This window comes from Gigantopelta aegis, chromosome 3 (assembly GCF_016097555.1).
Source record: "Gigantopelta aegis isolate Gae_Host chromosome 3, Gae_host_genome, whole genome shotgun sequence".
NCBI lineage: Eukaryota > Metazoa > Mollusca > Gastropoda > Neomphalida > Peltospiridae > Gigantopelta > Gigantopelta aegis.
Window position 1 is genome coordinate 57,426,085 of NC_054701.1, and position 137,430 is coordinate 57,563,514.

General features: G+C 36.9%; 6 protein-coding genes across 14 annotated transcripts; 3 read left to right on the top strand and 3 right to left on the bottom strand.

Annotated features, from left to right (window-relative positions):
• Positions 1 to 13,465: 13,465 nt before the first annotated feature.
• Positions 13,466 to 17,275, bottom strand: LOC121391111. Its single transcript, XM_041522852.1, has 5 exons — positions 17,153 to 17,275; positions 16,260 to 16,724; positions 15,524 to 15,691; positions 14,977 to 15,204; positions 13,466 to 14,561 (listed from the first exon to the last, which is right to left on the bottom strand). The coding sequence occupies exons 2-5, from the start codon at positions 16,704 to 16,706 to the stop codon at positions 14,040 to 14,042; spliced, it is 1,365 nt and encodes a 454-aa protein (XP_041378786.1). The 5' UTR covers positions 16,707 to 16,724; positions 17,153 to 17,275; the 3' UTR covers positions 13,466 to 14,039.
• A 5,224-nt stretch (positions 17,276 to 22,499) lies between these two features.
• Positions 22,500 to 26,006, bottom strand: LOC121391121. The gene is given in 5 exon segments (XM_041522859.1): positions 22,500 to 23,576; positions 23,976 to 24,203; positions 24,506 to 24,673; positions 25,291 to 25,470; positions 25,472 to 26,006. Coding segments are annotated over 5 exon segments (1,365 nt in total). The 5' UTR covers positions 25,739 to 26,006; the 3' UTR covers positions 22,500 to 23,054.
• Positions 26,007 to 30,090: 4,084 nt separating this feature from the next.
• On the bottom strand, positions 30,091 to 56,089 carry LOC121368308 (microprocessor complex subunit DGCR8-like). Of its 2 annotated transcripts, XM_041492981.1 has the most exons (17): positions 55,832 to 56,089; positions 54,523 to 55,226; positions 52,097 to 52,239; positions 49,358 to 49,910; positions 48,123 to 48,200; positions 46,481 to 46,550; positions 46,043 to 46,103; positions 44,186 to 44,261; positions 43,464 to 43,565; positions 42,500 to 42,598; positions 41,889 to 41,971; positions 41,213 to 41,313; positions 39,899 to 39,998; positions 39,557 to 39,613; positions 35,882 to 35,962; positions 35,248 to 35,358; positions 30,091 to 34,264 (listed from the first exon to the last, which is right to left on the bottom strand). In XM_041492981.1, the coding sequence occupies exons 2-17, from the start codon at positions 55,064 to 55,066 to the stop codon at positions 34,187 to 34,189; spliced, it is 2,337 nt and encodes a 778-aa protein (XP_041348915.1). In that variant the 5' UTR covers positions 55,067 to 55,226; positions 55,832 to 56,089; the 3' UTR covers positions 30,091 to 34,186. The 2 variants fall into 2 exon arrangements, with proteins under 2 accessions (XP_041348915.1, XP_041348914.1); XM_041492980.1 differs by having other exon boundaries at positions 54,523 to 56,089.
• A 5,276-nt stretch (positions 56,090 to 61,365) lies between these two features.
• Positions 61,366 to 70,144, top strand: LOC121368309 (protein HGH1 homolog). 4 transcript variants are annotated; one of them, XM_041492983.1, is made up of 4 exons: positions 61,366 to 61,491; positions 65,413 to 66,174; positions 67,244 to 67,434; positions 69,819 to 70,144. In XM_041492983.1, the coding sequence occupies exons 2-4, from the start codon at positions 65,499 to 65,501 to the stop codon at positions 70,113 to 70,115; spliced, it is 1,164 nt and encodes a 387-aa protein (XP_041348917.1). In that variant the 5' UTR covers positions 61,366 to 61,491; positions 65,413 to 65,498; the 3' UTR covers positions 70,116 to 70,144. The 4 variants fall into 4 exon arrangements, with proteins under 4 accessions (XP_041348917.1, XP_041348916.1, XP_041348918.1 ...); XM_041492982.1 differs by having other exon boundaries at positions 61,406 to 61,637; XM_041492984.1 differs by having other exon boundaries at positions 61,414 to 61,544.
• A 4,407-nt stretch (positions 70,145 to 74,551) lies between these two features.
• Positions 74,552 to 103,332, top strand: LOC121368311 (serine/threonine-protein phosphatase 1-like). Of its 5 annotated transcripts, none has more exons than XM_041492991.1 (2): positions 74,552 to 75,063; positions 92,346 to 94,834. In XM_041492991.1, exon 2 carries the CDS (start codon positions 92,401 to 92,403, stop codon positions 93,163 to 93,165), a length of 765 nt encoding a protein of 254 aa, XP_041348925.1. In that variant the 5' UTR covers positions 74,552 to 75,063; positions 92,346 to 92,400; the 3' UTR covers positions 93,166 to 94,834. The 5 variants fall into 5 exon arrangements, with proteins under 5 accessions (XP_041348925.1, XP_041348921.1, XP_041348920.1 ...); XM_041492987.1 differs by lacking the exon at positions 92,346 to 94,834 and adding an exon at positions 101,423 to 103,332 and having other exon boundaries at positions 74,575 to 75,063; XM_041492986.1 differs by lacking the exon at positions 74,552 to 75,063 and adding an exon at positions 75,120 to 75,801.
• Positions 103,333 to 116,881: 13,549 nt separating this feature from the next.
• Positions 116,882 to 136,148, top strand: LOC121368312 (transmembrane protein 211-like). Its single transcript, XM_041492992.1, has 2 exons — positions 116,882 to 118,089; positions 133,791 to 136,148. Exons 1-2 carry the CDS (start codon positions 117,726 to 117,728, stop codon positions 134,003 to 134,005), a joined length of 579 nt encoding a protein of 192 aa, XP_041348926.1. The 5' UTR covers positions 116,882 to 117,725; the 3' UTR covers positions 134,006 to 136,148.
• Positions 136,149 to 137,430: the final 1,282 nt, after the last annotated feature.

The following is a 137,430-nucleotide window of genomic DNA, read 5'->3' on the forward strand; positions in this document are numbered from 1 at the left end:
TTATATGGCGTCGCAAATGATGAAAGAGAAAACTCGCCGCCATCACGCCATGAGCTCTTCTTTTCGATAAGTAGCAAGGGACCTATCATACAGACAACATCCTACATATAGGAGAGTACATACCACGGCCTTTGTCACACCAATTGTGGAGCACTGGCTGGAAAGAAATAGCCCAATGGGCAAACCGACATAAAAAAGTATGTCACCTCATAATAGTTTTAATCTACCTGCAACGAAATAAGGTGTCACATGGTATTTATGATTTAAAGAGTATTTTTTTTAGTAACATTCATTTTAGCTGAAAATCGCAGTCCATTTAAGAAAACATATTTTACCCTGTATCGGTTTCAACCTCAAGTATACACCGCATATCAAATGTAGACATGGGGGGGGGGGGGGGGGGGGGGGGGGATTGAGTGGAGGGGGATTGATTGAGTAGACCCCCAGCCCCCAGCAATTTTGGGTACTTTCCTGGTATTGGAACGTCAGCAACCTGTCCGCGAAGCCCACCCGTTTGCGAAACCTTATTCCAGGGCCTAATATATAAATGATATTAATTAAATACATTAATTAGAGCACCGGCCAAAGATGTCCCAATTGGGACATTTTGGGCTTCAACATGCCCATCCATAGTCGACGCATATGAGCAAAGCTACGTATGGATCATGCTATCTGCTACAGATACAGACGCAGTTGCCGCAGCTATTGCATCAGTGGGTGCACTTGAGAGATGTGAACAGTGGGTGGCTTTTAGTACAGTGTATACATACCTGCTCACATTATCCCGACCAAATTCATAGGGTAAAGGGAATGGGGATTAGTTCTTCTCTATATCAATTTGGGAACCAAAGAAAATCAAAATAAACCTGTACATTGTCGTGGCCTGTTATTTATGTATTGGAGCAACAATGTCATAGTTTGGTTGATATATTGCATATTGTGCGTTTTTAACCACAAACGTTAACGTTGTTGCCTATGGCATTTTATATGGTATAGTATATCCTATAACGGTATTCCAGTCGCCTATCTTGACGGAAAGCCTCGAGTTCGAAAGTGGATCGATCGAGATAGTAAGTAGATCGATCGAGATAGTAAGTCGATCGATCGAGATATTAAATCGATCGATCGAGAAAAAGCGTAATAACCCTAATTGTGGACAGACAGTATCTGAGATGTGTATCCATGATAGCGTGCTTGAAAGTAGACCATTCACAGTAATTTCCCCTTTCCAAAGTACTAGTAACGAAATATAATTTTCATAACCGTCGTCGGTGGCGTCGTGGTTAAGCCATCGGACATAAAGCTGGTAGGTACAGGGTTCGCAGCCCGGTACCGGCTCCACCCATAGCGAGATTTAACGACTCGATGGATAAGTGTAAGACCACTGCATCCTCTTCTCTCTCACTAACCACTAACAATTAAAGCTGCCGTCCCTGGTTTCAATCTTATAAAATCAAGTCCTAAGTTCAAATACAAACATAACTGAACTTTTAATTAATTCGCGAGCTATCACCATTAACGCATATCGTCAAATGCTTACTATGCAGTTCAAAAAATGCTCGCCATTTTGTAACGCATACCGTACTATTTTTAGCCGCATTTGACGTCACGCATTTTTAATGTGAAAGGCTTTCCTCAAGTTAGCAGCGATCGGAAATGATTCGGTGACACAAGCAGAGCAGACAATTAGGTAAGATCAAACAAGTAATTATGTACCTTGTTTACTTTTTTATGTCGTAGGGGGATATAATTGAGGCCTTTAAGCAGAGGTAATATTAGGATGGTGTATTAAAGGGCATACATGCAATGTGGCCAGTGTGCTCGTACTTATCGCCGTGATAAACGTATTGTGAGTATTGTCCGTCCCAGCCTCCATCAACAATGCTCTTTGCAAATAATTTCAGTATGATCCAACATAAAAAAAGAAGTTAAAATGTTCTGAAATGACACCCCCCCCCCCCCCCCCCCCCCCAATACACCACACACACACACCACTTTTTTGTGTGCAATAATAAAAAATGTTCATAAATAAATACGTATTAGGAAGATGACACATTCACTGCTTGGCACTGGCGTAGTCAGGATTTTATATAGGGGGATGGGGAGCACACTATAGTCCACAGGAAAATTACTTTTTCTTCTACTGGGGAATTTACTACAAGTTTTGTATTTCTAAGCCGATTGTTTTTTAAATTGCACTCAAAAATAGTTTTTTTGAAAAAAACCCAACAATTTTTTATTATACTTTTCTTCTTACATCATACACCAATGAAATTATTTACAATATTATTATTTTTTTGTAGGAGAATAAGACGGGGTTTTAAAGTCTTAGGAGGATAAGACGGGGTTTTAAAGTCTTAGGAGGATAAGAGGGGGTTTTAAAGTCCATTATGATAAACCCCAGTGAAATGTTGGCAGTCTAATTACCCGAATGAAAGTTAAATTGTTCAAAGATGAAGATTAAAATGAATGTTGTTGTTTTATTTTATTAACTTATACTCCTGGGTCCAGGGATTTATCTAGATATTTTATGGTACCAGACATAAGCCCCTTCCCAAAAGCAAGTGACACTGAAAATTCCCAATTTGACATGAGAATATTTTTAAATTATGTCTACTCCAATAAATCATCATTCAGTGGCCTATATATGTCACAATTATGAATAAATCATCATTCAGTGGCCTATATATGTCACAATTATGAATAAATCATCATTCAGTGGCCTATATATGTCACAATTATTAATAAATCATCATTCAGTGGCCTATATATGTCACAATTATGAATAAATTATGCTTATTTTCCCAGTTCCATCAAATATAGGACCATGGTAAAACAATTCTCGACAAATCCCTGGAGTCATTATTATTTGTCATTAACATCCCTAAATGCGTTAGGCTTCAAATTCTGTTTGATTTGTTTTCTTGTGCATGCTTCATGTAATCAACATCCAATTTGTTGTCATCTGTTAGCAATTAATTTTTGAGGTTTTTTATTTCATATTTTTGGGAACATTTTTATTAAAAAATATATTTTCGTCAATTAAGTATCTATAGTCCGTCCCATCCTCGTACAAAGTTGATTTTTGTAAATAATTTCAGGTTAGTTTGACATGAGAAGAAAATTGAAAGTGTTTTAGAAATAAAAAAAATTGCTATTTTTGTGTGCAAGTTAAAAAATAATCGGCTCAGAAATAAATAATGTGTAGTAAATTCCATAGCATGAAAATAATGTGTTCCCCGTGGGAAGGACTATAAATGCATATTTTTTTTTATTTTTTTTTTTTATTTTTTTTATTTTTTTTTTTTAAATGCATATTAACTTTACACACAAAAAACCCTGTTAATTGTACTAAATCATTATTGTTTATTCCTTAATTTACTGCTATTGGTCTACTTGATTCGTAGATATGAAGCTAAAAATGGAGAAAGATGAATTAACATTTGGTGAGTGTCACATGACCTCGCACATGCCAGATCAACAAAGATAAATTAGTAAATTTTTATGATTTTTACCCCCACCCTGTTAAACTTTTGCTAAAATTATATTTGATTTGCAAAAGGTATGCTGCATGTTTGTGCCCCTACTGTAGTGAATAGGAGACAAAATCCATTCACAAGTGTGTATAATTTTGAGTGTATAAATTGTTATAATAAATAATAATCAGTTCTTTAAATGTTTTATATTTAACAAAGTATTCACTGGTATGAAAGTATTGCCCATCTGTATTGACATCAAGTGTTGTCAGCAATCATGGGTAGAAAAAAACCCCAGGTGAAGTGACTGCTGTTGAGAAAAATTGTTCATGTAGTGGCCTTAAAAATTGAAAATGACAAATTGCACATGTGCAAAAAGGTTATTTTTCAAAACACTGCCTAAATATAGTTAGAAACCTAACACACTTGCCAGTTTATTGGATGGTGTTATACTTTGTTTAATATAATGGATTCGTCTTGTCTACTTTGTTGATTTGGTTTTTGCTTTAACTGATTGGAATATATTTTTTATTTCACATACCGTAACTGAAAAATGTAGAATATTCTTTCCATAGGTATCGTATTTGTGTTTTTGTTGTTAGCCTAACAGTTTGGGATGTGAATGGTATACATATATATATATATATATATATATATATATATATATATATATATATATATGTATATGTATATGTATATGTATATGTATATGCTTCTGGCAATTTGAGATATGAAATTGAATTTTAAAATTTAAAATTTTGGAATCGTGGAATATTTATATCTAAGCAAGTATGATTTACCTACAGCCCTTAATGACCGTCAACCTTTTTGTTTTGTTTATTTCCTTGTGTCAGTATGACCATGACATACACAACCTTAACAATATTGACAATGGTCATCATAGGTTGTTCTATATTTCAAAGCACATGTATTGTAACTTGGTAAAGCTATGATTTATTTTTCTGGTTTATGACTAATTTCATTTTCATTTGGCTATTAGCCGACATTAAGCAATACTGTTTTAAATAGCTACATATCTATTGATCATGACTGATTATTTGATATTAATGGATTTTGTAGGCACCACTCACCAATGAGCACTCTGGGAACTGACTTATTTACAAACATGTGTTTAACATTACGATATATACATTAAAGGGACATTCCTGAGTTTGCTGCAATTTTTAAGATGTTATCGACTAACAGACACTTTTTAACGATTGTAATTAAATATCAAATACATGTATATTTGTGTGCATAAAATATTAGTGGCTGTATATTAAACTTGTTTCTGATCGTTCTAATATTTGTACTAGGTTAAATTTCATTTTATGTACGAAATTATTTGAAAACAAAAATCCAGTTTGGGCTTCTTACAAATATTAAGACAACCAGAAACACATTGAATATACACATTGATATTCTAAACAAGAAAATATATTTTAAATGTAAGTTTAATTGTAGAAATAGTTTATTAGTCGGAAACATCTTACAATGCAGTAAACTTATAAATGTCCCTTTTTTACCAAAAACAATACAGTACAGTACAAAACAGTATATCAGACATAGTTATTAGGGAGCACCAGTATTTAGATTTGTTTTTTAAACATTCCGGTAAAAAGTCTGCCGATGATGAACTGGTAACCTATACAAGCAAGGGAAAGGGCCATGGTAAGAACAGGGGTGAACAGAGTGCAAAGCAGACGACAAGGGCAGAGCAGTGGACAACGATAGTGCAGGGAACGAGGGAGACGCAGAAAGTGTGAAGCAACAATTTGAAAATAGGACATGGTTAAAGGTATGAGTTTTATTGTATATAAACGTATAAAATTTTGTAAAATTGTGTTCATGAAAATGGCAGGAAATAATGTCAGGTTATCCATGTAACTCTTTCAGTGTGTCACCTTCAATATATCTTTGGTTAAAAATACATAATGGCATTAAAAAAATACAAAACATATTTTATTTATTAAAACATTACAGTTCCGGTTACCAGTGTTACTCTTTTACTAGTCTTTAATGGAATGTTTGCTCATTGCTAGATTATGTTAAACAATATTTAAAAAAAATTCCTCATAATAATGCACACATAGCATTAACTTTCTATGCGCATAAAAGATATGTTATTATTTCAGGAACTTATAACAGGGATGTCAACTAATGATGTGAGAAACCTGTCTGAAAATAACTGAAAGGGAGCTAGGAATTGTGTTTGACTTATGTGAAATAAGTACATCACCATCACCATATAGATTCCATCCCCCACAAGAACAGACTAGTCCAAGTTGGTATAGGTGTGGCAATTGTAGGGAGATGCCAACAGAAATTGAGAGGAAATGCTGTGACAACCTTCCACGGAACTGCATTTCACAATAACCAGTGTGTATTCATTGTATTCACATGTGAAATTTTATCATTAGGCACTTAAGAAGAACAATAATAAAAATTAAATGTTTCCCAGTTTGGCTGTGATTAGTAAAACAAAAATTATCTCAAGATACAAATATTCAGAACGAATAATGGGAATAACTGAACCAGCCACTGTAAAACCGGCATTAACATCTGTAAATGGTCAGATACAACATTGTTATCCCCTAATTATACTAGCATAATTTATGAACTTTTATCAAAAATATTCCAAGTTTTATTTGTTATGGTTTCAAGTCATTGGTATAAAAGATAAACCAGAACTTCTTTTGCCTCTGGTTCATTCTCTGCAATGGTTCTGAATATCCTTCTTGGATCATCCTGTGAGATTGTCACTGGATGTTGCATGGTCAATTATGCCTCATCTATTCTTTTGTGTATAATCTGTGTTAATAATTCTAGAATGTACTGGAACAATTTCTTCTCCAAAACGGGCACCACACTCCCTGTGTTACTCCGCTTGGAATATATTCGACGATGCCTGAAATTAATAATAAATATGGATAATTAGTACATGAAATATTTAAATGTGTGGAAAGTACTGTTAATGGTCTATAAAGTTCAAATATATTAAACATTTATTTATACATTCCACAAGATCTAACCATTTCACTCATTTGTGTCACCTAATGAGGGAGAAAGAGCTTAAAAACACCAACAACGGGAGTTGGGTGGCGTAGAATATACATATTTACAAAATAGACTTAACTGCAACATTTGACTTTTTTTTTCTTTTTTTTTTCACTAGCCACCAGGCATGGCAATAGTAATTTACAAGCCTAACAGTGAATATCACTAGCCATGGGAGTGGGGCTACCATAATCTAGAATCCTTATACAAGTGAAGAAATAAATCTTAATATGTTAATATACATTTATAATACTGAACATTGATATATATATATATATATATATATATATATATATATATATATATATATATATATATATACTGAACAAAAAAAGAAACTTCGGATTTGTACATATAGTATTTGTTGTGTTAAAGAATTCATTGTGTAATGAAATTATATAGGTAGTATTAGTCTTGAGCTGTATTATCAGGATTCATGAATTTTATCGATTATTTTTGCACTGTTAATCGTCGACAACGTGAAATTCAATTTGCACGTGCATGCATGGTTCGACATGTCCCGTGTAGTATTCGGTCAATTTGTTTTACTTGTCTTACTGACATTGTTGTCAAGTGAACGAAAACGCTTAAAAATGTGTAAAAAAAATTAACGTTTTTTACATTGTAGCATTTTTAGTATGCCAAGAATACTCAATAATTTACGCGAACGGGCGATTGGCATGCTTGATGCTGGCTTGTCGACAGAAGACGTTGCAGGGCATGTTGGGAGTTCTGGTCGAGCGATACGAAATCTTCGCGTAAGATTTCGAACGACAGGAAGCACCAACGACTTGCCACGTCGTGGACGTCCGCGTGTTACAACGCGTGGTCAAGACCGCTATATCATGAACACGCATTTGCGCAATCGATTCCAAACTGCCACTGCTACTGCTGCTAACACACCTGGGCTTCATAATAACCGAATCAGTGGGCAAACTGTTCGTAATCGTCTGCGGGAGAACGGTTTACATGCACGACGTCCTTACGTCGGATGCGTTTTAACGCAACGTCATCGTCTAAATCGTCTTAATTGGGCACGTGTACACACTCGTTGGATACGGCGACGCTGGAATACCGTTCTTTTTTCGGATGAATCCAGATTTTCTTTACAACGTGGTGATGGCAGGGTGCGCGTCTACCGTAGGAGAAATGAACGCTATGATGACTGTTGTGTTCTTGAACGAGATCGTTTCGGGGGTGGGGGTTCTGTCATGGTCTGGGCAGCCATTGCCCATGGTTTTACGGTCACCACTAGTCGTCATTGATGGCAATTTAAATGCTCAACGTTGCCGCGATGACATTCTCGCTCATCACGTCATTCCTCTTTTCCATAACAACCCCAACATCTCGATCTTTCAGCATAATAATGCCACCTCTCATACAGCTAGAGACACTGTAAATCTTCTTAGGACAAATAACATTGATTTCATTGATGACTGGCCCGCTAAAAGTCCTGATCTCAACCCCACCGAGCATGTCTGGGATAGTCTGGACAGACGATTGAAGCGTCGTCCCAACCCACCCGCTAACGTCAACGAACTTCGTCAAGCGCTCATTCAGGAATGGAACAATATTCCACAGGCAGAAATCAACACTTTAGTCAATTCTATGCGCCTGCGATGCACTGCAGTGGTTTGTTTTCATCAAGTTATGTTCAAGCAAAGTTAGCGGAAGTTTCTTATTTTGTTCAGTATATATATATATATATATATATATATATATATATAAGTTATTAGAATGAAGTGTAGAATTTCACGTTTTAATGGAATAAGCGCCTTTCACCCGTAACGGATTCATCAGTTCCATATACATGACGTCATCTACAGCAGGAGGTAATTTCGATGATGTCACGACAATTCTAACAATAAAAAATACATACCACGAACAAATTGCATATTTGACATTAAACGAGATAATAATTATAATTATAGTGACGGTATATATCTGTCATATTAACATTGTTATTGTTACATTGTAATACGTGTAAACAAGCATATACGAGTCAAATGTTCTAACAGTAGATACATTGTACAACAAACTTCCAAATTAAAGGGTGTGAAATGGGATCAAAGGTTAGTCCTACCTATGCAACTCTCGTGGTTGCTTATTTGGAAGAGACATTATTCAGTAACATCAATGAACAGTGGGATAATATATCAGCAGATTATGTTAAATTAAACTGGAAAAGGTATGTAGACGATTGTTTCTTGATATGGATAAACGATGATGACTCAATTAAGCAATTTCACAGTATTCTAAATGATTTGCACCCATCCATACAATTTACTATGGAGACGAATCGTAATAAAATACCATTCCTGGATATTGAAATCATAAAAGAAGGTGTTAATTTAATTACGGCTGTGTATTACAAACCAACTGATACAAATCTACCATTTATTAAGGAACGGTAATTTTGCCACAACTTCGTATCGTCTGCCTGCAATGCTAGCTTTTTAATTAACATGAGCGACTGTACTCTTTTCCTAGGCTCACTCGGGCAATATTTCGTATAACATCGAGACGTTGCTTGCGTTTTTTCCCTCCGACAATGCCGTTAATAATTTTGTCGACACTTCTCTTTGGTGTTGACGATATTAATCGCGTTCCAAAATTGCAAAATCTCGCGTGATCTCTTGTTGGGAAATTCCACACTTGTGATAACCCAGTGAAAACCGAGATCGGCGAGAGCCCGTCAAAAGTGTCCCACTTTCGAACTACTGGGTTTGTTTTTGACCTGGATAAGCCAGCGTAGTGAAACCAATGCGGAGCGTGGTGTCATATATGCACCAAACGTAATTGGATTTTCTGTTTTATATGCTTAAATAATAAAAATATTCCAGGGACTGCAGCTTTAAGGTCTCACTACACAGATGTCATCTGCCATTGAAACCCATGTTAAATTGCCCAACATCAATTGAAGATTGCCAATAGAATGTGTTCTCGTTGGCACTAACATCATACCCCACTGCGAACATACATTATATAAGCATTTATTTTCACTCCAAAATTGAAACATTTCCGTCTCAGTTTTTTGCTATATAACCGCATCTGGCTGTAGTACCGGTCCGAACAGGTGGTTCATTAACCGATTCACTCCGGCTGTCTCTTGCGCTATACACCCATGTCCCAAAAGGTCAATTCACAATATTAACATGGGCAAAATACAGCCAGAAGGCTTACCATTAAACATACATATTGTTTTAATTCTTCACCATTTCCTAGAAGTGAATATTATGTGAACCATAACTTGTGTTACAATTAGGAACTATAGTGGAACGTGATCAATGAACTCTCACCCGGAAGTGATCTGTGTAGTGAGACCTAACAACTAACCCACTGTCCTGGACAGACAACCCAGATAACTGAGGTGTGCTCAGGACAGCTTGCTTGAACCTTAATTAGATAGAAGCACGAAAATAAAGGTGAAATGAAAAAAAAAAAAAATTCATAACCGGCCTCGGTGGCGTCATGTTTAAGTCATCGGACATAAGGCTGGTAGGTACAGGGTTCGCAGCCCAGTACCGGCTCTCACCCAGAGCGAATTTTAACGACTCAATGGATAGGTGACCACTACACCCTCTTCTCTCTCACTAACCACTAACAATTAACAACTATCCCACTGGCCTGGAAGGACAGCCCAGATAGCTGAGGTGTGCGCCCAGGACAGCGTGCTTGAATCTTAATTGGATATAAGCAAGAAAATAAAGTTGAATTGAAAAAAAAAATTCATAACCGGCCTCGGTGGTGTCATGGTTAAGTCATTGGACATAAGACTGGTAGATACAGGGTTCGTAGCCCGGTACCGGCTCCCACCCAGAGCGAGTTTTAAACACTCAGTGGGTAGGTGTAAGACCACTACACCCTCTTCTCTCTCACTAACCACTAACCCACTGTCCTGGACAGACAGCCCAGATAGCTGAGGTGTGTGTGCTTAGCACAGCGTGCTTGAACCTTAGTTGGATATCAGCACGAAAATAAGTCTAAATGAAATGAAAATTTCATGAACAATGAATCATAAAGACTAGCTAAATAGCGCAACATTTAGTGCACAAATTCACGTCTTATTACATTGTGAGTTTAAAGAGATGTATGGAAATTTTAATTGATCCATCATTTGGAAAACCATGGTAAATTTTACATAGTCTGCATGTAGGGCCTACCATTAACATTAAATATACCTAAAAGCATACACTTCAGTAAATTCTTCCTTCTTTCACACGAACTTGTGTCCTAGATAAACAGTCGAGTTATATGCATAGAGGAGTATAAACAGTCCAGGTATATGCACATAAGAGAATGCAACCCAAGAGCCAAATAAATTAACATTCCAGTTATATGCACAGAGAAGAAGTATAAACAGTCTAGGTATATGCATAGAGAAAGAGTATAAACAGTCCAGTTATATATATAGAGAAGGAGTATGCAACTCAGGAGCCAAATAGATAAACAGTCGAGTTATATGCATAGAGAAAAAGTATAAACAGTCAAGTTATAAGCATAGAGAAGTATCAACAGTCCAGTTTTAAGCATATAGAAGTATAAACAGTCCAATTATATGCATAGAGAAGAAGTATAAACAGTCAAGTTATATGCATAGAGAAGAAGTATAAACAGTCAAGCTAAATGCATAGAGAAGTATAAACAGTCCAATTATATGCATAGAGAAGAAGTATAAATAGTCCAGTTATATGCATAGAAAGAAATGTTTTATTTAACGACGCACTCAACACATTTTATTTACGGTTATATGGCGTCAGACATATGGTTAAGGACCACACAGATTTGGAGAGGAAACCCGCTGTCGCCACTACATGGGCTACTCTTTCCGATTAGCAGCAAGGGATCTTTTATCTGCGCTTCCCACAGGCAGGATAGCACAAACCATGGCCTTTGTTGAACCAGTTATGGATCACTGGTCGGTGCAAGTGGATTACTCCTACCCATTGAGCCTTGCGGAGCACTCACTCAGGGTTTGGAGTCGGTATCTGGATTAAAAATCACATGCCTCGACTGGGATCCAAACCCAGTACCTACCAGCCTGTAGACCGACGGCCTACCACGACGCCACCGAGGCCGGTTTATATGCATAGAGAAGTATGCAACCAGGAGCCAGATTGAAAACAAAATCATAACTTTACGTTCACGGTTAGAAAGTTAAAAGTGAAAGTTTGTTTTGTTTAACGACACCACTAGAGAAGATTGATGTATTAATCATTGACTTATGGATGTCAAACCTTTGGTAATTTTGAGTAACAGTATCAGAGAAAATCCGCTACATGTTTCCATTAGTAGTAATGGATCTTTTGTACTCACCATCCCACAAATAGCATAGCACATATCACGGTTTGTGATATATCAGTCGATGTGCACTGGCAGAAACCAGCACAATAGCACCGACGGGGATCGATCCCAGGCTAACCGCGCATCAGGCGAGTGTTTTACCACAAGCTACATCCCACCCCGTTTATGGTTAGAAGATGTACGTTTACAACTATTTGTTAACATGTATTTCACGCATACAATTACGTAAGTATGGAAGATGAGTCACGTTAAGGGAAAAATAAAGTGATTTATGTCAATTTCCAGCTGTATTATTTGTACTCTTTGTAATTATAACAATAGTTTTCAATCGTAAATTTACGTTTATGTGCAAAACTAGGCCAAGAAATCCACGGTGAACAAACAATCGTTATAATTACACCGAGTTTGAAATGTATGTAAATGATTTTCTTTTGTCTATACCTTTATTCTTATTCCGTAATTATTAATTTTTCTGCCTGAGACAGACACCAAATACCTGTAAACGTAAAAGGTTACGATGTTTTTTTAATTTTGGCCCCAGGACTGGACGAAAGAATTTTACATAGACTGTAAAAAGTATTTGCCGTGGTGTTCATTTTTAAAATCTATATTTCTGTTGCAAACAAGTATATTATGCACTTTTAACACTCACTATAAGTTTTTTTTATTTCATTTCAGTACTAACATACACTACTATGTAATATATCGTTCTACCTAAGAATGAATGAATGTTTAACAACACCCCAGAACAATATTACCTAAATTACCTAAGTAGTGACTAAGTCTAAGGAATAAAATAATTGATTTTGTTTAGTAATTTTTCTGTAATTTGATTATGTTTATTTTGATGACGACGATGATGACGACGATGATGATGATGATATCACATACTGTGAAGTCCTTTATTTTCATGGAAATCTTTAATTTTCGTGGACGTAAGTTTTTGTGGTTCATTTAAAAATACATTTCGCTTTGTACTTTCATGAATCGAAAAGATAATATCATAAATTCGTATTGTGTACCCATGCATAAATTAGTTGACTGCACTAATCCACGAATTACTCTCTGGGCTATTTCTCATTATAGCCAGTGCACCACGACTGGTATAGCAAAGGCCGTGGCATGCGTTATTCTGTATTATCATGGAATGATGCATATAGAAGATCCCTTGCTACTAATGGACAAAATATAGCGGGTTTCTTCTCTAAGACTATACATATGTCAAAATTACCAAATATGTGACATCCAATAGCCGATGATTAATACATTAATATGCTCTGGTGGTGTCGTTAAACAAAACAAACATTAATCCACGAAACTTAGATCCTCCACCAAAAATGATTTCACAGTGTTCATGTTCTTATTTCCAACTCTTAGTTTTGCATTAACCATAGTTTGACACCCAATAGCCGATGTATTTTTCGTGCTGGGGTGTCGTTAAACATTCATTCATTCATTCATTCATTCATTATTTCCAACTCGGTTTAATCAGTGGCTCTAGATGGCGTTCACCTCCATCATCATCACCACCACCACCATAATCATGTACTGAAAGCCAAGACTGGTTAACATATTTCAAAATATCGTTTGACGATGAGTTATATATCTATGAAAACAACAGAAACGAAAACCAATGAAAATTTATTGCAACAGATAACAGTAAAATAATGAACATACTTTAACAACATAAATATTATGTCAGCGTGTCAATAATTATACAACTTATGATGTAATATTTACATATGGACATATATTTACAAGACAAACTTCCAGAATCAGTATATCATGGATATGTATTGGGCGTAGAAACCGGACGGGATGGGGCGAAGCATATCCCCCCATTTGAGGCCCAAACGTTTTCGTTTTTCCTACTATATACACAGTACTATATAATTTTAAAATGTGCGTGTGCCCCTCACTTGAGTATGTGTTCCACTCACTTCACATATCGTTCCTATAGCCGTGTATTCAATGTTCAAAGGTTCTGCTTTAAAGAATATCATCACCAACACAATGAAATATTTATACATGTATTCCTAAATACGCAATAGTTACTTGAACAACACATGCATGCAATTAGATTAGAAATGAAATATATGAATATGTCACAGTCGCTAATTACATATGTCACAATAACAAATTTATATATTTTTTTATCACATGCTATATTGTTCAACGTTTCTAAACATTCTTGTCAGTTATTCAGTAAGCCTCATCTGAAATTTTGAAGTCACCTTTAACGACTGATCTATGATTGGAACGTTTTCGTGAGATTCTCCTCCAAGCATAGTCATACAGTCTGAGTGACGTAAGCGCATTCTGTGCAGTTGTTTTACTCCTCAGAGTGACTCTCCTGATGAACAGACTGCAACCACTCTTCACAACCTCGTCCACCTGGCGTCTGACGTCACTCCTTCCCAGCAGACGACTTTCCCAACCCACGTCTGCCGGGATCCGTTTGGCAAACCTGCTGAAGACAACATGGCGCCTTGATCTCCTCTGACTTTGGACAGCTACCTCGTACAAAGCTGGCAGAGTAGTTTTCCCCGGGAAAATTCTGATTTTGCGATACCCTCGTCTTTCTCCTCTCTTCTTTTCCCAAGTGTCGTCTGGTTTGTCGGGACAAACAACCTTAACCCACGGCGACCAGCGGAGATCCCTCAGCATGAAGTTGTTTTCTGGAACATTCTCTCTTCTCAGCAGGCGAACAGGACACATTTTACTCTGAAACATAAGAACAAGTTAATAAGTAGTAGTCTTCGTTTTGCTTGGAATATCACTAATTTAAAACGGTGCAATTCATATAAAATGTATTTGATAGGACAATAAAAATATTTCAAACTATTTACAAGTCCAAAGTATGTTAGTGTTTCAGATTTACTTTATTTCTCATATCAGAAAATAGTGGATAATTAAATCTGAGTTTAAATGAAATATTTCTGGCTTTCTACCTGCAGCAGCATTAATACATTTTATCAGTTAATATTGTCTGTAGCTGCCAGCATCCACCCATCGCTATTGTAGTTTTAAGTTATTATCTCCATAATCTATTTTAAATGCTTAAATATTAAAACTATATTTGAGATGACAGATTTAATTTAAAAAAACTCCAATTAAATTAACATCGAATCTTCTTTACCTTGACTCGTCTCTTGGTCTTGGCTTTCAGTACAGGTCTTTTCACAGAACCCTTTTTTAACGAAGCTGGTTTTGCCACTTTCTTTAGCGTTGGTTTTGGTTTGGCTTTACACAGTGGGGAACCAGTTGCGACAATTGTTGTGGGATCTCGCAGAGTAGAAAACAAGCCGTGCAGATCTTTATGTAGACTGCCGTCACCGCATCTCTGTCGGACTTCTTTCTCGTACACCTGAAATAAAATAGTTCTTATTTCAATATACGAAACAGCAGTGTGAATTACTGTGAGAGTGAAACAAAATAAAAATCCATATTAAGACTTCTAAAATCGTCTATTTTGGGGATGTTCTCTCCCATTTCTTTGTTGGTGTGATTACAATTATAATACATAGTACATGCTGATTAGCAGTTTGTAGTAAATTAATGCTAAAATATTTTTCTTTCTCAAAAACTGAAAAATGGAATTAAGAAAGACAATACTGATGTGCATTACAACACGATGTCGCGTGAAGGTCATCTAAGACTCCATGGATAGAACTTTAAATATTTACCTGCAGCATGTCCTCTCCTTGTTCTCTGTAACAGATGGCCATCAAGAAATCAAAGATGTTTGAAAAGCTGTCCATCTTAAGGTGACGACCTGACGTTTTTTCTGCCATTGTCTTATAAAACGTTTCTGCGCCATATGATTTGCACTGTACAGCATAAATCTTTATTCCCTGCAACAGGTATGACATAAATTGTTAATACATATTGTTTTATTTTGTACAAGGAACAGTTTATAAATATTGGTATATTGGAGAAATTGTACTTTTTGATTATTTAATTTTTTGTCAGCCAATTAAAGACATTACAGCTTTGAATTGTTAAAGTCTTTGTCAGCGAACCAAAAACAGGTAATGTATTTTATATAATAAATACAATTACATGTCGGCCTACTACTATTCGGTCACAGCAATCGTCGTATTACTTTGATGAGACCAAATGTCAAGATACCAATATTTTGGTGTCTCTTTCTTGTGAAACGGCTAACAAACAGACATCTTCTAAGGTACATACATAACAAATGGAAGACGACGACGACGAATAGGAAGAAAAAGAACAAGAAGAAGAAAAAGAAGAGAAAAATATGTTGATGATGATGATGAAGAAGAAGAAAAGAAGAAGAAGCAACATCAACAACAGCTGGAGAAGAGCTTTGGAATGATTTTATTGTTATCCATCACTTTAAAAGTTGAATGGGTGCTACTATTAATTAGATGATGTTATTGTTTAAGGTCTACATACCATGTTTGCGAGGTTGTCCGTTTCAACTCTCCAGTCTAGTTTCAGTTTGTTGTCTGGGTAGTTTGGCTCGTGTGGGTTCGAATCCCCGATCATGACGAGGGCTCGATTAGACCCTGGCGTCCAGGAGAGTTCGTCACGAACCTGGTATAGCACCAGCTCGTAACACTCGTCCGAGTCCCCCCCGCCAGTGGCGGAAACATCACTGACGAAATCACACAGTTTCTTCACGTCATCCGTGAAGTCCATGAACTTGGTAACATAATTGTCTTTGTCGCAGTAATCCCCATGCGCAAACACAGCGATTCTGATCGCGGGGATATCTGCTTGGAGACGCTGAATCATATCTTTCAGTCGACCTCTGACCTCAGCTAGACAACTGCTCATAGATCCAGTCGTGTCGAAAGAGAAGACAATTTCGGGTAATCCGCCTGGGGGTAACAGAGCCATTTGGAACTATGTTGTGATCTGAAAAAAATATATAAAAGAATATATTCTACATGCATAACTTTGCATAAAATTTAAAACAATAATATTATTTTTAAAAAAGTATTAAAAGTGAAATGAAAAAATTAATAAAAGAAAAAGAAGATAGTGTTATTGACTTGTGGAATGAGTAAAACCTACAATTTAATTGTATTTAGGCCTAAATTTAGGAAATTAACCAGGTGTGTGTGTGTGTGTGTGTGTGTGCGTGTGTGTGTGTGTGTGTATGTGTGTGTGTATCTATCTGTATGTTTGTATTTCTGTATCTGTACATGTACCTCCCTCTGTAGCTATGTATATGTATCTCTATATGTACATATGTATATGTATGTGTATGTGTATGTATATGTGTATGTATGTGTATATGTATACGTGTATGTATACGTGTATGTATATTTATATTAACTTACATTTAAAATAACTTAGAGGCTGGCAGACGTTTTGTTTTTATCTTATTTGTTTATGCCTTTCACTTGTGCTAGGATCAATGTTTCTGAATTTACAACGTTAGCTGGCTTTATATAGGGCCAGACAGCCTACGTCACAGACATGTTCCGACTTGTTCTAACACGAATAGTTTGCGTTCAGTCTTTCATTCATAGTTACATTAGAGGACGTATTCGATTGAGCTAACCAAATATCACTGCCTGCCATTCTAGTTCTCTTTTATGTGTCGTGTTATTTGATATTACGCATATGCTGTCATAAACTATCCTTAATATTTATATAGCGGTACGGCTGCACCATTTATAAGAACAAAAACAAACAAACTAACAAACAAAAGCTAAATGAATTTGAACCAATGCACAGATAGTGTACTTCGCGGAGTAATATATCAATCGGAATAGTTCGCCTATTTCCGTCAAGAACAAATTTAAGATTCTGTTGGCCCAAATCAATTCCCATTGTCGACAATGTTAAGATTTTCTAATAAAAGTGATGAAATCAGCGTATCAACACACGCACAGGCAGTATACTAACTAGTTCCCGGCACTTCTTAGATCATGCTTTATAGTGTGGCGCCAAACATTGTTTCCAAGCGTCAAACAATCGCATGGCATCAGTTGTCACTGTAGTATAATCAGACCCGTAACCATCGTGTAACCAAGTGGTGAGGTCAACTTTGAATCAGACAGAATTCGTGTGGAGTGCGTATACCAACAAGACGGGAAAATCGTGACGGGGTCAATAGAGTCCTCCCCCAGACAAATGTGGAATATTCACCCATCTTAAGCTATCCTGGTGTAATTTTTGCTGCTTTTTAAAATCACGCTTTGGTTTCGTTAAAGGGACATTCCTGAGTTTGCTGCATTGTAAGATGTTTCCGAATAATAAAATACTTCTACGATTAAACTTGCATATTAAATATATTTTCTTGTTTAGAATATCAGTGTCTGTATATTCAATGTGTTTCTGGTCGTCTTAATATTTGTAAAAAGCCCAAACTGGATTTTGTTTTAAATAATTTCGTACGTACGAAAAAAAAAAAAAATTGGAAATAAAATGAAATTTGACCTAGTACAAATATTAGAACGATCAGAAACACGTTTAATATACAGCCACTAATATTTTATGCAGAAAAATATATTTGATATGTAATTACAATCGTTAAAAAGTCTTTATTAGTCTGTAACATTTTAAAACGTGCAGCAAACTCAGGAATGCCCCTTTAATAGCATACATTTATTTGACCCAGGCCGTGAAAGAAACTACAGTCACCTTTAAATAGTAATGTAATTGGGATATGACTAATTTTATCAAGTATAGAACGGAATTCTTCTCAATTTTGGAGTGAAGATAAATGCTTATATAATGTCTGCTCGCAATGGTGTGTGATGTTAGTGCCAACGAGATCCCGTTCTATTGGCAACCTTCATTTGAAGTTAATCAATTTAACATGGATTTCAATGGCAGATGACATCTGTGTAATGAGACCTCACATAATGGCAGTACTCAGATAGTGGGTAGAGCGATCGTTTAAGGCGGCATGTCGTGTGAGATATGAAGTCGATGGAGGTTTTCTCGTCCGAACCAATGCCGAATGATTTTAAATGGTTGTTTAGGCTGTTGGAGCTATAAGTCTCTTCAAAGCGTGACGTCATTTTCACTGTAACATAATGGCAATATTCAGGATATTGTAGGATATTCAATTCATTTATTTTCCGTATGCCTTACGGCACATAAGAACAAAATAATACACATTTGAATCAGAAAGAGAAACAAGATTTTGGCAAGATGATAAATATTATAACAATAACGGTAACTACAATACAGTACTATAATTATAAGACATAATAGTAAATACTTTTTGTACATACCTGTAGAGATATATGTATAGGACGATTGATTCTAGTGGGGGACACAGTAGAGTATAGTTACAGTAAAGTTCTACGCTTAGCTGTAGCAGCATTAAGAAATTTACAGATGTTGTCAACAACTTTGACGCTAGGGTTGCGTAATAATTGGATAAGTTTGAAAACTGAAGGGTTAATGTAATAATATTTTTTAATGTATTTCACACGCAATTCAATAAACAATGAACAAACGAGTATGAAGTGGAATTCATCCTCTAGCTCTCTTATATTAGATAATGAACATATGCGATCATTTCTGTCCGGGCCAGAATATCTTCCGGTTTCAACATTTAAAGAGTGAGAGTGTGTTCGATATTTGGTTAGAATACATCTATATTTGGCTAAAATAGGTTTCTTTAAATATGGCTGAAGCTGAAAGATATCCATGATATGTTTGTATAGTATACAGTTTGATGAATTATTAAGTACAGCAACAGTGTTTTGTATAAAGTTGTCTTGAAGACGTTGTTTAAATTGATATAGGAAAGCATTTTCATTTGTGACATACTGAGCTTCCCATACATAAAAAAAAACATTTTCACATAGTAATTTGTTCACATGGTACAACCAGTTCATTTTACAATTGGGTTTACTCCGTAGTAGATCAATAAGTTCCTTGTAACAAGCTTGGAGTATACAATTATCGGTTTTCAATAACAACACCCAATATTTAATAATACTAATATTCCTTATAATCAGTTGAGGGAAACGTCCAAGTTCATAATAAATCATAGCAGTAGAGAAGATTTTCGCACACAAAGCAGTCTCTTTAGGAACTGTATATAAACTTGCTCTATATCTGGTGAAATACAGATGCCCCAAACATCACTAGAATAGTTCATAATAGGCTGCACACAAATATCAAATAGTGAAAGTTTAGTTTCAATGTTTAGCATTACGTCATTCATTTCCCTAGTTAACATGAAGGCTGCTTTCCTGGACTGATCGGCAAGTGACTTTTGAGAGTCCGTAAATTTACCATTGTAGGAGAACTGAAGTCCAAGATAACAAAATGTGTCGACAATTTCTACAGGTGAACCATTATAATACCACTGTTAGTTCGGGTTTAACTGCTTTCTTTTCCTAAAAACCACTATTTTTGTTTTATCAACATTCACAGTGAGATTCCATGTTTTTTGTGTTATTATTTAAGACATTTAACATGTGTTGTAGGTCGTCTGGATTTTCAGAAAATATAACTGTATCATCAGCATATAATAGAAGAAAAATATTCAGCATATAGAGAGTAGGCCTACTAAGAGAGTACCCGTGCGAGACCGTTTATATTACAACGAGTGTCTTTTTAATCGCACAGCACGATCAAACACACACAAGTTGTAATATAAACGGTCTCACACGGGAACGAGTGTAGCATTTTATTTATTACTCCGCACATCAATGAACAAAAATCGCACACAATGCTCAACTAAATTATTAAAATATATATTTTGTTAAATTATGCTGCTAACATTAATTATAAGAATTGACAGCAAGTATTTTCCCGATTTAAAAATGTGAAATGTTAACAAATGCTCCAACGGACTTCAAAGCTCATATAACAATGTTTATTAGTGCAGCTAGCGCTACAGATAATCGCAGCTCGTACTTCCGTTCGTACACTGTGATATATACTGTGCACAACCACATTCATATTAACTGCAAATATTAAAATTTTTATTAAAATGCCCTGTAATGAGCCAAATGTGCCCCTTTTTTCTTAGCCCCCCACCCAACCCCGTAATTACGTCTTGTTCTGCCTCAAACAGATTCCATAAACGTAAAATGATGCGATGTTTTGTGAATTGTGGCCCCAGGACTGGACGAAAGGATTTTTCATAGAAGGTGCGTCTGAGAAAAGTATTTGCCGTGGTATCCATTTAAAAATATATATATTTCTGGGGGCGGTATTTAGCTCAGTCGGTTGAGTACTCGCTTGAGGTGCTTGCGTCGCAGAACTGAACCACCTCGGTGGATCCATTCAGCTGACTGCTTTTTTTTCTTCTCTCGTTCCAGCCAGTACACCACAACTGGACAAAGGCCGTGGTATGTGCTTTCCTGTCTGTGGGAAAGTGCATATAAAAGATCCCTTGCTGCATTAGGAAAAATGTAGCGGGTTTCCTCTGATGACTACGAGTCAGACTTGAGAAATATTTGATATTCAATAGCCGATGATTAATTATTCATTGTGCTCCAGTGGTGTCGTTAAACAAAACTGACTAACTATATTTCTGTTTCAAACAAATATATTATGTACTTCCAACACTCACTATAACTCTTGTTTTTTTTTACATTTCAGAACTAACATGCACTATTATGTGATATATCTTTCTACCTAAGAATGAATGAATGTTTAACGACACCCCAGCACAATATTACTTATATTATCTAAGTCAGAGGCGGATCTAGGGCGTGGGGAGCCTCCAGGGGCCCGCCCACCCCGCTAAATTTTGCGACAATTATAATTTTATTATATATTAATTTTCATCCCCCTCCAAACCTCCCCTAAAGTTCCCTTGGCATTCCGCCTCATGTCATTAGGGGCCTCCCTAAATGGATGGATCCGCCACTGTAAGTAGTGACTAAATATATAGATATAAAATAGTTCATTTTATTTACAGTAATTTTTCTGTAATTTGAATATGATTATTTCGATGATGATGATGATGATGATGATGATGATATCACATACTGTGAAATCCTTTATTTTCGTGAAGTTAAGTGTTTACGGTTCACATAAAACCACATTTAGTTGAGTAATATTTTATGGGCTTCAGCCTAAACCCTGAACACACACACACACACACACACACACACACACACACACACACACATATATATATATATATATATATATATATATATATATATATATATATATATATATACCGTATCTCTGGTTCGCTGACAAAGAATTAAACATTTAAAATGCATAAATCAAAAAGAAGATAATATGAATTCGTCTTATGTGACTGCATTAATCCACGAATTGCTCGTTGGGCTATTTCTTATTATAGCCAGTGCAACACGACTGGTATATCAAAGGCCGTGGTATGTGTTATTCTGTCTGTGGAATGGTGCATATAAAAGATCCCTTGCAACTAATGGACTAAAATATAGCGGGTTTCCTCTCTAAGACTATATGTCAAAATTACCAAATATTTGACATTCAATAGCCGATGATTAATAAATCAATATCCTCTAGTGGTGTCGTTAAAGAAAACAAACATTAATCCACGAATTACACGAAAATTAGACCACCACCAAAAGTGATTTCACAGTGTTCATGTTCTTATTTCCAACTCGATTTGGACCTAGATGGCCTTCATCATCACCATAATCCTGTACTGAAATCCAATATATCGTTTGACGATGACAGATATATTATATGAAAACAACAGAAACGAAAACCACTGAACATTTATTGCAACAACAGATAACAGTCACATAATAAACATATTTTAACAACATATGTCACGTGTCAATAATTATACATAAATATTTACATATGTACATATGTACAAGACAAACTTCCAGAATCGGTATATCATGGATATTCCATGGCCGTAGAAACCAGACGGTATGGGGCGAAGGATACGCCCCCAACTTGAGGTGCAACACATTTCGTTTGTCATACTATATACACTGTATATAATTTTAAAATGTGCGCGTGCCCCTCACTTGAGTATGTACTCCACTCACTTCACATATCGTTCCTATAGCCGTGTATTCCATGTTTAAAGGTGTTCTTCTGCTTTAAAGAATGTCATCACCAACACAATGAAATATTTCTATTTCTAAATATGTAACAGTTACTAGAACAGCACGCGCATGTAATTAGATGAAACGTGAATTATATGAATATGTCACAGTCGCTAATTACATATGTCACAAAAACAAATTAAAATTATTTTATTACATTATATATTGTTCAACGTTTCTAAACATTCTTATTAGTTATTCAGTAAGCCTCATCTGAAATTTTGAAGTCGCCTTTAACGACTGTTCTGTGATTGGAACGTTTTCGTGAGATTCTCCTCCAAGCATAGTCATACTGTCTGAGTGACGTAAGCGCATTCTGTGCAGTTGTTTTCCTCCTCAGAGTGACGCTCCTGATGAACAGACTGCAACCACTCTTCACAACCTCGTCCACCTGGCGTCTGACGTCACTCCTTCCCAGCAGACGACTTTCCCATCCCACGTCTGCCGGGATCCGTTTGGCAAACCTGCTGAAGACAACATGGCGCCTTGATCTCCGCTGACTTTGGACAGCTACCTCATACAAAGCTGGCAGAGTAGTTTTCCCCGGGAAAATTCTCATTTTGCGATACCCTCGTCCTTCTCCTCTCTTCTTTTCCCAAGTGTCATCTGGTTTGTCGGGACAAACAACCTTAACCCACGGCGACCAGCGGAGATCCCTCAGCATGAAGTTGTTTTCTGGAACATTCTCTCTTCTTAGCAGGCGAACAGGACACATTTTACTCTGAAACATAAGAACAAGTTAATAAGTACCGGTCTTCGTTTTGCTTGGAATATCACTAATTTAAAACGGTGCAATTCATATAAAATGTATTTGATAGGACAATACAAATATTTTAAACTATTTACAAGTCCAAAGTATGTTAGTGTTTCAGATTTACTTTATTTCTCATATCAGAAATCTGAGTTTAAATGAAATATTTCTGGCTTTCTACCTGCAGCAGCATCAATACATTTTATCAATTAATATTGTCTGTAGCTGCCAGCATCCACCCATCGCTATTGTAGTTTTAAGTTATTATCTCCATAATCTATTTTAAATGCTTAAATATTAAAACTATATTTGAGATGACAGATTTAATTTTTAAAAACTCCAATTAAATTAACGCCGAATCTTCTTTACCTTGACTCGTCTCTTGGTCTTGGCTTTCAGTACAGGTCTTTTCACAGAACCCTTTTTTAACGAAGCTGGTTTTGCCACTTTCTTTAACGTTGGTTTTGGTTTGGCTTTACACAGTGGGGAACCAGTTGCGACAATTGTTGTGGGATCTCGCAGAGTAGAAAACAAGCCATGCAGATCTTTATGTAGACTGCCGTCACCGCATCTCTGTCGGACTTCTTTCTCGTACACCTGAAATAAAATAGTTCTTATTTCAATATACGAAACAGCAGTGTGAATTACTGTGAGAGTGAAACAAAATTAAAATCCATATTAAGACTTCTAAGATCGTCTCCCATTTCTTTGTTGGTGTGATTACAATTATAATACATAGTACATGCTGATTAGCAGTTTGTAGTAAATTAATGCTAAAATATTTTCCTATCTCAAAAACTGAAAAATGGAATTAAGAAAGACAATACTGATGTGCATTACAACACCATGTCGCGTGAAGGTCATCTGAAGACTCCGTGGATAGAACTTTAAATATTTACCTGCAGCATGTCCTCTCCTTGTTCTCTGTAGCAGATGGCCATCAAGAAATCAAAGATGTTTGAAAAGCTGTTCATCTTAAGGTGACGACCTGACGTTTTTTCCGCCATTGTCTTATAAAACATTTCTGTGCCATATGAGTTGCACTGTACAGCATAAATCTTTACTCCCTGCAACAGTATGACATAAATTTGTAATACATATTGTTTTATTTTGTACAAGTAACAGTTTATAAATATTGGTATATTGGAGAAATTGCACTTTTTGATTATTTAATTCTTTGTCAGCCAATTAAAGACATTACAGCTTTGAATTATTAAAGTCTTTCTCAGCGAACCAAAACCAGGTAATGTATTTTATATAATAAATACTATTACATGTCGGCCTACTACTATTCGGTCACAGCAATCGTCGTATTACTTTGATGAGACCAAATGTCAAGATACCAATATTTTGGTGTCTCTTCCTTGTGAAACGGCTAACAAACAGACATCTTCGAAGGTACACACAAAACAAATGGAAGACGACGACGACGAATAGGAAGAAAAAGAACAAGAACAAGAAAAAGAAGAGAAAATGATGATGATGATGATGATGATGATGAAGAAGAAGGAGAAGGAGAAGAGAAGAAGAAGAAGAAGAAGAAGAAGAAGAAGAAGAAGAAAAAAAGCAACACCAACAACAGCCGGAGACGAGCTCTGGGGTGATTTTATTGTTATCTATTACTTTACTGGTTGGTTGGGTGCTACTATTAATTAGATGATGCTATTGTTTAAGGTCTACATACCATGTGTGCGAGGTTGTCCGTTTCAACTCTCCAGTCTAGTTTCAATTTGTTGTCTGGGTAGTTTGGCTCATGTGGGTTCGCGTCCCCGATCATGACGAGGGCTCGGTTAGACCCTGGCGTCCAGGAGAGTTCGTCATAAACCTGGTACAGCACCAGCTCGTAACACTCGTCCGAGTCCCCCCCCGCCAGTGGCGGAAACATCACTGACGAAATCACACAGTTTCTTCACGTCATCCGTGAAGTCCACGAACTTGGTAACATAATTGTGTTTGTCGCAGTAATCCCCATGCGCAAACACAGCGATTCTGATCGCGGGGATGTCTGCTTGGAGACGCTGGATCATGTCTTTCAGTCGACCTCTGACCTCAGCTAGACAACTGCTCATAGATCCAGTTGTGTCGAAAGAGAAGACAATTTCGGGCAATCCACCTGGCGGTAACAGAGCCATTTAGAACTATGTTGTGATCTGAAAAACATATAACACATGCACACTTCATGTAATGATTTGTAAAAGTTATCAAACTTAATCAATATATCTTTTCTTTTCACATTAACAGAAGCGAAAATAAAAAATCGAAAACAATAAAAAACAAAAACAGAACAAAACAAAAACAAAACAAACACCGTTAATAGCCAAATAGAAAAAGAAAAAGAAAAAAAGAAAAAAGAAAAAGAAAAGTAAAGAAAAGAGGATCATAGCCTACTATTTAATTGCATTTGAATTAAACACACGTTATCGTATTATATATATATATATATATATATATATATATATATATATATATATATATATATATATATATATATATATATATATAGACACACGAATAGAAAATCCTGTGTTGCTGGCATTCATGTTTTATGCAGTATGTTTGACTTATTTTAGCTTAGTTTTAAAATTTCCCTGATGAAGCATGAACAGGCGAAAATTTGAATTAGAATTAAAGGAGGCTTCTGACTTCTTTTTTGAATATATATATATATATATATATATATATATATATATATATATATATATATATATATATATATATATATATTAATGTATTAAAAAAAAACACAAAAAAACAACTTACATTTAAAATAATTTAAATGCCTTCTGATTTTCTTCTTTGTTACTTCGTAGTCACACTTGTTCTGATACCAGTGTTATGAATTTTACAACTGTTGCTAGCTTTATATAGGGCCAGACTGCCTACGTCACAGACATGATCCGACTTGTTCTAGCATGTACAGTTCCGTTCTGTTTAGCGTTCATTTATGCTTTTAATAAGAGAACGTATTCGATTGAGGTATTTTAATACATGATCATGTCTTTGGCTTCATATTCTACAGGTGTATTTTATACGCCGCATCATTTAATATCATGAAAATACTGCTTTGAACTGCCTTTAACAATTATATAGCGATATGACTGCACATTTTGTATATATATAAAAAATAAGTTTGAACTCAAAACCCAGCAATCAAACGAGGGAAAACATGAATAAATTTCAACCATGACATAAATAGATATATTACTTCGCAGAGTAATATTTCAACCGGAATATTTCGTCTCTTTCCGTCACAGACGATTCATACTAAGAATGAAGGGGCGTGTTCATGAGGCAGAGTGCTCGCAAACGTCACTGATACTGTCATCTTCTATCATATCACATTTATGATACGTTAGGTGCAAAAAACAACAACAACAACAAATAAACACACACACACCCCTTACACCCCCTCAAAAAAACCTCGAACCCAACAAAAAACACCCATACCAAACAGGAATGCGAGAGAGCGACCGCGATCGTTCGCCCTCCTGAACAATGCCTCAGAAATAACCCCATCTCCGAATGGGCTTTGTTGTGTATTTTGCTAGTGTTTCATAGGCTTCAGAAGTATGTGGCTATATAACCAACAGTAAATATTATGCACCCCCCCCCCCCCCACACACACACCACCTGGATGGTGCATATAAAAGGTCCCTTGCTGTTAATCGAAAATAGTAGCCACAGCAACCACCCCCACCCCCCACGCACCCCCCACCACCACTAATTTAATATGGGGCGGGACGTAGCCCAGTGGTAAAACGTTCGCTTGATGCGCGATCGGTCTGGGATCGATCCCCATCGGTGGGCCCAATGGGCTATTTCTCCCTCCAGCCAGTGCACGACGACTGGTGTATCAAAGGCCGTGGTATGTGTTATCCTGTCTGTGGGATGGTTCATATAAAAGATCCCTTGCTGTTAATCGAAAATAGTAGCCCACGAAGTGGCGTCAGCGGGTTTTCTCCCTTAATATTTGTGTGGTCCTTAACCATATGTCCGACGCCGTAAATAAAATGTGTTGAGTCCGTCGTCAAATAAAACATTTCCTTCCTTTGATTTCATATAGTAAATGCCTTTTCCTCCCTCTCCGCCAGTTGCTGGTATTTTTCCCAAGCCTAATAATAATAAAGTCTATGTATTTTAACATCGTGTATTAGGACCTCTTTTCCCCTCCACCAAATGTGTTTTAAAGATGCCATCTCACGGTTGCATAATGGCGATTTCCTCCAAAGTTCTTAACCTTATAGCTTTGAAATATTATACATTATATGTTCAACTTTATATATCATTTTTACTTCACAAAAATGTACCTCATAATTTCCCATGTTAGTAGAAACTGTTTTAATACGAGTGTGTATGTGCATGTACATGTGTATCTCGAGTAAGCCTACTCTGCCGTTCAAGAACTAGACGGACATTTGGACGGTCATAATCGCTCTGGCAGAGTGAGACAGACCATAACCGTCCAAATGTCCGTCTAATATGTGTGTCTCTGTCTTTTTGTTTCTGTCTGTCTGTCTGTCTGTCTCCGGTCCATCTCTCGAATGGCAGAGTACTCGGGCTATTATACATGTGTGTCTCTGTTTTTCTCTCTGTTTGTCCGTCTGTCTGTCGCTGTCTGTCTGCCTGGCTCTGTTAGTCTGTCTGTCGCTGTATGTCTGTCGATGTATGTATGTATGTATGTCTGTCTCTCTCCGGTCTCTCTCGAAAGGCAGAGTACTCGGGCTATTAAGTCTCTCTCTCTCTCACCCCCCTACCGGTGACATTTTTTTTCAATATGCCCCCGAACCCCCCCCCACCCCCCCCCCCCCCCCCCCCGGCCCCCCCCCCCCCCCACCCCCCCCCCCCCCCCCCCCCCCCCGGACTCAACTCGGGCGCTTCGCCCCTCACCATAAGCCTACCCCCCCCCCCCCCCCCCCCCCCCCTCAGACGGGTAAGCACATGCCATGGCTTTGATATTCCAGTCGTGGTTCACTGGCTGGAATAAAAAAAATAGCCCAATGGGCCCACCGACAGAAATCGACCCTAGACCAACGACGTATCAGACAATCACTTATACCACTAGGTGTTGTCCCGTCCCTCTATTTTAAATGATGACATTCTTTTAAGAGTATTTTTTTTTTTATTATTAATTGTAAATATTCTTGGATAAATGAGACCACCCTGGGTTGTCTGATCAGAATTGAATTGGAGATTTCAGTAGGGTTCGAACCCAGGAAGTCGGAGACCGTTTAAGGATCCGCGGGCCTGTAGCACAATTAACAGCCCCCCCCCCCCCCCCCCCCCCCCCCCCCCGCCCGTGGGAGAGGGATTATAAATGTACACATCACCGCGAAGCTATGGGGAGCCGTTTGTCACTTTCTGATTTAAGTTACTGATATATAAATCTTCAACTATATATATATATATATATATATATATATATATATATATATATATATATATATATATATATATAAAATACAGAAGCGCAGGGCCCGTAGCACGTGTTATTAGAATAAACCGGCTGTGCAGGAATTGCAAGTCTTAAAGTTGACACATTGTCATCAGGTCATTATTGACTCCCTAGTTTTTGCTATGGCAGACTGCTACCATAACCGATTAATGTAGTATAAACAGATGTTATCTTTTAAAGGCACAGATCTGTACAATTATTAAAAATTGAAATATTGGTTTTACACGAGAGGAATGCTAAAAAAAAAAGTCGCCGGAGTTTGCTTCACACAATTGTTAAGCGGGAGCCTTGCGTATATTAACAGTGTAGACACATTCCGTTTTTGTTTTGCTTTTATTATTAAAAACAATTGTACACAACTTTAGTCAGGAATTAACTATGGAGATTAAAATATACAAAACAATTCTGCGGAATTAAATGTATCACCAACAATAAACATATTTGGTACTGACAGCTGGATCCATAAAATGTTCATCTCATTGCATGTTAAAAAATAATAATATAAAAAAATCAACTAAAAAAAAAAATCCATTATAATTTTAATTTAATTTGCAATGAACATCCATAGGTGCAACTTTAAAGCAATTTCATTGATTTAGGACTTGTAGTTAGTGAGAAATGGAGCTAAACAAGAAACTTTTAACGTTGAGCTAACTGCCTTCTCTGCCAGTAAAGTAATACCTGTATATCGCCTATAAAGCTGAAACAATACAATTTAATGTTCAAATGACCAGCGTCGGTGGTGTCGTGGTTAAGCCATCGGGCATAAGGCCGGTATGTACAAGGTTCGCAGCCCGGTACAGGCTCCCACCCAGAGTGAGTTTTAATGACTCAATGGGTAGCTGCAAGACCACTACACCCTCTTCTCTTTCACCAACCACTAACAACTAACCCACTGTCCTAGACAAACGGCACAGATAGCCGAGGTGTGTCCAGTTCAGCGTGCTTGAACCTTAATTGGATATAAGCACGAAAATAAGTTGAAATAAAATGAAATTTTTTTCAAATTTAAAATATTCAACATCCAAGAAATTTGTTTTGAAAATCATTTTATTCACTTAATGGAATCACACACAATTGCAAAAAAATAAAGCATAATATATTGCACAATACAAGCTACAATGCATATATAACCACCCCAAGATACTCGTCTCGCAAGTGTAATTATAAATAATAGCATTTTAGCTTTAAACTGTAGTGTAGTCAGAAGGCAAACAAAGGGTTGTGAAGCAAATTTATAGGCTATCGCAGCATGATTTTCTTTGGGAACCATCTTCTATAAATTCACAACCAAGAAACTGTCCATCAGTTGCTTTGCATTCATGTATAACATCTGGGTTTTTTTTTGTTGTTGCAATAACTGATTTGTATGAGAATCAGTGACAATACTGATCCTGCACCTACAATATTCGAGATACAAGGAACACCTGCAGGTACAAATCAATTAAAATGCAAAATTAGCATTGTCACTTGCATATCTTTACATGATTATTTTTCGTCACCTTTTGATACCTTTAAAAAAATGTAATGATATGTCAATGAATTAATCAGAATACTGCTGAAATGAACATAGAGTGGAATCACTGGTTCGGCCAGTTACACTGATTGTGTCAGTTCATAAATAGTTAATGCATACAAACTAGTAGACATATGATATCTTTTAAATAAATTTTGAATCATGTTGTTATTAGAATTAATAATTACAGGTCTAGTTCAAGGGGCAGTCTCAAAGTTCCATAATCACCAAAAATATCTGGTCATTTTATTGTGAAATGTAAACATTATACCAGTATTTGGAATGATATGTCAACAGAAACTTAAATCCAAATAATTTCATTTACTACTATTTTATAAATTTATTACAAAACCCATTAAGAGTGACGGACAGGTCAATGTGTGATGTCAATGTTTGAATTCAAATCACATCTCCATATCGACAGAGAGAGAATTTGATGTCACCGTTTGAATTCAAATCACATCTCCATATTGACAGAGAGAACTTGATGTCACTGTTGAATTCAAATTAAATCTCGATATCAACAGACCAAGAACTTGATGTCACTGTTGAATTCAAATCGCATCTCCATATCTACAGAGAACTTGATGTCACCGTTGAATTCAAATCGCATCTCCATATCGACAGAGAACTTGATGTCACTGTTTGAATTCAAATGGCATCTCCATATCTAGTCACCGTTTGAATTCAAATGGCATCTCCATGTCGAAAGTGAGAACTTGATGTGAGTGTTGAATTCAAATCGGATCTCCATATCGACGGAGAATTGATATCACCGCTTGAATTCAAATCACATCACCATATTGACAGACCGAGAACTTGATGTCACAGACTGAATACTGCATCTCCATATTGACAGAGAGAGAACTTGATGTCACCGTTTGAATTCAAATCGCATCTCCATATTGATAGAGAGAGAACTTAATGTCACTGTTTGAATTCAAATGGCATCTCCACATCAAGTCACTGTTTGAATTCAAATCACATCTCCATGTCAAAAGGGAGAACTTGATGTGACTGTTGAATTCAAATTGCATCTCCATATCGACAGAGAGAATTTGATGTCACCGTTTGAATTCAAATCACATCTCCATATTGACAGAGAGAACTTGATGTCACTGTTGAATTCAAATTAAATCTCGATATCAACAGACCAAGAACTTGATGTCACTGTTGAATTCAAATCGCATCTCCATATCTACAGAGAACTTGATGTCACCGTTGAATTCAAATCGCATCTCCATATCGACAGAGAACTTGATGTCACTGTTTGAATTCAAATGGCATCTCCATATCTAGTCACCGTTTGAATTCAAATGGCATCTCCATGTCGAAAGTGAGAACTTGATGTGAGTGTTGAATTCAAATCGGATCTCCATATCGACGGAGAATTGATATCACCGCTTGAATTCAAATCACATCACCATATTGACAGACCGAGAACTTGATGTCACAGACTGAATACTGCATCTCCATATTGACAGAGAGAGAACTTGATGTCACCGTTTGAATTCAAATCGCATCTCCATATTGATAGAGAGAGAACTTAATGTCACTGTTTGAATTCAAATGGCATCTCCACATCAAGTTACTGTTTGAATTCAAATCACATCTCCATGTCAAAAGGGAGAACTTGATGTGACTGTTGAATTCAAATTGCATCTCCATATCGACAGAGAGAGAACTTGATATCACCGTTTGAATTCAAATACATCTCCATATTGACAGACCAAGAACTTGATGTCACCATTTGAATTCAAATTGCATCTCCATATTGACAAAGAGAGAACTTGATGTCACCGTTTGAATTCAAATCGAGAGAAGTGGTTGATATTTTAATGGATACGCCATGAACATTTTCTCTGCACTTCATATTTTGTCAAGAATTTTTCAAAGAAACCACTCTTTACTCCGAGTGGCAACACATTAAAATGTTGGTTTTCGAGTTAATTATACAAATATTATATTTGGAATTGATTAAGTTTTAGTTATGTATCACAAATTCATGCAACAGTAAGTGAAATATCACACCTGCAACTTGGAAAATGCACCTTAATACACTGTGTAAAAAATAATTTTATTCCTGAAAGTTTGTTTAATTGTCATGGCGACATTACAAACACTACATCAGCCACTTTCTGAAAACACAATGCATGGCAATATTTACTGTATAGCAAGGACATTTATTTGAAGACCCACCCCCCCCTACCCCCCCCACCAAAAAATCCCCAAAACAACTCCAAAACAACACTAAGTGGTACTTAATTAATTTCCAGATGGATACAAATGTTTTAATAAATAGGTCAGCTTCTATATTAATTTAATAACACTCTCCCAGTACTTTGATGATTACTAAACACAATTCATGCTTACTTTACACCCAGAGTACATGTAGCTTTACCAAACATATCTCTTGATATTATGTAGCTCAAGTGTCCTCTAGCCGTGGATTGTACGAGACACTTGAGATAGATATTATGCAGTTTAAGGAATGCAGCAAGCAGACATTTAAAAATAATTAAAAGTTATATTTACACTGGTGTAAATTAACTACAAAATGTTTAAATAATATATAATCAAACATTCACTTCAATACATACATAATATTATATACTAATAAATAGCACTATTTGTTGACAAGACAAAAATACTGAATATATGATGTTAATATATTAAACCTCAGATTCCTCTAAAACACAAGAACTATTTGCTATATAAGCATTAATTTATTATTTTGTCCAAATATATCAAGCAATTTTCTACACTATTAAAAACAGAATACTGATACATGGAGACTGATAAAACTATTACCATCTTTGTGATGTAGTGGTGAAGACATCAGACTTAAAGCTGGTAGGTATTGGGTTCACACCCTAGTACCGGCTCACACAGAGAAAACGTTTTTAAATGGCTCGGTGGGGATATGTCAAAAAACTACATCAACGTCTCTCTCACAAAACATTAATCCAGACAGACAGATATACAGCCTAGATAGTTAAAGCCCTTGGATGTGGATGAAATCATCTTAAACAATATTGGTATGCTGAATGGTCAATTCATTATCATGTGGTTATTTGTGACACAGAACACTTCTGATGTTTAACAAACAGAAATGCATAGAATAGAAGAAAAAAAGTAACTACATTTTTGTTAAATTTTCAAATTATCATCTTTTTATATTAACAATGTAAACTTTCATCAGCTGCCCGTTTTTCTTGTGGAAACAAATGCCATAAGACAGACCTAATTATTAACACAAACAATATCTAGATCTGAAATAGGTGTAGGTTATAAATCAATAACATTCTTCATCTCGTGCAATATCAGAAGCCTTATGGTGATTTTTCATTCTGCATAGCATTTTAAAAAGGGTGATTTCTGGTCTACAACAGAAAGATTCCAGTGTTGATATATCACAGGTCTTTATAGAATGATAAACCAATAAATAAATAACACAAATAGACATCTCTAAATGACAAACATGACACCACGATTAGGCACATTTCATGTGAAAAAGTATCAAATACCTTGTACAATGTAATAAATTATGACACATATATGCAAATAGAAATAAAACTTGTAAGCAGAATACATGTAAATATAATGAATATTTCACAAATCCAGACTGGGAACTTTGAGGGGAAGCTCTGTGCTTTCAATCCGTAGTTTTCCTTTCGATTTCATTGCCACCTGAAAGCAAACACATCTTAGGTTAATTGCTGTAATTCCTGGTTTTCTACAGTGAATGATTCCAATTGATACTAAGTATTTGACAGTATTGTTTTTAAGTAGTGTTTGGATGCAGCCAGGTGGTACAGCACTTATTACTGATGCTGTGAGTTGTAGGACTGATCACCCTTAATGGAACTCGGTTTTCTTGCCCACTGGACTGAATTATCCAGCTTTTGCATGGTGCTAGATAAATCTGTTTAGCACCCCAGTGCTGGATGATTTCTACATACGCATGACATCATAACTCATGCTTTACAACGACTGATGTCATAACTTATGGTTTTCAGAATTCTGTTTGCCATTTCACGTCCTATCATTGTTTTAAAAATATTTAAACAAATTAATATGTCCAATGCTATATTTATTTTTATGTCAATGTATAAGATGGACTATATTTTTCCATGTATGATTAAATGAGTTTGTAGGTAAAATGTTTATGAATCGTTCTACAATAAACAAACCGTAGATTACAAAATTAATGTTTTGTTTCCATAATTAAATGGGCAAGAAAAAGAATCAATCACCATTGTGAGGTATAGATAAGGCAATTCCATCTCTCGGGACAAGATGTTTTTGTGGGAGCCAAGGTTTACCGAGGCCCTTACAAAAACATTTTGTCCCGAGAGTTGGAATTGCCGTATGTATACCTCACAATGGTGATAGATTCTATTATTACATCATCGGAACTCATGTCACATACATTCTGTCCTGTCGATGGGAAAGTGCACATAAAAACACTTCCTGCTCCTAGCTACACATAACCTGCATGGCAACAGTGGGTTTCTCCACCACTGCTTATTATAAGCAATAAACTTCAATCAAATGAACTCTTTAATTTATATAACTGAAGTGGACTAAACAAATGTCTGGGTAAAATGATTTGCCACTTGGCTTATTGTGGCATCTCGTTTACTAGCATATATCACCAGATAAACAAATACCTTGCACTCATGTAACTTATGCATCTCTTCTTTGAGTTTTTCAAGAATTGGGTTGGAAGATCGGTTTGCTTTTGCTTGACTCTGGAGCTCACTTATATTCAGTTCATCTTTCTGGAAATAACATAATGTTAAAAAACAAAATGTCACTGACTTTAGTGACAAAATTATCAGCTCCATCTCACATTTATACAATTCAGAAACAGTTTTCAGCAAAATGTTAATTTTGTAATCGACACAGGAAGTTGCACATAATGAACAAAACATGATGTGTCACAGATGTTGTTGTTACATTCCAGGTAACCATTTAGTATCAACATGCTAAATAAAGTACACATGTACATCACATCAAGACTTCAGAAGTGCAAAACAGTTTTAAGAACAAAACATATTCATGAAAATATGAGGGGCAGAACTGTTCTACGCACCAATAAGTTATGTCAAACTAGTAACATTAACTTCTTTTTAATTGTAATTTCAAAAACATTTTTACAATAAAAATCTTTTCCTTTTTTAAAAGTCATGTAATACACTTACTAATTTATTTCTAATTTCAATACCAAATTTTCTTTACTCTAAAAATTATCTTTTATAAGCTTTAGGCTAAGTGAATGTATATTACTAAAAGCACTGTTACCTTTTCAGCAAATCCCTTTTGAGATCCCTTGCCATACAGACGTAGTATAGATCCCCAGCTGGTCACATGTGAGTGGAGTTTCTGAAACAAATCAGCAGATACTCAAACACATAATTCTTTATATTTGGAACATCTATTCACAATAAACTGTAAATTCTTTAAGGCAACTCAAGTTTTTGCAATGACAATACATCTGAGAAAATGACAAACATATTGTTTTGTTAAATCAAAATTAATGCTGGCTACATTACAATATTAACATTTAAACCAAATATTGTTCTATTTATCTAATATTCATTTCATTTCATTTAGTTATTTCCATCCAATTAGGTTCAAGCACGCTGTTCTGGACACACCCCTCAGCTATCTAGTCCATCTGTCCAGGACAGTGGCTTAGTGGTTACTAAGAGAGAAGTCGGTGCAGTGGCCTTACATCTACCGAGTAAGTCATTAAACTCGCCATGGTTGGGAGACGGTACAGTGATTTATCTCACAGTAGGCCTACCAATGAAGAGTTTGTTGTCACACTTCACAGAAATGTACTAGAAACCTAACTCCTCATAAAACTGAACATCTCCTCATCTGACCACATCCGAAGATAAAAATCACAGCAAGGTATTTTAATGCATACTTTAAGTTTGCTCTATTTACCTGTAAAATAGAAACTTTACTCTTATTTACCTGTAAAATAGAAACTTGCTCTATTTACCTGTAAAATAGAAACTTTGCTCTACTTACCTGTATAGGTAGTACTAAACCAAATAACTTCCGGCTGGGTCAAAGTTCGAAGTGCACAGAACTTTTGATAGAGAAGTGAACACCACAAGTCCTGTGATTGGTTATAAATGTGAGTGTGTTGGTTGTAAAAAATAATAGTTTCATCTGGGTAAAAAAATGTGCAATTTTATTTCATCTAGTACCAATGTGTCAAGTAGCCTTGTGCTTGAAACATGTATGGGGTACCTGTAAAATAAAGTACTCGAATTTTGTGCGAAACTAGGGTAGTCACAGACGCTACCCGTTATCTCAGAAACGAGCAGCTTGACCCCCATTTTTTTCTGATTCACTTTAAGTGTAAGGGGTGGTAGTATTTATATCCATGGCGTTTATGTCGGTTGATACATTGCAGGTAGGAGTTTTAGCCACATATGTTACTATTGTCGTCTATGGGATTTGATTTGATAGTATATATTCAGTGCATAATAAAAAATATTATGATTTTGTCATTTTATTTAATTAAACTATACTGGTTGATTAATTAGCCATCACTCGATCATGCAAGTTCACAATGACCTTGACCGTGACCTTGACAATAATCTCTGTACATGGCTCTGAATGGAGTTTGAATCAAAGTTAGCACTGAAGAAAAGTTGGTTTTGGCCTATAATTCATACTGTAAAGATTTCAATAATTTCTTTTTACATGGTATTTGATTTGCCATATATAACTGCTCTTAAATATGGTATTATATATAGGCAACCTGAACTAAGATTTTAATAGCAATTTATTTTTATATTAAAAATAGCATGTGCCAATAGTGGGTTAATGTCTTTAGTTTCCATTAACATTTACATTAATGTTTTATGTATGAAATTCTGAAAATTCAAATTTGTAAAGAAGTTGATTTTTATTGTCATTTTGACATATTTATAGGGTGCTCAGTTATATTTTAGACAAATTTGTAGTTTTATGCAAAATTTAAAGTAAATTTGAAGAAAAACTTTACCAAAAACATAATTAAATTTGTTGTCACTATTGTGCCTTCTGTTCTTATTTGTACATAACAATAAGGTTGTTAAACATATACTTAGATCTCCAGATCATTTTTTTTTTTTTTAATAATCACTTAGTTAGCTCTCATGAAAAGCATTTTGAGTTTATACTAGATTCAGAACCAATTTTTTCAGATTTGATTATCTGCCTTGGATTAAGTTGATAATTTATTTTATTGTTAAAGCTGTATTACCTAATGTTACTAGCTAAATAAAATGCTGGATTACAGATTGTAGGAATACATCTAATGTACATATTGTATTCATCCGGATTAGAAAATAACGCAAGAAAATAGATGTTCGGGTAAATTTGTCATTTAAAAATAGTTTTTTTCAGTAATTAATCAAAAATAAATGTGTTAAAGCTGCATGATTATTCCAGATATCACAACTATTAAAACCTCCAACTACAGTAGGCTATAAATAAAATATAGTCAGGAATATTGGTGGCTGCCAATAGTTTTGATGGTTCATTATGAAAATCAGCATGGCCGATGGATTTGAAATTCCCACACCTGGTAACTTGAAGACACCCACACCCAGCATACAGGATTTCCTCCCAACACTAATGTTCAGGACATTAAGTCATTACTTCATACAGGTAGAGTGATGTTTGTGTTTCCTTCCTCAGACAGTGTATTTTTTTAATACTGATATTTCTTTGACGTGCCTGTTAAGGTCTTCATAATCTAGGGGTCAATCAAGTGCATGTGTTTTAATGGAATTCTAAAGAGGTAGAGGTACTCTAACTATCTTTGTTGTCTCTACATATATACCTGAGTACACACACCCAACTGAAAGTAAATATCTTCAGGAGTTTTATTTTAAAACATTTTGTTTAATATGACATATTGCATTTGTACAAAACTATATGCAATATATATGCTTTTTGAGGTGTACATTATATTAGGTTGCACTGTAGAAACAACAGTTTCAGTGAGGTTGTCAGTTTATGTCAGAATACACCAGATCCTGGTTGTCATAAAGACACATAGTTGGACACTTTTTGAAAAATGTATGTTATCAGTATAGGTAGTACTAAACCAAATAACTTCCGGCTGGGTCAAAGTTCGAGGTGCACCAAATTTTTGATAGAGAAATGAACACCACAAGTCCTGTGATTGGTTATAAATGTGAGTGTGTTGGTTGTAAAAAATAATAGTTTCATCTGGGTAAAAAAAAATTGCAATTTTATTTCATCTAGTACCAATGTGTCAAGTAGCCTTGTGCTTGAAACATGTATGGGGTACCTGTAAAAAAAAGTACTCGAATTTTGTGCGAAACTAGGGTAGTCATAGACGCTACCCGTTATCTCAGAAACGAGCAGCTTGACCCCCATTTTTTTCTGATTCACTTTAAGTGTAAGGGGTGGTAGTATTTATATCCGTGGTGTTTATGTCGGTTGATACGTTGCAGGTAGGAGTTTTAGCCACATATGTTACTATTGTCGTCTGGGATTTGATTTGGTAGTATACACCCTAAAATAGAAACTTTACTCTATTTACCTGTAAAATAGAAACTTGCTCTATTTACCTGTAAAATAGAAACTTTGCTCTACTTACCTGTAAAATAGAAACTTTGCTCTATTTACTGTAAAACTGAAACTTTGCTCTATTTACCTGTAAAATAGAAACTTTGCTCTACTTACCTGTAAAATAGAAATGTTGCTCTATTTACTGTAAAATAGAAACCGCTCTACTTAGCTGTAAAATAGAAACTGCTCTATTTACCTGTAAAATAGAAACTGTGCTCAACTTAACTGTAAAAATAAAAACTGCTCTACTTACCTGTAAAATAGAAACTTTGCTCTACTTACCTGTAAAATAGAAACTTTGCTGTATTTACCTGTAAAATAAAAACTGTGCTCAACTTAACTGTAAAACAGAAACTTTGCTCTATTTACCTGTAAAATAGCTTGAGCAGCCTGCTGTTTACCATCTCGTTTATTTTTTGCAATGACCTGACAAAACAACATAAAAAACAATTAAACACACACTGACACCATACAACTATTGGAAGATAATGTATACATATAACATTTATATATTTATTAAAATCAGTAGAATGATTTTTAGTCAAATATATTCTGAATGTCAATACAGTACATCAACATCATTATCCAGGTATTGCCACACTGAAAAACTGAATTTTCCATTTCCTCTTTCATTAAAAACCCCACCACCAATCCACATAACTTATATTTAAGAATGTACCATCCAGGCTGATGGTGGATTTCAGTTCTTACCGTAGCCGTATGCTTTCCAACTGTCATTGTGAATTCACTTTTTTGGTTTTTAATTTTCCTCATAGTCATCTCGCAGTGTGTGTCACCCAGTCCGTAGTTTCTGTCCAAACACACACAACATCACAATATTTATTACTTTCTAAAATACACCCACCTCACTGAACAAAACATTTATTAATCTAAACATTGAATAATAGTAAACAAGCTCACATTGTGATACTATAATATTTTACAATAGATATTAAATTACATATATTTATTGTTTATAATTTCAACCTTCTCAGTACAAAAAGTTAAAAGTTAGTTTTGTTTAACGACACCACTAGAGCACATTGATTTATTAATCATCAGCTATTATGTGTCAAACATTTGGTCATTTGATTCCTAGTCTTCAAAGGAAACCCACTACATTTTTCCTTCAGCAACAAGGTATCTTTTATATGTACTTTCCCAAAAACAGGATAGCATATACCACAGCCTTTGCTAAACCAGTTAAGAACATACCCAATGAGAGAATGGGTCCACTGAGTGGATTCGATCCTACGATGCTAGCCCCTCAGGCGAGTGCTCTACCGACTGTGAGATAGATCTCACCGACCACTTCTCAGTACATTGTTGATCTGGGCGGTATTCAAATTTCAGTTTCGGTATCAGTATTTTTATGGCGATTTATTGAGGTATCGGTACAGTATTCGGTATTGATACAATACAGTATTGATATAATACCGATATTGACATAATACCGATATCAAGCAGTATTTTCGGTATACTCGGCTTTAAATGCATGCCTGAGTTAAGTCTCACCCACTAATTTCATCTCTCTCTTCTTTTCAGCTATTTTGTGTTCATCAGATACATTTTTCAATATCGAAATTTCAGTATTTTGACATTTACTCGGTACTGTAAATCGGTACTATTGACATGATGGCGATACCGAAAAGTATATACGGTATAGCACCCAGCTCTCATTACAAGCTGTATGAGATCCAGTCTCTCTCACCTTCTGGGCGCGACGTAGCTCAGTGGTACAGCGCTCGCTTGCTACGCGGTCAGTCTGGGATCGATCCCCGCCGGTGGGCCCCATTGGGCTATTTCTCGTTTCAGCCAGTGCACCACGACTGGTATATCAAAGGCCGTGGTATGTGCTATCCTGTCTGTGGGATGGTGCATATAAAAGATCCCTTGACGACAGCGGGTTTTCTCTCAATCTCTCAATATCTGTGTGGTCCTTCACATTATGTCCGACACCATATAACCGTAAAATAAAAATATGTTGAGTGCGTTGTTAAATAAAAAACATTTCCTTTCTCTCACCTTCTGAGACATTCACAGAGAATCTGATTGGGACTCTGATGACCGGCTTTAGTTCCCAGTTCAAACACTCGCGGGTCTTCAATTTTAATGTTGTCGAAAAACTGAAAACAAAACAAACAATATATTTTACGTCAAACCTGTGATGAACAGCCACATTCGTAAATATCAATGAGTGGCCTCAAGATAGCTGGCCATTTAGTACTAGTCAGTTGATACTACAGGAGATGATTTGAGAAACAACATGTCTTAATATTTAGTCCTAGCATGTGAGAAATATTAACATAACCATACAGTCAGATGATTACTAACCCATGTCAGGGCTAGCTCTGGCACTCACCAAGTTCGCCAATTGCGAATTTTAAAAACAATTGGCAAAATTAATTTTAATCTGACAAATAAATTTCTTGCAGTAATTGTTATTTTATTAGAAAATACCTGGGTTTTTGCAATTTTTAAAGTTTAAATAGATAATTTGATGAAATTTTCTGACCACCCTGAGCTAGCCCTGCATGTGACTGAATCAAGCTTGTGAATGTGTCATCACTAATTAGTGACAAGCGATCCAGTTCCTAACACATGGGCTGCAACATGTCAATAAATTCAAATAAAACACACTGAGGACATCATCGATGTTACTAAACAAGAATTTGTTAAAACATGTCACATTTAAACTTACAGAAAAATCATCATCTAATGTTTTGTGATCTTCATTGTCCACTTTATTCATCTCTGGAATCAAGATCTTTAAAGTATTCTTTGCTGAAAGAAAACCAAATATTTCAGATTAATAGAGATAACAATACAGTGTGTTGAAATATAGCTATAAAACAATCATCATTAATAAAACTCATATTAATTAAATATATTTTAAAATAAACATACTATTAAAACAATTTATTTCAACTTTTAAGTTAAGTTTGTTTTGTTTAACGACACCACTAGAGCACATTGATTTATTAATCATTGGCTATTGGATGTCAAACATTTGGTAATTTTGACATAGTCTTAGCGAGGAAATCTGCTACATTTTTCCACTAGTAGCAAGGGATCTTTTATATGCACCATCCTGGACAAGATAGCACATACCACAACCTTTGATATACCAGTCATGCAGCACTGGCTGGAAAGAGAAATAGCCCAATGGGCTCACTGATGGAGATCGATCCCAGACCGACCATGCATCAGTCGAGTACTTTACAACTGGGCTACATTCCGCCCCATTTAGCTTTTAATTTTTAAGATTTAAGTAAATAAATCAAATAGATCACCCATCACTAATGACAATACCTGCTTCTAACTTAGCTGCTTTCTTGCTGGAGGCATAACCTATACCATATTCTACATCCTCAATGATTACTCTGGCACTGTATGGAGTTGCTGCATTTTCTGAAAGTCAACACAAACAATAAATTCTAATAAACATCTTTTCGGATGAAACAAAAGAAACAAACAAATAATAACCAGTAAATTAAAATGGTTAATAAAACATGGTAGAAGTATAGTACTACAACAAAATTATACAACTCACAAAAACCCCACCCACCCACCTCCAACAAACCACCACCAAAAAACCCCAACCCTCCACACCATGCTTAATGTTAAGTGGTCTATACTGAGTTTGTTGCCTTTATAACATGTTTATGACATACAGAGACCTTTTGGTAACCAAAGTTACATATTAAATATATTTTCTTGTTTAGAATATCAGTGTCTGTATAAACAATGTGTTTGTTGTCGTCCTAATGTTTGTATAGTCAAAACCAGATTTTACCTTTCAATAAGTTCATACATTTAAAAAAACAAATATTACAAAGTGAAATAAAAAATGATTGCTACAAACCACAAACACACTGGATATACAGACACTGGCATTCTAAAGAAGAACATGTATTTAATATGTAATTTTGGTTGCCAAAAAGACTCTGCTAGTGGGAAATATCTTACAGTGGCTACAACTTGGGATAGTCTCTTTGAATGAATACAATAGAACAAATATCAGCCAAGTTATTATACAAGTCCCCCATTCAAAAAATGTGAGTCCTGGATGCATCCCAAATGAGCAAAAAACATCCACTACCAAAATCTAATTAGCGCCTTCACATCAAGCAAGTTTTGTAGCAATATGTAAAACATTTATCTAATTTTTTGTGAGAATAAAAAGTTAACTTAGGATGACAGATACATGTAACATTTAGTTTCAAATCTTATCTGTAAGTTATTCTGTGACTGTAGAATTTCTATAAGGTCCTACCTAGCTCCTTGAAAACATATCTGGGCTGGACACGCATTGTGTGCTGGACATACTCATGGAGAATACAAACATGAGACTTGCCGGACGGATTCAGAACAAAATCTGAAACAAAATCACTAATGTTTTTATATCACCTAAATTCATTAGTTTTATTCTTCAAAAAATCACAGCAATGTTTGTGTGTTTAGATAAGGTAAGAATAAGTTCATCGCAAATCTGCTTTTTTAGAACAAAATGTGATATCCTAAATATTGTGGCCAATCAACAATCACAATGTACATTTTGTCAACACAAGCTCAACCACACTTAATAGAGAAAATACCGTAGTCAAACAGATGCTATAGTCACACTGACATCCAAAAGAAACTATATCCAGAAAAATGTGTTTAATTTCCTTTATAACTTGGATAATGGAAATAAAATGGTGGTTAAATATGTTCCTGCTTTTATGGAATAAAATTTTGTTCCCAACATGCTAAAACATCACTCTCGTGAATATATAATTATTATGTTTTAAACATGCAACATATTTTGGGTATTCTTCAGTAGTCTATTGGTATAGTTTCTTTTGGATGTCAGTATGTGTGTTTCAAATTCCCCTTCTGTCCACCCCATAACTGACTGACCTCAGCCAATCTGAGATAATAATACCCTGGGACAAACGGAAATACATATTTGAAAGACGGGTAAATGAATACAATTCACAATGTTCCTGTACACACCTTTTCTCTTGCCACCCTTTTCTCCTGGTTTGTTCGAGTTTGGCAGTGGACAGGTGATCAATTTGGTGTTCATAGGCTACAAAAATAAATAACAAAAAGGTGTTTTAGTAATAACTACATATATGTAATTATGTAATACAAATTTCTCTTCTGATACATAGAGAATACTCCCCGAGTGACTTGTGATATCATAATTTATCAACACGAGTTGACAAAAAGTATGAATCCGAGGCTTTTTTATACTTTTATCTACAAGTGCTGATAAATTATGATATCACAAGACACAAAGGGGTATTCTTTTTATCATCCATTATCATTATTTTCATTTGCGACAATTGAAAACAATGTCAGTAATGTGGGTTGAATGTCACTATATATGGCAGCGGTAGACTTGTTAACTAGCAGAATGAGAGTGGCGTGATGTCACTAATGATAGGTTTAGTGCCGAAACATACACAGTGATGTAACAAAATAATGTCTGGTGACTAAAATTTGACCAATCAAGATTATAAGAAGCGGTATCTCCTAGGAGAATATCGCAGGAGATAACGCAGGAGATAACGCAAATTATAGTGCCAGCAATATCTCCTACAAAAGCCTTTAATGGATGATAAAGAAATATATTGGTTACTACACTTGCTAAAGGTAGTTAAACAGGAAAACTGAGTTGCACAGCACATTTTAAAGGATATCACTTCACACATTGCGCGACCTGGCGAAGTGATCGAAAACGTTTGCTTTGTTCAGACTGACACTCCCGTTACTGTTTATGTCTGAACACTCCTTCATAAATAATAATTAAGTAGGAATTATGTACGTCTATGAAGTGATAAGTTTGTGCCACAAACTCATTCAACAGGCCTAACCCAAACCACCAGTGTCAGACACTGAAAGTAAAATGTGCTTCTGACTGTTGATATGTAATTTTATATAGTTTTGCGTATTTAATAAATATTTAAAATTCAGTTTAATTTGCTCAGTGAAACTTGTTCATCAGTTGCTTAATTTGAGTTAATAGAATATTAACACGTGATCAAAATGGTGACCATCATATTCATAATCTATAGCTAAATAGCTGGTTATCAAATAGTTTTAGGGATTACCGTTACATTACATTTTGGGGATTACACTTTATTTGTTGGAGATAATATTATTCAGATTTTCTTAAACTTAGTAACATGTAATCAGTTACACATAAATAAGGATGTAAAAATTTAAACATAATATTGGGTTAATAACTTCATTTTGTGCAGTTTGTTTTTCATTTAAAAAATTAATAAATCAAATTGTCTTCCTGTTGAAAATGTTCCCTCTTAAAGAGGAAGAAGTGTTCACCCTACAAACTGGACCTAGCTTCACCTCAGTAGATGCACTTCAGACTTAATAAATGATGTTCTTTGTTACTGCATTTATAGAAAATGTTCCCGATACTGTGAACAAAAATACTATATAGTAGAAAATAGATAAGAGTTATCATCCATTTATTTCAAAACAATGGGACTAAACCATGTACCGTTAGTAGGGCCAAACTTGGTTTAATGCAATATCAAGTATCTATATTCTTGCCCAGCTTTAGGTTATCTAAGTTGCATATTAGGACTCACCCTGTCCATAGGCAATTGGTAATTTTTATATAAAGTGGCTACAAAAATTAATGTTCGGCTAATAAAAAATTTCTTAAATTCACCACATTTTAAATATATAATTTTCAAGGAAATATTCTATATATCTGAAAATTGGCTAAACCAAATTTCGTTCCAGTGTGAGCCCTGCATATACATGTATATATTACTTCAGTGCCTCATCTGCCTGTTAGTATAAATGACTACAAGTAAAATCAAATCTAACTAAACGCACCAGCTCAGGCCGAGATTGTTTCTTGATCTGCAGGAAATGTCTTCTCCTCTCTCTCCAAGTCCTAAACAATAAACCAAAAAATTATAATCAGTTATTTTAGTATAGACTATATTTTTATTACACCTGAATTTATATTTAAAAAAAAAAAAAACCCAATAAGGCCACACTAATTTTTATATGTTAAATTATGAATCAAGATTTACAAACAGCAAATAATTTTAAAACATAATACAAATTTTTTTTTTTTTTTAAATCCCTACAATACCATTTTTGTTGTCAAGTTACATCAAACCACTAATTTTTCTGAGATAAACCAACCACTGATTTTTTCTCTAAAATGTAGAACATCTAATTACTGAGAATGTTAAATATTCCGTTATTCTGAACTGGCTCCAAATCAAACCTTTAATATTTGATTGTGAACAATGTCCGACTCACTTGTACTTTCTAACAGTTATAATTTTAAACTGGAACAACTTCTCACAATACTTTCTAACTTCTTGAGCATCTGGAAACAAAAATAAAATAAAAATAAAAATGTAAACAAAAAAATGTGGAAAGTGTAAAATAGTAATATTAGTTTAAGTGATTAGTTTCAATGCTTTCATACCCCCACCCCACCCCCCCAAAGGCAGACTAATATATAACTGCCCCTCAACTAGAAGATATTAGTAATTGGGGGTGCAGTTACCTACCAGTATAAAATTGTTTTTCAGCGGAGAGGGGTGGAGGAGGGTGGGACATAGCCCAGTGGTAAAGTGTTCACTTGATGCGCAGTTGGCCTGGGATTGATCCCCGTCAGTGGACCTATATTACCATTTCACCAAACTTTGTTTCGTATGTTAATGGATGGTTAGCAGGCTACAAACCAAACTTTGTTTCGTATGTTAATGGATGGTTAGCAGGCTACAACCCACCATCTAGGTACATGTATTAACTGTTGATGGATGGTTAGCAGGCTACAACCCACCATCTAGGTACATGTATTAACTGTTGATGGATGGTTAGCAGGATACAACTCACCATCTATGTATTAAGTATTTTTAATGATTTATTATAGTTGGTCCTGATATGCTAATAAAATATACTCGCAGAATACCACTTTAACATATGCAATTTATAACAAAGGTTTGAATGACTTCACAGTGAAGGAAGGAAATATTTTATTTAACGACACACTCAAAACATTTTATTTATGATTATATGGCATCGGACATATGGTTAAGGACCACACAGATATTGAGAGAGGAAACCCGCTGTCGCTACTTCATGGGCTACTCTTTTCGATTAGCAGCAAGGGATCTTTTATATGCACCATCCCATACACAGGATAGCACATATCACGGTCTTTGATGTACCAGTCCTGGTGCACTGGCTGGAGTAAGAAATAGTGCAATGGGCAACCAACCGCGAATTAAGTGAGCGCTTTATCACTGGGCTACGCCTCGCCGCCAAACTTCCGAATGAAGTTAGATGGCTTAGGGATCTCTGTTTTGTATATATCTAAAACTGGGTTAACTTTACATGAAATGAACACTGTTTAGTCAGACAATTATTAGCTATCAATAGACAACAATCTGTTTTTCCTTCTATTTCGGACTCCTCCTGGACAGTTCAGTTCAAAATAACAATAAATCTGTTAAACTGATCCAGCAACATGTAAATAATTCCACAACAAATGTTCATTTATGTATATTAATGGCACTGTGCCATATTCTTGATAATAAATGGTAACTTCTTAACATTTTAACGTAGAACAATATTTTAAATACAACAAATAAATTGATGTTGCTGACAACTGCATCCATATAATTACATATCATTATCAATTCATGTTTAAAAAATTTGTTTTTTGAAATTTACAAAGCAAATAAAAAAAATATTTCACTATAAAAAAAATTCAACATGCATTATGATGAATATCCTTAAATGCATCTACAAAACAAGTTTCATTGATGTAGGACATTCAACTAAATGCAAAGTTGACGCCGTCACTGGAAAAAAAAAAATATCTCGCCTTTTTACTCTAAAGGTGGCGAGACAAAAAACAAGTGATAACATATTCTATTATCAGTACTACCTAAAGATGATTCTTTCAACCGCTGGCCAGCACTCTCTACTTTAACGGCAGGAATGTTAACAGATGAGCCATAAACACCTGAAAAAAACAAAACAATGTTCATTGTACAGGTACAAAAACAACTGTTAGATTTTAGCTATCATGTCGAATATTCACAAATACCAATAATTACAGTGAATCTACCAATACTGTACTACTGACCAGTGTTATACCTTGAAAATTAAAAAAATTAAATGTCATTTACAAAATTTTAAACAAAATTATAATAAAAAGAAAATTAACAAGACGAAAAAACAAAACAGACTACTTAAAATACTTCTGTTTGTACATACAGCTTGCAAACTGTGGTCTTTCTAAATTTATATAATTAACAATAATAATAAAGATATACAAAAAACCCAAAACGATCCCGAATATCGAATACATATCGTGGATAACCTGTATTCGGTGCACCGAATATGTGAGTGAATTGTTGCAGCTCTAGAGGGTATAATTCAGAATGTTTCCAAATGAACGCAGAAACATTACGGTAGGTACCGATACTACCGATAAATGTTTACTTTGCCTATTTTTATCAAACTCATTCCCTTTCTACTAAACAGTTAGAAGTCACTTCTCCGACTTTTTCATTTCTAGATTATGCCCTGATAATGTGTAGTGATCTCTGAAACTTGCATAACAAATTGCGATGTGATACTGAATAAAATGTTTCCCGTAACGATCATGGGTCACTGGTCTGGAGGGTGAAAAATGCAATGGGTGCATGGAGGCTGATTCCCTACGATCAATTGCAACTAAGCAGGTAAGTGCTGAACTATTGATTCTTGAGCTACATCTCTCTCCAATAATGCAAATGAACCCAACGACTCCATCAAGGTAGGATCAGTGTCCCAGGACACCTCAGACAAGTGCTACATTGAACTATAGTAAACTTAGTGGCAATAAAACTTATTTCATATACATGTAACTGTAGTTTGACTTGACTATTTACATCTTCAGTCTGAACAATTATCATGATCCCACTCATTGGCAACACAACCCATTTAATATAATAACTGCACAGGCCTTGATGGAGTCATCGTTAAGCCATCGGACATACAGCGTGTAGGTATTGGGTTCGCAGGCCAGATAGCTGAGGAGTGTGCCCAGGAAAGCATGCTTGAACCTTAATTGGATATATGTATGAAAATAAGTTGAAATGAAATGAAAATTGCAGTTTTGCTGTGATTATTTACCTTTTCTATCTAAACAATTATCATTCGGAGTCTCAACACATTCATCTACATTCGTGGTGCTTGCCCGAGAAGATTCATTCTTCGAAACAATCCCATTTGTAATTACTGTGTTAACATTCTGTTCAGGACCATCATGATCACTGCTTTCTGCATCTTGGGGCTTGCTTCTCTTGACAACATCAGCTGTGTCTGAATCTTCACGAGTGTCGCCAGCAATATCCTGATCATTGTGACTTACTGTTGAAGAGGGCACTGAATCCGTCTGCTGTGGATCACCAGCTTTTTGCACCAGCTGTGAAGAATCACATTCAGCTATTACTTCTACTTTAGAACCACTCTTAGTCCCATCGTGTGGTGTCGGACTCTCCTTCTCTCCGCTTCTACGTGGACAGACCGGAACCGATTCCTGTCCCTCTGTGGTTGAAGTGCAGTTGGGACTGAAATTCTCATTCACACAGTTACTTGGTGGGTTCTCCTTGTTTTGATCTTCAGTTTTATCTAAACACCGCCGATAGTGTAGACATGGAATGGCACTAAGAGGAATGTTGTGTTTCTGGGGGGAAAATAATAGTAAACAGTTATAAATAAAGTAAGAATATATCTATTTAAAAGAACGTAACAAAATATAATCAAATCAAACCAACTTCTAGCATAATTAAACTACAGTCATTTATTTAGTCAGTAAATAAAACTTTATTTTTGAAGGTTTCACTAAATATTTACCATTTCAAAAAGCATCTGGTGTTTTCTAATATATACTCTTCAAAAGAAGAAACGCAAAACCAGATTGTCGTAACATTTGGAGAATTGATTTAATTATTGAATGGTGAGTCCGATAATTACCAAATGTTGCAGGATTGTTCACAATTCACTCTAGTCCATTGTGAGTAAGTGATAGGACACACCACCAAGGTCAAGGTCATCTGGAGTCAATACCGGGTGTGGCCTCCGCATGTGTTGACAACTGCCTGGCACCGCCTGCCCATTGAAGCAACCAGAGTACGGATGACGTCCCGGAGGATGGTGGCCCACTCGGCCTGCAAGGCTGCTGCCAGCTCGGGCAGGGTCTGGGGCTGTGGTTGTCGCTGTCGGAGGCGTCGGTCCAACTCGTCCCATAGATGCTCAATTGGGTTCAAATCCGGTGATATCGATGGCCAAGGAAGGACATTAATGTTGTTGTTCTGTAGGAAAGCCGTTGTGAGACGTGCTGTGTGAGGCCTGGCGTTGTCATGTTGGAACACTGCGTTGGCGTTGGCCATAACTGGAACAATGTGTGGCCGGAGGATCTGGTCAATGTAGCCCTGTGCATTCAGGTTGCCCTGGACCAGGTCAGTTCTGCCAGTGTGTGAGATGGCTGCCCACACCATGACACTACCCCCGCCGAATCTGTCCACTTCCTGCACGCAGTTTGCCGCATAACGTTCACCACGACGCCTATACACGCGACATCTTCCATCATGACGTCGGAGCAGAAATCGGGACTCGTCACTGAACCACACCTGTCTCCATCGCAGTTGAGGCCATTGTCGATGAATCTGGCACCACTGCAGTCGGAGTCGACGGTGTTGTGGTGTTAAGATGACACCTCGAACTGGACGTCTGGCACGAATTCCTACCTCACGTAGGCGGTTCCGTACGGTCTGGTCGGATATCCTGCGCAAACCTGGTATTGCTGCGGCTGTGGAGGTAGCAGTAGTCAATCGTACCCGGATGTAGCGGTCCTGCCCGGGGGTAGTGACCCGTGGTCGACCGGATCTAGGGAGGTCACGTGTTGATCCATGTTGCTGGTAACGGTCCCACAGTCTGGAGATGGTGCTTGGGGACACATGGAATGCCCTGGCAACGGCCGTTCTGGATTCGCCTGCGTCTAGTCGGCCGATGGCATTGTTTCTCTGCGGTTCACTGAGACGTGGCATGTCCTGGATTGTCAACTGTCGGCCAGATACAGAGGCCAGGCAAGCGAACACCCTGCACTTTTATACTGTCGGTGTTCATGTTGCACGTGCAGACAACGCACGTGCAGTGGTGACATGGTTTGCACGTGGCTGCGTTTTTGCGAATATTCACATTTTGGAACTTTATTGTACAGTAGCTGCGTTTTATCGAATGTAACCGTGGGAATGTGTTTGGGACATGCAATGACCTTATATTCACAAAGCATGAACCGGTAGTAAACATAAAATCGGAGTTATAACCCATTTGTACCATTTTGCGTTTCTTTTTTTGAAGAGTATATTTTCATACACTGATGATCAACTCAAAAATGGCTGAGGTACAACTAGCCCATAACATAACTCTACCTAGCTACCATACTACATCAAAACATTTCATACACACTTAAACACCTACATGGAGTTCCATCGCCTGTTAAGAAAGTAGGATGGCAGGGACACCAAACATGTTTTTAAGCTAACAAACGAACTGTACAATGCTATAAAATAATTTGGAACCATCAAATGGGAACACAATTGAAAATACTGAATACTAGACCCTATCCTTAGTACTAATATTCAAGTACAGTAAAATCTTGTTGGGTCGAATTTGGAAGGGTCGAATACTCCTCAACACTCGAACCAAAAACAAAGCCCCGAGTTACACTTACACCGAATGTTGACCGAATGATTATATCGAACTACCCGATGGGTTGAAAATTTTTTCGAGCAACGACGGGATTCAAGTCATCAGGATTCAAATGTATATGTTAATATAATTATGATCAACATAACTAGAATGACATACCCGGACACTACCAGGTCCCAAGAAATAGGGCTGTGACAGAGTGACCACCCTTGAATCCTTGTGGAGGTAGACTGGCATGCCACAATTGTGAGTGACCACAACCCATCCTTCAGGAATGATGTTAAATGGATCATGGCAGAGTTCTAAAATAACAAATTTTATTTTATTTATCTGCTGAAAACAGAAGTATCAAGATACAATATTCTTTAGCTACATTTAAGACTACACGTAATAATTCCAATACAACAATGAAAAGAGGACATGGTGTCAAACTAACTGCATTAGAATCCAGTTGACTAAGACAAATCAATTTAACTTCTATATAATACAATTATTCAAATATACATACATACTTTTGTAACTATGGTACATGAAAGTATCCAACTTATTTCTAATATGCAATTAAGGCATAATAAAATATATTTTGTCTTTAATTCAAGTATTCTGGGCCCAACAGATTTTTGTATTTCTTAAGTTCAAGGGCCATAATTCTGCAAAAAAATTAGTTAGTCACCATGAAAGTCAAACTTGATCTGTAACAGTACATGATAAAGCTATACACAAAATTTCAGGTCAATGTCTTGAGGAACTGTGGAGAAAAAAAAAAGGTCCAGAAAATTAATTTACATCTCCTAAATTCAAGGGCCATAACTCTGTCAAAGGAGGTTAAATTGCAAGAAGTCAAACTTGATTTGCAACTGTACACTTTAAAGCTATATACAAAATTTCAGCTGAATATCTTTGCAAAGAAATGTCCAGAAAACTCATTTGTGTATCTCCCAAATTCAAGGGCCATATCTCTGTCAAAAATGGGTAAATAACCACGTACGTCAAACTTGATCTGTAACAGTACTTGATAAAGATATATACAAACTTTCAGCTCTCTATCTTGAGGCATTGTGCAGAAAACATCTAAAAAACTATATGTGGGATAAACTGACAGACCAGGGCTTCTAGATTATGGTAGCACCACTCCCATGGCTAGTGATATTCATTGTTGGGCTAGTAAATAACTACTATTGTCATGCCCGACAGTTAGTGAAATTTTGTTGTCAAAAGTTACAGTTAAGTCTATTTTGTAAATATGAATATCCTGCCCCCACCCCAATCCCCATTGTTAGTGTTTTAATCTCTATCTCCCTCTTTAGGTCACATATCTGATTATTACTATTATTTAGTAAAATTGTATACTCAACAACGAAAGTTTAGCAAATATCTTTTATGACGTCTAAATTGGCCAGGATTGAATAAACTTAAAAGAAAACCAGGTCCTCCATTTGTTTTAAGGCAAAGGTTGATGAGTTTATGTTGTTTGTAAATGGGAAACATTTCAGATGTGAATACTAATTAATAAAAATATGTTAATTTATAAATGTTATGCCATGTGTTGTAACATTAGCTAAACTTCCGTTGTTGAGTATATTAACTTAAAGTTAATCGTGGCTAGTAACAAAATTAATCACTAATCCCATGGCTAGTGGATTTTATATAAATTCTAGAAGCCCTGTAGATGGACAAAGAGACAGACAAGAAACCTATATTCTTACACACCCGTGTATACAACGTATGTTGGAGATCATTTCTGAGAGGTCATGACCCAGTTTAGTGTTATTGTAAGGAGATGTAAAGTGACGTCATTGGAATACTGACGTCATTCAAATTCAAAATTTGCTGTATTATTACAATGCTTCACCACATTAAAATGCTTTTCATCAATTCCATTTTCCGAATGGTTGGCAAATGTTTTAGAGTGCTCTATTTTTTAATGAAAACGGATTTGTTAGTACAGTAGTGATTTGGTTATGACGTGGTATGTATGCTTAAAATCAAGTATCCATACGTCATGACCCAGTTAGGTTACGTTCTGTAACAACATAATTTAGTTCATTATATTGTTTATATTTTCATCGTTTCGAGGTAGTTAAGAAAGAGAATACTACATTCATGTCCATTTGATACTATTTATGTTACAACTCGTTTAAAAACGTATCCAACGAGCGAAAACTTGTTGTAAGATAAATGGTATCAAATGGAAACTCATATATTATTCTCTCTGTCACCTATGGTTGGACTGGTAGGGCACTAATAACACTACAGAACATACTACCATTATATTATTTACTATAAAACCAGACCTTCCCATGAAAAAAACCCTAATGGGAGTAATTAATTGCTCCCTTAACTTAAACTATGGGAAGCTATTTAAGATATTAGTATTACCATGTTGATAATATATGGCAAACTAGATTGATAGCTCTTCTTCAACAGTGACGTCTGTAAAACCTGTTTTGTAACATACACACTAAAACTGTAATTACGTGTACATGTACGCAGATATAAGACATACTGTGTGTTCTGTAGTCTACAAATACTTAATATACATAATAAACATTACAATGAACTTACAGAGTAAATATATTAATTACCTTTGAGTACAATTTTTTCCCTGAGTATTGGTTCCTTATCATTTCCATCTGCTCCAATAGACTCTTTGTTGATTCCTTCCTCCAGCCAGGCATAAATTTCATTGTCATCAACATACTCTCCATCGCTGTCCTCCCCTTTACTGTCATCTTCGTCATCATCGCCCTCGATGTCGTCAATGATTTCCAGGTCAAATTTATCTTGATCAATCATGTTCCGTTTGCTTTCAATACTGATAAGGTCTCGGAGTTTCTTTCTCGGAGGTTCATCGCCATCACCTTGACGACTGACAGACGATTCCCCCTGAATGCTGCTGTCATCACCAACATCATTTTCACAGTCCAACTGGTCAAATTTTGAATTGGACATATGACTTGATGATGGCAACTCACTGTCCTCTTCGTCAATGTTAGAGTCTGAGCCACACTTCCGTTTCAAATGAGATGAGACTTCAGACGTACAGTTGTTACTAATCTGCATACCACCATCGCCATCCAACTTACATGTATCTTCAACTGATTCATTCATTTCTACTCTGGAATTCATTGTTATTCAAATAAACTGAATGGGGTCTTATTTAGGAAAGTACATATATATTTTCAGTTTGACTAAATGAAGTCGACTCAACCTATAATCATACAAACGTTGCTTTGTGTTCCTCCGACCTCAATACCTGATGGGTCAACATGATGAATGAACTGCACAACTGTCACAAAGACAAAAGTTTTATTTTATTTTCAATAAACACTTGCTTAAAATAACGAAGAACTAAAATAACCTTTAATAACATCTTCCCTCTTTCTAACTAGTTAATATTGAAGATCAGGTCTAAGCTTATTACTCCTCATAGATTAAAAAAATATATATAACTTAATTTAAAAAAAAAAATCAATTTACATTTAATTAATTGTCTTAAAGAAATTATAGTGACTTTCATACATTTACAATATATCTTATACTATTGTAAAATATACAAATGATTTTAGTTTCTTTTGTATTTTTATTTACCAACCTGTACATAAAGTGGGATTTTAGAGGTGACAGCTCTGAGCCTACCATGATGGTACAACCAATATACACTTGGTCAAACTGTATGCTGTAACCTTAAAAAGTTGAACATACATGTACCAATGTGTACATGTATACACTATACAACATGTATTACACATGCATATGTACGGGGGTGGGGGTGAATATAAGCAAATATGTACACAATACAATGTACATTTGTTGCTTACATGTACATGTACATATATATAAGTTGATCAAAATCACTTAACTATTTAATTATATTAACAATATAAAAATAACCTTTAACTGCATGGATGCAGTTGAGATGAGGTAACCAATAAACCAATCAAAGCAGTTCCAGCAGGAAGAAACAAGGGAAGATAACTTTCAAAGAAGCAAGGGCAATTACTCTCAGAGAAAGAGGATAGACGTGCGTGACCAGAAGAATATGTGCACTGCTTAAAATACTGGTAATGCTGGAGCTGTTCTAGATCAAAGAGACTTCAGCCTTACAAGTACAGATTACAGCACACCAAATAGTATGCACCTCTGGTCAGCTTCACTCCTGTAGGAACACAAAGTTACACATCATTAGAATAAAAACTAAACATCATACTGAAGTGTACACGTACATGTATCATGCATGCTAGTGATACCATTATTTTTTAAAGTGCACATGAAAATAAAACAAGTGACGTCAGATTCACTTCTATGTAATAAAACAGAGTGTTTGTGGCCAAGTTCAACACATCACGTTTGCCTTGGCCGAGTGGTAATTAAGACAGTATTCCACTATAACCACCAATTAAGAAACTTTGTACAAGTTGTTCCACATGCTTGAATATTGGTCCATTTAAAAAAAAAAATGAATCTTTACATACTATATCTGCTATCTAGACAACTCTCAACATCATTTTCAATCAGCCAAACTTTCAAAATGGCTGACCAATCAGATGCACTTCCTCAAGCCAATTTGAAAGAATTTTGTAGTCTGATTGGTCAGCAGTTTGAAAGCAATGTTGAGTCATTTAGTGGATAGCACTTCCATTTAGAAACAAAAGGATCAATATTCCATTTTAATTTTGTAATCGGCAGCCACTGGAATAACACCTGGTCGACAAAAAAACAGTAAGTTCACTTGTTAAATATCGCTGAACCACTGATGTCACATTTATCAACAAATGAAGAAATAATACTTCCTGGTCTGTTAACACGTATGTCCAAAATGAACAATATGATAAGTAATGAAATCATTTCATTTTCTATCAATAAAAAAAGTCCGTTTTCTCCAATACCTAATACCAGAAACGGGAATTACTGAACATCTACATTGTAACAAGAGTGAGCGAATATTCGATACATTCTACATAGTACACCAAAATGGGATCTGCTTAGAATCTTACTTTGGCAAATGAAATTGGCAGTAGATATTACTAACAGATAGCATGTTATCAAGCCCTAATTTTGCCGCTGAAATGAGCGTTTTATTCGCTGAAAGTTGGCTAGTCGCCAAGTTATTAGCAGTAGTGAGAAGTTGAAGTCGCCGTAAGATTGTGGACCTAATCCAATTTCAAAAATGAAATCACACAACAGACGTCAAGACCCCGACTTGTTTATTGTCAGAGCTCACTTCGCACCTTGTCGCCGTATGTCAGACAGTGTTTTTACTTTGGCGCCAGACTGTATCCTCGAGTAATGATCGTGAACCTGCATATTAACGGGAAATGTTTCTGTGCACACGCATTGAAATGTGCGATTGATTTGATGAAATGTTTTACCGTGTTTAATTTATTATCAAAATCAACCAACTCATGCCAGTTTCTGTTGTTGACATTCTTCAGATACCCGTAAAACGGGCTATTGTTTCTCAAAGTGACGTGTTGTTAATACTTGGCCACATTCATTTCAGTAATGCCAGAAAATACCAATTAATACTTTAATTTTAACATAATGGCACATTATCAACTACTTAATAATATCACGTTTTTAATGAAATATACAACTGTTTTGTTTAAAATGTATTACCAGAAGTAGTATTTTACATGGAAATATTACAATTAGAACCGAATGTAAAATTCAGAATTTTTCTGATTGAACATGGAAGCTGGCTAAACGTTACGAAATGTACTGATAAATGTTCACTTCGCCAATGTTTTACAAACTTTGCCCCTATCTTCTGGGAAGGGAGTAGTCACTTCTCCTACTTTTTCAATTCTAGATTAGGGCCTGGTTATATATATATACAACACTGGACCATTGAGTTAAATAAATAATATTTACTTTACTGCATTTTGGTTACTATTATTTCTACTAAATATGATTTGTCTTTATAAATGCAAATACTGATCATTCTAGGGTATACATAGAAATGAATCTGACATCAAACAAGCAAAAGATATTTTATATGCACCATCCCACACAGGATAGCACATACCACAGCCTTTCATATGAAGCTTTGATATATCGTCAACGTCCCTAACTGCGTTATGCTTCAAATTCCGTTCACTTTGTTTTCTTGTGCACGGTTCGCGCAATCAACATCCGATTTGTTGTCATCGGCATGTCGTTCATTTATGAGGTTTTTCTTCACAGTTCAGGAACATTTTTATAAACAATAAAGTTGAGAAAAGTAAGTATCTAAATACAAAACTTTACAAACCCCTAAAACCATTAATTTCACCAAGTCATTTTTGTTTATTCCTTAAAATTACTGATATCGTGTCCACATGACTCATAGAAATTGACTTAAAATGGAGAAAGATGAATTAATATTAGGTGCGTGTCACATGACCTCACACGTGCCAGATCAACAAGGCCAAAGAATTTACTTTTTTACAATTTTTAAGACCCCTGTTGTTAGAATTTGTTTTCAATTATTATATTCGATCTGCAAAAGGTATGCTATATTTCTGTGCCTCTATTGTAGTGAATAGTATTCATAATCCATTCATAACCGTTGTAAATAATTTTGACTATATAAATTGTGTTAATTTCGAATCAATTCATTAAAAAAATATTTTATAAACTATTCGCAGGTATGAACATAATGCCTATCAGTATTGACATCAAGTGTGAGCGATGTGTGTTGATAAAACGTGGACCGGACCAGAACGCTTGATAAATTGAATTTTTCCTTTAAAAAAAATAATAAATTAAGTGTTCGGCAACTGTGCATAATTAAGAAACATATATTTTTTCACGTAGTTGCCTTGAAAATGGAAAATGACGAACCGCACATGCGCAGTAAGATACTTTTTGAAAACGCATGCACCCGGACGCAGTTAGAAACGTTGCACCCTTTCCTGTTTAACAGAGGGTGTTTCACTTTTATTTATTAGAATGGATTTGTTTTACGTCCACATTGTTGATTTTTTTACGTTACTTGATTGCAATTTATTTTGATTCACATATTGTAGCTGAAAAATGTAGAATAGTATTTCCGCAAATATCGTATTCGTGTTTTTGTCGTTAGGTGAACGCAGTTTGGGACGTCGATGGTACCAGTCGTGGTGCACTGGCTGGAACGAGAAATTTCCCAATTGGCCTACAAACGGGAATCAATCCTAGACCGATCGTGCCTCAGGCGAACACCTTGCCACTGAGCTACATCCCTTCCCGTCTATGTAATCATGGATTGTACAGACCAGTCTATAGAAAGTGAACAATGTGAATGTAGTTTAACTTTATGTACCAATTGAAACAGTCGTCTTGGATGGTCGAAACACGTACAAATGCATGATAAAACATACTTTTAGAGGTCTAGCATTTTTTCAAAGTTAGACACATGTTTCTGAGTTTTGTTTAAATCAATAAATGCAGTAGAATCGGTGGTTAAATAAAAAAAAATTCAACAAAATATAAACACATTTCTCATTAAGCGTCTTACCAAGGAATCTTACACCAGTAGCAATTTTTTTAATCCGCTTATCCGCAGTCTCATTAAAGAATACGTTTGCGTTAATAACGATTGCCTTGTATAAGGATCTAGAAAAACGAGACTACTTTTCGTTATAAGTGACGGACAAAAACCAATCAATAAGCCGATGCAGGAGCGTACTTCTGGCGCACTACTTCTGTAATGTGTAACACAAAATTGAGTTATGCAAATTTTACCGCGAGTTGACTAAAGCAATCGTAGAGAAGGGAGCAAGTTAACTTTCCCCAAAACCAACTCGCCCCCCAAAAAGTTATTAACGCGCCTCCGTGTTTGGTCAACCCGTTCCAGTGTTTTAACACTGGACAACAGTTACTCGTCCCAATTTCAGCTTTACTGGCCGTAAATAACTGTGACGAAATTAAAAATGGACGCCCACAACTTTGGTGTGACATTTTATTCATTAATGTTATAGTGAAACTCCGCTATTACGATCACTTATTAAAACTGGGCTTTTTTTTTCTGGGGAGATCCTTATATCGGATCTAACCAATAATCTACTATACAGTGAACTGTTTAGTTCATCAAGATAAACGTCTCCGGCACGATATTTATTATTGTGATGTTTATTACTGTGCCGTAACTCCAATAAATGTCAAAATGTTAAAAAACGGACCGTAGATGTTTACCTTGGTGAACTATGAACTGTTAAGATGTACATGAGTTTGTCCCATAGTTGTATACAATAGTGAACAATTAAAGTTTGTTTTGTTTAACGACACCACTAGAGCACATTGACTTATTAATCATCGGCTATTGAATCTCAAACATTTGGTAATTTTTACATATAGTCTTAGAGAGGAAACCCGCCATTTTTTTTTCGTTAGTAGCAAGGGATCTTTTATATTATGCAAAATCCCACAGACAGGATAGCACATACCACGGTCTTTGACATACCAGTCGTGGTGCACTGGCTGGAACGAGAAGTAAGCCAAATGCCAATGGGCCCACCGACGGGGATCGATCCGAGACCGACCGCGCATCAAGCGAGCGCTTTACCACTGGGATACGTCCCATCCCAATATTGAATACAGATCGAAAATGCTATCGACAGACAACGATGTCTTGAAGATCATGGGATGATGGGTGTTTATTGCCACAAATATAGTGGGAATGTGCGACTTCTTGGTCACGTGATTAACTAAGTTCTAACGTTTTGTCATGAGCAAAACACCCATCAGTTAACATTGCAGATGTTACCCATCATTCCATACACTGATACAGTCTTACTTTAAAATTCTTATTGCAGTACAACACCTTGCATAGGTTGGTTGACTAGTTCCAACTTATCTGTGCCTGTTTGATTACAGCAAACGACAACTGTTTAAATACTCGTTAATTGCTCACTACTGTAACAATTTACACCTGGTCAGGTCAAGTCATAGAGTTTAACGTACACATTCAGAGCAAGCTGTTGTAGCGCACGCCTGTCCTGGGCGCTGGTGTCTGCCTCAAATCTAATATATTATACTTTGAACAAAATAAAATGCACACACACCTGCCATTCTCCATCAGCTTTTAGCTGTGGTCTTAGACCACCTACTATGCACCCCTACTAGTTACCGGCGGTCGTTAGTTAGTGTCGTAGGTCAGACTACCTTTACCCGTGGAGGAAGTTCTAAATTTAACTATAAAAATTATAGTGGACGAATTATCCAAGAAATTTGTTTGGTTGTGGACGAATCGTCTCAAGTTCAACAGTTGACGAATTTTAATGGACGAATCGTCTGTGGACGAATCATCTGCATCCCAAATGCACTCGAGGGACGAGTTAACCAACCACGGGGACGAGTTGTCCAGTAACTGGGGCGAGTTTGTTTTTGCTCTGTCTGGCTGAACTCGGCCCTTAATATGTATATTGTGTGAGTAAAATAATGACGATACTTGCGCAATCATGTTACGAATGCAAGTCGTTCGATGTATAACAAGGGGGAAATAACTCTATGTTGCAAAGACCACGTTTGTTTATTTCATTTTCAGTCATCGTTATGATCATCATATTTTGATAGGTCCTCTAAATGAGAAGGTTTTTACTTTATCATTTATGTTATGGGTACCAGACGTTTCGATGCCAAACCGGTTTGTCTGCCCCACCCCCTTCAGCGAATTGTCAGTTTGTTCCCAACTATTCGTCAGTCCACTACCTATCGTCCCCACAGAGTGACAGAGAAGGTTACTAGTCATTTCGTACCTACTTTTTACCATCTCGTACCATAATGGTACCATAATGTTTGGTCATTTCGTACCATGTAGTGGTTTCATACTCGGTATCTTATTTTTGTCATGATATGCCACTTCTTATTTTTAATGTTTACGAATAAACGTTGACGTGTAAAGATACCTTGTAAAGTGAGCAAAGGTTTAAATGAACATATGTATATTGCCACAGATTATCATTTCATATGATACGAGACTCCCCCACCATCTTATATAGGCTTACATCCTTAGCCCACTGTCGACAGATTCTCTGCCTATGCTTGCCTTATTGCTGTTGGATAAACAATCATTATAATCAACAGTCACATCAGTATCGATGTAGAATATCACTATGTGGTCTAGTCTATGATTAAGTATAACAAAATATACACGATCTTGAAATCATTATAACTTTATTTCACAGTAATCAGTAATTCAACATTTTACTATCTATCAGTCAACTAAGCTGCACAATAAATGATTGAGGTACGAAATGACTTTGGTACGAAATGATCAAGGTACGAAATGACCAAACAGACATGGTACGAAATACGAAATAACCATGGTACGAAATAACCATGGTACGAAATGACTATGGTACGAAATTACCAAATAACTATGCTACGAAATGACCAGGGTACGAAATGACTTGGGTACGAAATGGTAAAATTGGGTACGAAATTACTATGGTACGAATTGACTGGTTACCACAGAGAACGCCTTTTAAAAATGCTTTTTTCATACTATGAAATTTACTACAAATTCAGTACAAGTTATTTATTTCTCAGCAGATTATTTTGTAACTTGCACACAAAAATAGTAATTTTTTTTTTAGCAGGATGGGATATATAGACTAGTTATCTAGTCATTTGTTATTTGGTTATGTGGTCTTTACGGCAGATACCAGTGGACTACTGTATCCTTAAATAAATTACAAATTATGGATAGACTAATCAAATAATTGAGGGTGTGCTTAAAAGGCTCATGATCATCCTCATGGTTTGTTTAGTCTGCATGGCCTATGTCTTTTATGTATTGTCAAATAGACCACATTAAAAAAACATGTGCTATATGTTTTAAAAATAATTCTAATACAACTGTCACATGCCATTAGTTAATTTTCGTGATAAATCGGACAATAGATGTACACTGTCATGGACAACCAGGATTTATCACGATGACAAAATTCCGAAAACTCATCCGATATGTATATTAATTCTGTGCCTTCCATTGTATATAAATGTTGTTGTAAAATATAATTTTCAAAAATATTACTAACTTCATATCAAAATGATGTTATTGTTATTATTTTATTATTTCATGCCATTGTAATTTTTAACACTTCGTGATAGCAACAATGAACACCCACCTTCCCCTGCTATTCTTGTCTGTGTTCCTAAAATGGCACAAGCAGGTTCAGCAGAAATAACTCACAATCTGAAGTACACCATTTTTGTTTAGAACATATATACTCTTTGGGACAATAACATTGATAAAGAAGACCAAATGGAATGACTATTGATTTTGTAAACACAATTTTAAACAACATTAACTTCTTTAAAATATTGCAACATTTTGAAAAACTCACGAAAATAATGCTTACCATTTCGTAAATAAATATTATTTTATGTATTTATAAAAACAACAAGTGAAAATATGCTAGTAAAAGTTATAAAGTTGTAGACCTACCCCATCAACGTGGTTCTTAGCCAGAATTAATCCAGGTGAATTCTTCGAAATAATTCAATATGAGATCGAAACACCAATTCACAAATGTAAATTCTAATCATATGCATATGTTTTGCAACACAAATTAACAGCAAACAGAACAATATTTTTAGTGTATCGTGTATTACAATAAATCATGTTAAAAATACAGACTACAATACTAATAAATTTGCCTTTGCTTCACTCCTAAGTCAGTAACGTGTTAAAGGAAAAGTAAAGTAAAGTTTGTTTTATTTAACAACGCCGCTAGAGCACATTGATTTTTTATCTTATCATCGGCTATTGGACGTCAAACATATGGTCATTCTGACACTGTTTTTTTTTAGAGGAAACCTGCTGTCGCCACATAGGCTACTCTTTTTTACAACAGGCAGCAAGGGATCTTTTATTTGCGCTTCCCACAGGCAGGATAGCACAAACCATGGCCTTTGTTGAACCAGTTATGGATCACTGGTCGGTGCAAGTGGTTTACACCTACCCATTAAGCCTTGCGGAGCACTCACTCAGTGTTTGGAGTCGGTATCTGGATTAAAAATCCCATGCCTCGACTGGGATCCGAACCCAGTACCTACCAGCCTGTAGACTAATGGCCTGCCACGACGCCACCGAGGCCGGTTCATTGTCAAAGGAAAGAAAAAAAAAAAATATATATATATATATATATATATATATATATATTACATCATAATTTTACTTTCTACAAGCATTTTCATTGAATATTGTAAATGAGGAGAAAAGATAATTAGGTTTTTAAAATTTGTGAGATTTCTTTAATAAAACAGGGCCGTAGCTAGCGGGGGGAGGGGGGGGGGGGGAGGCGGCAAAGGGGGCATGTGCAAAAATTATAAACAGTCACCTGGGTTGGACATTGTTGAATTCAACAGAGGAATGCTGTAAATGGACTGCTGAGGAGGACATCCAAAATAAATATTATTTCAGTTAAGGTAAATTACCCTACAGACTACTCCAACGACAATGTCATAGTCTGATGGCATATGCACCTGTTGCACAACACACACACACCCCACACCACACCAGTGTGTACTGGCCTGGTCAGAGTATTTACACTAGGGAAACATGTAGCACAATAGTAGAGCACTCGACTAAGGTATGATCAATTGTCCTCAAGTGATAAACCTGGATCGAATCACCTTGGCGGATCGGATCCATTCAACTGATTGTTTTTTTCTCATTCCATCCAGTGCACAACAACTGGTCAAAGGCCGTGGTATGTGCTTTCCTTGTTTGTAGGAAAGTGCATATGAAAGATCCCTTGCTGCATTAAGAAAAGTGCAGTGGGTTTTCTCTGATGACTACATGTCAGAATTACCACATTTGACATCCAATAGCCAATGATTAATTAATCAGTGTGCTCTAGTGGTGTCGTTAAACAAAACAAACCTTTAAATTTGATAAACCCATTATTTTTCTGGGCATCAAAGGCTTTGGTATACATACATGTGTATACTAGCTGTTCTAATTGGAAAATGCATTTTGAAATTAATATCCTTTGCTGCATGTTTGGTATGCATGTAGACAATGTGCCAACATCAGGAATCCTCTTTTTCTTTCAACCAAATGTTGAAATATCCAAGACTAATTAGATTTCACTGAGAATCAATCATTTCCAGTAGCATCATGTCGGCAAAATCATGGCACCTAAAGTCCATTAATATACCAATTATCATGCAACATACACCATTACAATGAGTACCCCCCCCCCCCCCCCCCAAAAAAAAACAAAAAAAAACAAAAAAGTTTTCATTTGGTTCCAATGATCACTGGGTACAAAACCAAAAAAGTGTTTTCATTAACAAATTTTAATCCTGTGGCCAGATTATTCACATATATATATAATTACTCGCCAAATAGAATGTTGTAGTTTAAAAGCACAGTTTGTTTTCATTGTTAAGTGTTTTTTACATAACCAAGGTTACCCATTCATACAGATCTCATGCCCCATGTCTTTATAGACCGGTTTAACTGTGAAGGACAATGCTATTAACATCTTTATTATTTTCAGTTACAAGTGTATGCAGACAACAATTAAGGTTTTAAAGGCTGCCTCAAGTTAGAAGTAAACAGACTTTTACTGTAGCCGATATTGCAATGGATGCGTCAACGACAGAAAAAATGGAGAAAGAAATTCTTCCATTTTTGAACAGATCAGCAAGACCTGACGTAAAAAGCATTGCCTTGGAATACTTCCTTGGTATGACTGGATCTGAAGATGGCAGAAAATTCATTGCCAGTGGTAACGGCTACCTTGGGGCAATCGTCTCCCTTACAACCGACAGTCAGCAAGGCATCGCCAAAAGTGCCTACTTCTCGTTAGTGAACTTGATGACTGAGGAAGACACTGCCTGGTATGTACTGAATATGAAGGAATACCCAAACTTGTGTTTGAGCTTATTGCAGTATGTTGTGAAACCAGACAGCGACCATGCAGACATTGTCGCATCCATACTGTCGAACATGACACGGAGTCAGAGATGTGCGGTTAAGGTGGCAGAAGTTGTTTCCGCATGCACGGACAACGACCAATGTGTCAGTTTAGAGAAAATAATTCAGACGTTTTGTAAGTTGGAGCACAACCCGAAGGCAAACCTTCACTATGTCGCGACGATATTGATGAACTTGACGCAGGTACCAACAGTGCGACATAAAATGATGGACAAACAAAGACTACTTTTACAAAGGTTGCTGCCGTTTACAGAGTTCTCCGATTCCAAGATTCGACGGGCTGGGATTATTGGTGTACTTAAAAACTGCTGCTTTGAAACAGGTAACCATGGCAATTCTGAGCGAAGTAAAGTGCATTTAAGATACATGTTTACATTTGACTTACTGAAATCTGTTGGCCATTATAAATGGGATATTCCCATTGGCTAGGAGCACCACTACAGAGTTATACTTTCAAAATAACTGAGTGAGTTGTGATTTATGAATCGACATAAACCCAGGAGCAGTAATACTTCTTGAAGTGAATCATATGGCATGGTTACATGTATATTGGTAAAATACTGCACATCGATCACTAATATAGAACAGGGCTCAACCTTAGCGGTAGCCCAAGGTGTTTTAGCTACCAAATGTTTGCTTGGGCTACCAGATGTCTAAACTTGGTAGTCCACCGGGCTACCATATATTTATTTTACACATCCAGTTACTCCGCAATCAACATATACAAGTGTATATTTCACGGTATATTTCTCATGATTTAAAAAAAAACCTAAAACATGTTTAAATAAAAATAAATGATTTTAATATTTTCTCTCTTTTTTTTATTAATGTATTAAAATTATGGGGCTACCAGTTTTTGCTGGGGCTACCAGATTTTATAACCTGGTAGCTTGGTTGGCTACCACTGAAAAATGTTAAGGTCAAGGTTGATCATGATGGCCACTATCATACATCCTTCATGTGCTTACAATCCACATAAACGTAAATTAAGGAGAAATACTGTATGGCCGTAATGTTGTATTAATTAGTCTTTTCTATATCTACACTGTCATACTTCATAGTAATGGTAATCTGTTTTTGAGCTGGGTGGGATTTAGCTCAGTCTGTCGCAGGATCGAACCACCTTGGCAGATCCATTCAACTGATTGGGTCTTTCTCGTTCCAACCAGTGCACCACAACTGGTCAAAGGCTGTAGTATGTGCCCTCCTGTCTGTGGGAAAGTGCATATAAAAAGATCCCTTGCTGCATTAAGAAAAATATAGTGGGTTTCCTCTGATGATTACGAGTCAGAATTACCAAATGTTTGACATCCAATTGAATAGCCGATGATTAATCAATCAATATGTGCTCTAGTGGTGTCATTAAACAAAACACACTTTATTTTGAGCAGATTTCCATGAGTGGTTGCTAGGGGACCATGTTGATATTCTTCCTCGACTGCTGTTGCCGCTGGCAGGTCCGGAAGAGTTTGACGACGATGATATGGAGAAACTCCCCGATGACTTGCAGTACCTTCCCCCAGACAAACAAAGAGAGTCTGACCCCGACATTCGCAAAATGCTAATAGAAGCCATAACACAGGTACTGAGAGACTTCCAATACTTGGAGAGATATATCAGAATGACTATAACTATGACTATATAAGTGACACTTTACTGCATTAATTTTTTTTCAAAATTGTATTATTTTGTCATGTCAGGTAAATACAAAATTACAAATGTTATCATTTGATATATTTCATAGATTTTAATATCTCTCATGTTTGTTTAGTTGCATATTGTTAACATGTCCTCCTTCAGATAATTAGAACTGTGGTACCTAACTAAAATATAAAAACAATAGATATGAACCGTTTTTAGCAAATGATGTATAAATATATATACATGTAGTCTAGGCAATCTGTAATAGCAACAACAAAACACAGTAGTCGATATTGATGTTTATTTTCCAGGGTTCAACATAAAAAACCCTATAAAATATAAAAATGGTACACAGTATTAACCTGCGTCATGCAAAGTACTTTACTTTCATAAATAATATATGTACACAATGTTTTAGTTCGTAACAATCGATATTAATCAATATTGTAGTTTGTAACAAAGGTTCAACATATGGTACATAAAATGAAATTACATCCATTGTAATTAAATTTATACATGTTACCGAAGCTTCTATATATAGCAAAGAAGACTTCAGCAGTTTAAGGTCTTTATTCAGGGATCACCTGGAGGGATGTGAAGATCCCGATGTTTATAAAAACATTCGCACACAAATATATATCTCTATAACGACCCGACTGTGGGTCAGGTCGTTTGAATAATGATGCTGGTTGTGCTACATCATTGATAACCTGTGCTGTTAATAAGTGTGCCTTGCAGAACTTGATCAACTATAAAACTCGCAATGCTGAAAACCACCTGTCTTGCTTGAATGTTTAAAAGTCTCTGACTCCAGAGAACACCAGGTAACAAAAGAAACAATAGATGAGCTTACTACTGAACGATTACCTGGCCTGGACACTGAGTTGAGGGTGAACACAACCCAAGCTGACAATACCAAAGACAGAGGAAAACAATAGAAACAAAATAAGAAACAGCTTTGCACTATTAGAGTTAGAAAGAATAAAATATATGTAAACTGTTTTAAAATTGTAGTGTATGTGATATGCAATTTCATACATAATATACATAATATAGCATACATAATATAGCATACATAATATAACATACATACAAGATATCCATTATAATAATTTGAAGAACGTTAACGTGTTAATATGCATTTTCCACCTACCAGGTATATGGACCTGCTTCCAACAGGTCAATTCCGTTAGCAATATTCTTTATTCTTTTTCACCTGCATATTAAAAATACATACCTTAAAAATCAAATATCAAAACAATACTACAATACAATAAAAAAAACTAAAGTACATTGGTTACAAAAGCATGGTAATTCAAACCACTGTAAATTTAAATATATTATACAAAACTCCTTAAAAGAAATGAAAAATACTATTAAATCAAAACGCACTAACCTGATGACAACCCGATCCGACAACACCCAGTGATAAGTGACAACGTTTCCCCCAACACACGCGTCTATTTATGTAACTACACGACAGACAAATCTTGCACGTGCAATAAGCTGCAATGCTACGGGTTTGTGCAGTTAGTGTTATCTATGCTGCACGCTGTATGTCGATTTTGTACCCGATAGTGCAATCAACAAATCGTATTTTCTAAATTTACATTATACTTAGTTGCAGCCAACATATTACTAAAACATTAAACATAAAACTATGTACATAAATAACCCTCCCCCTTAATAAACCATCTACCACAAATCTATGCTAAAATATATGATATACCCATCACAAATTGCAAAAATAATGAAATTAACAAAGGTTTACGCAGAATTTAGTCAGGAATAACATTAAAAAGGCAGAAAAATATAGTTAGTGGAACAGTATAGTAATTTGGCTTAATGTTAAGGTAGTCAGGCTATGACATAATCAATATGTACATTGCAATACAAGTCGGAATTTAATTATTTTGTTACTAGGTTTTGTTGGTCAATACAGATTTAATATACTAATGTATGTGTGCACATGTGTATGTGTTGGTGTGTATGTATGTGTGCACATAGTCGGGGGACATTTTGTTCAGTAACATGTTTGACATTTATACCAGTGTTTACATAAATCTCAAGATGTGCTTTGCTCTGAATTTTACCCTGGTTATTTATATATGTCAGTGGTGTAGGAAGGTGCCAAAAGTAGGTGTGTGGGCACACACACACACACACACACAGAGAGAGAGAGAGAGAGAGAGAGAGAGAGACAGACAGAGAGAGAGACAGACAGACAGACAGACAGCAAGCAAGCACACACACACACACACACACACACACACTATCGCTGCCACTTTCTATGCCTATGTATACATACTTCTCATCTGTTTTCAGCTTTGTGCAACTAGAGCAGGTAGAAAACACATCAAAGATAAAAACACGTACGTGATTATGCGAGAACTCCACAAGTGGGAAAAGGACAAGGGCTGCGACATTGCCATCAGCAAGCTCATTGATGTCCTCATAGCAGATGAGCCGCCGGAGGGAATGGACAACTTGAAGGAAATGCAGATTCCCGACAAACTGAAAGTCATGTTGGACGAAGAATACGCCAAAACACAGGCAGAAATAGAGGACTCCATAAAACAAGAAATGGAAACAGAAAATGTTATTGCTACTGAAAAAAGCTGAAGTGGCAGTTAAATAAAATGAAAAGTTTGTGTAAAATTTGTTATGTTTCACGACACCACTCAAGCACATTGAACAAGAAATAGCTCAGTGGACCCACCAATGGGAATCAATCCTAGACCGACCGTGTATCAGACGAGCACTCTACCACTGGGCTACACCCTGCCTTCATGTCACACCATAACACTATTTTTGTTGCACCACTCCATGGATGAATGAATTATTATTATTATGGGATGGGAAACTATCTTAAAACAGACATTTAGGCACATGTGCAGGAAATTGTACTGGGGGGATATATACTGTGTCCAGCTACATGTTTATGGGGTGGGTCGTGTCATGCTCCCACAGAAAAAATAGAGATAAAAAGTTTGCTTGAAACGGCGGTGTGTGTGTGTGTGTGTGTGTTTTCCAACCCACTAAACCCCCTTGGCAGTTGGGCTGGGTCAACAGTGAAACTCAATTTGTGACTGTAAAACCAGCATTAAAATAATCAAATACAGTAGTTATTCACCCAGAGACTGCAGCTTTAAAACCAGGTGAACATAAATATAAAAAATATTAATGTGTTCATTCTGTCAGTGTATGGTAACTCCACCTCCACTGGCATCAATATTGTCATGAATCGTCGTTAAATGAATCTGTGAATAAGAGATGGTGTTTATAATTTTTTAAATGCCAAGCCACCAGTGTTGGGAAATATTGTTTGGCCCATAGCATGGAGGCCCTTGACATTCTATTGAAAAATAAGACCTTTATGTGTAAAATATTTTAATATTTATTGATATTAACAGAGGTATTAATTGCTGTTTTTTGTGGGCGGTGTGTGGGTGGGGTGGTGTATGTAGACTTGTCCCCCATGGACGATGGGCTACATAGGATCTTCGTGCACTTTCCCACAACTACTACATTTGTTTTTTTAGAAACCCTAAATGTCCTGAACACGAAACTAACTGGTAACAGAAAAAATTGGGATCCACTACTCATTTGTCACCAGTATTTGAGGGTACCCTAATTTAAAAAACAAACAAATTTGTTTACGTCAGGCCATAATCGGTACCGTCTAATGATTGGGCACCGAAATGCCCACACATGCGCCAGTGGCATGTATTATATATATTAAGTCAAAGCCTATGGTCTACTGGAACACATGCCATGCTGTAACGACGGAAATCTGCCTAAATGCTATGACTTTGTCATTATTAAGTGACCCTACCCCAATTTCCATAATATATACCAATTCCTATTTTTAAAAAGTTTCCCAAGAACATCAGATGTCTGCCACCTACTTGCTATATCTTCTTTGTGTTTATACTATAGTAGCTTTCATTTGATACCAATATTACCATCCTGGAATTAAAATTAAATGAGGGGTGATGTTTTGAGCATGATAGTGGTTTTCTGAATTTTACTCTCATAATCTGAAATATCAGTCTCCGATTTGGGCTCTTTAGAAAAATAGTGTTCACTTTATGTTCGAAGCTGTTTCTAAATGAACGTTTTCCAAGGAATCCGATGGTGCCAACCGATGTTTGATAAAATGTAATTATATTTTAGGGGCTAGCATGAAGCTTACACATGTATATGTAAATTGTTCTTGATTTTTTTTTTTTTTTTGGTCCGTTTAAGTTACTTCAGTGAACTAATTTTCAGAATCCAAGATGGCCACTATATTGCTCAACATTCAAAATGGCCGCTAAAATTGTGAAATAGATTTTATGATTTCACCAAATCCATTTAAATTCATCATAACATCTTTATCTTGTATATTTATTGCCACAGTATTGTTTTTTTTAACAGGTAACCATACTGAAGCAGATAAATTACTCAAAATCGTCATTTACAACAACAATATGGACCACATTACCATGATCCAAAGGGTATGTCAGCATAAGTTAAGAGTCGAAAGAGAATTCGGGCAGTTTATAATCAGCGTCAGATGGTTAATATATATATACAAGCTGCACATTAATAATACGGTAATATTGAAGAGTGTTCTAAATATAAATATATTTAATTTTGTCACATTATCTTCACGATCGGTTGAGTTACGTATATCAATGGACTGGATCGTCATCTGATGTCGAGCTATAATTTGTTTATCATCATCATCATCATCATCATCAAACAAAACTCCCCTTAGCTAATATGGCATATCATGACCAGTGATGATAGTGTCTTGCAAATTACTTAACAACTTGATATTCTAGAAACCTTTTTGTCCAGAAACGCTGCGCTATTATACGAAATGGACATGAGTGTTCCATTTTCACTCTTCCAACCATGAGTAAGGAAATCTCAACTAGGTGTATGTTGGGTTTAAACAGCTGCATGCAACTATATCACGTGCCACAAGATGCTTGCGCAGAATTGCATATTTTGTTTGGAGGCAAAGGCTTTGAAGTGTGTGAGTGTCAGTTGCCTCTGTCTCCCTTTGCAAAGGTTTAACATGACATTTCGACTTTCACCGGGTGTTTTTGCCCCTTTGAGCCAATTGTAGACCACATGTAGAATAAAATAAATCATCTTATATATATTTACGTCTGTTGACCCCAAACGTGCCATTAATGATATTACTTCTTGAATATCTCAAACATGGGACGTCCCACAAATGTTTTGGCACGGTCGTTCCAGTTGCCACATGGAAAGCCAGGCTGCAGCCAATGCCTTGACATGTGGTAGGTTATGGATGTTGATGTACCTACTAAAGTACAACGATAGCATGAGTATGTAAACATGCGATCGTCTCCGGTAGACGTGCTTGCATGGCATTAAAGAAGGGAGGAAATGTTTTATTTAACGACGCACTCAACACATTTTATTTACGGTTATATGGTGTCCGACATATAGTTGAAGAACCACAGATATTGAGAGAGGAAACCCGCTGTCACCACTTCATGGGCTACTCTTCGATTAGCAGCAAGGGATCTTTTATATGCACCATCCCACAGACAGTATAGTACATACCACGGCCTTTGTTAAACCAGTTGTGGAGCACTGGCTGGAACGAGATCCCAGACCGACCGCGCATCAAGCGAACGCTTTACTACTGGGCTACGTCCCACTCCCACATGCCTTAAAGAAGCATATCCAGTATACAGAGCTAACCCTTGGACACCCTGAGGAACGAACAGAGGTCAGGCCAGAGACATGTATGTATACACTGGGTATCCTTTGTGATATAGATGTCTTTGTTCACATGTGAAGGACCAGACATCAAGTAGGCCTATACTAGTCGGCAAGGAGTTCTGCCAACGTTTTGTTTGTTGGCATCATTTGTGACTAAGTTACGCCATTTTCGCACTTGTGTAAGACTAGACTGATATTAGAGGTGCTCTATTACGGCTCATTTCATGCATGTATGAATGATTTTCTTGGTAATATATTTTTTTCATAATTATACTATTGATTACCTTTTAGATTCTTTTAACACACTTACGGTAATTAACAGTGCTCTTCCATTCCCTATCAATGTCTACCCGTCCTTCGGACAAGGACAGTTGCCACCTATAACTATAGGCGTATTCATCACAAACGAGTAGGCCTACTGGGCACCAAATCATTGATGGGAACAATGAGTTCTACTCCCATAGCATCCACAATACAACATACTGTTTTTCTGAGTGGAATCGATGTTGGGAAAGAAAGTAAAGTTTAGTTTGTTTTATTTAACGACGCCACTAGAGCACATTGATTTTTTATCTTATCATCAGCTATTGGACGTCAAACATATGGTCATTCTGACACTTTTCTTTTTTAGAGGAAACCCGCTGTCGCCACATAGGCTACTCTTTTATGATAGGCAGCAAGGGATCTTTTATTTGCGCTTCCCACAGGCAGGATAGCACAAACCATGGCCTTTGTTGAACCAGTTATGGATCACTGGTCGGTGCAAGTTGTTTACACCTACCCACTGAGCCTTGCGAAGCACTCACTCAGGGTTTGGAGTCGGTATCTGGATTAAAAATCCCATGCCTCAACTAGGATCCCAACCCAGTACCTACCAGCCTGTAGTCCGATGGCTTAACCACTGCGCCACCGAGGCCGGTAATGTTGGGTAAGAAAGAAAGAAATGTTTTATTTAACGACGCACTCAACATTTTATTTACGGTTATATGGCGTCAGACATATGGTTAAGGACCACACAAATTTTGTGAGGAAACCCGCTGTCGCCACTACATGGGCTACTCTTTCCGATTAGCAGCAAGGGATTTTTTATTTGCGCTTCCCACAGGCAGGATAGCACAAACCATGGCCTTTGTTGAACCAGTTATGGATCACTGGTCGGTGCAAGTGGTTTACACCTACCCATTGAGCCTTGCGGAGACTCACTCAGGGTTTGGAGTCGGTATCTGGATTAAAAATCCCATGCCTCGACTGGGATCCGAACCCAGTACCTACCAGCCTCTAGACCGATGGCCTAACCACGACGCCACCGAGGCCGGTTGTTGGGAAAGATGTCCAGAGATCGTTTCTAATCAAGGACTTCGACGACGTGCCACTGATATTTTGCTCGTGACAAACATCCCATGGCTTGCTTGTAACTGGCCATTCCATTATAAAGCGTATAATTATATCAACTTTTTTTTCATCAAAATCAGTAAGAATTGCAAGAAACAATGGTCTTTTGTCATCTTTTTTTTTTTTTTTTTTTTTTTTTTTATCAATTTGTCAGAGTACTTTGCTTCTTCATAGGACCACATGACTTTTTCTGACGTAGTTTCTGAAAAAGTTATACATGGTTGTTGAGTCCGACAAGTGATATTCTTTGTGGTTGCAAAAAAAACAAAACAACAACAAACAAAAAAACAGAGAAAAAAAGAGAGAAGAATTCTCTCCTAGTTTTTTCTCTGCTTTCTTTTATCATGACATTTCTGCCCATCAGACACGGCAACGGTAAACTGAACTGGTACTATGACGTCACTGGTTCTACGGCGGTTAAATGGAGTGGGTAAGTTGTGTGTTTTTACATAAGAAAACATTTATATAAAATTAGCAAAATTATTTTAACAATTACTTACAACAAGTGATCTGTAAATTAAAGAAAGCATACATTGTTGTATATAATAAATGAAACTAATGTAATAACTAATATTTAGAGAATACTCGTCGAGCTACGTGGCAATATCGTTTATCTTGCAAAAATGAATTGATGTTGTCCTCCCCGAGCCTTTGGCGAGGGACGCATAACATCATTTCACGAGGGCAAGATAAACGGTATTGCCGAGTAGCGAGTTAGGTATTCTATTTCCAATATTTATTATTTTATGGAAGATTTTCGAACGATACTTATAGCAATGACGTACTTATCGCTGATGACGTAAGTTAGTTGTTGACATGACTTCCACCATGGAAACTTCTTACACACAATAGCGAAGCACTGTTTATGACGTCAACCCGTATCTAGGGGAGGAAATATGGGGTTTATTTTTTTTTTTTAACTTAGGAAAAGATCACTTTTCTTTTCCCTCTTCTCTCTGTCCATATGGGTAATACTTGTTCAGTTATTAACATTACAAATAAAATATTAACTATAAACTTTCCCAGCCTCGAAGAAAAGTAGATGTGCTTTGGAAATACCCTCCCCCCACCCCCACACTATTTATGCGTGCAATTAAAACACAATTGGTTCAGAAAGAAATAGATTGTAATGTAAGAAAACGACGTTCACTGCTGGGAAGAACTACAGGTAAAACCTAAAAGCAAGTAACAGTACTTAGGGGCCGTCCATAATTGACCCCTCCGTACGGCGTGATTGACAACCGCGCTGGACCAATCATGTTTCGCGGTTCAAAAACCGCGGGCCCAACTTTGCTTGGACGCCATTAGGTTAGACAACATACTTTTTTTCGATGTGTAACGTTTTTGTATAGTTAGCATTAAAATTAGTTAAAATAATTGTCTCCTCCAACTGAATTATAATCATAGTAAACATATACTTCTGCTGACATGTGTTAACAGCGATGACAACTATGCGGAGCCTAGGATTGACGTAAAATCAGTGTTTTCCTGCGAAACCGTCACATGGTATTGAAAGTGATTTTTTGCCGAAATCCATCAAAATTCAACTGATATATAAATTCTACGAAGGTAAGACTTTAAGAATCACTTTTCCTCCATTGTAATGGAATTTATTGACTCATTTAATCAGTCTTCGATGTATATATTGTTAAGAATCCGTCGTTAAACTGCACAGTCAGACGAATGGCCAAAATAAAGGTTTTGGCAAGACTTCCGATCGTTCCAGAATTCAGTTTAGGTTTAGGGTTAGTGATAGTATTAACAAGCATGCTGTAACGTTTGGAAGTCTTAGCTTTTCTTTTCTTTTCTTTTCTTTTTGTTTGCATGTGTGTAGGCGTGAGTGTGTGTATGTGTTTTTGTGTGTGTATGTGCTTTTGTGTGTGTGTGTGGGGGGGGGGGGGGGTGAGGGAGTAACCTATATGGTTGTGAGCTTTAGGGGAATAAGGAAGTATTGTCTGGAAAGTTATAAATTAGGTAAATTTTATGTAGGGACCCTGAAATGTTTTGAAGCAAAAAAAGTCTAAATTTGTTTTAATAATTGTGATTTTTTGCAATCGGAACAGATCTGCCGGTTACGGTTTCTCGGTTTGATTCGATTTAAGCCAGTGCGTCACGACTAGTATATCAAAGGCTGTAGTATGTGCTATTCTGTCTGTTGGGTGGTGTGTGTGTATATATATATATATATATATATATATATATATATATATATATATATATATATATATATACCTGGCTACCAATGTAGCAGGTTTGCACTCTAGAATATACATGTCAAAAGTACAAAATGTTTGACATCCAATAGCTGATGATTAATAATTCAATGTGCTCTAGTGGTGTCTTTAAACAAAACAAACTTTAACTTATCCATTAGTCCCCCTCCACCCCACCCCTCAATTAAAACAACCCAATTTTACCATAATATATATTAAAACGATTCCTCACCCAACAGCAGATCAATTACCAATCTTGGGTAATTTATAATAAATACTGGTAAGACATTTTATTATTCCTTTATTGTTATTCTTAGAATTTTCAACTTAATGGTTTTTGCCAGAGGGTACTGAGGTTAAACTTATGTACCCTAAAATCTTGGAAATTAATAGATATATTTATTAATGTTTAGATAAATGATAGTAAAAGAACTGCTGTTTATAAATGGTCATGTGCTTGAAATGCAATGTCCCAAATCTAATTTCAAAACATTTCAAACCCATAACCACCTAGATCAGGCACTTACATCTGTTTTGTTTTTATTACCGACCCTAAATATGATTTTCTTTTGGAGACAGTAGTTTTGTTTTTCATCATTATTTTTTACCCCAAATTTTAGCAAAGCATAGGTATTTTTCTTCTTCCACATGTCATCATATATGTAGCTTTGTGCAACTTTCTAATAGAAATCAAATAACATCATCGAAGTTAAATACATTGTTTACTACTTTTCTTAATTTACTGCTATACTTTTTAATTTTTAATTGTTTAGTCACACTGATTTTGTTTCCTGTTAAAAAAATGTTTTCCTAAAATTAAATTAAACTTTAAATTAATACAACAATATGTAATTAAGTTACAGACTAATGTACTTCTTCACATGGATGTGAAATACTTAACATGTTTGTTTTTATATATTTCAGCAACTGAACCAATGGATGTGGAGTCATTGATTAGATGTCTAAAATGAGATTCTGAAGACAAACTATTAAACAAATTACATTGCATCTTGATATTGAGAACAGAATGATAGAAATAATAGAACAGTTTCAACTGATATGTGAAAGAAAAACTGGGGCAGGGGGTGAAATTGCTGCTGAAAACGAAACACTTTCAACAATTTCATTTAATACAATATTTCATTGTTTTTTGTGTTTGACATATTGCTGCTAAGGAGTAATTCAGACTTCCAAGACTTGGGATTCAGTTTGACACCACCCATCAAATAGTAGTCCTTAATTGCTCAGTTGACTGTACAAGTTTCGAGGATTTGGAGATGGATGTCACAGAAAGATAAATGTTTTAATAAATATATTTACCTGTACCAGACTGCATGGGGATTAATATGTAAAGACCCTCTCTTTGAGAAAAAAGAAAATGTTAGGAAGTATTCTCATAATAAATATTAAACAAATTGTGCGAACTCCAATCTGTAGTTTTGTTTCATGTTATATATATATATAATTTTGCCTCCGTTTGTTTTAAAAATATATACATTTTTTAAATTAAATTTTTATTATGTATTATTATTATTGTTCTGTAGGCATGGGTTGTCTTATAATATTTATTACAATTTTTTATCTGCCCAGGCCTCTAGAACAGAAAAAGCTTTGTGGGTACATTCTGTGTGACAGTAGGATAACTAATGGGGGAGGGGGGGGGGGGGGTGAGATTGGGTTGTGGGGGCCAGAAGCTTCAAGTTTGATTCCCAACAGTTGTTGCCGCAACACATGAGTTTATAATTTATTTAAACACTGTTGTACTGGCTTAATTGGCAAATATTTTACAGGCTGTCCAACGATTCTACTTTTTCTTACTTTTTGGTCTTTGTTCTATTTTTCCTACTTTTACTTCAGAATACTTAGTTTTTCTTACTTTTTTGTTTGAAAATGCCACGAATTGCTGTTAAAATGTGCATATTCCTTGTGTTATAAAAGTCATCAGTTATGGGAATTATTTAAATTTTTCTTGGCAGCAAGATATATCTCCCAATTTGTGGCACCATATAATCTCAACATATTAAAATTACACCCTCAAAGCCAACATATTTTCCAATCATTAACATGATTATAATGTACAATGTGTATGTATGACTTCAGAATCTATAATACATTATGGAAAACTTAAATTAATCATGTTAACTCTGTTTTACTGTGCATCAGCATTCCTATGCATGTAATTATGTATACTGATTAATATAGGGTACAGTAATTTGAAATAACTGTATAACGTGACCGCTACATAAGATTCACATTATTTTTGATAGAACACAAAATACATATACAAATTGAGCACCACAAAAAAGGTGTTTTCTCAATATGAGCATGAATAATGTCGCTACGTACCGTTTCTGTCCTACTTTTGTTCTACGTTTTCCTACATTTTCTATATTTTCATTCCTAATTGTGTCCAACTTTTTCAAAAGGGTGTGCTGGACAGCCTGATTTTATAAAGAGGGGGTGGGGCACTCAAACGTAAACAACCCTAATATGTCTTGTCAGAACGAAGACGGGCCAATATGTTAGTATACATAACTGGAGGCCCAAAGATGTGGTCCCCACCAACTCACCCTCTGGCTATGCCAGTTGTGATTTAAAAAAAAAATTCTTCCGTGTATGGCTTTGGTTTCATAAATAGGGCAAGTGCCGTATATCGGTTGGTTCAAGCAGTGCAGTTATGTAAGAATACACCCACATAAACTTCGCAATCCCACAATCTAAACCACTGCTTGCATAATTTTTGCACATGCAACTGTATCCTGCTATAGTTTTGTAACCTTTCGTGCAGAAAATTATAATACACTGATAGCATTCCCCCACGCCGTGTATTTTAATGTCACTGCTCACGCCCCGCCCCCCTCCCCTTTTAAAACAAACAAATAAACAAAACATTTAACGTAACCCGACCGAAAATAAAGACGTCACGGTTTTAAACAAGTTGAGGCCGGTTCGTCCCGCGCCTTCTATTCACTTGTTTCTCGGCATATCGGGATTCCATAAATATAAAAGCCGAACAACAACAACACAAATTAAGATGAAAAAGAAGAAGAAAAACGAAACAAACAAGACATTTTAATTTGTCACTTCTGACAAAAGTTAGCATACGGTAGGATGTTTTAAATCATCTTTTTCTTGCATTCGACGTTCGTCACTTCCGGGTTCTTGTGCTTCGATATACTGAAGTAAAAATGGTTTCGTCGATTTAAATCACGTTGTCATCGTAAATGTACCCTGTAATGAAACACTTGAATGTCTCCTCTTGCCGGCTTTTTAATTAAACAACAATATTTCTAAATACATTAAGGTGAAAACTTAATCGGCAGACCGGCAGCCATTATTGAAAGTTTGTCTAACCTTGCATCACGTGTGACGGGGGGTGGGGTGGGGTTAACTCGTCATACGGAGGGGTCAATTTTCAAAGAGCGTACAAAAAGTACGCGGGGGAAGAGGAGGGGGGGGGTGCAGGGGGTTAAGGGGCGAGCATACACTTTTTTTGAAAATGAAAAATGTCGATCAACATTTTTCATTTGGGGATGTACACTTTTAGGGTGGGGGAGTGGGGTGGTCAAAAGTGTACGGGTTGTACGCTCGTGAAAATGTTGAAAATTATGGACGGGCCCTTAATAAATCTATGTGCAAAATTTCATCTCAATATCTGCAGGCATTGCCAAAAATAGTCGGAAAACAAATTTTCGTATGTCCTAAATTGAAGCGCCAGTTAAGAGAAAAGTTGCCACCCTAATAGTTACTGATCAGAAACACAAACTTAGAAAGTAAAACACAACTTTACTTGACAAATACAAAAGGAGAAGGAAGAGTGAAAAACAAGGGCGATTACTTTCACCCATCAAGGGAGATTACTTTCACCCATCAAGGGAGATAACTCCAACTAAGGTTGCTAACATAGTATATGGCGTAACCACTTTTTTCTTCTTTTTGTTTTTGTACTGTTAAAGTTAAGGTTAGAACTTACTGTCTGTGAGTATAATAAATGTATAGTTACTATTAAAACAAAACACAAAATCGTCAAAATCGACGCGGTAGATATTCTTGTCATTGGGGTCTGGAATAAAACATGGTAAACGATAGTTAAATGCAGATTCATGACACTGACACAGTATATTTCTATGTCGTGGTTAGAACAAAAACATGGTGAATGTTAGTTCAACACAAAATCCTTAAATCGACCTGGTAGATTTATCCGTCGTCGTGGTCTGGAGGGGAGTAGCGAGTCCTTCGTTGTTGTGTCCAGGATGTTGTCCAGTGATTGTGAAGATATGTCTGGTAGAGGCGAGGCGATCTCAGTTGGAATCGGAGGAAGATCATAACTTGTGTCAACGTCAGGATCTGGGGGTGTTTCATCATCATTATTATCTGTGTCACCGGAAGTACACTGTGGAATTTGACAAGTCTTGTTTGGTACTAGGTAACACTCAGAACGTTTAACACGATAACAGTTATTTCTAAGTTGTGATCCAACAAATTTTCGGATGTCGCACCATGGCCCGTCAATGTTCACAACAAGATATCGATTACGTGCACATGTCTTATTTCTGTCACAATACAGATACACTAAATCTCCAATGTGTACTGAAGGCATGGTTGATTGGATTCCTTTAGGTGTTTTGGATAATTCACTGTGTGGGTGGTTTGATAATCTGGCGGAGTGTTGGTCTGTAATAAGTTGTTGGTCAGAAAGGGGTAATAGGCTGCTTGTGAATTGGTCTCTCTGAGTCCACATTTCACGAGATGATACGCCACGGTTTCGAATGCGGGAATTGAGACTAGCGACTGCTATGGCTAACTCGGTAGGAAACAGGACCACGAGTAGGATCTTGATGACGGAGTTCATTTTCCAATTCTTGTATTGCTCTTTCAGCAACTGGGTTTTTGTTTATGTTCTTGACCCTACCGATTTCAAGAGTGATTCTGTGTTTGTGTAGGAAACTGTCATTTGACAGCGCGAGAAAGCCTGGAGCAGGATCTGTGCGGATGACTGCTGGGGGTCCGTCAAGAGGGCGTAATTCTATGCACAAACGAATCAATGCCTGTCGAATGGCATCATTACGTTCATTATCAATCAGACAGGCGACTGTAAAGGCTGTAACACATTCCCTCACAACTATGATGACTTGGCGTTATCGTTTAAGAATATCCGCAGCAAAGAGACTGCCTACATTCTCAGGTGGACTACTTGAACTTTGTTCGACAATGGTAGATGGAGTCTTGCGCAGAGCAGCACACTGATGGCAGTTGTTGGATACAGAGTCAATGGAATGATCCATGTCAAGCGCAAAGAAGTATCTTTGAACTACCTTCTTTAGTTGAAATGCTGATGGGTGATTCAACTGAATATGTAAAGCATTGAGGAGACCTTCTAGAACTTGTCGGGGAACAACAATACATTCTCGTGTGGGGAATAGTGGATCAGTTCGCTTCACGACGAGGAGACCATCTTTGGCAATGGTTACCGTATTGATGTAACGTTTAACATCTTTGATGTTGGTGAGCTTCTTCGAAGGGCGAGTACCTTGAATCAGGTGAGAATGGGTACGCCGTAAATCCTTGCACTCTTCTTGTAGTGAGTGCCAAGTTGATCTTGTGGTGAAGGGTATCCGAGTCTTACCTGATAGTATGTCATCTATGAGAATGTGTCGAACAACAGAATTTTCAGTTTCTTGGATGAAAGTACATATTTGACACGATTCATTGTGACACTCTGGAGCATTTCGGCTAGCAAAGTCTGATGGGATATTTGCATTACCAGCTAGATGACGGACGGAGGCTTGAAATCTGCTGACTGTAGATAGAAAAGTTGAAACCCGAGGACTTGCTGAAAATTCGCCACAGCATAACTTCTCAAAAGCAAGGACGCAAGGTTTGTTGTCAGTGAGGATGATAGGTTTCAGACTCGACTGGATGATATAAGGACTGAAGTGCTTTGTGGCAGCGGCAATCGACAGTGCTTCAATTTCACATGGTAACCATGTGACTTGACATGGTCTGATTTTTGCGCTGAAGAATCCTGCAACGCGAGGTTGATTGTGGCGAGTTACGTACAAGGTTGCTCCTATGCCTGGATCCTTAACAGCTCCATCTGTAACAATCCAAAGTTGGTCTTTTGGGTTTGGGAGAACGATTGCTTTGTTTGACGAGAGCATTGTCTGGGCATGAGAAAAGGCATCATGAAGGTCATTGCTCCAAACTATTTCATCTTTTGACTGGCGACGTGCGACAATATCATCAAAAGGGGCAAGGATCTTCGAACAGCCGGGTATAACACGGGCGAGAATTTTGTATGCACCAATGAATGAGCGCAAAACACGACGCTAAAGTAGCGATGCGGTGAGGACTAGCCTGAATACAGCCTTGTTGCCAATTCCATCCTGAGATTGTGGTTGATTGTGGAGTGATTATTGTTTTGTGTGCTGACAGTCTTAAGTTGTTGTGTCGAAGGGCTGTCAACAACCGACGCCAAGTGTTGATTAATTCTTCAGGGGTATTTCCGCCACAATACAAGTCATCAGCGAGTTTAGTGACAACCCCTTCCGTCAATAAATCTCCCAGAACTCTACACATAAGTTCCTCTAGTGCAGTTTCTGAACCTGGCATACCCATTGCCAGTCGGGTGTATACACGGATACCGCGAAACGGAGTAGCGACACCACAATACTTCTTGGAATTCTTGTCAAGTGGTATTTAGTAGAAAGCGCTGGACAGATCAGTGGTAATAATATATTTCCATTGACCGATTTGTCTCAATGTTGAATCTACATCAGGTAACAGGGACGGCTGAGGTTTGGTGTAACGACCAACATCACCGAATGATGTGACCAAGCGATGGCCGCCTGATGGCTTTCTGACAAGGAAGGAAGGGTTAACGTATTCAACCTTGATACCTGCATCTTCAGGACCTTTGAAAACTCCCTTGTCCTCGAGGTCGTCGAACATCTGTTGAAGTTCTTCGAGTTGCTTTCTGGAGTACTGGGGTACTCTTCCCTTCCTCTGAGGCGGTTGTACTGGACCCATGTTAACTACTGCTTGGAATGGACCACTGGCACCATTATAGCATGCTATGGAAGGGTCAAATACATCATCATATTCCTGAACTAGAGCATTGAATTCCTTTCTGATTTCTGGAGAGAGAATACGGTGAGGGTCTATTTGTATTTGGTCTGAGAACTTGCCATATGGCTGTGATTTGGTATTTGTTCTGGGGAGATGTGGTTTGTCACTGACATTGTCAACTTCTGGGATGAATACTGGTCGAATCTGACAAAGATTTTCATTTTTCCTCAGGAGTTGTGGACTGTCGGTTGTGTTTGGTATGCGAATTCTCCCCGAAACACTTTGGAGAAGACTGTGTGGAGGCCATGTTTTGGCTTGTGTAGCATGAATGTTATCGGTTCGTGGTTCTACAGCATACAAATCATCTTGAAGTGCGTAGTCATCAGGCACTGGTATTTCAACATAGTCACCGGGCCACACTGTGGTAGTAGTGGGTAGTGCTCTGAGTACACAAGCTCGGCGAATGGTGTGTTGATACTTTGTTTCAGATATAGAGCCATAGTGAACAAGTGTACCATCTTTAAGACTTATCTGACGCCTTGCAGGTCGAATGCCGATGTCGTTACTTTCCATAACTGGTGTCCCAGCAAGTATGTCTACGTCTAGTTGTTCCACGATCAAGCCTTCAAAATGGAATTCCTTATCTCCCCGAGAGAAAGTGGCAGTAGTTTCTCCAATCACATTCAAGGGAGATGAGCCATCTGCTTGATGAGCTGATTGTGATGTTTTCTTGATGTGGAATCCCAATGCTTGTGCAGTTGATAACCTGACCATGTTTCCAGTGGCGCCGGTGTCAAGAGTTACTCGAACATTGTTATGTTTGTAAAACACATTTATGTAGGGTGACTGTCTGATCTGCACTCTCAGTGTAGAAACACTAGAAGACTGGTGAGATTCAGATGGCGATTCGTTTTGTTCGTCGTCATCAGTGTCTGCAGAGTCCTGGTTGTCAGCTATGTTGATTATTTGTCGAGCTTTTAGAAGGAATTTGCGATCACTTTCAGGAAGGTGTTTGCAACGGCTCAGGAAATGATCATAGGAACGGTCTGCTGCTTTGCATATGGGGCATACTTTGGATGGCGTCCGAGAGGTAAAATGCTTAGCCTGTTGGTGTCTGGGTATTTGTTGCGACCGCCATGCTGAGGAGCGCATGACCTTTGCATCTTCAGATGTGCGTAATTCATCGATTAATGACGGCAAAGCTTGTGATATTTCTGGCTTGATTGATGCTAAAGTTCTTGATCTAAGTTCTGTGCCATACCTTTGTTTGACAAGTCTAGGTAGGTCTTTATTGATACGTCTCAGCCACTGAAGAACAATGAAGTTCTCAAGAGATGGAGACATTTCCTCATCTTCAGCAACCTGGTCACCATGGTGACTGATGCCACTATCATGTGTGAGTAGATTGTCTTCTACAAATGCAGTTAGGCGCTGAAAGAGATCTTCCGGTCTTTCCTCTGGCTGTACTTGAATTTCATCAAAATCCAGAAAATGACCCCCGGTGGATTGGAAGCCAAAATGTAGGCGTATTGACTGCCAGATCCAAGGCAGAGATGTGGATGTTTTGATTATGGTGTTGCGAGATATGATGGGGCAATAATTTGCAATTTGTCCCAACATCAAGTCTAAGTAGTTGCTTTTTCGATGAGTTATAAGACGTTGTCTTACTGGGATATGTTCACCATCGTCAGCGAAACCTCTTGTGGGTTCTGCACGGGACTTCTTATCCCACGTATATCCATCGGCCAGGAAACGGCTGAAGTTGGGATCGAGTGACAACGTGTACACTATATTTTGACGCCAGTTTTCGAATGAATTTACTGTTTCTACTTTTGTTAGAGACCATTGTTTTGGAGCGCGGTGTGTCTGTGCCATGGTGTGTTGGTGTTGTAGAACTACGATGAAAGAATGTGTGTTACAGGCGAGCTAAACGTCGAACCGATCAGCTACGTGACGTAGTAAAACTATACAGGACAGCTTACGAGAAAGTCTGCTTGTGGGTTCAGACGCGTGGTTTCGATACCTGCTGCCACCACGCCAGTTAAGAGAAAAGTTGCCACCCTAATAGTTACTGATCAGAAACACAAACTTACAAAGTAAAACACAACTTTACTTGACAAATACAAAAGGAGAAGGAAGAGTGTAAAACAAGGGCGATTACTTTCACCCAATACATCAAGGGAGATAACTCCAACTAAGGTTGCTAACATAATATCTGGCGAAGGGCCATAAACTTGTGAAAAATGGATTACTTGATTTGAAATTTGAACTTGATTTGCAATAGAACATGATAAATAAAATGTGTTGAGTGCGTCGTTAAATAAACCATTTCCTTCCTGTCGTAAAAGGATGAGGTAACTACTACAGATAGAAACATATCAAATCATGCATGCAAGTACAACTTGTGATAGCAGCGTGTCGCGTACCATAACTAGATCACCGCGACCTACATTCCAATGATTACAGCACATCAGTAGTTGGGCCAAAACAAACTGTTAAGCCCACCCATTACAGAAAATAGACAATAACACCCGCAAATCTAAAAAGTTACAAACAATACGAAATTGTAATTAACAAAGTAACTAAAGTGACTATTATTTCTGCAAGCATCATCGGTGTTCATTTAGTTACATCCTTACCTAAAATCGAAACAATCTTCAGGGCCACTTTCCACGAAGCGATCTTAACAATAAGATTACCTTAATTGCATAACTAACGTATGCATTTGAGGTGATTTTAGTGCTAAGATCGATTCGTGGAATGGGGCTCAGGAAAAGATAACTGTGTTATTACGTTTAAAGATGTTTTTGGCCCTGTCCTATCTCGTTTGTTTAATGTCATATATGATAGTGGGATTTTCCCATCCAGCTAGTCAGAAGGCATTGCAATTTCATTATGTAAAAAGACAACTCTAATGCAAACAATTATAAGGGAATTACTCTTATTAGTTGTCTTGGAAATATTTTTACTTCTGTCTAAAGCCCCAGTCACATATACACGATTTTTGCCCCGAATGGCCACGAATAGCCCCGATCCTGTCCTGCCACCGTTACTCCCGAATTGTAGCCAAAATCGGCATAAATCAGCTTCACTCACGACTGCTGTAAGTTAATACTGAGACTGCAATACGTTCTTGAAGCCGATTAATTCATTACGAATTGCTACGACGTAGTACGCCTCCACTACGGTACCTTGACGAATACAGTACGACTCATCATGATTTATCCGGAATGCGCCACGTATTAGTATGACTGTACTAAGACTCCTCACGACTGCATCCCGGATTACACCGACGTCCGCAAGACTCGCATAAAAAGGCCCACGATTAACCCCCGACTATCACGACTGTGACTACGGTCCACCTGCGTATATGCACGATGCACTCACGACTGCTTTAAGAATGCGTCATGAATTGAAAAATTCCAGGAATATTCCCGACAGTTTTGAACATGATCAAACCTGTCGGGTGCCTATCCAGACGTTTCGAGAATACTGAAGAATGGCCAGGAAGCCGCTAGGGCCTCACTACGCATATCCAATAATAACCCCAATTTTTCAAGTCGAGGCCATTCGGGGGCAAACATCGTGACTGGGGTTTTAAACATTTTTACTGACAGGTAACGATGGTATACAACTCGTTCACAAAGAAAAAAAAACACCTGGGGAAAGTCGGTACATGTCGCTATTCCCTGACTAAGGGAGAAAGATACGATTCACACTTATGAAGCACCTGCCTCCAGACAAAAAATTCACTGATATATACAATTCTGCGCATGCATCTTGTCACACATGATATGGTTAATTGTTTAAGCCTAGGTTACGCACAGTTAGAAGGGCGTTTCTAGAATACCAAGTTGGCCAACACCACTGACCTTGATGAGCTAAGATGATAATGATTCCAGTTTGATACCGATGATGATAGCTCGAAATAGGAAGACAATGCTCAGTCCAGTGATGAAAGTATGATGACACTGTTCCATGTTATCACATTATTATAGGTATTCTGAATACATACATCACCCATCTAAGAGTAATTGACTAATGTCAAAATTCCCTTTCGACTGAGATACTTTTTGAATCATGATAGTCATAGTCCTTCCCACAGGGAGGGGACGGGACTTAGCTCAGTCGGTTGAGTGCTCGCTTGAAGTGCTTGCGTCGCAGTATCGAACCACCTTGGTTGATCCATTCAGCTGATTGGATTTTGTCTCGTTCCATCCAGGGCACCACAACTGGTCAAAGGCCGTGGTATGTGCTGTCCTGTCTGTGGGAAAGTGCATATAAAATATCCCTTGCTGCATTAGTAAAATTGTAGTGGGTTTCCTCTGATGACTACGAGTCAGAATTACCAAATGTTTTCACATCCAATAGCAAATGATTAATTAATCAATGTGCTCTAGTGGTGTCGTTAAACAAAGCAAACTTTCTTTCCCACAAGGAATGCCATTTTCTTACTATGGTATTTATTTATGGTAATAGTGTTTTTGTTTTGTTTTTCCAAAACACTTTTATTTTTCTTCTTATGTTAAATCAAACTAAAATTATTGACAAAAACAATGTTCATAGAGGCTAAGATGGACCATAGGTAGTCATTTCATTTTTGTAGTACCCATTTTTAGTATTTATTTTAGCTTCGTTGTGTGTTTTCAGTTAATTGCTACAATATTGTGGCAATAAATATATTAGATAATGATATTTTTAAAGAGATTTGAAACGGATTTGGTGAAACTATTAGAACATTTCACCATTTTGAATGTTGAGCATAATGGCGGCCATTTTGGATTTTGAAAATTATTTGACTGAATTGGCCATCCTTGAACTGATATAAATCGACGCAAAAAGTATCCAAATCGACTAAATTTACATATATAAGTAAGAGTTTATGTTGACCCCCAACAACAAAATGGGGGTCCGAATGATCATATTGGACACATTTTATCACAAATCGATTAGCATCATCGGATTCCTTGGAAAAAATCCATTTGGAATCAACTTCAAACATAAAGTGAAAAGAGAACAAATCCGAGACTGACTACAAGGCAAGTGGAAAACACTGCGTGAATTTCGCAGAGGGGCAGCGACGTACTCATTTCCAGTAACATGTTGGCAAGGTTGTCCACCTAGGTTGTGATCCTAGATATATGTAGATATGATTTTAGATGGCAAACCTATTATAGCACGCCGGGTAAAATAAGAGATTGTTGAAATGAAACTAACATTGTGACAGATGTACAATTTGGTTTTAAATCTAGTTATGACACAACTGGTGCTATTTTTTCCTTCATACTATTATTATGGAAGTTATGGCAAAGAAAAAGAAGTTGTATTGTTGATTACCGTAAAACATTTGATAGTGTAAATAGATACAACTTGTTGTACAACCAAGCATGATCCGGTATCACTGGAAAACTGCATGCTATTATTAAATCAATGTTTGAAAGTTTAAAAGCATGTGTCAAGTTTCAGTCTAAGTTTTCAGTCTTTGATTGCAATGTCGGACTGATGCAAGGAGAAACACCATCACCTTTTTTTTCCCCGTGTTTTTAAATGATTTTGTGAATGAATTAATTAAGGGATTTTGTGAACCTATGTATTTGCAAATATTTCCTTATTTCTTTTAATGTATGCTGATGATACTGTACTTTTGTCACAGACAACAGATGGCCTTCAAAATATAATTGGTACTCTTTATACATACAGCACTCGGTGGTTTAAATTTTAGTTTGTTTCGACGTAGGAAAAAACCCTGATAGGTGTTCTAAATAATAATAAATCTAGCTTTTACTGTGAATTTAAATAAAGTTGTATTAAAAAGATACTCAGAGGGACCTATTAAAATTGGGTTTATTGGTAAGGTGGTCCTAATACCGAATTACCGATATTCAGCATGGTGATTGCGTGTTACATATTGATTGTGTAATTTGTGTCCCATCCCCTTTACTCGTTGTAGTCATCATCTCAACTAATAAAATGAATACGTGATAACGGTACAGTCAAAGGGTTTTTAGAATTAGGGTAGCAACAGTTGGGTCCCCTGATTGTGAAGTTAGTCCCAAGTCGAATTTTTGGTTTTGGCATTGTAAATGTGTTCAGACGGACCTTGTTTTGAGTGTACAGGAAAAGTTAGGCCTAAGGACGGTTTTCATTATTAGATGTAGGATGGATAGATATGTGAACGAGTGTGACGAGGCTCGCGTTCAGTCATGTTTGTTTCCTTCTTGGAAAAGTGCTTACCTTTGTGACCTGTGAAAGATAGCAATTTTCCACGACTTGCAATATTTTGAAACGGTGACTAGCTAAACCTATTTTGAAATGAGTTTTAGAAAGGTTCGGTAAAAAAAAATTTAACGGGACATTCCTCAGTTTGCTGCAATTTTTAAGATATTATCGACTAAAAGAGACTTTTTAACGATTGTAATTACATATCAAATATATTTTTCTGCATAAAATATTAGTGGCTGTATATTAAACATGTTTCTGATCGTTCTAATATTTGTACTAGGTTAAATTTCATTTTATTTCCTAAAATATCTTTTTTCGTACGTACATTATTTGAAGACAAAACCCAGTTTGGGCTTCTTACAAATATTAAGACGACCAGAAACACATTGAATATACAGACACTGATATTCTCAACAAGAAAATATATTTAATATGTAAGTTTAATCGTAGAAATATTTTATTAGTCCGAAACATCTTACAATGCAGCAAACGCATGAATGCCCCTTTAAGGATATAGGTGTCATTTACCAAAGCTCCCGTCGAATACTGACTTTGTTGTGATTGAAAACTGCCATCATTAGTGCTGTCATTAATTTCAGATATTTTTACCATCACTTTCGGCACATTAGTATAGGCCTTAGATGCAGAATTACAGTAGTTGCAGAATTATATTAGAAAGTACCCAAATTGTTGTCTGTGAAGCTGTCACGAGGGTTTTTTTCATAATGTATTCATATGTGTTTTCATTTGGTACAAAAAGTAACATGATTTCAAAAAGAACTGTAGTCTTCTACCTAGATACCAAAGTCTGGTCCACCATCCTTTCATGCAACTGCTCTATCAAAACACAACTCTTCTTTATTGTATTTACATACTGTTGCTTAACGGTAACCTACTCCCCAGAAACCGTGTATTTGACCGGACTGCAACAACGAGCCGTCGTTAATTTCCTCACCTAGGGAGGTTGGAATGCTACTGAATTTCACAAGCGTATGGATTTGAACACCTTTCTTCTTGGTACCTGGTTTGAAGAGGATGAAAGTTTGGAGGCTGTAGAAGTGGTTTTTGAGCCAGCCAGAAGAGTTCTATTTTGCTGCCAACAGGGAAGAATAACTGGACCAAATGATCCGAGATTTTTATATTGAAAAGTAACGTAGAGAAACACTTGGCCTGTCATCGTTTTTAGTACCTAGCTCTGCGAACGTTCTTCCTGCCACTCGTACTTTTGTTACTAGTATTTGTGAGTGTGGGTCCGTTATTTTTACTAATTATTACACAAAACAGAGCAATGCCTGTCTGGACAAATGATACTCTTCCTCGTTCTACGGCGACCATTGCAATACTTCAAATGAACGTGGTGAACACACTTTACACTCCTACACTTTGACAAAATAAACACCACAGATGTACATATAACTCCACCGGCAGTTTCTTCTGCAGTCGTGTATGGATCTGGACAAAGAAGCCTTGGAATCTCCAGAAAAAAAAAATGAAATTTGTTAACCCATTACGTTACCACACAATATGTACAGTGAAAATAATATATACTATTTTTAAAATAGAATTTCAACTGGAACAATCTTTGCCGTGGTGCTTACCCCGTTATATATATCACACCATGATCTTATAGCTCCATCGATTGAAGAATAATTCATATTTCCACAAGTTTTTTTATAACTCGTGTTCATAGATCCTACAGGGAGCCCAGTGATAAAGCGTCCGCTCGATGCGCGGTCGGTCTGTGATCGATCCCCCGTCGGTGGGCCCATTGGGCTATTTCTCGTTCCAGCCAGTGCACCACGCCTGGTATATCAAAGGCCGTGGTATGTACTACTCTGTCTGTGGGATAGTGCATATAAAAGATCCCTTGCTGCTAATCGAAAAGAGTAGACCATGAAGTAGCAACAGCGGGTTTCCTCTCTCAATATCTGTGTGGTTCTTAACCATATGTCTCACGCCATATAGCCGTAAATAAAATGTGTTGAGTGCGTCGTTAAATAACACAATGCTTTCCTTCCTTCGTAGATCCTGCAATTTAACTGTAAAATATTCCAATTACGAACACTGGGTAATAAGCAGATTACACACAAATTTATACAAAATATGTATTAACTACATGTATTGTTAATGCCTTCTGTCTTTGCCCAAACTACAGTTGTCTTAAACTGCCCATGTAGCCACTGCTTTATTAGAGAAATCATTTGTTTAGTTTTTCAGAACGTTTTGATAAAGGATTAATAACACTTCTTTGATGTCTGGTTATAATGGCAGAAAAACCACGAGAGGCTAGATATGGACTTCCGCTTCCGGACGTCTGTCATTTTGAACTGAATGACGAGTTGATCGGGAACAGGTCTGTGTTTGTCGTGGGTGATGTCCATGGCTGTTATGACGAATTGATGGACTTGATGGCTGAGGCAAAGAAAAAGGAGCCCAACATCTTGTATATTTTTGCAGGAGACTTTGTTAACAAAGGCCCAAAAGTCAAGGAGGTAGTGACACGACTACAGCAAGATGATTGCCTTGCGGTACTTGGAAACCACGAAATCAAGTGCATGAGAGAGGCAAGGAATATGGCGGAAAATCCAAACTATAAACTTTCAAAAAGATATCAGTGGGTAAAGGGTTTGTCTAGTGAAGACCTTGCCTTCATCAGACGTCTTCCATACACAATACATATTCCTTCTTTAAAATCTATAGTGGTGCATGCAGGTCTTATTCCAGGAACTGCGCTAGAAAAGCATTGTTTGATTGCTATGACTCATATGCGAAACCTTTATCTCGAGGGAGAAAAGCTTATACCAACGGGTAAGCACGATAAGGGGAAGGCGTGGGCAACATATTGGACTGGTCCTGAGCATGTATATTTTGGCCATGAAGTCCAACGTGATAAGCAGGAGCTAGAATACGCAACAGGGTTGGACACTGGTTGCTGCCTTGGTCTACGTTTGACCGGTGTCTTTCTCAATGGATGTAGAGAAACACTCAGCGTGCCCGCACACAGAGCTTATTGTGTAGATGATGATTAGTTTCATTTCAAATAGACGTACGTTTTTAAAATGATAATCTAACGTATGTTATGGATGCTAGATATATGTAATGAATTGTGGATATATTGTTATGACCATAACAGATACACACCATGCACATATTATATCGTATGGTCATGATTTCAGTGAATAATTTTATGTACACATAGGTTAACTTATATTCATTTCAGTCATTTCTCTTTAAAGACATCGTCAATCCATAACCGTATTGGTGATGGTATTTAATAGAGAGGTTTTGAAACCTCACAGTTACTGTTTCGGATAGTAATAGATCACCACTTTGAGTGTAGCTGGTGGCATCACAGCAATTTGATTTCCGCTCTTTACAATTAAAAGGACAGCTAATATTAAATTTAAAATAATAAATACATAAATAAATAAATAAACAAATAACATTTCTTATAATACCGCCATCTTTAATTAAGTCACTAAATTGCCGATTTGTAAAAGTTGCCAAACGATTAGTACTGTGACGGAATCATATCGGGCCGAATTTAGGAAACCTGTTTTTCTTAAACGCAGATGTTTAAGCGTTGTAAATACATGTAGTTACATGCGTGTAAGACAAACAGGATTTGTAAATTCGGACCATTATGGTTATCGGTAAGAGTAATGGTGCGGTTTCGAAACGTCTCTATTATGATTTAATTTGTGTTGCAGATGAAGACATGTGCCAAAGAATACGAATCTCGAAAGTGTTTATTACATTTTATTTAACGTTTCAAACGTTTTCTTCTAGAGAATATTTTGAATATCTTTACTTTTTATTTGTCAATGAATTTCAGACATTGTTCATATATATTTTTTATATATAATATTTTATAAATGGGTGTTTATTGTTGTTAGTTAGTTTTATATCGAAAGTGTTTATTACATTTTATTTAACGTTTCAACGTTTTCGTGTAGAGAATATTTTAAATATCTTTACTTTTTATTTGTGAATGAATTTCAGACATTGTTCATATATATTTTTTATATATAATATTTTATAAATCGGTGTTTATTGTTGTTGGTTAGTTTTATATCGAAAGTGTTTATTACATTTTATTTAACGTTTCAAACGTTTTCTTTTAGAGAATATTTTGAATATCTTTACTTGTTATTGGTGAATGAATTTCAGATATTGTTCATATTTTTTAAATAATACTTTACAAATCGGTGTTTATTGTTGTTGTTTAGTTTTATCTCGAAAGTGTTTATTACATTTTATTTAATCTTTCAAACTTTTCTTTTCGAGAATATTGTGAATATCATTACTTTTTATTAGTGAATGAATTTCAGGCATTGTTAATGATTTTGATAATATTTTACAAATTAATGCTTGTTGTAGTTGTTTATTTTTTTATCTCGAAACTGTTTATTACTTTTTATTTATCGTTTTAAACGTCTTCTTTTCGAGAATGTTTTGAATGTGATTACGTTTTATTTAGTGAATGATTTTCAGACATTGTTAATAGTTTTGATAATCTTTTACAAATCTGTGTTTGTTGTTGTTCATTTTTATCTCGAAATATTTATTACATTCTATTTAACGTTTCAAACGTCTTCTTTTCCAGAATATTTTGAATATCATTACTTTTATTGGTGAATGAATTTTAGACATTGTAAATATTTTTGATAATATTTAACAAATCTGTGTTTGATGTTGTTGTTTATTTTCTACATGTTGAAATAGTATTTTCAAAGATGAACAGATAACTTTGTACCAATAATCTCAGGAAAAGATATTAATGATACCCTTGCTCGCAAGTCAATGATACTATTCTATACCTACTAGATGTAACCGTGCTACACACAGTAAGATACACATGGGATGGTATGACCGCCGTATAGATAGGCAGCGCTCATCAGCCGAATCCATATATACACGGTCGGCGAATATATAGCCATTTCTGTGTTAATTAACAAATATGGCGACCACCATTACGGTTGTATTTCTGGGATTCATCTTTGTCCGCAATATTTAGCACTATGCGTGTAAGATATTCAACTAAACCTGAACGCAAAGTGGTCGTTACGAAATGCGCCATCAGAATTATTTAAAATGTATGGGTACCGTAACTTTAATATAATATGAATATTTAATATTATTTAGAACCTTCTGTGAAAATTGTAGGCCCAAAGATCAAATATTAATAATAAAAAAAGCTCCAATATAGTATACGTATACGTACACGTCATATACATATATCTACATATATACATACAGAATGACTGACTGACTGACTGACAGGCAGACAGACAGACATACATACATGCATACATACATACACACATACGTGCATACATACATACACACATACACACATACGTACATGCATGCATGCATACATACGTACATACGTACACACATACACACATACACACACATACATGCATGCATACATACATCCATACATACATACAGCTGGTTGCTATTCAGTGTACTATTTATTACGATTTTGAATATTATATCATTTTTAGTTGAAAAAAACCTTAATAATTTTATTTAGTTTTTCTTCCTGTTATAGAACAGTTTCGTTCTTGCCAAGAAAAATATTGTGTATTTTGAGAAAAGTAATAACAGACGTGAAGTTAAAACTGTTGTTCGCATGTACATTATAAACGTAGGTCAACGTGCACGCGAGTTCATCTAGAACATTTGAGATCAAACGCGTTGTAACCTACTACAAAACTGTGACACGGTGTCCACATGTAGCCTCTGCCAATTATTGGCACCACGTGTGTTAGCAGTGGTGGTAGGTTCACGATTCCGAAAGACTTCGTTCCGTTTGGTCGATCGATACGTGTGATATATTCTTGAAGGAAAAGACGGTTTCTGTGAGAATTCTATTTCGTTCAGCAATGCAATTTTAAGTCAGTCGGGTGAGTCTTACTGATGTATTGTATGCAATACAGGCGTGAACCTGTTTCAGATTTTATCACTGTGCATGCATTATAACTGAAGAAGAAACGAGACTTCATACAACACGGTATATTAATGAAATGAGGGATAAGTAGCCAAGTCTTATCAAAACGATATAGACTTTAGCCAATTGACAACAATTGCACAACAAAGATGTAACCTGCAACAAAGTATCTCCTAGTACTTCAAGATCATTCGATTAATCGATTGGTGTTATGGATGTATTAATTTCATTTTCCAATGATTTTCCTCTCGCAACAACCGGCTGTATTTTGTTCATCGTTTAGGTCATTTAAAATGTTGACTTAGTAATGCTGTGCTTGCTGTTTCTTTATAATGTTGTTGACATATAGTTCTGTAAGCACAAAATGACACCTTCTTCGTTGCCATGTTCCATTTTGAGTTTCATTTACACTCAAGGGTTCGTATTTCAACGATGCATTGAAGTGGGTGAGCCTTTTTGACTACGCCACACAGTTTTAATAGTCTGGGCAAACATGACGGACACTACCATAAACACGCTATACTCTGCACCACACAGTCAGTGCTATAACTATGATGACCGATTGGAACCGCAGATCAATAGCAAGGCCGGGGCAGAACTAACGTGCTGATAGCGTACAAATACCTCAATCCGAGTAAACGTCATGCACAGTCTCATAAACATTCAAAGTATGACATATATTTGTTCGTTTCACGTTTGGCATATACACAACGAAAAATAACTTGTTCAACGGACTATACAACTTGGTTTGCCAACAACTTTTAATTTGATGTTTTCCGTGCACACATTGTAAGCTATGCCAAGGACAGAAAACATGGTGTTTGCTCCTAAATACTGTATAGCTGGACAATACCTCAAATGGACGTGGTGAGCACCCTTTACACTCCTGCACTTGATAAAATAAATACCAAAAATATTTATATAATTCCTCCGGCTTTTTTTCCTCTGCAGTCCTGTATGGATCTGGACAAAGAAGCCTAATACATACGGATGCCTTGGAATCTCCAGAAAAATCAAATAAGATGGGATTTGTTAACCCATTACGTTACCACACAATATGTACGGTTAAAATATAATACACTGGGTATTTGTTAAATGGAATTTCAACTGGAACAATCGTTGCCGTGGTGCTTAACCCGTTATGTATATATATCATGCCATGGTCCTAGGTCAAATGTTTCAAGAATGATTTATGTCCACAAGCGTTTCTATAAACACGTATGTATATATGTCCTGCAATTTAATTGTAAAATAGTCCAACTACCAACACTAGGTAATAGCAGTTTACGCAAATTATACAATATATATATATTAACTATTTTAATGCCTTCTTGTGTGGCCAAACTACAGCTGTCCATGTAATCACTGTTTTATTAGAGGAATCATTTGTTTAGTTTTTCAGAACGTTTTGATAAAGGATTATTAACACACTTCTTTGATGGTTAGTTATAATGGCAGAAAAACCACGAAAGGCTAGATATGGAATTCCTCTTCCGGACGTCTGTCATTTTGAACTGAGTGACGCGCTGATCGGGAACAGGGCAGTGTTTGTCGTGGGTGATGTCCATGGCTGTTACAACGAATTGACAGAGTTGATGGCTGAGGCAAAGAAGAAGGAGCCCAACATCTTGTACATTTTCGTAGGAGACTTTGTTAACAAAGGCCCGAAAGTCAAGAAGGTAGTAACACGACTACAGCAAGATGATTGCCTTGCGGTACTTGGAAACCACGAACTCAACTGTATGAGAGAGGCAAGGAGCATGGCGGAAAATCCAGATTATGAACTACCAACGAGATACCAATGGATAAACGATTTGTCAAGTGAAGACCTTGCCTTCATCAGACGTCTTCCATACACAATACATATTCCTTCTTTAAAATCTATAGTGGTGCACGCAGGTCTTGTTCCAGGAATTCCGCCTGAAAAGCATTGTTTGATTGCAATGACTAATATGCGAAACATTTATCTTGAGGGAGAAACGCTCATTCCAACGAATAAGTGCGATAAAGGGAAGGCGTGGGCGACATATTGGACTGGTCCTGAACATGTGTATTTTGGCCATGACGCCAAACGGGATTTTCAAAAGCTAGAATACGCAACAGGGTTGGACACTGGTTGCTACCTTGGTCGATATTTAACCGGTGTCTTCATCAATGGATGTAGAGAAACACTCAAGGTGCCAGCACACCGAGTTTATCGTGAAGATAGTGATTAGCAATGATAAACGAGCCTTAAAATATTCAGATGCACGTACGTTTTAAAAAATAATTATCTAACATATGTTATTGTTATGAATGCTAGATATATTTAATGAATTATGACTATATTGTTATAACCATAACAGACACATACCATGCACATATTATATCGTATGATTTCAGTAAATATTTTTATCTACTAATAGGTTAACTTATACTCATTTAAGTAATTTATCTTTAACATTAATTTAACATTGTGAATCCATAACCGTATGTGACCGGCCTCGTTGGCGTCGTGGCAGGCCATCGGTCTACAGGCTTGTAGGTACTGGGTTCGGATCCCAGTCGAGGCATGGAATTTTTAATCCAGATACCGACTCCAAACCCTGAGTGAGTGCTCCGCAAGGCTCAATGGGTAGGTGTAAACCACTTGCACCGACCAGTGATCTATAACTGGTTCAACAAAGGCCATGGTTTGTGCTATCCTGCCTGTGGGAAGCGCAAATAAAAGATCCCTTGCTGCCTGTCGTGAAAGAGTAGCCTATGTGGCGACAGCGGGTTTCCTCTAAAAAAATCTGTGTGGTCCTTAACCATATGTCTGACGCCACATAACCGTAAATAAAATGTGTTGGGTGCGTCGTTAAATAAAACACTTCTTTCTTTCTTTCCATAACCGTATGTATGACGGTATTTAATAGAGAGGTTTTGAAATCACACCGTTACTGTTACGGATAGTGATAGGTCACCACTTTTGAGTGTAGCTGGTGACGTCACAGCAATTTGCTTCCCACTCTGTACAGTTAAAAGGCCTGCTACATGTAATACATATGTAGCTAATATATAATTTTAAATAATAATAAATAATAAATAAATAACACTTCTGAGAATGCCGCCATCTTTAATTAAGTCACTAACCTGCCGACCTGCGAAACTAGCCAAACGATTAGTACTGTTAATCATACTGGGCCAAATTTAGGAAACCTGTTTTTCTTGAACCCAGATGTTTAAGCGTTGTAAATGCATGTAGTTACATGCGTGTAAGACAAACTGGATTTGTAAATTCGGACCATTTTTATTATCAGTAAGAGTAATGGTGCGGTTTCGAAACGTCTCTGTTATGATTTAATTGTGGTTACAGATGAAGACATGTGCCAAAGAATACGAATCTCGAAAGTGTATATCACTTTTTATTTAGTGAATGAATTTCAGACAATGTTCATATTTTTGATAATAATTTAAAAATAGATTTATTGTTGTTGTTTTGTTTTCAAACGTCTTGTTTTCGAGAATATTCGGAATATTGCTACGTTTTTTTATGAATGAATTTCAGACATTGTTTATATTTTTTTATAATTGTTTACAAATTAGTGTTTGTTGTTGTTATGTTTATCTCGAAATGTTTAATAAATTTTATTTAACGTTTCAAACGTCTTGTTTTTGAGAATATTGTGAATATCATAATTTTTATTGGTGAATGAATTGCAGACATTGTTCATGTTTTTGATAATATTTTACCAATCTGTGTTTGTTGTTGTTGTTTATCTTTTGCACATTGAATTAGTATTTTCAAAGTTGAAAAGATAACTTTCTAACAATAATCTAAGAAAAAAATATTAATGATACCCATGGTCGCAAGCCAGTGATACTATTCTATACCTACTAGATGTAAAGGTTTACATGCGATGTGACGGCCTTACATTGTGTGATAATTAGCAAATATAGAGACCCCCATTACGGTTGTATTTATAGAATTCGTCTTTGTATGCAATATTTAGCACGATGTGTCGACTGGACCTGAGCGCAAATATTTTTTTTTTTTTTTCACAAAATGCGACATCGGATAAGTACAAAGAAAGGCTGTCGACAGTACAAATAAAAAGAGAAGAAGCTGTCAGAACGATGCGAAACTTTTAAACGGCTTTGCGTACAAATAAAAAGAGAAGAAGCTGTCAGAACGATGCGAAACTTTTAAACGGCTTTGCGTATTATATATATATATATATATATATATATATATATATATATATATATATATATATATATATATATATATATATATCTCATTATAGATTATTAATTAAATGATTAGTTAAACCATCATCACCTATACTGTATCTCCGTGTTGACAAGTCGTACAACACCAGTTGATGTGATATCCATCTGAATAGTATTCAGAATACCCCCGAAATCGTTTGGTATAGACGTACTGACAGGTGCCAATTTAGGCTATTTAGATAGGAGGCCAAGGGTTGCCTTTCGACATATGGCCTTTCTATGAATAAAAGCCCCTTAGAAAACTAGTCATGACACTGTATCTTCTCCATCCTCGTAGGAAAACGCTCTGAAACAAACATGTACACCGTAGGAAAGAGATGGGGGGGGGGGGGGGAGAGACAATCTCTAGTGCAGGATCACTGCCACCATAAAGGGGGGGGGGGGGGGGAGGAGCACAAGCCATATTTTACCTTTGTGTATATGGAGTAGGACTAGAAAACGTTCATTTTCCTACGGACCTGAACACTTTAGAGGAAAAATAAATTGTTCAACGGACTATACAACTTGGTTTGCCAACGTTTAATTTGATGTTTTCCGTGCGTCAAATGGACGTGGTGAACACACTTTACACTCCTGCACTTGACAAAATAACTACCAAAGACGTTTATATAATTCCACTGGCTTTATCTTCTGCAGTCCTATATGGATCTGGACAAAGACGCCTAATAAATATGGATGCCTTGGAATCTCCACAAAAATCAAATAAGATGGGATTTATTAACCCATTACGTTACCACACAATATATACGGTGAAAATATAATACATTGAGTATTTGTTAAATGGAATTTCAGCTGGAACAATCGTTGCCGTGGTGCTTACCCAGTTATATGTATCATGACATGACCCTAGGTCGAATGTTTCAAGAATGATTTATGTCCACAAGCGTTTCTATAAACACGTATCTATATATGTCCTGCAATTTAATTGTAAAATAGTCCAACTACCAACATTGGGTAATAGCAGTTTACGCAAATTATACGAAATATGTATTAACTATTTTAATGCCTTCTTGTGTGGCCAAACTACAGTTGTCCATGTAATCACTGTTTTATTAGAGGAATCATTTGTTTAGTTTTTCAGAACGTTTGGATAAAGGATTACTAACACACTTCTTTGATGGTTGGTTGTAATGGCAGAAAAAACACGAGAAACTAGATATGGACTTCCGCTTCCGGACGTCTGTCATTTTGAACTGAGTGACGTGTTGATCGGGAACAGGGCTGTGTTTGTTGTGGGTGATGTCCATGGCTGTTACAACGAATTGACAGAGTTGATGGCTGAGGCAAAGAAGAAGGAGCCCAACATCTTGTACATTTTCGTAGGAGACTTTGTTAACAAAGGCCCGAAAGTCAAGAAGGTAGTAACACGACTACAGCAAGATGATTGCCTTTCCGTACTTGGAAACCACGAACTCAACTGTATGAGAGAGGCAAGGAGTATGGCGGAAAATCCAGGCTATGAACTACCAACCAGATATCAATGGATAAACGATTTGTCAAGTGAAGATCTTGCCTTCATCAGACGTCTTCCATACACAATACATATTCCTTCTTTAAAATCTATAGTGGTGCACGCAGGTCTTGTTCCAGGAATTCCGCCTAAAAAGCATTCTTTGATTGCAATGACTAATATGCGAAACATTTATCTTGAGGAAAACAAACTCATACCAACGAATAAGTGCGATAAAGGGAAGGCGTGGGCGACATATTGGACTGGTCCTGAACACGTGTATTTTGGCCATGACGCCAAACGGGATTTGCAGCAGCTAGAATACGCAACAGGGTTGGACACTGGTTGCTGCCTTGGTCGATATTTGACCGGTGTCTTCATCAATGGATGTAGAAAAACACTCCAGATGCCAGCACACAGAGTTTATTGTGAAGATAGTGATTAACAAAGTTAAACAAACACATAAACATATTCAGATGCACGTACGTTTTATAATGATTTAACCTATGTTATGGATGATAGATATATATAATGAATTATGGATATATTGTTGTGACCGTAACAGATACACACCATGCACATATTATATCGATTGATTTCAGTGAATATGTTATAGATGCTAGATATATGTAATGAATCATGAATATATTGTTGTGACCATAACAGATACACACCATGCACATATTATATCGTATGATTTCAGTGAATATGTTATAGATGCTAGATATATGTAATGAATTATGGATATATTGTTATGACCATAACAGATACACACCATGCACATATTATATCATATGATTCCAGTGAATATGTTATAGATGCTAGATATATGTAATGAATTATGGATATATTGTTATGACCTAGATACACACCACGCACATATTATATCGTATGGTTTCATTGAATATTTTTATGTACACATAGGTTAACTTATACTCATTTCAGTAATATATCTTTAGACATTGTTAATCCGTACGAGTGATGGTATTTAACGGAGAGGTTTCGAAATCACACTGTTACTGTTAAGGATATTGATAGGTCACCACTGTGAGTGTAGCTGGTGACGTCACAACAATTTGCTTTCCCGCTCTTTACAGTTAAAAGGCCTGCTACATGTAATACATCTGTAGCTAATATATAATTTAAAATAATACATAAATAAATAAATAAATAAATAAATAAATAACACTTCTGAGAATGCCGCCATCTTTAATTAAGTCACCTGCGAATCTAGCCAAACGATTAGTACTGTTACGGAATCATATCGGGCCGAATTTAGGAAACCTGTTTTTCTTGAACGCAGATGTTTAAGGGTTGTAAATGCATGTAGTTACCTGCGTATAAGACAAACAGGATTTGTAAATTCGGACCATTATGGTTATCGGTAAGAGTAATGCGGGATGTGGTAAGGTGCTCACTTGATGCGTGGTCAGATTTGGGATCGATCCCCGTTAGTGGGCCTATTGGGCTATTTCTCGCTCCAGCGAGTGCATCACGACTGGTACATCAAAGGCCGTGGTATGTGCTATCATGTCCATGGGATGGTGGATATAAAAGATCCCTTGCTGCTAATCGAAAAGAGTAACCCATGAAGTGGCGACAGTGGGTTTCCTCCCTCAATATATGTGTGGTCCTTTAACCATATGTCCGACGCCATATAATCGTAAATAAAATGTTTTGAGTGCGTCGTTAAATAAAAAAATTCCTTCCTTCCTTCCTGATCAAAATCCTGGGGGGAGGGGTACTGACTTTGTATAAACAAATGAAACACTATACAAATTAAACCCTGAGATGTGTATGCTATTTTCTGCAGTAAAAAAAAAAAGAAGTGAGATTATCAGGGGGGCAACCCCCCCCCCCCCCCATCCCCCCGGCCCCCGGAGTGTACGGCCCTGTAATGGTGCGGTTTCGAAACTTCTCTATTATGATTTAATTTTGATTACAGATGAAGACATGTGCCAAAGAATACGAATCTCGAAAGTATTTATTACATTTTATTTAACGTTTCAAACGTCTTCTATTAGAGCATATTTTGAATATCTTTAATTTTTATTGGTGAATGAATTTCAGATATTGTTTCAGATTTTGATAATATTTTACAAATCGGTGTTTGTTGTTGTTATTTATTTTTATCTCGAAATGTTTATTACATTTTATTTAACTTTTTAAAGTCTTCTTTTCGAGAATGTTCTTAATATCATTACGTTATTTTGGTGAATGAATTTCAGATATTGTTCATAATTTGATAATATTTTACAAATCGGTGTTTGTTGTTGTTTATTTTCTATGAGTTGAAATAGTATTTTCAAAAATGAAAAAATAACTTTCTAACAATAATTTCAGTAATTTATATTAGTAATACTCATGCTTGCAAGTTAACATAAGAAATTTAGAGATTTCTTTACAGCACTGTGTATGTAGTAATTTGTTACATTACCAGATGAAATGTTATGAATTCTGCTATTAGTTATATTTGACATTTTCGTTGAGTATTAAGCATTATGATTTTAATTATATACTGACCCACATTGAAACGTAACAGAATTAGTTTATATATTTGTTTTCTTGTAGTACATGATGCACATTGTTATTTTTATACAATAGTTGTATTCACACATTTCATAAACTGTTTATATATCTACTACAACAATTAAAAGTACTGAATGTTTTTCGTGTTTTAGATATCACAGTATTTATGAAAATATGGTGCGTTTCCATTCGTTATGGGTTTTGGACAAACAAATGTATGCATCATTTTCGACAAACGTCATCTCACACACACATATAAAAGCATAACATACGAACCTGATTAAATGCAAATATATCTTTGGATTTTTTCAAGGTTATATGTTCCTCAAATTGATGTTTATAGTATAAAAAGGTCTAACTATTTTGACCATTTCTTCTGAAATGCACGGAGACCAGCAAACAAGACAAGACTAATTGATATAACGTGGGTCTCAATTCATAGTTGTTCTTTTTTTAATGTTTAATGTTTAATGTAACGACACATTCAACACATTGTAACGTCCACAGCAATCTGATTAAAATTAGCTCTACTGGGTCTACCAGTAGATCTAACAGCATTGCGTGGACTCCCATGTCCAGGTGGTATGTCATCTATAAATAACAATTTAAATATCGACCAATTACACTTCGCCTTTTATAGCGTTACTCGGGAGAATACAAATTCTAAAAATATCAGGCGAGACTATTTATGCAATAGGCGAACTTGTTGGTCTATTTCAACATTGAAAAAACAGGGGGAAAAGTAAAGTAATAAACTCTGTATTATATACTAGTATAAACAGATTTTATGGCTATACAATCACGGTTGTTTTGTTTTTTTTGTCTTGAAACGAATTTTGTATAAAATTTTATATTGCAATTAGTTTCCGGCATACTTCGTAATTCACCCGAATCATTTCGTATACCCTCGGCATAATCCCGAATGTTTTCAGATTCTTTTCAAATCACTGGCATGATTTTGCAAGTTAGGTTTTGATTGGTCGAATGAAAGGTCAACTGGACATGAGCTCCAACGGGCTGCTGTTAGATCCACATGTAATTTAGTGGAGCTAATTTTAATTAGATTGCGTCCACATTTATATGGCATTTGACTTAAAGGCATATTGTCACAGACCACTGACATATTTAATGGTCTAACAAAGTAATACCTGAACAAAAATAATTTGATTTGTTCCTAAATGTACTTTATTGAACCATCTTCATAACCACCATACTGCATTTATTAATGATATTTTGTAAAAAATAATTGAATTCTGGCCATGGTCCATAATTCAAATACTAAAATTGCCGAGAGGGTTGACTTGGATTTCATTCCATCATGGTTCAGTTAAGGTGATGCGATAGCTAGATTTGGTTTCCAACAATTACAGTAATGTTTATTTATTATCTATATTTAGAGAAACATGGTCTTTAAATCCGTGACAGTATGCCTTTAATGTAAAGGACGACATAGATAATGAAAAAGGAAACCCGTTGCCTTCATTCCATTAACTGCTCTATTTGATTAATATTAACAGCAACTGATCTTTTATTTGTTCCACACCATATAAAACTCATAGCACATTAGCAGAATTAGTACATGGCATCTAAGATAGTAGATCACTTTTCCACACAGTATCACTGCATCGTGGTTGGATATGGAACCATGTTTTAACACACTATACACAATATTTTTCACACATATAAAGATGCTTTCTTTGCTTCTTATAATGATGCCAAACTAATCCATCTGTAATGAATTGATAGCAGAGGGCTCGGTATACTGGGGGAAACAGATCATGTATCATTAATGTGCTGAGTGACGTCACAAATTGAAAAGTTACGAGTGTGAAACATATCATGAGAAAGCAGACGTTGACCATCTTATTTTAAAATGTATAGAACCAAATCAAATCTCATAGCACGACAATATATAGAAGATGTGGCTAAAGCTGTTACGCGCAACGTTTCCACCAGTCTTTAAATAAAAAAAAAGTGAGATCATAATGCGAGTTTGAGATAAACCAGAAAGCGCTCTTGATTACCCCGTTCCACACAGACACTATCGCTATCAAAGTTTCCAACGCAATAGTACCTAGTATGTATACTAATACCAATTCAAAATAATATCACGAATTTACTGCATGGGCGGATCCAGGATATATTTTAGGGGGGGGGGGGGGCAAAAAAAGAGGCCCATCGGCTCGTTAAAGGGGCATTTTAATAAAAGTTTTAGTATTTGCAGTTAATATGAATGCGTTTGTGTATATATGACAGTGTACGAACTGAAGTGTATACTAAATGACTAGCTGCGGTTTTCTGTAGCGCTAGCTGCATTAATAAAGATTATTATATGAGCTTTGAGGCCCTTCGGAGCATTTTTTTTTTTTTTATGATCAGGGTCGTTGTTAAGCATGAGATGTGTAAGGGGTCCGGGGGCATGCTCCCCGGGGACATTTTCAAAACTGGACGGCTTTAAACGCCTTTTCTTGGCATCTGAATCGCAAAATTAGCCATTTTTAAACAATAAATTTAAAATTATTTTAAGCATTATTTTGCAGTATTATAACCCTTGGGAGAATACGTTTTTTCCCCTTGGCATCTTGATAGCAAAATTACCCATTTTCAGACAGTGATCACTTCCTCTTTTGGAGTCTTATAACCCAAAAATTATTATTTAGAAGAGTTCAAACCCGTTACTCTTAGATCTCAATCACTGAATGGTGAATGTTAGCGTTGGCCGAGGACGGGAGAACGGGGGGAGGGACGCGGGAAACAGCCATAGAATCAACTTTGCTTCGTATATAAGTATGTGTATCATATATTTTATTATAATTTGACTTTGATTACCTTTTTTTAAATGGCACTATTCCAGGAACGGATCTGTCTAGGTAGGGCAGATATAGTCTACAAAACAACAACAACAACAACAACAACAACAACAAAAAACACGCTACAAAAGGGCACTTGTAAGAACTTGTAAATTAAAACTTTAAAAGACACTATTCTAGGGACGGCTCTGTCTAGGTAGAGCAGTTATACACAAAACACGATACAAAGGGGCATTTGTAAATTACAACTTTAAATGGAACTATTCTAGGGACGGCTCTGTCTAGGTACGGCAGTTATACATATAAAAAAATGATACAAAGGAGCATTTGTAAATTATAGCTGTAAAGGGCACTATTCTAGAGACAGCTGTCTAGGTATGGCAGATATACATAAAATGACAGAGCCTATTGTTCATTAGTAAATTTGAAAATCTATACAATTTCAAAGTAAAAGCTATTAGGCTATCATTATGCAACTTTGATCACGCAACCCTTAAGGCGCTCATTATTCGCCTTAGTGTGGTGACTGAACTCCATTGAGACCCGCATCTGCAAGCTTACGCATACACGCACAACTTAACTTCTTGCAGCTAAAAATGCTTACGTGCAAAACAATTTTATACAAACAAAAAGGGCACTTGAACATTATGAGGGCACTTGAAAAATGAGGGGACGTGTCCCCCTGGTCCCCCCCCCCCCCCCCCCCCCCCCCCCCCCTGGAACCACCTCTGTACTGGCCGCATGAAACCAAACTTTATGACAACAGGTTATGTCACACATCACACCAACGATAGGCGTGACCATATTCAACACTCTCTTTTAAAGTTAGTCACACTTCAAACTTTGATCGGGTGAGATGCTATTTAGCACAAAGCTACCTACGTATAACAATAACGAGATAAGACGTCTAGGGGCGTTTTCAAAATTTGCTGAGAATTTTTGTCACATGCCTAAATAGTGTGCATTTGTATTTCTGTCCCGGGTCGGGCCCCTGGCTATTCAGAAACGGGGACCCTGGACAGACATGTTCGAAACCTTCGTGGTATATGAGCATGTTAACACAGTTGAATACAGTTGAAATTAAAACTTTTGCAATTTGTGATGGGTCTTTCACTATATTTGCTGGACTAAAAAAGAAAGTTTATTTTGCTAAACGATATCACTAGAGGACATCGATTTGTTAATGATTGGCTATAGGATGTCAAACATTTAATAATTTTTGACATACAGTCTTAGAAAGGAAACCCGCTACATTTTTCCATTAATAGCCAAGGATCTTTCATATGCACCATCCCACATACAGGATTGCACATACCACGACTTTGATATACCAGTTGTGGTGCACTGGCGGGAACGAGACATAACCCAATGAGTCCACTGACGGGGATCGATCCTAGACCAACGGCGCATCAGGGGAGCACTTTATCACTGGGCTACGTCTCCCCCCTTTCCTGGACTAATAACCTATTACACTACATATTATATCATCATTTTTCAACTGAAACGGATTTTTTTCCTTCAAAACAAAATACTACCGTATGGCTTTATTGCCTGTGACCACCACTAGAATACTTTATTGAAATAGTATGCACAATGTAGTGTATTAATAATGCCCATGCAGTACTTACTAAACCAAGTTTAACGTTAAGTGGTCCGCGATGTGAAATACGCAGTGTGTTATTTTCATTAGGTTACCTTCACAGTTATTAAAATAATTGTCCGTTCTACAGTGTGCAGAGCTATTCGTTTGCGTGTCTGTGTCTTATTTTCCATTACGTAACTTCAGAGAAATATTAAGTTTAAAAATGTCAAATAAACAATTTTAACATCGACAAACATATCAAACTAATTACCGTTAGATACGTTAAATTTCTTTACGAAGCGAAAACGATGGTGCACTGACGTAAGGGGGTGGGGAGGGGGGGGGGGGGGGGAGACTCTTTTTATCTCCCCATCATATTATATATTTTTGTGTGACCCCATAACGCCAATGATAGAAATTGTGTTTGTCGTCCCCAATATAAAGTCCTGGCTACTCCAATGCGGTGGTGCGGGAGAAAGTTAAAGTTGGTTTTGTTTAACAACACCACTGGAGCACACTGATTTATTAACCATCGGCTGTTGGATGTCACATACCAGTGCCTTTGATATACCAGTCGTGGTGCACTGGCTGGAACGAGAAATAGCCTAATAGGCGCTTTACCAATAGGCTATGTCCGTCCCCTGGTGCGGGAGTGTCCTGGTACTAAACCTGTGTATAAATACTGTGTATAATTACTGCATATTGTTTGTTTGCTTTTTTGTTTAACGACACCACTGGAGTACATATATTTATTAATCATCGGCTATTGGATGTCAAACATTTGGTAATTTTGTACATAGACGCTTAGAAAGGAAACCCGCTACATTTTGTTTTTCATTAGTAGCAAGGGATCTTTTATATGCACCAGACACAGACAGGATAGCACATACTACGGCCTTTGATATACCAATCGGCACATTGGCTGGAACGACAAGTAGAATTATTACACGTATCTTCAGTATACAATTTCTTCTGTGCAGTGTACGCTGCAGGTTGAATAAAGTACATGTACTATTATGGTACAATTTAAAAAAAAGGATCCATGTGCGACATAACTACTAAACATTTTTTATTTCAATCGCTTAAATGCCATGTACAATAATCCCCACCCACCCCATTTTCTAGCAATCAGATTAAAGTGAGATACCCATCTTTTAATATGTGTAATATATGGCTAGGTCTATACCCTGCTTATATTATTAGTTTTATTTTCCGAATGTTGACATTGTTGATAGGAATTGCTTTGAAGGAACCTTAAAAATAGTCTTATCCGACTAAGGGAAGCAATTCATATTACATATCAAACTAATGATGTGTTGCGTCCCTTGCACGCCTGGCAATCTTTAGATGTGATAACGTTCCGCTGACAGGCAAACAATTCCGTTACTAAATAATACCATAACCAAACAATCTTGCGGTCATGAACACGTGCGATCTGTGACATTACAAACATTGTCAGTTATTTTGCGGGGGTATGGGGACAGAGCGTTGGCGGTTGGTGAGTGCACCTACTCCATAAAACCCTGGATAAGACGATGGACATGGCCCCCGCCCGCTACCGACCCTGGTCGGGCTGCTGGTGTTCTCTTGCACCTGCCAGCGTGGGTGGTCCCTCCTTCCACCCACCCCAAACCCTTTCCTGTCCTGGACTGACAAGCCGGCATGGGCCGACACCTACGCCCAAGACAGGCATGCACTACAACAGCTTGTTCTGAATGTGCACGTTGAACCCTATGACCTGACCTGACCGATTGAATATGAAATGAATGTGACAGAGTTAAAGTTTGTTTTGTTTAACAACACCACTGGAACACATTGATTAATTAATCATCGGCTATTGGATGTCAAACAATTGGTATTTCCAACTCGTAGTCATCAGAGGAAACCCGCTACATTTTCTCCAATGCAGCAAGGGATCTTTCATATGTACTTTCCCCACAAACAGGAAAGCACATACCACGGCCTTTGAACAGTTATGGTGCACTGGTTGGATGAATGTGACAGAGAGACTGTCTGTGAGTGTTAGGTCTCGCTTTTACGGATTTGTGAAATTACTAAATATGTTGCAAGATAATTTACACTCGAAGCCTAACCCTGCAGGATCAATCTTTTAGTTGTACTTTTTCTAATGCTTTGAAGTACAATTTAAGTGTATGAAAACCAGTAAATGTTAAGTTTCTTTTTTCGTGTGATTAATTGTATATATTTGCTGAAAACACGGCTCATACTGCAATGAACACACAAATCAATTTGACCCTTCTACTCCCCGGGACATTTATTATTCGGTTTACCGGTACTACCCTAAATAGGATTTTCTACTTCCCGGGCCGACACTGGTTCATATCCTAGTGGACACGAATACTAAAAACATTAAAATTAAGCGCCGTGCTGTTATTAAAAAAAATATATCACACTTTTAGGGATTCATGCTGGCATGATTGACATTATTCGTCACGACTATTTTTTTAATATGGAAAATGTCAACCCAGTCTATGTTAATTAGTATTTGTTGAGGCTCTACCGAGGTTGATATTTTACATATTAAAAAAAAAACAAAACCAAAAAAAAACGTGACGAATCCTCTATTTATCCTATAACACTTCTAAAATTACATTTTTAATTCGATATTTAGTAAATCAAAGTTCTGAAGTCGCCTCACTGGTTAACACAAATATAGTCTGACGTCACGCACTTCAACCAAATCTCATCAAAACGTTACGCTCAGGTATACAAGTCTTATTGGCTGCAAACAAATGACCCCATTGACAGCAAAACATTATTAACCGAGTTAATGACATGGATATTACGGGTAAGTTATAGGATAATACGTGTACATCGACCAGTCTACGTCATATTCCACAGTGAAGAGGTTGGCTGAAGAATTCCACCATGACAGGAAATCTGTTGAAAATAACCCCAGGTCTTGAAGGCACCGGACCTTAATCCCCGTCGGTGGCCCATTAGGTTATTTCTCGTTCCAGCCAGTACACCACGACTGGTATATCAAAGGCCATGGTATGTACTATCCTGTATGTGGGATAGAAGGCTGTGGGGTTTTCGCAATGGAATCAGGTAATTTATGTCGTGTATCTATAGCAACACAAACAACATTCAAGAAGCTGAAGTAAACGAGTTCAATTGTCTGTGCTCTATCATGTCTGTGAGTTGGTGCATTTCTCGCTCCAACCAGTATACCACAACTGGTATATTAAAGGCTGTGGTATGTGCTATCCTGTCTGGGATGGTGCATATAAAAGATCCCTTGCTACTAACAGAAAAAATGTAGCGGGTTTCCTCTCTAAGACAATAATATTATTATGTATAAATTACCAAATCTTTGACATCCAATAGCCGATGATTAATAAATCAATGTGCTCTAGTGGTCTCATTAAACAATTTTTTTTTTTATCTGTGATTGACATTACGTATTAAATACATGATATGGTGGAAACAAAATATACAGCTCAGTTGGACAGTGTGTTTCGACCTTAACTGAATACTGGTATGGGAAATAAATCGCATCTTCATTGTTGAATTTACGTTAACAGGGTAAGAGGGACGGATTTTTAAAGGGCTCATACATTCGATGTTTAAAATAAATGGGAAGACGACAGTCTCTCTGAAGTATCCGTAAATCTAAGGACATCGCACACCGAATATTGAATTACGAATCGTTATTTAACACGACAGGAACACAGACGGATGGACCACTCCTGACGCGAAGCTGCGGTTTCTAGTAGATGCTACTACTCACAGAAAACCTCTTCTTGTAACTAGGCGTATCAAAGGAAATATTCCAGGAATAGATAACGAAAGTCGAATTCCATTCATAAACGCGAGGCGATAAGTTTGTTACTTTAGCAAAGTAGAACCTCACTGACAAAATGGCTGGAGTGGTTAAGAAAACGTCTCGGCGACGGAAAGACGTAAGGGTATAGCGATCTATCAAAATAAACGAGTACCTCAATGAGATGTCTTCTAACTAATTTCAAATGTCGAACAGGTCAAGTTACAACACTATATACCACAGCTGTTCAGAAATCGTAGAAACGTACTGACATGTGACACTATGTGTTAGTGTGCGTGTATACGTACGTGCGTATGTAAGAAACGGTTTGTGTGTGTGTGTATGTGTGTATGTATGTATGTATGTGTGTATGTGGCGTGTGTGTGTGTGTGTGCGTGTGTGTGTATGTGTGTGTGTATGTGGTGTGCGTGTGTGCGTGTGTGTGTATGTGTGTGTATGTGGTGTGTGTGTGTGCGTGTGTGTGTTTGTGGTATGTGTGTGCGTGCGTGTGTGGTGTGTGTATGTGGTGTGTGTGTATGTGGTGTGTGTGTGGTGTGTGTGTATGTGGTGTGTGTGCGTGTGTGTGTGTGGTGTGTGTGTGTATGTGGTGTGTGTGTATGTGGTGTATGTGTATGTGGTGTGTGTGTGTATGTGGTGTGTGTGTGTTCGTGTGTGTGCGCGCGCGTGTGTGTGTGGTGTGTGCGTGTGTGTATGTGGTGTGTGTGTGTGTGGTGTGTGTGTATGTGGTGTGTGTGTGTATGTGGTGTGTGCGTGTGTGTGTAATGAGTGCACGTATACAATTTGTTTTGTTTAACGTCAGCACTAGAGACCATTGATTTCTTAATCATCCACTATTGGATGTCAACCATTTGGTAATTTTGACATCTAGACTTCAAGAGGAAACCCGCTACATTTTCCAGTTAGTAACAAGGGGTCTTTTATATGCTCCATCCCAAAGACACGATAACTCTTAATACGGCATTTGAAATACCAGACGAGGTGCACTAGCCGGAACAAGAAATAATCCAATGGGCCCACCGACGGGGATCGATCCTAGACTGACCGCGCATCAAGCGAGCGCTTTACCACTGTGCTACATCCCGCCCCGTACCCGTATTGTCAATGATTTTGCGCACGTGTGTGTGTCTCTGTGTGTGTGTGTGTGTGTGTGTGTGTAGTGTGCGTGTGCGTGCGTGTGCGTGTGTGTGTCAGATATGATAGTGAGTTACGAAAACAAATCTGGCACATTTAGAACTGGTGGTCGGACACTAAGATGACCCTGAATGGTTATACAATTGTCTAAAATGGGGACCCCCATTCAGAATGTATTGCAAAACACCAGCGGAAACCATACTGTAAGTTCTGGACGGAGAATGTTGAAACTTCTGAACAAACAACGGGGAAACCGGAAACACTGTTCAGGCACTACACCGCCATCTGTTATGTCAATACCGGTTTACGAAATAGTTACTCATTCTGATATGCATTTTGAAATCTTTGTTTTGTTCCTCACAACATAGTATTTAAATATCCCATTGGTTTGAGGTTCCTTGTAATATTTGGTACTAACTAATAACATATGTGCAAGTGGTATAAACTGCGTCTTGTACAACAGCAATTTGAGGCGGTGCTCTGATATGGGAGTGCATACATTCAATTGATTTTTTCTCTCTTACTAACCAGTGCATCACAACTGGTCAAAGGCCGTGGCATGTACTTTTTTGTCTGTTGGAAAGTGCATGTAAAGGATCCCTTGCTGCTAATGGAAAAATGTAGCGGGCTTCCTCTGATGACTGCGTGTCAGAATTACCAAATGTTTGACATCCAACAGCCGATAATTAATTAATCAATGTGCTCTAGTGGTGTCATTTAACTTTTTTATGCGCATTTGCATAGTATACCCAGACGGTGACCAATATCTGGCTGGCATCTACGCTGGCCTATTTGTAAGTGGTAAAGTGCTTGTTTGACGCGCTGTCAGTCTAGGATCGATCCCCGTCAGTGGGCCCATTGGGCTATTTCTCGCTCCAGCCAGTGCACCACGACTGGTACATCAAGGGCCGTGGTATGTGCTATCCTGTCGTTGGGATGGTGCATATAAAAGATCCTTTGCTGCTAATCGCACAGAGTAGCCTATGAAGTGGTGACAGCAGGTTTCCTCTCTCAATATCTGTGTGGTCCTTAACCATATTTCCGACGCCATATAACCGTAAATAAAATGTGTTGAGTGCGTCGTTAAATAAACCATTTTCCTCCTTCTTTCCTGACAAAGAAATATAGCTTTTGTGGATGGAACTACGTTTACACTAGTTACGATCAGCAAAGGAATGTTATATTGTTCAAAGTTACTAAATCTTTTATTTTCAGTTGATTATTTTGATTTTGAAAACCGTTTTACAGACAATTCTTCATTTAAAAATAAGAAATAAATTGTTGCTATTTAACAACTATTTTGTTTTGGTGTATGGATTATAAAGACGACAAGGCATTCATTACGTGTGGACATAATACTCTCGAAAATGGTAAAGTTGTGAAATAAACCGCTTCATTTCATTAATTTTTCGATTTATGTGGATTGCAGGATAAATAAAATAACTGGTTACTGTCTTAAGATATCAGATTATCCTGCTCTGTTTGAACGAAACGAGAAAAGAGAAGAGATAGAAAACAGTATTCTATATTTATGGCCTAATTAGACGCGTCGTCCGAATGCATGTCTATACAATTAATCAATACTGCGTAGTCCGCAAAAATACTGGACCCAGTTCCACGAAACGATCCTAGCGCTAAGATTACCTTAAGTTTATAACTACCTTATGCACTTGAGGTGATCTTAACGTTAAGATCGTTTCGTGGAACGGGGCCCTCTTCTGTAAAAAAAACAGGCCGAGTGAATTTCATATATACATGCGCACCCATATACATGTATTCGTAACCAATATGTATTCGTATTCATTCGTACAAATATATAACCGTCTTTCTATTCGTAACTAATCATTCAGGGACACGGGAGCAACAGCACTCGACACTACGGACAGTTTGCAGATAGGACACACAATTGTAGCTTTCTCAGGTTTCCCAATCAACTATGGCTATGTATGTGTACCTGTTGTCGAAAGTAGCTCTACTCTACAGTGTGTTTTGAAAGATAGCCAAGCCACTACACTAGGCACAAACAGACAGCGTAGCGAATGAGTTTGAACCATTAAATGATTCTTACTCGTTCTCTCTCTCTCTCTCTCTCTCTCTCTCTCTCTCTCTCTCTCTCTCTCTCTCTCTCTCTCTCTCTCTCTCTCTCTCTCTCTCTCTCTCTCTCTCTCTCTCTCTCTCTCTCTCTCTATAACAGACCACTGTAAAATGCCATTGATACATACAAGTAATGATGAATGTAAACGTGGATAAATGTGTCATTAGTCTGGATACGAAGGTTTTTTTTTTTGTGAAACCCAAAGAACATCTTTAAATAGTTTAGTAAGCCATAACATAATATGATGTAATATTACTGTATATGTATTTGAGATATAAAAAAAACACATTGTCTTTTAAAACCTATTGTCTGCACACAATACATCTTACCAGGCTTCATATTTCTTTTCCCAAAGGTCAGATTATGTAACACTGTAGAATTCTTTTTAAAGTGTGTTTTGTGTAACGACACCACTAGAGCACATTGATTTATTTATCATCGGCTATTGGATGTCAAACATAGAACAAGCTGTTGTAGCACACGCCTGTTATGGTGTCGACTTTCGCTGTCTCCTTCGTCCTAGGACGGGATCTTTTATATACACCATCCCACAGACAAGATAGCACGCATTATGGCCTTTTGTAAACCAGTCAGAACGAGAAACAGCCCAATGGGACAACTGACGGGAATCGAGCGCAATTAGCCGAGCGCTTTACCACTGGTCTACGTCCCTCCACTACAATTTTCAAATGACAAAAACGCACCGTACTAATCATTTATATTTATTTCTTTTCAGATCTAAATACTGATAAAAAAATTAAATACACGTATGTCATTCCAAAAGAAAAGAAAGGTATAATGGATATATCATTATGTGGCTTTTAAAAGTAACAACTCAAGTTGCTTCATTTGAAATCCTCGATTTGTAGCAACCTACAGCTGTGCTACTCGATACTTAATTAACGTACCATATCGGTTTGGTATGTGGGATTTACATCCTGAAGAATATAGAACCACGAGAATAATAATAATAATAAAAAACCCAACTAAAACTACTTTATTGCGGCTGATCTCTGGGGTGCTACTTCGCCGATGATTGACGAGTGCAGAGAGCGGCTATCGCTTTCCATACAACAACAATTTCCATATGGTTTCGTGATGAGGAGCGCCGGGCCAGAGGGTTCAATATGACAATGAAGAATCCATTTACAAAGAAACGGCAAACACTAGTAGCAGGAACCACACACGTATCAAGCGCACGCGCCACTAGCACGGGCTGACACTGGCAAGAAGCCTTCACGCACCACGAAGCCAAACGGCATTACCTGAGTCGGACAGGAATTGCCAAGCGGCCTGGTCACTATTGATTTTGTGACATGTATCCCGTGATGGTAATTGCAGGAGAGCCCGAGCATCATGCATATACGGAACTGCGGTTTGTTCGCAGAGTTACTCAACATCGGCAGTTAGCAAGTTGGGCGGGTCAATTGAAAACGCTCATCTCCGCGTGTCATTAACAAACGCATAAAACCGTTATTGGAAGAAGAGAAGCGATTTCGCCATGTCCAAGAACATTTAATGGCATCAGATGGATTTCGCGGATGGTACTTTTTCCCCTATGTTGTCCGGAGTTTTTGCAAACCAATATATATTCAATGAGGTATACAGGCGACGGACGAGTTGCGTAACGACTTTGAAACTCAAGCCAAAACCACTTAGAACGAATGACTGATGGTCACAGTGCGACAACATGATCCCAACTTGAAGTTGCATTGGCAACGGGTTAAGATCTCATAATCTAACTTGCGTAAGCTGCGGGATGTAAACGACATTAGCAGAGACTGGTAATAGATTGGTAATAAGGCGGAGGACTTTTGGGACACACTTGTTTTAACTGAGACAATGACGTCCACGAGACGACCGTTTAAACTAAGCGTGAGCAATATTTCAAAACTGAACCTGAACATGTTTCTGGTTTACACAAAAACAATAATGTCTTCTTCGAGGCTTGTTTTCTCTTAAAGATGGGCGATGCCTTCCCCCATACTTGTAATATGGGTTCTGCTTTCAATTCTGGTGGCGGGAACGTGCACGTTTAGTTTCTTGCAGCCGTTTTGGTTTCTGCACGAACACTTCACCCATTCGTTTGGAATCATCAGTTTTTGTTTCGGCGACACCCGCTTCTTTTACGCTCAGGAGGTGTGTGGATCGTACGGCGGGAATTTCAACCTTGGGAGTATTCCGTCCGGGGCGTGGCAGGCTGCGTGTGTCCTCTATGGCGGTGGGTGTGGCCTGCTGTCCCTGGGAGCACTATTTGCGACATGTGTCGTCTGCGTTCCAGTTGACTACCGGAAGCGTACAACCAGGGTGGCAGGGTACACACAGATCATTTCAGGTAACAAATTAACCCCGATATATAAAATATAGGCTGAAGTTATAATAGAAATTATTTGTCACATTCGGTGCTAGCGTTATTAACTTACGAACACCCGTTTGTGGTCAGTTTGACTAACAGAGAATACCCGACATTTTACACAAGGTTGACACACATTATACCTGGGTCCTGGGTACTAGTTTAACGTGCTCATATACCGCGAAGGTTTCGAACACGCAACACTAAATCAAGAACTACCCTGCCATAGACTGATGCAAATATTTAGGGCGTACGGAGTAGAAGTAATTGCAGTTCTGATTGGTAATGATATGTGAGCGTATTAAACAGTGCAAATATTCTCTATTCTCAATAAATTAATATATACTGAGGCAAAAAATTTAACGCGTTGGAACTACTGCAAACTGCATTTTAAAACACAGGCTACTGTCAGTGACAGGACACTTGCGCATTTATTTTATAATGAACAGTTCCTGTTGTCATATACTGACAAATGATGCATTAGTTTAAATCCAGTGTCTTAATTCACTTTAAAAGTCACGAGTTTTCTTTTATTTAAGCACATTTACCCTATATCCACTCCCCACAGATAAAATAACATATATTATTACCCATATGGTTACAAATATCTTGGTACATATTAATGCCAAGTGGGACGTAACATTTTTGACGTCAAATGATGCCGTCATCAATTAGCGCACTACAACCTTACAGGAACGTCAACGAAACGAGTTGAGTGATATAAATTAAGATCGATTATGGGTAATAAATAGGATATTAAACTCGCTACCATTTCGTATCATGTTTATGTCCCTCGTGAAATAATTTTCATTGTTACTCGCTAAAGCTCGTGACAGTTGAAAATTATTTCACTCGGTACATAAACATGTTACGAAATGAAAGCTCGTTTAATATCCTATAATTACGGGGTCTTTTTTTTATATACAAGTCGTGGAACAATGGTTGGAACAAGATGGGCAGACTCGACCGACAAATCTTCTTGAATCTATACGACCACCCCACCCCACCGTCAAAATACCCAACGACAAACAACCAATGACATCAACATCCAAAACAAAGAAGAACAAAAAGAAAGAAATGAAATGAAAATAAAATAAAGACAAAATGCCAAAAAATTAATAAATAATTAAAAACAAATGATAAAATAAATATTCAAAATGTGGCCTTCAGATTATAGCCTGTAAACAATCGTATAAAATTGTATAAACATACCCAGGTTAGGTCAGGTCAGGTCAGGTCATGTCAGAGTGTTTAACGTGCACACTCAGAGCAAACTATTGTAGCGCACGCCTGTCCTGGGCACAGGTACCGGCCTAGACCGGCTCCTCCGTCCAGAACAGAAAAGATATCCAGATTAAGGTCAGTCGGTTAATATACATTAAGTTTCACTGACGAAGCTTTTAAATACTGTTTCAAAATGTGTCTGTGGTTAAATAATGGTTCAGTGTCAGTTGGCAGGATTGGAATAACACCTTTTACGAACACCTGATATAATCCCTGTTTTGATAGTAATTTCTGGGATCGATCCCCGTTGGTGGGCCCATTGGGCTATTTCTCGTTCCAGCCAGTGCACCACGACTGGTATATCAAAGACCGTGGTATGTGTTATCCTGTCTCTGGGATGGTGCATACAAAAGATCCATTGCTGCTAATCGAAAAGAGTAGCGGGGTTTCCTATCTCAATCTCTGTGCGGTCCTTAACCATAATATGTCTGACGCCATATAACCGTAAAATAAACTGTGTTGAGTGCGACGTTAAATAAAACATTTCTTTCTTTGATAGTAATGTGTTGAGTGCGTGCAATCACACCTGTCTAAATCTCCATTAAAACAGGTGTTGTACAGGTCGAGATTTGTCTTGAACTCACGTGACAATGGCAGTCATCCTACCACAGACCGATGTGTTTCATTTCAAAATATTTTCCTGCTTATAACCAATTAAAGTTCAAGCACGCTGTTCTGGGCACACACCTCAGCTATCTGGGCTGGACAGAGGGTCAGTTGTTAGTGGGAGAGAGAGAGAGAGAGAGAGAGAGAGAGAGAGAGAGAGAGAGAGAGAGAGAGAGAGAGAGAGAGAGAGAGAGAGAGAGTGTGTGTGTAGTGGTCTTACACCTACCCATTGACTCGTTAAAATTCGCTCTGGGTGGGAGCCGGTACCGGGCTGCGAACCCAGTACCTACAAGTCTTATGTCCGATGGTTTAAACACGACACCATCGACGCCAGTCTGATGTGTTGTTGTTGGGTGTGCTTTTATACAGATGACGCAGCTGACAGTGATTCGTGCGGGCAGTCACGGCAACATCCTTTGATACTGTCTAGTGCAGAGATACGGACGTGAATTAACTGATGATTTTGTCGTTCTCATTTGCAGTCCCAAAATAGCATGCAAAGCTTTTATTTAACAGTGTGCGCCATCTATACCCCCCCCCCCCCCCAAAAAAAAAAAAAGATTAATTAAAAAAAACATTTTTTTTTTATATAATTAAATCCTTCAGGAACTGCAAGCCACAGCTTATACATAATGTATATAATATCACTGACGAAATTACATCGCTGAATCGCATGCCGTGATGTGTTGAATGAAGGAGCCATTTACTGGCACTCGTCAATACTGTTCAGTCCACAATAAAACAAAGATAATAGTTTGCCTTCAACGTGGGTTTTTTAAACAATATTTGAAATGTTTTGTTTTTTTATTTATTAATCATTTCAGTTTGACTTGACGTAAAAACAAAGGATTTTTTTTGTTTGTATATGCAAAATGTGAAAATACTGGTCAAGATATAAATAAAACAGCAATACAATGTGTTGTTTAACCACACCACCAGAGCACATTGATTTATCAATAATCGGCTATTGGGTGTCAAACATTTGCTAATTTTGACAGTTTTAAAGGAAATCCGCTATATTTTTTATTAGTAGGAAGGGATGTATTATATGCACTTTTCATATACAAGACAGCACATACCACGGTATCTGGTATACAGCAATAGTTTCCCTCAGTGAACAATGTCTTCTACTCATTGAGTTTAAAATTATTCTTTCTCGATTTTTTTTTAATCCTACATATATTCAAAATAGATATCTAACTACGATCAAAAGAAAGAGAGAGAGAGAGAGACAAGAACACACACACACACACACACACACACACACACACACACACACACACTGTATTACATGTATTGACAAATGTTTTTACAAATTGATTATAAATGTAACTCGTCTTTGTTTTTCCCAGTACAATTTTCCATTTTTATTTTTACATCAAGCCAAACAGGAATTATTTACACGCACGCACACACGCGTACACGCACGCGCGTACACATAGACACACACACACACACACACATAGAGAGAGTAAGAGTGATATATATATATATATATATAGAGAGAGAGAGAGAGAGAGAGAGAGAGAGAGAGAGAGAGAGAGAGAGAGAGAGAGAGAGAGAGAGAGAATTGTTACTGGCTAAGTATTTCAATGGACTAAATATTCATGTTTATGTTGACAGATGACACGCTACAAAACAGTAAACAGTCACTGTAATTAATAATAGAAAAAGGATATTTTGTTTTCACGACTCTCAGGTGCATTGCTTAATGAGTATCTAGCACACGGTAGTTGCAAGTCTGTAATCTACTGAACAGTCGCAAAGCGCTCGATTGATGTTTTGTCGGTCTAAGGTCGATCCCCGTTGATGGTCCCACTGGGCTATTTCTCATTCCAGCCATACACCATGACTGGTATATCAAAGGCTGTGGTATGTGTTATTATCTCTATGGGATGATGCTTGTAAAAGATCCCTTGCTACTGATGGAAAAATGTAGCAGGTTTCCTTTCTAAAACTGTATGTCAGAATTACCAAATGTTTGACATCCAATAGCCGACGATAAATAAATCAATGTGCTCTAGTGGCGTCGTTAAACAAAACAGTAGCATTAAGTGCAGATTAATCTATGTTGTAAACCACACATATAGCGTGTAACACGATTCATGAGGTGGTAGGCTCCAGTTGTTATCTTTGATCTTCAAGTTAAAGCTTTATTCGAGTCGAGGATTACCCAAACACGCGTAAACCATGTTTAAGGATCACCGCTGGCTATGCGTTAAGATGGCATGGAGAAATGCAATCCGACCACGACATTCTTGTCAGAAGTGGTTTGCGCATCGGCTCCGTGCAATAGGAGATTCATCGTGGCGTTTAGACACTCAAATGGTCTAGAGAATGCAAGGCAAGCACGCGAATGATGTGCAAATTCTTGTTTTGGCCACAAGCCTCTGAAGTCATGTGATTCATTTACATTCCACCAGACCAACTGCATCAACATGTTCTCATGGACTATAATGAAGTGTTAATAAAGGGATTTTTGCAGTGTCCATTAGGTGGAAATTGCCCGTTAGCATTAGATACACGTTTGAGTACCTTTAAGAAAAATGAATGTTTAAATATCATAAAAGATCCTTGAAAGTCGGTCATATGTTTCAAATTAAAGCTTGCATTGTAGCCAACCAAATAACACATCGGAAGTTAAAAAAATTAAGAAAATTCATAACCAAAATATAAAAACATATAAAAACATAACTGCCAGAATTTTGACAGTGATAATAACATTACGAATACAGACTTTGAAAATTAAAAAAAATGTATGTTTCTAATGGGTAAGAAGTTACCAGTCTTGAGTTAAAAATGAATATGCAGAACTGAATAGGATTCGAAAGAAAAAAATGAATGAATGAATGAATGAATGAATGTTTAACGACACCTCAGCACAAAAATACAGATCGGCTATTGGGTGTCACAAATGGTAAAAAGCACAAATGTAGTAAAATCAAATGCAGAACTACCATTAAAGGGACTTTCCCGAGTTTGCTGCATTGTAAGATGCTTACGACTAATAAATATTTCTTCGATTAAACTTACATATTAAATATATTTTCTTGTTTAGAATATCAGTGTGTTTCTGGTCGTCTTAATATTTGTAAGAAGCCCAAATATGATATGACGTACGAAAAAATATTTTGTTTTAGGAAATAAAATAAAATTTAACCTAGTACAAATATTAGAAACGATCAGAAACACGTTTAATATACAGCTACTAATATTTTATGCAGAAAAAATATATTTGATATGTAATTACAGTCATCAAAAAGTCTCTGTTAGTCGATAACATCTAAAAAATTGCAGCAAATTCAGAAATGTCCCTTTAAGGTCTTTATTGCAAGAGAACGTTCGACAAATAAATGTCAAAGACTATTTGTAGGCATCGATGCTAGGCAACACAAACATAATGTGTCTGCCATTTAAAACAATCAGTCGCAGTAGCATTAACTGAATAAGCTGGATGGGGTTTGCGTAATATAATAGAGAAAACAAACCCAGACACAATTTCCGGTGGGAGTGATGACATCAAGACGTTTTTGTTTACTGGTTGACGGAAAAGAAAGGTCGCGATAATATATAAATGTGACAAATATTCATACGTTAATGATTATATGTTGTTTTTTTTAAAGCATTTTTACAAAGTATATTTCAAGCACTTGGTTATATTCATTTTAAATACTGGTCATTTGTATATGCATAAAAATAAGAGTCACTATATTATTATTATGTAAATTCTGATTCGAAACTGTGTAATGGACCTCCACCCCTCTAAAACAAAATATTTTTTAAAAATCAAAAACGAAAAAAAAACAAACATTAAAAGAAGAAAAAAGACCAACAAAAAACAACTCTCTCTCTCTCTTACACACACATACACACACACACACACACACACACACACACACACACACACACACACACACAAATACAAAACATTAAAATACATTTTACAATTAAATCCTGCCACAGATTAGGCCTTTGCACAATGTATGGAAGAAACTGCACAGCCGCATCGCATGCTGTGGTGTGTTGAATAAAATAGCCATTTATTAGCACTCGCTAATATTAATCAAGTACACAATAAAATGAAGACAATACTTTAAAAAAAGTAGCTCGTACCGTTACATATTTGAAGTGTTCTGTATTAATAATTTCAGTTTGACTTTTAAAAAAAGGAAAAATGTTTTTGAAAAAAAAAATATTGTTTTACTTTTACGTGCAAAATGTGATAACACTGGTGAGAATATAAATAAAACAGCAATACAAAGTGTGATAACACTGGTGAGAATATAAATAAAACAGCAATACAAAGTGTGATAACACTGGTGAGAATATAAATAAAACAGCAATACAAAATGTGATAACACTGGTGAGAATATAAATAAAACAGCAATACAAAGTGTGATAACACTGGTGAGAATATAAATAAAACAGCAATACAAAGCTTGTTTTGTTTAACGACACCACTCGTGCACATTTATGCATTTATTTTATTATTTAAAAGTTTATTAACCCCAGAAATATATATGGTAGTGTTAGGGCTGGGGACTCATGATATTACTACCTTACAGTCGTGTTAATATAAACAATATGAATACATATAATACATTACAATTACAACTGTATAATTAAACATGGATATATTAAAAAATTATGTAATATAGGGGTTAACAGTGTAGTTAGAAGAAAGAAAAAAGATTTAGAGGGAAAAACAGAAAGAAGGAATGAAAGAAAGAAAGAATGAATGTTAAGATAAGATTTTAAAATAGCAATTATTAAATTTTGTTTTGTAATAAATACTTTTTATTAATAATCAGCCAAACAGTCAACAAAAAATAAAAATAAAATTACACTCTCACACACACACACACACACACACACAGACAGACATACATGCATACACGCACACACGCACATACACTCATACACACACACACACACACACACACACACACACACACACACAAACAGAACCTCACCAAATTCCTGTTATGTTGCTAGAAACTAGCTTTCAGCAAATTCAGTTTAGTAGTATCTGCATAAAAATATCATTAATTGATTCCAAGCAAACAAAAAGCGGAATAATGATTTCCGGAGATTGGTGATATGATCGTATGGCGGAAGAGGCCCAGTGTTGAATTACTCTTTTATCAGATAGTATTGCTTACACAGTGTGTGAGACAAAATGGATTCAAGACCTTACATTTACCAGTTTAAATTACCAGTTGTCAGGACTAATGTATCGGAGACACATGGAGAGTCGGTGAGCAAACACAGACACACGCACAGATGAGTAATTGCTAGAGGAACTCTGTCAAAAAAGAAGAAATCATTAACGACTTGTTTTTCGCAATTGACAGTTTACGTTATCTTCAAAAAAAGTGGGGGAACCTGAAATATTAATGTTAATATCAACTATTAGACCGAACATACATTTTGACCACAGAGATCCTAGTAAAGAACGTTCAGGTCTGTTTATCAACACACCGAAACACATTCCATAGTTTGCACATGCATCACGCAGTTGCCCCTTACACGTATGTGGGGTGTCATTCTCGATTTTGCCAATTTCCAGGAAGGTCTATTAATTACTGTGGAACATTATTTCTGTCAATCTTTGCATTCTGTTGATCATACAGTTGTTATTGTTTTGTTTTAGTCATTTTTATTGTTTGAATTTGTGATTTACTGATAAAACACCCCGTCAACTTTCAAATTTCACTTCTCAACCCAATCGTCCTTCAAGATTTTTGGTGGTCATAAAACCTTCTGTATTATTGAACTACCGGTTGTAATGTTTGCACAATTAATTCATTATTATCACAGAACCATTCCCCACAGCTAATATACCTTACAATATTGGCAATTGTAAAGTTCCCCTACTTTGTTCGAAGAATATATGTGTGTTTACGTTATTATGTGTTATAACAAACCAGGTGTTAAAGCCGAATGATACGAGCCATTCCCCATGGCCGAGAGCCACTTAACCTAATATGATACGTTGTCGTAGTAACAGATTTCATTAATAGTAAATAAAGGCGTGGGACGTAGCCCTGTGGTAAAGCGTTTGCCTGATGCGCGATCCCCGTCTGTGGACCCACTGGGCTATTTTTCTTTTCAGCCAGTGCACCACGACTGGTATATCAAAGGCCGTGGTATGTGCTGTTGTGTCTGTGGGATGGTGCATGTTAAATATGCCTTGCTACTAATGGAAACGTGTTTCCTCTCTAAGACTAAGTATTTCAGAATTATCAAATGTTTGACATCCAATAGCCGATGATTAATAAATCAATGTGCTTTAGTGGTTTCGTTAAATAAAACACACACTTTACTTAAGTAATAAATGAACGGCATGCAAATTTTACTGTGCAATTATGATGATTAATTATTTAACCGTTGATGGAAGGCATGTAGTATAACCTGTTGTAGTGGGCATTGAATGTTGCTAGCACCTGTCAATACGGAATAACTAGATGTATTACCGTGCTTAAATTACATGTTTATAGGCTGTATTCTGCCACAAGTGTAATCATAATAGCTGTTGATGGGTACTTATATTGTGTTCTGTTACCTCAAGGCAACACACCACCATTTGTCGTGTTGTTACTTCTTGTAGCAGGATATTATAGTCCTGTTTAGGAAATAGTTCCTCATAGCAAAAATACTACAAAATTCTGATATGCTTTTTGAAATCTTGCTTTGATGAGTACACGTCATGGGCGTCAATCCGGCTTTAAAAGTGGGGGAACGTGTTAGTGTGTGTGTGTGTGTGTGTGTGTGTGTGTGTGTGTGTGTGTGTGTGCGCGCGTGTGTGTGTGTGTGTGTGTGTGTGTGTGTGTGTGTGTGTGTGTGTGTGTGTGTGATAAAGGAAAAAGTGGGGGGGGGCATTTATATAGATTGTCCCCCGCCGTTGAAAAGTGAGGGGGACGCGTCCCCCCTGTCCCCCACCGATCGACGCCCATGGTACACGTAGGTTGACCCCTGTGGTATTTAAATAACCCATTGGTATGAAGTTACTTGTTATATTTAGCACTAACTGATAACAACTGTGCAAGTGGTATAGTGCAACTTGTATAACAGCAACACGAGGTTGTACTTGGGCATGGTGATTGTTAACTGAACAATTTCGACCTATGTTGATTTTGTACACAGTACTTGTCAGTTGAGAGCACTCCCTAAAATTAGTAGTCACATGACCCTCTCGACAGTGTTGTATTTTTCACAGAATATATTCTGACATAGAAATTGTATTGAACTGCATGGAGTAATTAATGGTGGTGTGTAACCTTAATTAAGGCCTAAAACCACTAACGGTTGCACTCAAGATTTCTTTTAGGCTTTCCTCACCATTGGTTCATATCAGTCTACCCATCGACCAACCTAGGTTGGGTGTCCCTAAAGCCGCACTCACACGTACACTTTAAACTAGTTTAACTAAACTGGTATAACTAAACAAGTTTAAAATGTAAGTGTGAACGAGGCATTTTCATTATAACGGTATAGCCAAAACACTCCAGTATGTGGTTTAGTTAAGCTGATATAACTAAAACAGTTTAAATGTAAGTGCGAACGCAAACTGTTTTAGTGGAACTAATATAAGACGGTAGTAACAGTGACGTCACAGTCAGATTAAGCAGTAAGTGCACTAGCAATGGCCTAACAAACTTGTAGTAGTCCAGAGGATACGTTCACAAAAATGACCGAATCGTGCACTTTTTGAAAAAAAAAAAACATGAGACTTTTCACACACATACTAGACATCATAGAGAATATTTGCAAGATTGGAGACATTCTCAATATGCCACGTGGTGGCCATGGCCGCCATAATCAATTGTTGTTTTAATGTCCGGCGCAAGTGCGAAAAACTACACTTCCGCTTTAAACACGTGAACGCTCGTCATTTCCAACCAAAAGTGTTTTAGCTAAACCAGTGTAGTTAAACCAGTTTAACTTGTGTAAGTGTGACCACAGTTTATTAGAAGCCGAAGCTCCTACCGGCTAAGCTCGTTGGGTCATTGATGCATACAAAACCCCTCACATCATCGAGGAATGAACCACAGATGTAGGCGGTATACCAGAGACGATTTGTTTGATTCCTTGAGCTACTCTCGGCAAACTAAGTTCAAATTAACATGTATCTCCTTTTTTTTCTTTCGATGAACCGTTCAAAAATGCGCCAAAATTCCTGCAAGAAATTGCGCGCTACTTTCCTTTTTTGACTTAAAGGGACATTCCTGTGTTTGCTGCACGTTTTAAAATGTTACAGACTAATAAAGACTTTTAACGATTGTAATTACATATCAAATATATTTTTCTGCATAAAATATTAGTGGCTGTATATTAAACATGTTTCTGATCGTTCTAATATTTGTACTAGGTTAAATTTCATTATATTTCCAAAAATAAATTTTTTTTGTACGTACGAAATTATTTGAAGACAAAATCCAGTTTGGGCTTTTTACAAATATTAAGACGACCAGAAACACATTGAATATACAGACACTGATATTCTAAACAAGAAAATATATTTAATATGCAAGTTTAATCGCAGAAGTATTTTATTAGTCGGAAACATCTTACAATGCAGCAAACTCGGGAATGTCCCTTTAATCCTACGGGATATTCGAAATTCAATAGCACCGAACTTGCCCTCGCCCTCTACCGATTTCGGTCGGGCTGCTGGCGCTCCCTTGCACTGAACAGCGCGGGCGATCCCCTCTTCCACCCACCCTGACTCTTTTCTTGACCTGGACAGAGGAGTCAGCCGCCGCCAGCACCTGCGCCCAGAACAGGCGTGAGCTACAACAGCTTGTTCCGAATGTGCACGTAAAACCCTATGACGTGACCTGACCTGACCTTTGGTTCCTTGATCCATCTTTTTGGACACGTTTGGTTGAGTTGATCTTCGCTCGTAGAATAATTGTTTCCAACATGAGGAGATATCTTTTAGTTCAAATCACATTTTGTCTTGGATTGTTTTAATAACCTTAGTGGACAACACGGGTTAAATAAATGATTAGCTGGAAGTAGAGCATCCTTATAATTTAATGTACTTTGCTAATGGAAAAAACAAACCAAATCCCACGAAACACAAACAAAACAATCCCTCCTCTCGTTTTTCCTAAGTAAAAAGCCTGTAAAAATATAATGAGTAGTGCAGTCCTGTCTGGTGGAAACTGGTTGGACAATTTGTTCCCAATACCTTTGTCAGTATACTACATTATTACTAATTTAGAGGAAGGTATTTTGTATATTATATTATATATATTTATAGACATAAATAGACCTAAAATTATTTTTGGTTCTATATCATTGTCATTTTTTATACATAAAGCTGCTATTTTGTTGCAGTGGAAATCATTTCCCATAAGAAATATATATACGTGTGTGTGTGTGTGTGTGTGTGTGTGTGTGTGTATCTTGCTTATATCTAAACCTATCGCGATGTGGCCACCTGTTATCCAGCTCAATGTGACAGAAGTTGGAGTCTGAACGATACTTTCGAATATGGAATACTGCCATACGTTTGTAATTAAGTAAATTACTAGCATCAGTGAACAACGATAATACCATCTGGGTAATTAAAGACAGCACCATTACATCTTTCATCTCCTGGTAAAACTGCGGAGAGTATTTGTGGTTATAATAAAATGCTTGAGAACATTTGTACACTTCATTAACGGGTCTTCGCGGTGGGCGTTTTTTCGCAGTTGACTGTTCACGCGTTCGGTGTTAACGTTCTGCGAAACCGCAGGAGTCCGCTTAAATCTTCTCCTTCAATTACACGGCTTTCCAGCTCTCAGCGAGCTATTTCGTCAAGTGGAGAAGAATTCCGCAACACGTTATCAGCAGAATAAACTTTAAGTGGTTGATCACAAAACAAGATCAAAGAACATACTAGTACATGTATATACATCTTTATTCACATTTCTGTGGGGTGGGTTTTTTGTGTGTTTTTTTGTATTTTTTTTAATGATTAACGACAAAATATTGGGAAGAAGGAAGGAACTGTTTTATTTAACGACGCACTCAACACATTTTATTTAAGGTTATATGGCGTCAGACATATGGTTAAGTACCACACATATTTTGAGAGGAAACCCGCTGTCGCCACTACATTTGCTACTCTTTCAGATTAGCAGCAAGGGATCTTTTATTTGCGCTTCCCACAAGCAGGATAGCACAAAGCATGGCCTTTGTTGAACCAGTTATGGATCACTGGTCGGTGCAAGTGGTTTACACCTACACATTGAGCCTTGCGGAGCAGCAAGGGATCTTTTATATGCACCATCCCATAGACAGGATAGCACACACCACGGGCTTTGATGTACCAGTCGTGGTGCACTGGCTGGAGCGAGAAATAGCCCAATGGCCCACCGACGGGGATCGATCCCAAACCGACCTCAAGCGAACGCTTTACCACTGGACTACGTGTCGCCTCCGGCTATTGGGTGTCATAGTTGTTGTTTTTTTAAAACCACAATCATCATATAATATAGCTTTCGTAGAGTTTTTATTTGTCCTTGTCAGGCTTGTAGGAACCGGGGTGAGGTTGCGGAATGGTGGGCGCGGGGAAATGTGTGGGTGGGTGGGTGGTCTGTGCCACGAAAATGTATGGGTTTTTTTCCTACTCTATATACATAAAGGTAAACAATATTACTTGCCCCCCCCCCCCCTCCACTAGAGGCTGAGAACAACCCACTAGAGATTGAGCCTGGTTGTATAAACTATTTTCATTACTTATAATTTTAAGTTTTGTTAAATGGACTCTTCCCTTTTCAGCTTCAAGGATGCCATTCTCTACCGATGCTATTTCTTTTATCCTTTTCCATAAATAAATAACGGTCTGCCTAGTGATCACATGTTTACAATGAGTATTAAATATTCAAGAAAAGTTTCATATGTAAGGTTATTCTAAATAAACCTTATTTGTAATGCTAGGCTCATAATATCAACTGTCACTACGAAGTTGGCCAACTTGATAGGTGTGGTGTAATTTACGATAGATGCGCTCAGATTAACAACTAATCGGCCGTAGGAGTTGTATACAACGAGAATCGAGTTGTAAGAGCGCTCAGACAGTCGAGATCAGCGAGTTGGCCAACCCCGTCGTAACAGTTGGTAGTCTGATTATTAGCATAAGAAAAAAGAGAAATCTCGAAATATGCTAAAGTATGTCGGTGGTTTGAAAGAAGACGACAGAAGCGTGTTTTTGATGTACTTAATAACATTCTTCTTCTTTTTTTTACTTTGCCATTTTTTTTCTTCACATGTTCTTCAAAAAATCGTGTTGAAATGTTTCGTTGTTACTTTTATAAAGACAAACATTCCGAATCCATCACGTAGTCAGGTTTTCTTATTTCCCTCTGATGATTGAAGGATGTGGCAAGCGGCCAACTATTGCTCATGTCTTTCAAAAAGCATCTCCCAGTGTGGATTAAAAAACATTGTAACTGAACATAATTATATACTTAATATAGACAAACACATGTGAAGGTAGTTATCTAAACTATGCATGTATATTACGACACCCACTGGTAAAATCTAAACTCTTTTTTTTTAGTATTCCTGTTACCTGTGGGTTTATTCAGAAAGCATGAAAATTACTTGTATCGGGTTTTAAATTCTTTATTTATGACAATGAAAACAATCACACATCATATATAATAACATGAGTACATAAATGTATTTTTATTTAATTATCTTCCGGTTGTTTATGATCAATGTATGAACACCAAAAACGTGTGGTTACTATATATGTTAGTCCGGAAGGACGTAGAAAGTATGGTTCTTTCCACGTCCGGATCTTGTTACATACCCTATATATAGCCTGTATTCAAAACGTATTTCAACCGTTTCTCAACCGAAATAGTGCAACAAATGGACACACAAACCAAAAATGTATAACCTACCGTACTCACAAAATCCCGATTGAAATACTTGCATCATTATTAACAAAATAAATCTTGAACGACAAGCTTAAAAAATATCCCCGATATTTTAAATTTGCTAAGTAGAGGGAAGCAACTCCCAGTCAGTTGTGTTTGCTCCATTCGCGCACGGGATCTAGCTCGCTTGAGGTACTTTGGTCGCAGGATCAAGTCTTATCGGTGGATTCATTCTCTACCCCCCCCCCCCCCCCCCTCCCCCAGTGCACCACGACTGGTATATCAAAGGCCGTGATATATTCTGCCCTGTCTGTGGGAAAGTGCATATAAAATGATCCCTTGATGTTTACGGAGAAACGTAGCGGGTTTACTCTAAAAGTTTAAAAGTTTGTCTTGTTTAGCGACACCACTAGGGCACATTGATATATTCATCCTCGGCTATTGGATGTCAAACATTTGGTAATTTTAACATATAGTCTTAGGAAGGAAACCCGCTACATTTTGGCATTAGTAGCAAGGGATTTTTTATGTGCACCATCCTACAGACAGGATAGCACATACCACGACCTTCGATATACCAGTCGTGATGCACTGACTGGAACGAGAAATACCCACCTACGGAGATCGATCCCAAACCGACCGCGCACCAAGCGAGCGTTTTACTACTGGGCTACGCCCTTCCCCAGTTTAACTTCGGGATTACTCCAAGAATATATGTTAGAATTATCATATGTTTGACATCCAATAGCCGATGATTAATAGTAACTCGTTAAAGGAAACTTTCAACACACCTTCATTAAAAACAGCGGAAATACAAGCCAAGCCAGTTTGATGGTACGCATGACATGACGTAAATTATGAGTTTTCAGAGGTAATTTCTCGTATGCAGGTATTTTTTGTATGTTGTTTTCATTACTAAATGGATCGTCTGGCGCTAACTGCGTGTTTCGTCTGCTGACAAGGGAAATAACTTATTATAAGTGAGCTCATCACTGGAGCATAATGATCGACAGGTTGTTAGTATTAAACGAATTCCAGAAATAAACAATTTTCTTCTCATAGCTGCAAGAAATAACCTCAGTTTGATTGAAAACATATTTTATTGGACGTGTAAGTACATATACAAAATAACTGAGCATTCGTTTTCCAAGTTAAGAAACCCTTTTTATAAAATAAATACTGCATTCAAAGAAAACTTGCTTTAAAATAAAGGAAAGAGAAAGAAGTAGTACTGTTTATCAATAATGCATTGCTAATATTAAGAATGATTTATTTTACATTATTGATAACATGTAAATCAGTTGTAACCTTATTTCCCCGATGTTTTGTGTAAGGAAACCTTGTATTTCCCCCATGTACAGACATTTTACCTTTTTATTTGCTTCATTTGTTTTGTTCTCTTTTATATTATTATTTGTTTAAGTGTATAGCTCTGCCATATAGCCAAATGGGATTCGTATGATCTCTGGCCAAATTGTTTGACCCGAACATATGAAACGATACAGCTTCTTTTAGTAAAACACGTAATTATATATGTGTTGTTTCGTGAACGATAGGTGTACTGTCCTTTAAGAAATGCATAATTATACCATTATTATTGAACTTTATTCAACACAACTTTATCTGGATAACTTGTGCCGAATCCTTGTGTGTGTGTGTGTGTGTGTGTGTGTGTGTGTGTGTGTGTGTGTGTGTGTGTGTGTGTGCGTGCGTGTGCGCGCGCGCGTGTGTTTATATATATATATATATATGTTTTCAATAAAAAAAATCTGCTTTATCTTTTTTTGTAACCTTTCCGAAAATAAGAAAAGCTTTCACAATTACAATTTTATTATAATACTAAGTAATAAAAATCACCAAATTTTATTATTTTAAAATATAATGATTCACTATATTTCATTTTATTTTCAGTTCTAATAATGATAGCTGGGCTGCTCATTTATCCCTTGGGCCTTGGGTCGAACTTCTTCCGGCACTACTGTGGTGAGACCGCTTCCGCTTACAACTCGGGACACTGCGTGATTGGCTGGAGCTACATGCTAGGAATTATGGGAACTGCGCTGTCAATGTTTTGTCCGTTTTTGTGCCAGTATACGGATATGAAGACAAATGAAATATTCTCTTAGCCCGACGAACGAAAACAACCGTTACCGTAGCTCAAAATGTTCTATTCCATTCACATACCAGAAAGATGACATCATGGAGAGATAGTGGTACTAGTTACTGTCCACTTAGTTACAATGGATATTGCTGCTGAAAACAGAAACTTATTATGACGTGCTATGCATGTGTTCACACATTAAATTTGATCGTAATAATAATAATAAAATTGTAATACATTTGTTCCATTTTCTCTTTCATTATATTGATATGTGTGTTTGTGTTAGAATAAACAAATAAGAACAAGCCGATTTAAGTTTGGATTGACGATCAGTTCTTTTACATAAACTGTTTAAGAACATGTTTACTTTATGAAATGGAATATTTACAAAATATATGATTCAAGGGTATGATTTACACAATCCACCGTATTTGGAATATACAACTGAAATGGAGATCAGTCATTAACGTGGCACGAAACTGATTTTACATTTTATTTTGAAGTGGACGTTGGAATTCCGATTGAATTGTTTTTCATTGTATACAAACATTGCTTATTGTAAATCAGCATCAACATATTTTATAATTAATTAATAATTTTCGATACACTGCAATAATTACTCTTATTTATGACAATTAATTACAGTATCACAGGGCATAAAAGAAATCTTGGACCAGTTGCCAGGAGATATATACTACATGGAAATAGCAATGAACAACTGAACTATTTTGCATGCACATGTTCTAATTTAGGATATACTAGTAGTTATGAAGTATTGTCGACAATCCTGGTCTTATTTCGCCAATTATTATGCACTATCAACATTTATCAGGACTGTAATGTTGATATGTCTAGTGTAATGTCGACAGTTCTTGTGTAATGTGGAAATGTCAAATGTATTGTCGACAGTTCTAGAATAATATCCATATTTCTGGTGTAATGCCGACAGTTTTCGTGTAATATTGATAGTTCTGATGTATTGTTGACAGTTCTCTTATGTTATCGATAGTAACACCTGTCGACAGTTCTAGTGACATGTCGACAGTGCTCCTATAATGTCGATAGTTCTTGTGTACTATCGACAGTTTTCCTGAATTATAGATAGTTCTATTGTACTATTGACAGTTCTGTTATAATATCGATATTTCTAGTACTGTAGGCTCTGGGGTTGGGGGTGTAGTTCGTGTACATGACTCTTTTAGAGAGTTAACTTAAACATTCTGGTTCTATATGACAAGGTCTTCAGAAAACGTTTGGGTAACACTTCAAGGTTAAGTACGCTTTCTACCTTCCAGAGCCAGGACTAGAGTGTACTGTTGACAGTTCTCCTGAATTATCGATAGTTTTAGAGTACTCTCTGCAGTTCTGTTGGCAGTTCTCCTGAATTATCGATAGTTTTAGAGCACTCTCTACAGTTCTATTGGCAGTCGATTGCTTGCAGCTTGTATTAACCCGAATTTCTGACGATCATTTACCATGATGGTTGCTTATTGTGTACATATTTGTGAAGTGAAAATAAAAACAACATGGGTGCCTCATCATTATGTAAGTGGATGAATGATGGGATGCCACGACTGTACGCCATATCAATATCTGACCGTGGCTTGTGGAACCAACACTTGTGACGTGTTAAGCAAATTCTATTAGAAACTGTAGAACAGACTAAATTAGGTGGTATAGCCGTTTGTCCGTGTGTAACATGGCTGTACATGTTCTTTTTTTTTTGTAGTTCTCAAACGTGGGCGCCTCATCATTACGTAAGTGGATGAATGATGGGATGCCACGACTGTACGCCATATCAATATCTTATCCTGGCTTGTGGAACCAACACTTGCCACCTTGTGACGTGTTAAGCAAATTCTATTAAAAACTGTAGAACAGGCTAAATTAGGTGGTACAGCTGTTTGTCCGTGCGTAACATGGCTGTACATTTTCTTTCATGTAGTTCTCAATTGCTTTTAATGCTACCATTTCGTCTTGGTGTGAGTGAAAAACACAAAAAGTGGGTGCGTGAATTATATATAATTTGCCTTTACTAATATATTTTTGGTTTATGCGTGTGTGTACATTACGTTGCAAATGAATATTTTGTCACACTTCTATTTATTTATTTATCAATCAATCACGTATTGTGTATTTATGAAAGAAAAATAAAGAAAATTATACGATTTTTGTGCTTTATCTTTTTATTTAAAGTCAAATGCTTGTTTTGTTGAACGACTCCACTAGAGCACACTGAATGATTAATCATTGGCTATTGGATGTTAAACGTTTGGTCATTTTAATACGTTATCTCTGGATGAACCCTGCTACATTTTTCTATTAACAGCCAAGGATTGTATATACACTTCCCCACTTACAGGAGAGCGCACACCAGTTTTTGATATACACCAGCCGTGGGGTACTGGCTGGGACAGCCCCCCCCCCCCCCCCCCACCCTCTCCACACACACACACACCGATGAAGTTAGATCCTACAACTCGAGAACCCCAGGCGAAAGCTTTACCAAAGAAATAGTTTGTAGTAATGTCGTAAAGCAGAATATAAACAAGAGCCACAGTTAATGGGGAGGGGGTGGGACGTAGCCCAGTGGTAAAGCGCTCGCTTGATCGGTCTGGGATCGATCCCAGTCGGTGGGCCCATTGGACTATTTCTCGTTCCAGCCAGTGCACCACGACTGGTATATCAAAGGCCGTGGTATGTACTACCCTGTCTGTGGGATGGTGCATATAAAAGATCCCATGCTGCTAATCGAAAAAGAGTAGCCCATGAAGTGGCGACAGCGGGTATCCTCTCTCAATATCTGTGTAGTCCTTAACCATATGTCTGACGCCATATAACCGTAAATAAAATGTGTTGGGTGCGTCGTTAAATAAAAACATTTCCTTCCTTCCTTCAGCTAATGGGTTAACTACGTTTTGTCTTCAGCATTATGAGTAGTTCCTCGTTAACTATAATATTGACTTCTTGCTAATAAACCGGCCTCGGTGGCATCGTGGTTAGGCCATCGGTCAACAGGCTGGTAGGTATTGGGTTCGGATCCCAGTCGAGGCATGGGATTTTTAATCCAGATAGGAACTCGAAGCCCTGAGTGAGTGCTCCGCAAGGCTCAATGGGTAGGTGTAAACCACTTGCACCAACCAGTGATCCATAACTGGTTCAACAAAGGCCATGGTTTGTGCTATGCTGCCTGTGGGAAGCGCAAATAAAAGATCATTTGCTGCTAATCGGAAAGAGTAGCCCATGTAGTGGCGACAGCGGCTTTCCTCTCAAACTCTGTGTGGTCCTTAACCATATGTCGTACGCCATATAACCGTAAATAAAATGTGTTGAGTGCGTCGTTAAATAAAACATTTCTTTTTTTCTTTCTTGCTAATAAGTAATGTAATATGTTTGAATCAAAAATATCTCATCGGAAAATGTCTCTATCTGATTTGACATGCTAAACCT

Coding starts and splice junctions, on each gene's coding strand:
- LOC121391111 (XM_041522852.1), bottom strand. CDS start 16,706: ATGGCTCTGTTACCCCCAGGCGGATTACCCGAAATTGTCTTCTCTTTC. Junction 15,205..15,523: donor AAGGAGAGGACATGCTGCAG/GTAAATATTTAA, acceptor ATTTTATTTCAG/GTGTACGAGAAAGAAGTCCG. Junction 14,562..14,976: donor AGACCAAGAGACGAGTCAAG/GTAAAGAAGATT, acceptor CTTATGTTTCAG/AGTAAAATGTGTCCTGTTCG.
- LOC121368308 (XM_041492981.1), bottom strand. CDS start 55,066: ATGAATTCCAGAGTAGAAATGAATGAATCAGTTGAAGATACATGTAAG. Junction 52,240..54,522: donor GGAAAAAATTGTACTCAAAG/GTAATTAATATA, acceptor TTGTTATTTTAG/AACTCTGCCATGATCCATTT. Junction 41,972..42,499: donor AGCAGCTAAGTTAGAAGCAG/GTATTGTCATTA, acceptor GTTTTCTTTCAG/CAAAGAATACTTTAAAGATC.
- LOC121368309 (XM_041492983.1), top strand. CDS start 65,499: ATGGATGCGTCAACGACAGAAAAAATGGAGAAAGAAATTCTTCCATTT. Junction 66,175..67,243: donor AAACTGCTGCTTTGAAACAG/GTAACCATGGCA, acceptor TATTTTGAGCAG/ATTTCCATGAGTGGTTGCTA. Junction 67,435..69,818: donor TAATAGAAGCCATAACACAG/GTACTGAGAGAC, acceptor ATCTGTTTTCAG/CTTTGTGCAACTAGAGCAGG.
- LOC121368311 (XM_041492991.1), top strand. CDS start 92,401: ATGGCAGAAAAACCACGAGAGGCTAGATATGGACTTCCGCTTCCGGAC.
- LOC121368312 (XM_041492992.1), top strand. CDS start 117,726: ATGCCTTCCCCCATACTTGTAATATGGGTTCTGCTTTCAATTCTGGTG. Junction 118,090..133,790: donor GTACACACAGATCATTTCAG/GTAACAAATTAA, acceptor TTTTATTTTCAG/TTCTAATAATGATAGCTGGG.